Genomic DNA, 143,631 nt, shown 5'->3' with positions numbered 1-143,631 from the left:
TGCACACTGGTTCCCAATCTGTCCAGGCCAAGATGACTTTTCCCTGAGCCCATGAGGAAGTAAGCACTCCACATGCCCACGTCCCCTCCTTCGGGCTGCCACCCACCTCCTATGACCTGACCCCTGCATGACTGCAAAGCAGACCCATCACGCCCACAGGCTCATACCAACCTCAGCATGAGCAATACAGCCATGAAATATGAGAAAAAGGGAAAAATAAGCCAGGAGGGACAGCAGTCATAAGCTGAAGGTGCCACCTTCCTGATGGGCAAGGAAGAAACAAGCTATGTTGTTCAAAATATTATATTAGAAAGTACATGTACTTACAAGGAACTAAGAAAGTCAGCTACTCAGAAGACAAGGGCAGAGAGGCCAAAAATAGATTAAGGAAGAATGTGCATCTGTGTCTGGCATAGATAAGCAATTGCTACCCTGCTGAGACCCCCAACTGAATTTAAAAAGAGGAACACAATGTGTGGTGCAGACCATACCACTTTCTCCTGAGGTCGGGGATGGTGGTGGGGTGGCAGCAGTCACGCTGTGTTTGTCCCAGACAGTCTCCAAGATACCTACCAAGAAAGGAGAAACTGAGTTTAAGAGAGAAATAAAACCTAACATATAAAAATCAGATTTAGAAAAACAATGTATTGATATATTTGATCAAGAATCAGTATTTAAACATCTGTCTCTATGTCTAACTGCTTTTTCTGGACACCACCACTTGGATATTCCAAACTCAATTTATCTTCCCCCACAAACCTGCCACTAATATTCTCATGCTCCTCACCAGTCAACAGTACCATCTGCACAATCTCAGCATCTGGCCTCTGCTCTCCCTGTCCGGCCTCACCCCCACCCCACACGCAGGCTTCATCACACTGCACTATTTACTAGCTGTTCATTTCTCATGTGTTCGCCTTCTTAACCTCTGAACTGCTCTCCCCCTTCCAATCCAACTTGACCTTTCACCAGACTAACTAACTGCTACCTGTCTCTCAGAATTCCACTCAGCTGTCACCTCCTCCAGGAAGTCTTCCCTGCTCAGTTTTGCCTGCACATAAAACATACCTCTACCATAACTCTTAACACATTGTCTTTCTCCCGTACTAGAGTATACATTACTAGAGGACAGGGATTATGTTTTATTCCTCTTTATATCTCCTTACAGAACCTGGTATATAAGATGATCATAAAAGCTTTTAAAAATATTTTGTTCTCAAAAAAAAAAGATTTTGTTCTCAAAATATTTAATATTATAACATGGAAAACATTGAAAATATCATGTTAAGTAAAAGAAGCTAGACACAAAAGGTCACATATTCTATGATTCTATTTTTATGAAAAGTCCAAATAGGAAAAACCAGAGACAGATTATACACTAATGGTTGCCAGAGGTTGGGGTGATGAAAATGTTCTGGAATTAGACAATGTGATAGTAGCACAACCTTGTGACTATATAAAAACCACTGAGCTGCTACACTTTAAAATGGTAGATTTTATGATATGTGAATTATATCTCAATTCAAAAAATTTTAGTGTCCGCAAAAGTAGGACACAGAGATATCAGACATGGTCCCTAACTCCAGAAATTTAACATCTAGTTGTGGATGTCAATAAATATGCTTTGAATGAATAAATGCTCTGAGGTTTGGGTTTCCCCTAGGGATTTGGGGGAGGATGGGGGGATGGTAAATGACAAGTTTACTTTTAATCAAAACACTCTTATAACCAATTTTAAGTGCCCACCTCATGACGACTGCTTTTGTAACACATGCAGAAAAAAAAAAAAAAAAAAGTCCCTAGATATCCAAGAAGCAGCCTGAGTAGAAGAGCTGGAGACAGAAACCCTTCTGGTCCCTACAACATTCCCTCCAGCGCGCGGCTCAGCCTGGTGGCCCGACACCGCCCAGAGCCAGCAGCTCCACTGACGGCACAGCGGGCACGGCCCTCACCCTGTCTCCCTCGAGACACAGGGGCTCCGTTCTCTTCCTACCTTCCTGTCTCATTCTGCAGTTTGCTTTCTGTTCATTCTTACTCTTCACTCATAGTCACGAGGTTCTAACACAACAGACCAGATGACGAAGCAAACGCTATATACAACTACAACCTGGCGCACAGGGTGCTGACTCCACACCTGGTCTCACTTCCTTACTCAGAATTCGAAATGTTCACATCTTCCTCCTCCTCCTCCAACTTCTCCTGATTTAAATTCAAATCATCTTAAATAAAGTGCCTGCCACCCACCTTACTCAGAATGCAGTAATCAGCATTTCAATCACATTCCTATGACCCTGTCTATACCACATTAATCATGGCTATAGTGAGGACCAAATAATCAAAGACTTTAAAAGGAAAATAAATTACAAACATTTTTTGAGATCCTACCGTGCGCTAGATACTGGGCTAGGTGCTGGGAATATGGCACCACATTCTTTGTGTTTTTACGTTCGGTCTCAGTAACAGCTAAGGCAACTGCTCAAAAATTCTGAGTGCCAGGGCCTGCACTCCGGGCGTCTGCAGGCAGGACTCTGCCTTCTGGTGCCACCCAGCTGCTCACCTGTCAGTAGCCCAAGCACTGTCTGCACCTGTTCCAGCAGCAGCTTTCGCAACTCCTCCTTCCGAGCCACGCTGAGGTCCTCACGGGGACAAGCCAGCTCTTCTGAAGTTGTCTTCAACATGATCAGCCCAAGGGGAGTTGTCACAGGGGACTGGATCAACTGCCAGGAAAAAGTAAGTTTCTGAGCAGAGTGTCTGGCTAATTAAGGTACAAAGAAGACTGACAAATGGTGAACCTATGAAGTACAGTCGTCCCTCGGTATCTGTGGGGGGGGGGGGTTCCCAGGACCCCCGTGGATACCAAAATCCAAGGATGCTCAAGTCCCTTATATTCAATGGTGTAGTGTGGTCAGCCCTCATACAGGAGGGTTCAAATCCTGTGGATACGGAATGTCAACTGTACCTCTGTGTGTTTAATCTTACATGAACAGGCTACATAAATCAAACCTTTAGAAAAATGACTGAGTACACTTATGTACCTTTTTAACCATTCAAAATATATTCTCATCTTATTTTAAAGACAGAATTCTAAATAACACCATGAACTTAAAAACAACAAGAAAGCAATGCTCTTTTACACCTAACCTGACAATTTTTATACATGTCCATACTCCCAACAGAGCCTTGGTTACTCTGCCCAGGTTACTATATTAGTGATTAAGGTATGTGTAAACCAATTCGTGACATCTTTCCAACATTCAGGTGTTAAATCAAGTTTACAGTTCCAAGCTTTGAATGCTTCATAAGAGTTCAAGATTAAACATGTGGCAGAGCAGAAACACACATACACGTCATTAAACTATGATACTGATACGGTTAGGACTTTGCAAATACCTACGTAGCAAATTAAGGTACTTTTTCTATCACCTGCAATATCCACTATGCCATAGGAAAGTTTCCTTAAACAAGAGACAAAAAAAAGGTACACTTTCAACAGCATAACACTACTTATACCTTTCTTATCAATTTCACAATATTCAAAGCATTTATTTTTTAGTTTCCAGAAACGGTAAAAGTAATCAAGGTACCATTAAAATCCTATTGGATTATATGCTACAATCTATGAAAGAGCATACAAATTGAAAAACTTGACCATTTTCTTTAATCATAGTTAACTTTAAGTGTAGTTCATTCCCTGATAAAAATAAGTTTTTTATTTACTCAATCTATAAAATATAAGCCTTAGGGAAGAGGAGGTCAGGAACTACACCCAGATAGAAAGGATATTCTCCACTTCAAAAAACACAGGGCACTTTCCTGCCCTTGAAAACACCTCTCCCCATTGCAGACCAAGGAAAAGCACATCCCCGAAGAGCAGGACTCAATATTGAGAACTTAAAGAGAAATTCAACTGCCCTCAGCAGCAAGCAATAGCGTGTGGAAAATGCTCTCTATTAAATCAGCCAACACTTCAAGTACATCCTCCACAAGTTTTCTCTTCATTTGCTACAAGTTCGGGCTGTTTCTAACACCGACTTAAAAAATGCAGTAGGGGAGAAACAGGAAATCCCTCCTCTAACAATTTTTCTTTACATGATAATGTGAATAGAACTTTATAAGCATCCCTTTTCACTCAGACACCTTTGGATTATCAATCTGTATTTTAAAAGATTTCTATTACTTCTCCCCTTTCATTTCCTTCTTTCTCTTCCACCCCTTTTGTCTCTATTTTCCCCCAAGACCTCATTCTTACTCTCTCAGCTGGGAATGACTCATTACCAAATAGTCCACTGGGCAATACTTTCCTGTACATATGAAATGCTTCTGTGCTCTCCAGAAATAAAAAATCCCTGCAGTATGGAAAACGTATCTTTAAAGGTCCTCCTTTCTCTCATCATTTGGGAGAAGGGAAGAGTCAGACAAGAAGCTGGCTGAAAATGAAAGTTATTCTTTACTTGAAAGAACAGCCTGATAAAATGTGTAATTTTCCTTCTCACTAGCTTTGTTTCCAGAAAGCTTTTTATTAAAAGAGTGTTTCCTTTCACCATCTTCACATACATAATTAAAGCTCATGACATAGGTAATCTCTGCAATTTATTTTAATACAGAATAAGCACCTTCAGGTTGCAAATCAAGTTCAGGTGCTTAGTGTTAGCTTCAGAAATTTTTATCATACCAGCCAATCAGAGAAGAAACATCAAAATTCTTTCTATTCTTCTTTTCGATGCTTGCCCCTTACGTATCTGGCCCCAGGCACAATGTGACCAGAAGTCCAGCTCAGCAGATTCCAGGACTCTGAAGAACAGACTCTAGAAAGGTGTGATGTATGTGCTAGTGCAGGCGGCTGGGGGAGGTGGGGAGAACAGGGGTCGGTTCTCACTTCAACGATTCCTTCTCCAGTGGCCTAGAAAGGCTATACCAACACACAGAATTGCAGGTATCTTTCTGGGGCCCCAAATCAACTCCTCTTTGCCTGGTATGACAGTCATCATAATTATGGCATAAACTGCACAGATGCCCCAGGTCAAATGTTACAGAATTTAAAAAAAAAAAAAAAAAAAAGGCTATGCACCCCAGACTGCAGGCCATAATGGAACTAAGCCAAAAAAAACCTTTCAGATGGTTTAATCAACAGATCATATAATTGTGAAGTTGATTCCAGAACCAGTTTGGTCTTGTTTACCAATGCCTAAAGAAAAGATTTTATTATCATTATCAGAAATGTCAGCAATTTAGCACCAATCATTCTTGACATGGCTTTCATGCCACTGACTGGTTCTCATGCATGAATAAGAAGCGGGGAATAATACAACTGGAAAGAATTTTAAAGATCACTTAGTCCAGTCCTCTCGTTGTACACAGAAGGAAACGGAGGCTCACGTAGGAGTTACTAAAATCAAGGTGATCTGTGACAAAAATGGACACAGACCCCAAACCCACTGCCTCCCAGTCCAGTGCCCCTTCCACTACGGGGTGTTTCAAAGTCATGAAGGCTGCATGGGGTGAAAGGAGTCATTTCTGAAGGGTGGAAAGCGGGAGGTGGTGGGCAAGAGAGGAAGACAGCTACCCTTTTGAAATCTCCATGAGCACCTCACCTAAAAATGCTCTTCCAAATTCTCATTTATCATCATTAATCATACTTCATGGGCAGACAAGAAATGTCTGCTTTTCACCGAAGGAAATGATCCCAGCTGGGCGAAAACATGGCTTCTCCTCACTGTTGCCGACAAGACTCGGCTCTCTGTCTGGCTCACATTCCACTGCTGCTTCACACAAGACACACCACTGACCAACCCAGGATGGAATCCACTCAGACCCCCCCACCTTCCTGGTTCTTTCCATCTCCATGGACTTCCTGGCTCCCTCTCAGAGAGCCATGGAGACTTACCACAACTGCTTTTCAACTTGGAGTGAAAGCAAGCGTGTCAGAGAGAGCCAGCAAAGCCTCTGGCCTCCTAACCCACCACTGCAGGCTCCCCGCCTCCTTGCCATTCCTCGGGTTCTTTCCACTTTTATTCCCTCTGCCTACAACACCGTTCCCCTGGAAGCCCACATGGCTCACTCCATCACTTCCACTCAGTTTCTGCTGAAGAGTCTGCTTCTCAGAAAAGGCTTCCATGATCGTCCCATCTAAATAACACCTCTGATATTCACTCCTCCTCACCCTAGATTTAGTTTTCTCACAATACTTACACCTACCTGAAAGAATTTATTTGCTTATTGTTTACTGGTGCCTCCCCCTTGGTATTAGAAGCTCCATGAAGGCAGCTATTTGTTCATTACTATATCCCCCAACGTACCTAGTTATTAGTACATGGCTGGTATTCAACAAATAGTTTATGGAATAAATGCATGAATCTCCTTTACAATAACAATTCAATAAATCTCTAGATAAATGAATCACCATACAAAACAAAATAATATTGAAGGAAGAACTTCTGTGCCACCTTGAGAGGTGATCCAAAAGAAGCAATATGGATGCTGAATTTTTTAAATTGCTGCATCATTCAAACGGTTTGCAGGGAGAGCAAGCAGAACATTAGAAAATGGTATTGTTCTGGAAGATTCTGCCGTCACTAAGACTATAACCAATTTTCAAAGAATTTTATTTCTATAATCTGTACATAATACCCATTTCCTACATACCCAGACTGCCTCGATAATATAAACATTTCCAACTTTATCACAGGAGTCAAATGAACAAAAGCATCGCCCTCTTGGCTTTTAGGTCCCCCCTATTCCCTGATGACTTCCAAATCCTGAACCCCAGATCCACATTTCCTAATGTCTCACCAGACGTGCACAGAAGGAACACGCAAATCTTAAATGCATTTTCTGCCAAACTGAATTCACCATCTTCTACCCAACCCCATTTCCTCAGATGGCCTAGAAAATCTGCCATCTGAGCCAGGAACTTGGAAGGCATTCTAGCTTCCTCCTTCCCTCCTCCCTACAGCCTAGTCCCTGCCCAAAGCCTCCTCCGTGCCTCGCTGCTGTCCAGCAGGTAAGCCCCGGCTTGGCTCAGGCCCCTGGGCTCACTCAGACTTCTCCAGCAGCAGCCTTCCAGGCCTCCTTCGCTCCAGCCTCACCCCTCTGCAATCCAGACTCCACACTGCTGCTGAGGTCGTCACTCCAACATAAACATGTGGCCACGTTGTCTCCCTTCTCCAAACTTTTCATTAGTTCTCGAGTAAGGACTATGAATTAAACACTGATGCCCCCTGCAAACGCAAAGCCCTCCCTGCTCTGGCCCTGTCCATCAGCCTAGCCTCTCACTCTACCACTCAAGCCACCACCTCGCATCTCATCACCAGCAACACTGAAAACACCTCAGCTCCTTGAGTCTAAATGCCGTGTCCTCACTGCACTTGGCACAATACTTCGCTACAGTCATTAACATATTGTTGGGTAATTATTATTTCCATCGCTTTCTCCCCACTAAACTATAACTATCGAAGGCCTCATCCTGGCACCCAACACCTCACACGGTACCTAACAGGCTTTCAAATACTTGCTGGACAAAATTTCACAAGAGGTTAACAAAGTGATTGGGGTTCCCATCCCCCACCTTCTCCACTGCACCAAGGTACAACACGTCTCAGGAACACAAGGTTAAGTGAATGAGATAATCCACCCCACAATGACCTCACCACTGCAGTTCCAAAATGCTCATCTTAAAAATCCTCTTCAAGACAAGAAAATAATCACTTCTTCAAACAAATTACTTACAAGATAAAGTTTCCATAGGTTATCTCCTTACCTGTAAAATGTTAGTAAAAAAGTCATGGTAGAACATGGGCCAATCTTGACGGCCAATGTCAACAATCACTTTGCAGAGCTTGTTCCGGATGAAGTAAGGTAAGGTTTTGTGGTGAGCCAAGAGGAGTTTGGGCAGGCAGCTACGGATTTCCATCTTATCCTGAGATGGGACCCCAAGCCACATTTTATTGATCAGATTCTGAAAAACAAGTATACATCTTGTAAGTTAACAATCTATACACAAAACAAACTGGTTTTCATCCAACAGTAGCTATCTCCCTCAAACAAGAAACTCTGCTTTTAAACAAAGGTTTGGAGCAATTTGGCAATGAGAATAATAAAATATTCAAATTTTATGATACAATAATCCCATTCCTAGGAACATAATTTAACAGAAACAAAAAGGTGTAGGTGCAAAAACTTTCTATAACACCATTGTCTCCACCAAAAAATAATGACAGAAACAACTTTAATGTAAGAATAGGAGAATGGCTTGGTGAATAATGGTACAACCACTTATAGGAATATAATATAAAGGTTAAGTGGGGGGAAAAAAATTTTGCATTAACAGAATGCAAAATGAAATGAGCAATATGATTATAATTAGGTTTTTTGGAAAAAAGTGTGCACAGGAAGGCAATGATTGGAAGAGAGTTGAAATAAATGAAGATTTTTAATGGGTATCATCCCTCCTCCCAACTGTTTTTCTTTAATCATCTTTCTCTTTTAAATGATAACATGGAAGGAAAAGTTATATGTTACCACAAACGACCTCCCGACCTCACCTATCTTACCTTTTGGTGCTGAAGATGGAAAGGTGCCCTGGAAAACCTGGCATCTTGACAAAGGCAGTATATGGGAAGAAGCCCCTGAGATGGGTTACCACTATTTCCCAGCCATGTACACATCAAAACTAAAGTCTAGTGCCAATAACAAGGCAACGTGACTAAGAAATACTCTTCAGAATAGTATAAAAGTATCTGACAACTTACCTCAAAAACCGTTAAACTGTACATCATTACATAGTCATTCCTAGTGCTGGAGAGAAAATACAGGCAGAATCTCCAGGCTCCTATTTGCTGAGCAAAGTTATTAAGAAGTTCCTCTGGAAAAGTTAAATAGTAACAAGAGAAGGCTATGAAAATACACAAAATTAATACAAGGCTGGCTGTTTTACTATTTTTTTTTTAAACACACCTCTCCCACATAATGTAATGACATCAAAACCAACTACAAAATCCAGCTGATTCTTCAAGATAGAAAGGACAAAGCATACAATATTTTTCTGACTCTGAGGTGACCATGAACACTGACACCTAAATAACAATAACCTAGCTATGGACACCTTTTTTTTTATGGGCACTATTTTAGGTAGAGAAACTTTCACTGCTGAAATTCTTAATCTAATGTGTAGACAGACAGATAGAAGAGTATCATTTTTACCTTACAAATGATGGCCAACTGGTAACTTACTTCCTCTGGGGTACAGCTATATGTTATCTCCTCACCACTCACTCAACACTGTTCTTACACACTTATACACACACACACACACACACACACACAAAATGAGGGCCAGAAAAGCAGGAAAAGAAAAAATTAAGACTAATCTTATAAATGCAGGATTGGAAAAAATGCAAGAGAATTCAAGATGGCTAACTCCCTTCATCTGAGTTGGTTTTATTTTAAAATATCACCCAGGAGTCGGCAAACAAGAGCAGCAGTCATGGGAGTTGCCAGGAACCACCCTGGGCACCTCAAATCAGTTAGAAGTGGTTTTCTTCCTCCTGAGGCTGCTGGACAAACAGCAAGCATTAAGAGTCTATCACCGTGTTTCTGAACATGCTGCCCCTTAGTCACCTTGACCTGCTGCGCTGGTCATAAAATATAACACAGAGTGGGTAAAAATACAAAGGCAACAACCCTGAGAGATTCTAGGAAGCCCTTGGAAAAGCAGCAAGCACTGCAGCCCGTTCTAACCCTAAAGTCACTGCTCTGCCAGTGCCCTACAACTCAGGCTAAGTGCACCAAGGCAGTCTCATTATAAATCCCATAAAGGAAGCTGATGGTGTGTTCTTATAATTAAGCAAAAGTTTCTATGACTCCCAGAGGTGAAGTCCAACCAGAGAGTGATCTCTGGCTGGAAATGAGGAACGCTGGACTCTGTTCTAGACTTTGCCACTAATTCACTGAGTCTGATCCCAAGCAAATCACTGCTCCTCTTTGATGCTTCAGCCTTCTCCACTTTTAAAAATGACCAGACTGTCTCTTGAGGCTCCCTGCTAACAGCTCTATCTCTAGAGCACTTTTGGTGGAGGATGGGTGGAGCCCCTATAATAAAAGGTCTCCCTCCTTTCTCCCACCTAGCTAGGAAAGACTTTAGTTTATCCTAAGACATCAAAAAAGAAGCAAGAAGTGGTTCCCGCCCACACACTCAAATAAAGCTATGGAGACTAGGTACAAAAAGAACTAAGACACGCCTACTACCAAACCCCCGGATTCTCCTTAGCCGGCATTTAAATTAGACTTTTGTAGCATCTGGTTATTTATTTAAAAATCAGATTAGAATAAAAATATGTTAAAAAGCTTCCACTTTTAATTCATGAACACTGAGGTGAACAACATTAGCTCTGCAATCCAAAACTTAAAGAGAAAAACAAAAAGCATATCAATTACAAGCTTAAAACAGGACTATGGAGAAATTAGATATAAGGGAAAGATCCTTCACCTCCTTCGGTAAAAATCACCACTGATACTTTTACTATGAGGTACTTTGGTAGCATAAAACTAACAAGAGGCTCACTCTGGGTGCAAGAGGTGGGTCAGCCCAATTGAGTAATAAGAGAGAACCTAGGGAAGCAAGCAGAGGGGATCTTCTAAGCCAGATGCCTGATCATCTACTGGGCTCAGCTTCCGTCAGTATCCCCTGTTTATAAACTCTCTGGTTCCCTACAGCACAGTCCCTCAGAAAAGAAGGCATATACAGGGCAGGCCCACAAGAGACCACCACATTTAAAATTAAGAGATAAGAAGCTACATCCACCAGGAGCTAATGTGATACTCAAAGGATGCAAGGGAAAATGGGCTGCAGCCAAAGGTCTACTAGCCACCTGAAAATCCAAACGCTAATCAAGCTTTGGCCCAAGGGCAGAAGTCAGCCATAACACTGAGCTGGCTAACATGACTTAGAGAAGCCACGTGCGACAGAGAAATGGCTCTGCAGAGACCCGGAGACACAGAAAAAAGCCTCCAAGGAAGTGAAAGCAATGAAGGTCAGTACAGAGCAGCCAGACACACAGGGGAAAGCCTCGAGGTCTGGATCAAGAAAAACATTTTTCATCGTCAAGTTCAGGGCTTAAGTGAGGACTCAGAGAGAGAAAAAGATTACTCTAGGACTTCAGTGCAGCATGTCCCTGAAGCAGAGATCTCACAACTTAAATAAACCTTCTAGTTTACAGTATGCTTTAATGAATATTGTGCATGTCAGTGAGTATAAAATTCAAAAAGAGGTTCTAGAAGGTGCCAAGGTTCCCAGAAGACCTGAAATTACACCTACATCTCTCTGTTGTGTGAAGCCTTTATTCAACAAAACTTGCAGAATGAGAGCGATAACAGTGGCAGTAAGGAAAAAGCAAGGCCCCAAAGGATACACCCGTTAAAGGATCTCTGGGCACTAGATGAGGTTCAGGATAGACTTCTACACACCAAAAACATGTCTGTTTTAATGCTTTCATGAGTTTTTTCTTTAAATTAAGTCACAGACATCTTATAAAAGTTTAACATTGCTAAAATTAAGAGCAAAGCAGGGGTAGGGGTTTCCACACATGGCCAAAGGAAAGAAAATCCATCACTATGGATTATAGTGGGCTCTGCCGACTACAGCCCTTGCAGCTAGGTTTGTAGACCTCACCAGCCACCAACCAGCAGGACTGGAGCAAAAGGAGCCAGAATTCAAGGGGAAACATGCAGGCTTGACCAGGCTGCCAACATCAAGGCTACCAACTCCTTCCTCCCCATTGGGGCCTTTTCGTTATAAACGACTCTTTACTACTCAACATTTCACTTACCTATCTCACGTTTTCTTTCATTGGTTGTACAGTCGTGGAAAAACTCTGTCATCAGACTTTCCAGTGCCCTGAGAGAGGCTTCTTCAGATGCCTAACAAAGAAATTTGAAAAAAACAAAAAAAATCAGTAGCTGTATTTTCAGTTCTACTGTTCCTCAGTTCCTTCCAGGTCACATTCAACAGCCATAGTAATTTACTTCCTCAAAACATCTTGGTTCAACATTCTTCAAATACATGATATAAGTCAGAAAAACTGCAAGGAATTTCCCAGCTGACTCAAAACCCAAAGTTTTAGTATACTCTATAAATTCATGCTACCGTGCTATCGATTTTCAATTATTTATGCTAAGGAAAAGAGAGCAAATAATTTAAAATTTAATTCTTGAAACATACTGAAAGCAAATTAACAGCCCCTGGCCATGACTGAATAGGCAGAATGAAGAGATTGAGAAAGGTTAGGGCGCCTTATAGACTATCCGTCAACGTTATTTGCCCCATGTCTGAATAGTTGGCCATATTCTAATTCAGAGCAACTGTAGTCAAACTGCTGCATGGATTCCTGGGGCTTTCTGAAGGGACTTCAGGAGCCAAACATCCACTCAACTCTCAATCTCACATGAGCAGCCAACAGAAATTAAGGTGCAGCTAAGAGCCAAGCAGAGCAAGGACTCAAAATGAGACAGTACCTCCCACACTCAGGCCCACAGAGAGCCAGACTCTCAGCAGAACCACTCAGGCGGAGAATAAGAGGAGAGGGACCCTAAGCCCCCTAAGGCTCATCCTCTCCCTTTTCCATACGGAGCCCCAAACCCACTTCCTCTTCTCTCACTGAAGGAGGGGACATCAGGTGCAGCAATGAACTTGAGTCAACACTCCTTCACATAACCAGTCTGCAACAAGGTGAGCATTCGCAGGCCCCTCTCGAATCCTCACTGGCAATAATTACCTAGAAATGATCAGGAGCCAACAGCAGTTTTGATTTCTTAATCATCTCCTAATTTCCTTCTTCCCACCCACCTTCCCTATATCCTCTCCACTGCCCCTAGAGTGAGAGCTAACTATTAAAACTGCATTTTGAAACAAGCCCACAGGGACTTCGCTGGTGGTACAGTGGTTAAGAATCCGCCTGCCAATGCAGGGGACACGGGTTCAATCCCTGGTCCGGGCAGATCTCACATGCCGTGGAGCAATTAAGCCCGTGCACCACACTTCTGAGCCTGCGCTCTAGAGCCCATGTGCCACAACTACTGAAGCTCACACACCTAGAGCCCGTGCGCTGCAACAAAGACCCAATGCAGCCGAAAATAAATTTATTTTAAAAATAAATAAAAAATAAATAAATAAAATAAGCCCACACTCAAATGTATCACGTATCAAGCTGTAATATTACCAGGGGCCTCCACTTGGTAATGGGCTTTTGAGGACACTGAGGAACTTGGGCCATTTCTGTGGATCAACGAGCACTTCTTAGGACTGGCACTAATTACAGAGGCTGAATCAGGCTTGCACCAGCCCACCTACATCAACCAGCACATGTTAGCACACTAGACAGCACACGGGGGGCCACGTTCAAGCAGTGCCAGGCACAGCTGTCGCTCCCATGCTGCAGTCATGGTGACAGCTGTGCAATGACAGCTGAACTCTGACATGTTGAGTGATGAATTATCGTTTAATAGTTCTAGCACTTGTGAGTTTGAGGGACTTTTTTTTAAATTTACTTTATTTATTTTTGGCTGCGTTGGGTCTTCATTGCTGTGCGCGGGCTTTCTCTAGTTGCGGCGAGCGGGGTCTACTCTTTTTTTTTTTAATTAATTTATTTATTTATTTTGGCTGCATTGGGGCTTTGTTGCTGCGCGTGGGCTTTCTCTAGTTGAGGCGAGCGGAGCTACTCTTCGTTGCAATGCACGGCCTTCTCATTGCAGTGGCTTCTCTTGTTGTGGAGCACGGGCTTCAGTAGTTGTGGCACGTGGTGCATGGGCTTCAGTAGTTGTGGCACGTTGGCTCAGTAGTTGTGGCTCACGGGCTCTGGAGCGCAGGCTCAGTAGTTGTGGTGCACAGGCTTAGTTACTCTGCGGCATGTGGGATCTTCTCGGACCAGGGCTCGAACCCATGTCCCCTGCATTGACGGGCGGATTCTTAACCACTGCACCACCAGGGAAGTCATGAGGGACTTTCTGGTCTGAATTTTATGATAATTATTAGCCCTCTGCTCTTTTTTCAAACCAATATATCAGTTCAACTAAAAAATACCCTTGGATTGCAAGTTAAGCTTTTTAATGCAGAAATAACCGGAATGTGGAACAAAAATAGGACTGCAATCCTCTTTAACCTGTTTCAAGTTTTTGTGTTGATCAAAACAGCCTCACTGTCCTCAGTGACAGATTTTCTAAGTGTTATAAATTCATATTTCAAAATGAATTTGTATAAATAAAAAAATGCTTCGGTCTGCTTCATTAATCAACCTGGTGTACCATTTCATTTGAAAAAACAATTTTTAAAAATGTTTGAGGGAAGATTTAAAAGAATCAAAGGAAAATCTCCTATGTTAAAGTAACTTATTGGCAAAGAAATAAACATAAATCAAGACATATTTCTTGAACCAAAATCAGCTATTTAGTCAAAATAAATCTATAGTTTTTCTGGAGCTAAAATTGGTTCCTGAACACTAAAGATACATCTTCAAGTCACACCTGCTACATAACTTATTCTTTTTTTTTTTTTGGCCGTGACGTGCAGCATGTGGGATACATAGTTCCCTGACCAGGGATTGAACCTGGGTCCCCTGCAGTGGAAGCGTGGAGTCTTAATCACTAGACCGCCAGGGAAGTAAGTCTCTCCACAACTTATTCTTGCAATGAATCATTTTAGAGTAGATCCTGGAAAAAACCGGAGCTTATCACATTCAAGCAATCAACTGTCAAGGTTTATTTCATATGGGTTCTTGAGGCAGAAGTTTGTGAACTTGACAATTACAGGCCATATATCAAAGCCTGCTGAAAGCAAGTCTCTGACTCCCCAGAGAATCCAACCCTATCTCCATTCCCGGTCCCATCAACCTCACCCCTCCCAGCTCCAACCCTAGCTAACATTCCCAAAGAAAGTGGAAAGACAAAAGCAGCCACAAAAATCACAGGATGATAGTCTCACCTGATTTTGTAAATGATGGTTATACGAAAAAGGAAACTCTAAAACCTAATAATCCAGTGGCACACCAGGTGTTTCTCAGCAAGAAAAAATAACATGCTGTTTGCATTTTCAATCATTTCGATAACTGCAACAGGAATACCTACCCCATGGGGTGTTAGGAGGATCAAATGAAATGCTCCATGTAAAACTGATATGTAAACTCCACGAGGTTATCTAATTCACAGTTATGGCTGTTATCATTTTTATTTGGTCTCAGATACCAAATGAAAACAGACCAAAGCAAAACAACAAAAGTGGTCAGGCCTACTTTGAAACTGGAGATTCATGCCTTCAGGCTTAAGGGCTTTGTCCCAAACGTTATCTAGGGGCGCTTTTTTCTAACTGGATTTCAAAACAAAACTATCTTGAGGAGAAGAAAAGAAGGGTGAGACTTTTCCAGGATCATACAATCAGAACAGAGCTATAAAGACATAAAGGAGGGCTTCCCTGGTGGAGCAGTGGTTGAGAGTCCGCCTGCCAATGCAGGGGACAGGGGACACGGGTTCGTGCGGGTTCGTGCCCCGGTCAGGGAAGATCCCACATGCCACGGAGCAGCTGGGCCCGTGAGCTATGGCTGCTGAGCCTGCGCGTCCGGAGCCTGTGCTCCGCAACGGGAGAGGCCACGGCAGTGAGAGGCCCGCGTACCACAAAAAAATAAAAATAAAATAAAAGACATAAAGGATATGTTCAAGACCTGCAAATGGTTGAAGGATATTGGAGAATTAGCCCCATTTGGCAAGAAGGCCACTGGACCCTTTGCTAGCTGTTTTAAGCAGGTGGTGAAGCCAGAATCCAGACGGCAGTGCGTTAAGAAATTAGTGGCCTACTGAAGCCCGCGTGCCTAGAGCCCATGCTCCACAACAAGAGAAGCCACTGCAATGAGAAGCCCGTGCACCCCAACAAAGAGTAGACCCCACTCGCCGCAGCTAGGGAAAGCCCACGCACGGCAAAGAAGACCAAAAATAAAAAATAAATTTATAAATAAATTTATTTAAAAAATTAGTGGCAAGTAAGTATCAATACATGGGAATATTCCATACAGACTGCACTTTCAAGTTATAAAAGGACAAAGACTTTTTTTTAAAAAAGTGTCATGGTGTGGTAGGAAGAGAGGTTTCAATTCAATTCCCAAAGGCTATTCAAGCAATGCTCTGATTAACTGATGAACAACATTCAGGATTCAGATACACCTGACTGCTTCCCATCTTGGACTTGGGATTTAAGACCCAGATCTTGCAGAACTAAAAGACAAGGTTAGCTTAAAACCAAGCGAGGCGCATTCACACACACAAAAAATTTCAGTTACGTGACAGACATAAAATGTAAGCAGTAAAACAATAAAACTTCTAGAAGATAATACAGATCATCCTCATGACCCCGGGGTAGGGAAAAAATTCTTGGAAACACTAAACATAAAGGAAAAGATTGATAAATCGGAATATTCATCAGATGGCACAATGAAGAGAGTGTAAAAGAAAGCCATGAAATGGGAAAAGATATCACCAATATGGATAACAGAGAACTCATATCAGAGTATAAAATAACTTCTACAGATCAATAAGGAAAAGATAAATGACTCAATTTTTTCCAACAGGCAAATAGTTATTAAAGAGGATATCCAAAAAGCCGATACATAAAACAAGTGCTCAACCTCATTAGTCATCACAGAAATGTAAATTAAAAACAAGACAGTGCTACAAATCTACCAGAATGGCTAAATTTTTTTTTTTTTTCCAGAATGGCTAAAATTTAAAAGACAGTAACAAGTATTGGTGAGTATGCTGAGCAACGGGGACATGCACACACTGCTGCTGGTGGGTCTATAAACTGGTATAACCATTTTGGAAAATGAACATATGCATACTTTATGACCCTGTAATTCTACTCCTTGACAATATACCCAACAGAAATTTGGATACCCCACAAAACGTACACAGATATTCACAGCACCATTATTCATAATATCCAAAAAGTCTAAAGAACCCAAATGTACATCACCAGTGGAATGGACAAATAAGTTGTAGCTTATTCATCAGGAAGATATTATAAGACAACAAGAATGAATGAACAGGTACTTCCGTAGTAGCGCAGTGGTTAAGAATCCACCTGCCAACGTACGGGACACGGGTTCGAGTCCTGGTCCGGGAAAATCCCACATGCTGCGAAGCAACTAAGCCCGTGCGCCACAACCACTGAGCCCACGTGCCGTGATTACTGAAGCCTGTGCGCCTAGAGCCCGCGCTCTGCAACAAGAGAAGCCACAGCAATGAGAAGCCTGAGCACCACAACAAAGAGTAGACCCCGCTCGCCACCAACTAGAGAAAGCCCGCACGCAGCAACGAAGACCCAACACAGCCAAAAATAAATAAATTTTAAAAACAAAAAGAATGAATGAATATTGCTTCATACAACAACATGGATGAATTTCACAATGTTGAATTAAAGAGGCCAAAACACATCCTTCATTATTCGTCTTATATTAATTTTTAAAAACAAGCAAAACAAATCCATGGTGTTATAATCAGAATAGTGGTTATTAACCTCTGCAGAGGAGGGATTCTGGGATGCTAGTAATATTCTGTTTTCTTGATCTGAAAGTTACACCAGGATGACTGTGCACTTTTCTGTAAGTACATATACACAATTTTTGAAACTTAATGTTATACTTATTTTTAACATTCAGGTTGGTATTTGCAGACTCTGATTTTAGAAATTGTGTTTTTCCTCTATTAGCACAATTATTAAGAGCAGTTGGGAGGCCTACAGGTGAAGTCTGAGCATGAGACTCCTGGATTCCTAGGAATCATCACCGATTTGTCTTCAAAGCTGCAAGGGTGACAACAAAAAGTATTATAATCCCATAAGTCTATGCTTCACCTGGGCTCACCTCAACAGCAAATTAAAATCCTTAGGATGATGAATTAAAAGTGGCTCAGAATATATACACTCTCGGAGACCTATGTATATATCTAAAAACTCTTTTGTGTTCCAAAAGAGTTAAAATCTGCCAAGTGGAGCTTTCAACTATGCCTGCCTTGACTTTATCTGCATTTTTATTGCACTGCTCATGGTCCAGCAGTTCAGAGACTATGCTGTACGACTGACTCATTTATTAAGGAACTACTAAGTCAACCAAGACTCACAATCACCTAATAAATTATAAGAAAAATTGGCAAGAAGGGCAAGGGCCACATAATTTGAAATCTTCTTTGACTTTTCCCTCAATACCACTTCTACCAGGCCCTAATCACCCCCTGCCTAGATTGCTATAACTTCTTTTACCTAGTCGTCCTGATGTCAGCTTTCCCAATTCCAATCCAGTCTGTACTTCACTACCAGATAAATACTCCTAAATATCCATTTTCTGCCCCAATTATTCTAAACCTAGCTTTAAAGAGGCTTTGAATCTGGGCCAACTGAGACACTCAGCTATCCACTCAACAAATAAACTCAATATTCACTAAGTAACTGATACTGCATTAGGTCCTTGAGATACCAGGATGAGTAAGACTGTCCTTGACTTCAAAGAACTGGAGATGGCATGGGGGGTGGGGGGGGGCGGGGAAGAAGGGTAGAACCTATGAATAAAAACGTAGAATGTGATGGTCTACATCCTATAGTAATGACATACATATAAATGGCTTTAGGAGCCTAAACAGAACTAACTCCGTCTGAGGGAGACAAGAAAGCTTCACAGAGATGATAATATACATTGGGATTTGAAGAATGCAGAGTTTACTAAGGAGAAAGAAGGAAAGCATGCCTGATTCACCATTACTCACCACAGGAAGCCATCACTCCACTCTGAATACTCATGGTCTCAGAACAAATGTCTATTCCCATCCTGCATTTGCTCCTGGGTCTGCAATTCATAGTTCAACCTTCATGAAATTTCTTACGAAGTTTACAGTGCAGATTCCTTCCTTGTTTTCACCTTTTGTCTTTTCTTGTAATCGGTATCACAGAATTTTGCCCATGGCACTGTTCTCTGCTCATTTGGAATGGCACAATGAGAGCACAGGCTCTGGTGTCAGGTTCCTTGGGTTCGAATCAGAATGCACCTTGGCCTAGTTATGTAACCTATTACTCTTTCTCCTCTTGTGCAAAACTGGGGATAAGAGAAACTAACACACGGGGTTGTTCTGAGGATTACATAAAATAATCTATGTAAGGCATGTAGTAAACCTAATGCCAGGAATAAAGTAAGAATTGAAAATAGTATCTGTAACTATTAATAATTCATAGATATTAGGCCTCTCTAACCAGAACATAAACTGTCTGGAAAGAGATTCTGCCTAATATGTTTGTACTTCCTGTAACGTCCAGTATGGACTGGTAATCAAATATTTTACAGACCAAATTCAGGAGAGTAAAAGGAACAAGTAGACAGTATCAGTTTTATTTTCTCAGGAATAATGGTAATTCCCTCCCAATTCAAGATACATATAACTCTGTTTAAATTTCCCCCTTTAAGAGCTCTGATCAGGGGTTCCCTGGTGGCACAATGGTTGAGAGTCCGCCTGCCGATGCAGGGGATGAGGGTTCGTGCCCCTGTCTGGGAGGATCCCACATGCCGCAGAGCGGCTGGGCCCGTGAGCCATGGCTGCCGAGCCTGCGCATCCGGAACCTGTGCTTCGCAATGGGAGAGGCCACAACAGTGAGAGGCCCGCGTACCACACACACACAAAAGCTCTGATCATAATGACCTTTGCTCACAAGCACTCAGTGAATACGTTTTGAAAACCAGGAGACTGCTAATAATTTATCTTAAAAACACTGAGACTGATGATGCGTAATATGGTGCTTTGTTTGTTAAGACACCTAGATGACAGTTTTCTCAAATCCTGATTAAATCTGTAATGTTTTACCTAATTGCCTCTATAACACCCCTCTCTAACACATAAACTTTTTATAAAATAGATGCTGGGGAAAAAATGACTTTTTTTTTTTTGTGGTACGCGGGTCTCTCACTGCTGTGGCCTCTCTTGTGGAGCACAGGCTCCGGACGCGCAGGCCCAGCGGCCATGGCTCACGGGCCCAGCCGCTCCGCGGCATGTGGAATCCTCCCAGACTGGGGCACGAACCCGTGTCCCCTGCATCAGCAGGCGGACTCTCAACCACTGTGCCACCTGGGAAGCCCAAAATGACTCTTTTTTTAAAGAAGGTTTTTATCAAGCTTTTTGCCAGGAGCCACATTTTGTCTATCCTTCAAGGAGGTGAATCACATGAGCCTTCTGTATTCAGGTTCATGCTTCCTTGATAGTAAACCTAAAAAAATGACGGCGAGCATAGCAGAGTTCCAAGTCAAATACTCCTGTGGCATATCTAGAACAGTTTTACTACTCTATTTACTTATACATAAAGAACGTTTCTGAGAAAAGTGATTCTATACTAACTGCTGACCAAGGTTAAAAATAAAAAGTATGCAAAACATACCTGGTGTGTTACAACAGACGCCGTTAGCAAAGAAATTCAATCTCATATAAACTCTGGGAGCTAACAGGATTACCATGGATGCCTAAACTCTCAAAAGAACACTCTCATTCTTCCCTATACCCTTCACCACTGCAAAGAAAACAGACAAGGGAAAATAATCTCTTTGGCCTTTAGGCCTGCATATAAGTAGAGATGAAATACTAAGCTTAAAGTAACACACAATGGGAATCAATGTGACATCTATCCATCCCCTCCTGCAGTCAACTCAAAATGCTAAGAAGTACACCAAGGAAGCCCCAGGCAGGAGAAGAATACGCAGAACAAGTCTTCTTCCCACCTTTCCCATCACTGCTCTTTGTGTCTCAACTTGCAGATACTGTCCTTTTAAAAAACAAACTAAGCACACCATGATGAAGTAGAAATCTCACTTTATTTCTCTGAAAGCAAATTGGTAAAACCAGTTGAATCTTCAAAGTCTGACACTCAGAAGTGCAGTCACCCTGGGGGTGTTGAATGCTTCCACCAAAGACAGAGGGGAGGCAAAGGGTACAGATACATAGTGAAGTAATTAACTCTAAAAGTTATATACCGGGCTTCCCTGGTGGCGCAGTGGTTAAGAATCCGGCTGCCAGGAAGGTTAAGCTGGGACGAAGTGAGAGAGTGGCATGGACGTATATACACTACAAAATGTAAAACAGATAGTTGTGGGAAGCAACCGCATAGCACAGGGAGATCAGCTCGGTGCTTTGTGTCCACCTAGAGGGGTGGGATAGGGAGGGTGGGAAGGAGACGCAAGAGGGAGGAGATATGGGGATATATGTATATGTATAGCTGATTCACTTTGTTATATAGCAGAAACTAACACACCATTGTAAAGCAATTATACTCCAATAAAGATGTTAAAAAAAAAAAAAAGAATCCGCCTGCCAATGGAGAGGACACGGGTTCGAGCCCTGGTCCAGGAAGATCCCACGTGCCGCAGACCAACTAAGCCCATGCGCCGCAACTACTGAGCCTGCGCTCTAGAGCCTGAGAGCCACCACTACTGAGCCAGCGTGCTGCAACTACTGAAGCCCGCACTCCTACAGCCCATGCTCCGCAACAAGAGAAGCCACCGCAATGAGAAGCCCACGCACCGCAACAAAGAGTAGCCCCTGCTTGCCTCAATTACAGAAAGCCCGCGTGCAGCAACAAAGACACAACACAGCCAAAAATAAAAATAAATAAAATAATTTTTTTTAATTTAAAAATTAAAAAAATAGAAGTTATATACAAAAGTTGCAAGGAAAAAAAATATTTTCTACTGGGCTTCCCTGGTGGCGCAGTGGTTGAGAGTCCGCCTGCCGATGCAGGGGACATGGGTTCGTGCCCCGGTCCGGGAAGATCCCACATGCCGCGAAGGGGCTGGGCCCGTGAGCCATGGCCGCTGAGCCTGTGCGTCTGGAGCCTGTGCTCCACAACGGGAGAGGCCACAACAGCGAGAGGCCCGCGTACCGCAAAAAAAAATATATATATATTTTCTACTGAAGGAAAGACATGGAGAGCCACACCATGTTCCGGGAAAGCAAGGCCGGGGCAGATGCACTTACCACAACTCTACGAACACATGACTGGAACTAACTACTAAAGTTATACGTGTGCCTCGAAAGGCTCCTGGTTGTCTCACCTACAGCTTAAATCTGAACAATATTTGCCCTTTGAGAGTAACTACAGACGTAACTTTGAATGATATCATCATGCAGGTACTTAATATTTGATTAAAACATATACTGTGGCTGTATCTAAACATAACTCTAATTATTAAAAGGCACCTATCTGCTTTAGTCTAAAACTACTATAAAGGTGATCAACTACAAGACATTCCCGCCCCTCCCACCCCCAGTATTTCTTGGGTTTGCAGAAAGTGCCCAGTCAGATTCTCCGTCCCTTCCATGAACAAAAGGATCTGTTTACTGCTGAGGACCAGGAGTCAGGGGCAGGATGACTGCCAGTCATCTGGGCCAGAAAGCCCAATGGGTCCCACTATGGTAGTGAGAAAGCCAAAGCAGTATATTCTGTCCCTATGGGGACCAATTAGAGGAAACATCTTGTACACAGAGGACAGTGTGTTTTATGCTGGGAAAAACCAATCCACCTACTACTAGACAAGCTATAATAACAAGAGGCACCAATTAGCTCCGAATGGACAGGTGCACTGGTTTCAAAATTTTCCAGCAAATCTAAAGAAAACTACAGAGTCATGACAAATAACTGTCATTCCTGATTCTAGACTAGATCCTGTACTGGAGGGAAAAAATGCTATAAAGGACATACTGGGCCAACTGACAAAACTGGAATACAGATGGTAGATCAGATAAAAGTACTGAATCAATGTTAAATTAATTAAAGTTGACAACTGCACTATGGTTATGTAAGAGAATATCCCTATTAGGAAATATACTATCTAGGGGCAATGGACCATGATGTAGGCAACTTACTCTCAAACGGTTCAGAAAATATCGTGTGTGTGTATATGTATGTATGTGCATAAATATACATAGAGAGGAAGTGCAAATAATAAAAGCAATCATGGCAAAATGTTAACAATAGGTGAGTTTGGGCTAAAAGTATAAGAGTGTTCTTGGTACTACTCCTTCTTTGCAAGATTTCTGTCCAATTGGAATTTTTCCAACTAAAAAGTTTTTTAAAATCTCATCTGTTGGATTGGTACCCTCCACCTTGCTCCTCACTGCTCCAAGCTAGCTGGTCAAAGAGGAAAGAAAAAGTGACAAAAGAGTACAATAAGAAGGAAAGGATTATTTTACTCTCTCAGATGCCAGATTTATTATCTCACACTGTTTCTGAAAAAGGATAATACATAGCCTAGACATTAAAAATTTTGCATCTGCTGGTTGGACAAGAACCACATCCCACTAAGAGCTAAAATACATATAACTTATACACTTACTTATTTATATTCTAGTCCGAAGGCTTTAATTAGACAGCCAAAGAAGCAAATGATAAAAATAGTTATTCTGCAAGAAACTGCCTAAAATAAATGTGTAATACAGCCAAGAACAGGCTCTCTTCACAATCCCATCTGCTTCTCTTTCCCAGGTACATATCCCAGGAGGATGAATGTTTATATCAGCATGCCTAGTCAATTAAACTCAAAAGATACTTAGTGAGCACATTTAACACAAGGCATGCTACCAAGAATTCCTGAAAGAGGACCACAGAATCTTAAGAGAGAAATAAACAAACCCCAGAGAACAGCAAGTCCAACCTCATTTTACAGATGAGGAAAATGAAGCTCAGAGTATCTTGCCCAAAGTCAGCCAGCTATTGGTCAAGTCACTGGGCAGGGCCACCAGAGTCCTTTCCCAGCGATGGCTCCTCTACCCCTTAAAGAAGCCCAGAGAAGTTCTGCTCCAAGGGCTGTGGGAACGATGAATGAGCTGGCATTACCCTGCACTTGATGAAATCAGGAAATGAATGGGTGCAAGGTTGATGGACCACCATAAAAACACGCTGCAGGGCTTCCCTGGTGGTGCAGTGGTTAAGAATCTGCCTGTCAATGCAGGGGACAAGGGTTCAAGCCCTGGTCTGGGAAGATCCCACATGCCGCGGAGCAACTTAGCCTGTGTGCCACAACTACTGAGCCTGCGCTCTAGAGCCTGTGGGCCACAACTACTGAGCCAGCGTGCTGCAACTACTGAAGCCCATGCTCCTAGAACCCGTGCTCTGCAGCAAGAGAAGCCACCGCAATGAGAAGCCCGTGCACCTCAAGGAAGAGTAGCCCCCACTCGCTGCAACTAAAGAAAGCCCGCGTGCAGCAACAAAGACCGAACACAGCCAAAAATAAATAAATTAAAAAAAAAAAATACTGCAAATCTGAATCACAATTAACACTACAGCTCAAATGTAAATAATTTCATTTCACTGCTGTTACCACCTGCACCATTTAAGAGCAAGTCTCTTGTAAACCCATACCACCTTCCTCCTGAACTACTCCCAGAATGGCCTTTTAAAATAAGTTAAAATAACATGTTTGTAATTTTGGAAAAATCTCCAGACTATATTACAGACTGTTGGAATCTGGGGGAGCATAATCATTTCCCTTCTCTCACCCTCCCTGGTTCTATCCATTGATATACAGTCTCAAGAGATCAAGTACAAGTCAAAGTCTAATGTCCTCCTCAGGACGGGTAAAGCTGCAACCCCTTTCTCGTTCTAAACTGCCCTGGCTGGCCCATGCCTAGCCACGAGGGGAAGGCGGGACACAGAGGAAGACAAGCTTCTCCTGAGAGGAAGCAAGTGAGAGGGCACAGGCACAAAGCTGGGCAGTGTTCTGATGCAGTGAGTGACCTTGCACCTAGTAGATACGGGCCTTGGTGCTGGGCTCCCCCCAGTGCAACCATCAAGAGATCAATCACTCTTGTGGGAAGAAAGAAATGCGAAGAGGGAGACAGGGCCCAGAAGACTGTGCTCCAGTACTGCTCCCACTTGGGTACAGATGACAATCCCCTGAATGTGCACCAAAGCAGGAATGAGGGGACACAGAGAAGGTGCTTTTTACACGAGCCATGACAGAACGAACAGGCTGCATGGGAACCAATGCTACCACTGAGAGGTCCTCAGCCACAGCCTGGCAGGCAGAGAAAATACCAAGTGAGAGCCGGCCCCAGCTCCAGAATACAGCCTGCATAACTTTGGGCAAATCCTGCCAGCTCTGGGAGCATCCTTCGTACTAAATGCAATCAGGTGTGTGTACTGCATGTTGATTACAAAGCACTATGTAAATGCTGGCTAATACAGTAGCTCCTCTCTCACTACAAGCTTCTCTTAGCCCACCCTGTTTAGATTTGCTTTTATAAAGGCAAAGTCTCCTAAGTTGTCATCAGCTTGTCCCTCTCAATACACCCAGCACCACCTTAATGCTGTAATTCTTAATTTATGATCAGTCACATTACCCTAAGGCTCTCCAAGTATCACTGCCGACTGCCAAAGGGTGCTTATGTATCCCACACAACGTAAACAATGATGCCCACGAGAGCAGCTGCTGAAGGACCTTTGACGGTGCTACATTCTGCAGGAAGTGTGATGCTGCTACACAAGCAGAGATCTGCGTTCAGTAGGAAGTGACTCTTCCTGACTGGGGAGTTCTAAATGCTCCTCCCATCACCATAGATGACTACTAGTCACCAAGAAAGAAGACACCACATGCTCTGGTGAGAGCAACTCTCTCCACCAGGGACTATCCTGGGTGCTGGGTTCTGCACAGCACTATTAGTCGATGCAATTTTCTTAAGTTTTACTTTCAATAGTATGCTTGGTAATCACAACTGTGATTTTTAAAAAGCTGTAACTTTTACAATATGGAAAGCTATCGTAATATTGAAACTATTCATGATTCTCTTCCTCCACCCCACTGAAGATTCACTGGGTTAGAAAGACAGAACAATGGCAGTTCTGGGGATGTTTTTTTAGGAGTGGGGGAAGTGGAGGTGGGAGGTGCACAGGAGAAAGGAAATGGATACTTAGCTCCTGTCCAACTGTCTGATCCTGCCAGGAATCCTGGCCTTGCTCACATTCCTGGATAATGAAGGGATGACTCAAGAAGCAGCCTTCTATCAGCCTCCAAACCCCAAACAACAAGCATAATTAGCTTGAGACGGGAGCATGTAACCACCCTTCCTACAGTTCCCAACCGACCCTGCTAGGACATGGGGGAAAGGAGTGGAAACAGAGGTAAAGATAAAGTGCTGCTTTTGATTCCCACCTCCCAGCTCTGCTCCTTCACTCTGGGCAACAGCCCAAAGCCAAGGACTAGAAATTCCACACCATTCCACCTGGACGTGCCCTTCCACCATACATCTGGCTGGGTACTCCCTATCCTGGGAATGCCTTAAAATGAATTGTCACAGCGTAACTGTGAGGGGTGTGGACTCTGGAGTCAGCCTCAGGTCTGTATCTGACCTCTAACTTTACCACTTAACTCTGTGCATGACCTGGCACAAAGTACTTAACGTCTCTGAGCCTCAGTTCTTCACCTGCGAAGTGGATTTACAACAGCTCCCCACCAGGTAGCTGTGAGAAGTAAATGACATAACACACAAAAACCCCTTGGCACCTTTAACCATAAATGAGCAGAACTCTTTCACTATATATTTCACTGATGAGTCAGTAAGCTTTAAAAAAAGGAAGAAACCAAATAAACAAAAATCCCACATAAGTCAACTAAATGCTCAAAAAAATTCCAAGAATGCCACCGTCTTCACTTTCATTTTTATAGTGATCAACCTACCAGTGCCGCACACAAAGAATAAAAGAACAGCACCATTGTCTTCCAGGCTTCTATTTGTGTTTGGGACAACATGGGTTGGAATTAGATTCATGATTCCAGCAGCAAAAGCTGTCTGGTCTTTTTTTTAAGAAAAAAATATTACATAGAATCCCAATACATAAAATAGACTCAATCAGAGACTGCTTAATTAATGGGGCTGAAGGAGGAGAACCCAAATGCCTATCCAGCATTTGGGATACCTCCAAGAAAGTACCACATTAAAATTCCTCAGAATTAAAGCCCTTCCAAAAAAAAAAAAAAAAAGCCCTTCCAGCTTTGATTCAGGTTCTACCAAGTCTGGCAAGTTTTCTTCTGGTAATAAATGGTTTATAAAAGACTGGTTTGCAAATTCTCCCTCAAGTATCTTTCAACTGCAAGCCTCTCACCACCACCCAGGGTCTTTGCCACCTGACCATCAGGGGTGATCAAGTCACCCCATCACCTGGCCCTGACCTGCCCCTTGGACGTCACCATCCCCATGCTCCCTCTTCCAGTTTCCTCAACCACCCTGTGACCCAGCCAGACCCAGCTTCTCCACATAACAGCTCCATGTCTTCACAGATGCCATTCCTGCTACCTAGGATGCACTTCTCTACCCAGAAAACTCCTACCTATGCATTAAGACTCCTTGAAAATGGCACCACCTCTGTGAAGCCTACTGAAGTTCCCCCGGCAGGGCCGGCCATTCTATGTGGGCTTCCTAACATTACACTGAACACGGTGAACTGAAATGACCTCTTTCACTTTTCATACAACACTGGCGAGATCATAAACCAGTGCCACCACAATGGAAGACGATTTAGCAGTTATCTACAAATTTTAAATGCATAGACAACTTCACCCAGCGAATATACTTATAGCAATTTTTTTTTTTCCTCCAAAAGTTTATGTGTGAAAGGACCTTCAAGTCAACACTGTTTGTAAAACAAAAGATTGGGAACAACCTAATTTTCCATCAAAGCAAGACTGGTTAAATAAGGTACATCCCTATCATGGAATACTATGCAATAGTGAGAATGCTCTATACACATAGGTATGTGGAACTACACCCAACACATTAACATTTTTTAAAAGGCACGAAACAGTGTACCAGTATGTACAGTATGCTACCCATTAGTAGAGGTAGAGTAGGGAATATGAAAATACACACGCTTTTCTTTAAACTGGTAACGGTGGTTGCCTCTAGAGAAGAAAATGGGGTTCTGGGGACAGGAGAAGGGAAAGAGGCTGACTTTTCTCTGTACACTCTACTGTATCATTTAAATTTTGTACAATGTTCACTTGTTTAAAAAAGAAAACAGAGAAAACAACTAGAGAGAAAAGAAATTTCCTGCTAATGTGTGGGTCTCTCCAGTAGCCTGGAGTGCATAGGCAGAGACTACTTCCTAGTCATCTCTGTTCCCAGGGTCTAACTAGCACACAGCAGGCACTTAATAAACACTTGTTACAGGAATTATTTTAACTCTTTCTCTTATACTAAGTGAAGCTATAAAGTAGTTACTCAATGGTGATAACTTAAAAAACTAACATTTACTTAGCACTCAGTACATACCAGGCACTGTCCTAAGGACCTGACATCAACTCCTTTAATCCTCGTAACAATCCCATTGCACAGATGAGGGAAATGAGGCCCAGAGAGATGAAGTAACTTGTCCCAGGTCACATACTTGGTTAAGTAGCAGAGCCAGGATTCAAACCCAGGCCCCAAACCCATGCTCTTAAACATGAGGTTATACTATTTTTCAGATACCTAGGAATGTATTAAAATTGCTAAACACTGAATGCATTCCTTACTTGAATACTTGCTGCAAAAATCCGTCCTTAACTGCTTAATCGTAAGCAATGTTGAAATAAAATGAGTTAGGCCACGGCCTACTTGGAGGCTGAGGTATCTCTAATCCAAGTTCTGATCACTGGCTTTGCTGATTCACAATGACCCCACCCCACGCTCATGGGTATCCGGCTCTGGGGAAATAACACACTGACTAATGAAAACAAGACACTGACTTGCCCACAGAATTTACCATGGAAGCTATACTTTGTTCCATAAATAAAATCCTCCATCTACACCAAGCATTCCATTTCAGGGGGTGCCTGATCAAACTCTGAAGGCCTTTGGAAAAACTACCTGAACAATGAAAAACCACACAAACACACAAAACTTCCCCCACTACCAAGGACTTCCAATGAAGATGTCAAACACGAAAGACACCCCGGACCCTCTCTGGTTGTCCTCGTTGTCCCCAACACCACTCTTACTCCTAAGCAAAAATTCGTACATTTCCTGAGGTATTATACATTAGATACTGTCACAAATGTATTCATTCATTTTTAGGCTGGCTATTTTGTTGCTATTGTTGTTATTTTTTGATGACACAGAGGGAAGCACCTTACCTAAAGTTCTCCAAATCATACTGCTGTAGAGGTTAACTTCTAGACGAGTTTCCTATATAGTCCCAGCCATGGAATGTGCTGTCATTTCACTGGCTTTCACTCTCCAAGCCCATATTCTTCCTATCTTTGTCCCTATTTCAGGTGCCCTCCTCCCCCAAGGCCTGTAGCCCTCTGTTCACCAACAACAACCATAAACTAAGAATGGGACATCTTGACCAACTAAATATGCTGAATTCAAGACTGTTGCGGGGACTTCCCTGGAGGTCCAGTGGTTAAGACTTCGCCTTCCGATGCAAGGTTCGGGTTCGATCCCTGGTTGGGGAGCTAAGAACCCACATGCCTCGCAGCCAAAAAAAAAAAAAAACACCAAAAAACATAAAATAGAAGCAATATTGTAACAAATTCAATAAAGACTTTAAAAACGGTCCACATCCAAAAAAAAAATCTTTAAAAGAAAAAAAAAAGACTTGCCATAGATGGACTGTCAATTTTCAAACTTTAATATTAATACATAGACTCAATTCAAATTTTATTTAATTCATCTTTTTTTCTGCTTTAAAGGATATTGAGATGCCATGTATTATATGATTCCATTTATATGAAACATCCAGAATAAGCATACCTATAGAGACAGAAAGCAGATTTGTGGTTGTCAGGTGCTAGGAAGAGGCAGAAATGGGGAGTGACTGCTCCTGGGTACTGGGTTTCCTCTGGAGTGATGAATCACTCTAGAACTGAAGAGTGGGAGTAGTTGCATAACAGGGTGAATGTACTTTAATGTCACTAAATTGTACACTTTAAAGTGGTCAACTTTCTGTTATGTGTATTTAAAGAAACAATAAAAATCAACTTAAGACTATGGAAAAAAAAAGTTAAAGGCACCATTTCTAATATATTACAGTAAGCGTAAAGGATACTTAAATAGTAACTAAAGTAAGCATAAGGGATCTGTCTCCTATAAACAAACAAAAATAAAATCTAACTTGGTAAAAACTTTTCCTACAAAAAAAGATATTAAGGAATAATGAAAAGCCATTTTTTTAATCTACGAATTCTGCAACAATTTTCTTAAGACTACCCAATGCTGACAAGTATTTATCCATAGCTAGTGGAAGAATAAACTGGTATAACCTTTCTGGAAAATAGCTTACAACATACCTTAAAAATGTTTATACTAAATCTAAAACTATTTTAAAATAAAAGATTTATTAAAAAAAAAATCTTCATACCCCCTTGGGCCCTTCTGGGAATCTAGCCTAAGGCAATTTTCTGAAATACAGAAAAAGCTTTTTGCAAAAACATTAATCACATATTATTTACAATGGCAAAAAATGGAACAATCTAACTGCCAAAGAATCCATGCAATGTGATATTATAGAGCCACTGTAAATATTTATGAAGTATTTAATGATTTGGAAAACTACTTATACTGTGTTAAGTGGAAAAGGCAGAAGAAAAAAGTACATTTACAGTGTGATCTCAACCATATTTAAAAAGTAAATAGAAAAAAAGACTGGAAGGAAACAAAAACATTATTAGAGGTTGAATCAGATGGGGGTAATTTCTTGTCTATTTTATACTAGCAAATAGTCTACAGAGTTCAAAACACTTTTTACAATCAGGAAAAATAAGCAAAAATCAAAAAATGGCAGAGAAGACCTTGTGATCATCAGTACCTACTTTAACAGCCAAGCAGTACTAGAAGGAAGAAGGTGCAGAAACTGAGCTAAATTACTGGAAGACTTGGCTACTGTGGTTTTGTTTTTGTTTTTGTCTTTAATAAATCCCTATGGGAGAAGAGTATACAGGAACTCCCTGTACTATTTTTGCAACTCTTCTGCAAGTCTAAAATAACTCAAAATAAGATGTTTAAATTGAATAAATAGGGACTTCCCTGGTGGTGCAGTGGATAGGACTCCACGCTCCCAATGCAGGGGGCCCAGGTTCCATCCCTGGTTGGGGAACTAGATCCCTCATGCCACAACTAAGAGCTTGCATACCACAACTAAAGATCCCGCACGCGGCAATGAAGATCCCACATGCCGCAACAAAGACCCAACAGCCAAATAAATAAATAAATAGTTTAAAAAAATAAAATAGACAAACAACAAGGACCTACTGTAGAGCACAGGAAGCTATATTCAATATCTCGTTAAAACCTATAATGGAAAAGAATCTGAAAAGAATATATAATGTATACATATATTCTATATATATACACATATATTATATATATATATCTGAATCACTTTGCTGTACACTTGAAGCTAACACATTATAAATCAACTGTACTTCAATAAAAAATAAAAATTAGGGACTTCCCTGGTGGTCCAGTGGTTAAGACTCCATGCTTCCACCGCAGGGGACACACGTTTAACCCCTGGTTTCCAAGATCCCACATGCCACGCAATGTGGCCATAAAAGTTTTTAAAATAAAAATTAAATTTGTCTTTCTCTAAAAAGAGAATGCAGAATATAGAGGAATAATTTCCTAGGCAATAATAAAGCACATGGCTCCCTCCCTCAATAATTAAATAAAAACCTTTCCAGGAGTAGTTGCCTTCACAGACGTCACCTGCACTGCCTATTAGAACTCCTTATTCTTCAACATTTCAAAGCTTTCATCTTCACGACCTGACCTAAACACACTGTGTTTTTTTTACTCTTCTGTGTATACCTGTGGCTCCATCTGTCCAAAATGGCCCTTCTGCTTCCCCACCACCTCATGTCCCAAATTCTATGCCTAGGGACTTCCTACTTCTGCTTTGAAACCCAACTCATTTGCCACCTCCTTTGGGAAGCCTTCCCTGATACAACCCTCCCATCCCCAGTGTGGCCAGGCTTTTTTTTTTCTTTAAGTACAGTTATACCTCTTACAAAGTTATTTTTCTGTACTTATTCCCCAGCATTGTAATCATTTGCTGACATGCACATCTCTTCCAGAAGTTACAAACTTCTGTAACTTCTAGTCACCCTTTTCCATGCTTACATTCAATAGCTGTAGGCCAGCTTCCAGTTATCTTGCAACTCTGTTGCAAGTGAGACCCCAAATTCACCAACAATGTTTCCTCCAGCTCCTGACTTTCCCTTTCAGTAAAGAATTACAAATTACACACATTCCAGTGAATAGAATAACACCACAAGTTAAGTGTCTTTTCAACTTTCTCTAAATAATCTGCAACGTTTGCAATGGCCCAGCATTCACCTAGTATGAGGAATTGTTTTCCTTTCCTTCCACACCTAGAGTATGGTGGATCCAAGGCACCAAGTTTTTAACATTGATCTCTAATTTGTCCATAACTCCTTTTTGCTAACTAAGAACTTTAACTTCCTCAGATCATTTCATTTGCATCACCAGTTCTATTAGTTGAATTTCTTTGCAGGATTATCTTTCATAAAGTAATGAAGATTGTCATAACCCTGAACAGTAAAGAACCCCCAGGCTGTACTGAGCTAGGAGATCAGCCGGGCCCACTCATGTGCCAGCCAAGTGAGTTGCTCCAGACACCTGAAGGCATTGCAAGTCATACTTTTTTTAAATAACAAATGATTTATCAAAGGCTTTGAAGGTTACTGACAATCAAAAACACAAGTGTTACGTACCAAGGGTCTATCTACTGAGTATGCCAATAAAAGCAGTCTACTCAAAGCTCTCTTTCAATCTGTTCCCTCTTGAGGTGTAAAGGGGTATTTTCTCAAAATGTTTCCTTATATTTCTTTGAGGTCTTTTCAAAAGCCTTAAAGTTTTTTCTCTTCATAAGAAGTCTCCTTCACAGATACACCAGGATATTTTTCAACGCTCCTCATAAAAGTATGTCTGTCCACAGAGCTCAGGAGACGTGGACCAGTCACCCCCACAGTAAAATGTGATGATGGCTACACAATGCTCCTCAAGATAATGGATGTGCCTGGATCGTTAATTTGCTTGTAAAGATTGGGGAGGGAGGGAGGGAAGGGAGGAACAAAAGAAGAGAGGGAGAGAGGAAGAAAGAAAAAATATATATTGACTTTTAAACAACACAGGTTTAACATACAATTCAAGATTTTCAAGAAACTTCACGTTTACAGAGAGCTGCTATGACCTAAAGCCCCAGGACAAGGGCCTTCTCTTAAGCAGGTGTAGGCTCTCTCTGCCATTAGAGGAATTTCAGTAGAAAATCAGAGAAACCCTAAGCATGATCGGTAAACTCTCCTATGAAGCTACTTCATATATCTTTTTTTTTAAACATCTTTATTGGAGTATAATTGCTTTACAATGGTGTGTTAGTTTCTGCTTTATAACAAAGTGAATCAGTTAACTTCATATACCTTTTAACATTCTAAATTCACGCACCCAATTAACAGGACCAACAACAAATGATTACCAGAAAAATCACTTCATTCACCAGGGTGAGCACTGCAACTTTCTGGCAATAGAAGTTCTTTCCTATGATTAAACCTGTTCTTACATCATGTTATGACAAATACATATGAAACCAAGTGGGAAGGAATAGACAACTTAATTACATGGATCATCAGACAAAAGGTCTGATGGTTCAGAAAACTATCAGATTACAGCCTCCTCACCAGACAATCTTTTTATTCAAGTCCACAATACTAGTACACAAGAAATGATAGTGTTCTTAACCTGACTAAAATTAGTGGCATGAGATTAATCAACCAAATGTGCAAGCTATTCCAAACCTAATTTTATCAACATTCTAAAACTATTCAGCCAAATTACATTTAAAAAAAAAAAAAAATGTTGGCTGACCCAACAGAAAAATGTATAGAGGTCAGGAATGGTCAAGTGACATAGGAAAAAATACACATGGAAATAAAACATCAAAAGATATTCCACTTCACTCATAACTAAAGGACTGCACATGTTATTCCTTAAGTGCCGTTTTCATCTTTCACATTAAAAAGTTTTATTGGTGTCAGCCAGAAGGTGGGGAAGCAGGAACTATCCCACTAGTGAGAATATAAACTGATACAATCTTTTTGTAGAAAAAGCACTAAATACCAGAATTTTTAAATGTACTTTTTGCCCCACAATTCCACTTCTAGAAACTTATCCTACAATCTCACAAAATGGACAAAGAGAAATTTGATGTGTTTATTGTAGTACTGATGCAGCACACACTAGAAATCTAAAATATCCAACATTAGGGAACTAGGTAAAAACATTAAGGCAGGCATACCATGTTCTAGGGCAAAATGATAAAAGAATGATACACACTTAAAGATATCCTAATTGAGTTACTGAACTTCAGCAAGACAGAGTTCTCCTAGCAATCATGCAAAAAAGGCAAGTTCTCTCTGAGGTAAAGGGAGAATGAATTAGGCTAACCAGGCTTTTCCACACAACAACCTTCAATGGAAGAAAACAATGGAGAAATATCCACAGAATTCTAAGGAAAAGAATGTATGACCCATTAGTATTATACCCAGCCAAGTTACCATTTATGGATAAGGATGACAGACATTTTCAAAACAAATAATTCAGGGAACAGAGCAACCATGAACTCTATTGGAAAAAAAGTACGTACACACACACACACACACACACACACACACATCAACTAATCAATGTTAAATGGCGAACTGGTTGAGAATCCGCCTGCCAATCCAGGGGACAAGGGTTTGATCCCTGGTCCGGGAAGATCCCACATGCGGCAGAGCAACTAAGCCCGTGCGTCACAACTACTGAGCCTGTGCTCTAGACCACGCAAGCCACAACTACTGAGCCCACATGCTGCAACTACTGAAGCCCGCGCACCTAGAGCCCTGCTCCGCAACAAGAGAAGCCACCTCAGTGAGAAGCCCGTGCACCTCAACAAAGAGTAGCCCCCGCTCACCGCAACTAGAGAAAGCCCGTGCACAGCAACAAAGACCCAACACCGCCAAAAATAAATAAAATAAATAAATGTTTAAAATAAATAAATAATAAAATAAAATAAATTCAAGTAGACGGAGAGACCTCAAGAGCACTGTGCTCAGTGAAAAAAATCAATGTCTAAAGGTTACGGCCTGCAGATACATTTACACCACTCTCAAAATGACAAAACTGTAGACATGGAGAACAGATTAGTAGTTGCTAGGAGAGAGTGAGGAGGGCTACAAATACAAAGAGTATTAGGAAAAATATACTCAGGCATGAGTTAGATCTTCAGCGGTGATGGGACAGCTCTGTACCTTGACTGTGGTGGAAGTTACATGAATCAATACATGGAATAAACTGCATAGAGCCATACACACACATGAATGCAGGTCAAAAAATGGTGAAAACTGAATAAGGTCTGTAGTCTAGTCAACAAATGCCATGTACTAATGTCAATTTCCTGGTTTTGATGTTGCACACAGCTATGTAAGGTGTCACCCTTGGGGGAATCTGGGTGAAGGGTACAACAGGAGTCCTTGCACTCATTTTGCAACTTCCTGTAAGTATATAAATATTTCAGAAAGTATTTTTTTAATACAAAGAATAGTAAATTGATTTTTATTTTAAAACTAGCATGACCCAAAAAATCAGCATCACCACTTTTTTAATAAAAGTACTTATTTTAGACATCTAACCTCCTTATCTTATAGACAAATAGAAACAAAGACATATGGATTGTTAATCATAGTTCAGGGTAGGAGGATTTAGGGGATTTCTTTTTTTGCCATGTTCTTTGTATTGATACCTTTTGATACTGCTTGATTTTTAATGAGCATACATAATTTTTATAAAAATTATCCAATTGTTAATCTAAAAAAAACCCTGATCTATCCCAGGTCTGATTATTAGCCAATTTAAAAACTAATGACTTCCCCCACAACTGCATTTAACTCATAAAATACCTTTACCTTTTCAAGGAGTCTGAGATCAGAGATATTTTTCATTATAACCTTCATATAAAACAGCAGCAGACTGCTCTGATGTAAATTAACTACTGTGTATGCTAAGCCTAATGGGCTTAACTGAACTGAAATACATAAAGAAGCCAAGCAACCTTCCTCTCTGTTGTCCTGTAACGTGGTCCAGCTACCACTTTGCCCTCGAGTCACATTTTTTCTATTCTATCACATTAGAGCATATGCAGAAATATCTATTTTCTCGTTTGTTATCAGTGAACTTTTACCATCTTGCCCTTTCCATTACCAGGTGTAAATTATGCAGCTTTTAAGGTTAGATGACTAAATGTACTGTTTTTCCTGGGACAATATACCCAGTTGGGCTACATTTCAAGTAACGTTTGTCATCAGCAAACTTTTACCATCTTGCCCTTTCTGTTATGAAAGGTAAATTATGCAAGTTTTAAGGCTAGATGGCTAGATGTACTGTTTTTCCTGGGACAATATACTCACTTGGGTTACATCTGAAGTAAATATACCCATGTAAATGTGCATAGGCTTAAAAAGAAATCTAGTGCTACAGAAAAAACATGGGCTGTGCATTTAGAATCTTGGGTCAGCATCCCATCTCCATCAACTTGCTATGTAACTTTAAACAAGCTACTTATATTACCCTCCCTGAGCCTCGGGGTCCTCATCTTCCTCAACTGTAAAATAGGAACAGACAGTAATACCTACCTTGCAGGGTGGCTGTAAGATGAAATGAGGTACTGTCTGTAGTATACACGAGGGCCCCTAAACAACGGCTAACACAGAGTGTTGAAACACTCACAGACCTTTTTTCTCCCTCTGAGCCCCAGCTTCCTTCCCCTCCCATTAGCCTCTTTCACCTCCCTCACTTCTCTCTGCCTTGTGGGTTTCCTCAGGTACATCCACAGCTCTCACCTCACCCCACCCCTACTCCCATTGTTCCCCAGCAGTCCTCCCAGAAGCAATCAGTTTTTGGAGCCTCACAGGAAGTGTACCATCTGCACAGCATTTGTTCTAACAATTCCTCTTGCTTACCTGCTCCCCACCTCCACCTGCCCACGGCAAAAATGCTGCTATCTGAGCTTGCTGGCTGCATGGCTTTTGGAAAAACAGGGTTTTACTATATTCATACTCTATTTCAAGCTTACTATACTCTCTAAATGCTGCTACTATCATTTACTAACCTCAAGGGCCTACCTTGACCTTCTTGGATTTGTTTTCACACCTCTTTTTGGGGGGGGGGCGGGGGGGCGCATCACACAGCTTGTGGGATCTTAGTTCCCCGACCAGGGATCGAACCCAGGTCCTTGGCAGCAAACTCAGCGTCCTAACCACTGGACCACCAGGGAATTCCCATCACACCTGACCCTTTCAATTACCTAAGTATCTGTTGAATGCTTACGGGGCACTGGAAATGTAAAGAAGACTGAGATTCATTCTGATATGGGCTCATAAAGAGAAAGAACTAATCCTCTCCACTCCCAGGCTTGGAGGGGGAGGAAAGGAGAGGAAGCCAAGGAAAGGATGGAGGAGGTTCACATTTTGCTCTTCAAACTTCTGAGTTATTTGACACTTACTACAAGAATGTAGCCTTGTAATTCTTATATAATAAAAACAAATAAATCAAAATAATAAAAGCAAAAAAAAAGAACACCTAACTATAATCAAAGATGAGAAATGTTAAACTAGTGGCTGGAAAACCTCAAAGAGGTCACGTTCATGGTAGGTAAGCTCTCAAAAAGAAGAAAAGGACATTCAAGCAGAGGGAACAGCACTGAACGAAGGCAGAGACGTACGAAAGCGTACTCAGTGTTCTGGGAATGACAAGTGGCTTGCTGTGGCTAGAGAACAAGATATAATTTGAGAAGTCTTGAAATGATATATCAAATGAATCACTTTAAGCATTTAATAAATCATCTTCTCCTAACTGAGAGAAGTAAAAGAGAAATTGTGAAAATCCAGGACCCATGTGCTTTCCACTACTCTGCCGTGATAAAAACTTGGTCTCTGACAAACAACACTGGGGACCCTCTGCTCAAAATAATTTGGGGTCAAGCGACATGACCACATCTGAGTTCCATGTGGTAGCTCTGACAGGAATACAGAAAGAAGATGGACTGGTGGAGGAAGAACCTGGAAGCTGTCAAGACACCACCCATGAAAGCAAGAGATGACAATGGCCTGACCAAAATGGAGGGAATGGAGGGAAAGGCCGAGGTCAGGACACAAATAAGTTAGCTGCAGCGTCAACAGGCCTACAAGTCGAGGACTGATGGCAAAAAGGACGTTAAATATGACTCAGGTTTATCACTTGAGTGTCCAGTGAATAAGATCATTAAGAGAACTAGGGCATGGGGGAGGAGGCGCTAACCTAAGGGGAAGATGACGGATTTGGTTTAGTCATGTTTAATTTGATGTCTACAAAACACTCCGGTGGATATCCAAGGCTGGAGAGGGTGGCTGAGTTCTCACTGGTACACAGGCCATAGCTGAAGCCATAAGAAAGAAGATCAAGGGAGACTGAACCAAGAGTTATATCATGGAAGCCAAGGGAACCAAGAAAAAGTGTTTCGGGGGGGAGAAAAAGGGACCAGTGTTTGCCAACAGCCAAAAGATGGCATAAGGACTGAAAAGAGGCTATTTATGCATTCATTGTACTACGCCAACTTATGTAAGGAACTTGAGCATCCATAGATTTTGGTATATGCAGGGGCTCCTGGAACCAAGCCCCCGTGGATACCAACGGATGACTATATATACTGGAGTCAGCACACAGTGGTCATTGGTGATCTTGAAAAGTAGTGAAGACAAACAATCAGTCTGCAGTGGGTTGCACAACAAACCACTGGTGGAGAGGAAAAGGGAGGATGAAAAAGAAGCAGAAAGTAACAGCTACACATTCAGGAATTCCCTCCCTCTTCACCCCAGCTGGTGCAGTCACGTCTCCCTTGACTTGGACACATATGTCAACAATCCAACTACCTAAAAGTTGTCAAGATCCTTGTCCTGCGCAATGCCAATTACCTTCATCTCAACACAGCAGCATCTGCCTCCCTACCTACAGAGCCAAATCCCTTATTTTATCGGCACATGGACTGTCTCCTGTCATCTCCCTGTCAGTCTCTTTACCTGTCATCTCTTCCATTCCTACCAAATCCAACCACCAATTAATTAAAATTTCCTACTATTCCCAATCACCAGTTCAGAGGCTTCCAAAATCAGCTTGAGCTCCTCCCTTTTCTTCATCCCTTGAATCTGGAATCAGTTTTAAGTGATGACTCTCTTGGTCAAGTCTTCCTCTCCACTCCTAACTCCAAATCCAAGAACAGGCCTTTATCACATCCACACAGGCATGGTGTCCTATCTGTTTTCCCACACCAATCTAACCTACACACAGTAGATGGATTAATGTTCCTTTAAGGAAAAATCAGCCGAAAAACAAAGCCAAACTCCCTTGAGTAGTACTGGAGGCCCTTTATAACCCAGCCCTTAACTGCTTTTATAAGCTTTCTCCCCAACCACTTCTTCACAAAAATCTCCACCATTGCCAAACCAGTCTATTATAGATCCTTTCATAACACTACACATTTAGTTACGCCCTTCTCTTCTGAAATACCCACTCTGTGCAAGTTCTATGTACTCCCTTAACACCCAAGACCTCCACAGCATTCCTAACTACAATGTAACTGTCTACTATGCCAGCAATTGTTCTAGACTCTCGGGATACATCAGTGAACAGAGCAAAGCTTTAGGGAGTTAATATTTTAGCACAAAGAGATAACAAAAAAATAGATTTCATAAATAACATTAACCACGTAAAATGTTTAAAAGTGTAAATGCTACAAAAAGTAAAGCAGGATGTGAAGGACTGGGAGCTCTGAGATGGGGTTACAATTTTAAATAGGGTAGTAAGGACTGGCCTCACCGGGAAGGTGCCTCTTGAGAAGGCCTCAAGGAGGTCACGCTAGTCATATAGACATGTAGAGGAAAGTGCAGTCCAAGCAGAGGCAACAGCCAGGCCAAAGCCCAGAGGCAGGCACACACCTGGAGCATCTGAAGGACAGCAAGGAGGCCAGAGTAGCTGAACAGAGTGAGCCAAGGGGAGAGTAGCAGGAGATGGGTTCAGAGTGTAACCATGGGCCAGAATATGGAGGGCACAGTAGGCCACGGAGGCGCACGTGGGCCACTGTGGCCTTTGCTCTAAGTGAGATGAGGAGCCATGGGAACAAAACAAAGACATGATCTGCCTTAGACTTTTCAAAGGATCACTGAGGCTACTGTGTTAAAACAGTCTATCATGGGACAAGGTCAGAAGCTAGGAGAACAGTTAGGAGGCAACTGCAGTAATTCAGGCAAGAGATGATGAAGGCCTAAGCTAGAGAGACAGCAGTGGAGGGAACAAGAAGTGATAAAATTCTGGCTACATTTCGAAGGTAGAAAACAATCAGCCTTCCTGATACGGACCAGATGTGGGATATGAGAGAAAGAAAGGTCAAGGATGACTCCAAGTTTTTGCCACTAGCAACTAGAAGGATGGAGCTGCCCCCAACTGAGAAAGAGAAGACTGCGGGTAGAAAAGAATTAAGGGGAAAGTCGGGAGTTGGGTTTTAGACAGGTTACATTTGACATGCCTGACAAACAAGCCTGCATGTCAAGTAGGCATCTGGATACATGAGAACTGCGGCTCAGGAGGGAGGTCTGGCCTGGGAGCTAACTAGGTCTGTGGCCTAGAGCACTCCAGCTGTTCAAAGATCAGTGCGATGAGGAAGAAATATCCAGTAAGATGGTGGAAAACCAAAAGCACATTTTAGTGTCCTGGAGGCCAGGTGAAGAAAGACTTTAACAGAAGGGGGAGTATTCAACATGTCCAATGCTATGGACAGACTGACTAAGATGAGAACTAAGCCCTACGTTCAACAGCAGCGGGGTGGGACCTTGACAAGTGAGCTTGGGAGAGAATGGAAGGTGAGGAATCAAAGACCACTCCTTCCTGGAGTTCTGTTGCACAGAGGAACAAGGAAATGGGGCAGCAGCTGGCCAGGAAAGTAGGAATAAAGGTATTCACGATGAGAAAAAATAGCATGTTTGTGTACTGTGAGTATAAATGCACATAAAGCCCTACAAAGTCCTAAGTACTCAACAAATGTTAATTCCTTCTTTCACTTCCACCCGACACCTATTACTTTCTATCACCTTTATTGCTACATATCTGATCTTTGTAACTACCTGCAAACTTTCAATTAGAAGGCGCTTTTCCCGTGTCCAGCTGTCAAACTCTTCCTAACCCTTCAAGACTCAAATATTCCTCCTGGGAAATCCTCCCTGTTCCCTGTCCTCAGGAATGCCACCTTTGTATCAATGCATTCTTCTACTATGGTCACCCTTAACACAGCCTCTCATAATTACCAGAATATATGTCCCATTTCCTCATTAAACTGACCTCTAGAGGGCAGGGACAATACTACCCCTCCTGGGGTGAAAGTGTAACAGTTGAGAGCACTGACTCTTGAGCCAGACTGCCTGGCTCTGAATGCCAGTTCTGCCACTTGGTTGTAGTGTGAGCTTGAGAAGCTGCCTAACCATTCTGGGCCTTGAATGTTCTCATCTATAAAATGGAAAATAAGAACTTCCCTGGTGGCGCAGTGGTTAAGAATCCGCCTGCCAATGCAGGGGACACGGGTTCGAGCCCTGGTTCGGGAAGATCCCACATGCCGCGGAGCAACTAAGCCTGTGCACCACAACTACGGAGCCTGCGCTCTAGAGCCCGAGTGCCACAACTACTGAAGCCCGCGCACCTAGAGCCCGTGCTCTGCAACAAGAGAAGCCACCACAATGAGAAGCCCGTGCACAGCAAGGAAGAGTAGCCCCCGCTCGCCGCAACTAGAGAAAGACCGAGTGCAGCTATGATGACCCAATGCAGCCAAAGATAAGGAAAAAAAAAAAAAGAAAAGAAAATGGAAAATAACAATAGCCTCTGCCTCCTGGAATTGTTTGAAAGAGTAAATGAGTTAACATACGTAAACTCATTAGCCTGGCATATGCTAAGCCCTATAAATACAGACTCTTCAACATATTGTATTCACAGTACCTGGGATTTTAAACTTGATGAGGGAAGTCAATAAACAAATGAATAAACTGAGGTACTCAAAAGCTCTGGCCTACCATACAGAATTACTTCTCTGTACCACATTAATAGTGCTTTTGGGGTCTGCTTAGCAGGTAATTTTACCATTTGAACCATGTCACCTACTAATTTTTTCACAAGCTGTTCAAGTCATTTCTGGATATTTACTTGTCTCCCAGACAACCTTTAATGCCGTGACTGCCACAGAGCCCCTCTGAGAACCGCTGAACCTTTCCCTGCCATCTCCCTCCACCGCCACAGCTTCTTCACGCCTCCCTCCCCGGTGCACAATCCAACACAGTTGCTGAACTAACAGAAGACACACCAACTGAGTGGCCAAATTTAAGGTCTGATTTTCCCTCCATTACAGGGACCATTCATGGAACATGGACAGTCAAAAATAAGAAGGTAGGGCTTCCCTGGTGGCTCCATGGTTAAGAATCCGCCTGCCAATGCGGGGGACACGGGTCTGAGCCCTGGTCCAGGAAGATCCCAACATATCGCGGAGCAACTAAGCCCATGCGCCACAACTACTGAGGCCCGCGCCCCTAGAGCCCGTGCTCCCCAACAAGAGAAGCCACGGCAATGAGAAGCCCGCACACTGCAAAGAAGAGTTGCCCCTGCTCGCCGCAACTAGAGAAAGCCCACGCGCAGCAACGAAGACCCAACACAGCCAAAAATAAAATAATTAAAAAGAAAAATGAGAAGGCAGACTTCCCTGCTGGTCCAGTGGTTAAGACTCAGCACTTCCACTGCAGGGGGCACAGGTTCGATCCCTGGTGGGGAACTAAGAGCCCACATGCCTCGCGGCACAGCCAAACATAATAAAAATACAGAGTTCAAAAATGAGAAGACTTTGTAAGCAAAGCAATTTTCTAAGCAACTAAAAAAGAAAAAAAATGCTAATTTAAGTAAGGGTTCAATTTTGCACAAAATTTCCATAATAAGCAAAGCTCTTTTGATATTAAGTAACAACTTTTCAGAGAAGTAGTGGGAACCTCTAAGATGTTACATCACTTGAGAACTCATGGGAATTCAACCCAAAATGATGATTTAATCCAATGTAGTTAGAGTTTAACGGTTCTAGGAATTCTGTACTGCAACTACAAATTTTTTTTAACTAGCTCTAAATTTGCAGGTCAAAATCCCTCCTCCTAGAGGGACAGTTTAAAGGAAATTCCCATGCTCCCCAGCCCTCATCACTATCTCAGAACCAAATAAAATATAGTTGGATAACATTCCCAACCAACTTCCACATGAGGAAGCACCTGTACCTCAAGGAGCACAGGCTTTGGAGAAGAGCACCTTGGACCCAAATGCCAGCTCCACCACTTGTTAGACAGGTATCCTACACCAGGTCTGTTCGTCTCCTCCTCTGGTAGTAATGGCAATAAGGTAACCAACCTACCAGTGTTGGTGTGCTTAACTGATACTGAGTGACTGAAAGAAAAACCAAATAAATGAAAAACAGCTAGCTTAGTATAGATACTTAATAAATGCTAGTTCTATCATATTACACCATTTTCATCTTAATAGAGAGTTGAAGTTTTAAAAAGAAGATATTACAAAGGCCCATACTTACTTGCCAACTCTTTAAACGCTTTTTAAAGTAAAAATGTTAAGTCAGTAAGAAATGGAAAAAAGTTCCTGGAATAAAGAACTGTGATCCCAGGCAAAAGACCCTCCTCTGGGAAGACACAAACCAGGCAATGGCTTCCTTGCAACCAGGGACAAGGCCTGCCCCATCCACACCCCTGAACCTGGGACACCTATAGGAGATGAACCCCTGGTGTCAGTACTGCAAAAAGGATGTAATTTGACAGTCCTATTCACCTTAATCCGCTGTGGTCACCCACTGTATGCTAAAATAAGTGAGGGGTAGGTTATAGAAAACTTGACTCAAAACTTACCTCAGAAAAAACTGTAAATGGTAATCATGAAGTCAACTACTACTACTTTACAATTAATTGCTCAAAGGTGGTCATTTTCATAACACTCTCCTGACTGCCAATTAAAATGGAACCTGAATACAAGAGTGCTTGGCCAGCTTAAATCAATAAACAATAAAATTCTGTCCAAAGGTTCTAAGGCAATGTTGTCAGCTACCTGAGGGGAGGTACGTGTCTATCTTGTTTAGCTGACATTCGCTAGAGCCTCGAATATAGTGGCTACTTAAAATTCATTAAAAGATTTGTACATCCATGTTCACAGGAGCATTACTCACAACAGCCAAAAGGTGGAAGTAATCCAAGTGTCCATCAACAGATGATCGGATAAACAAAATGTGGTCTACACGCACAATGGAATATTATTCAGTCTTAAAAAGGAAGGAAATCCTGACAGATGCTACAACACGGATGAACCTCGCAGACATTATGCTAAGTGAAATAAGCCAGTCACAAAAAGACAAAAACTGTACAGTTCCATTTATATGAGGGACCTAGAGTAGTTAAATTCATAGAGACAGAAAGTGGAATAGTGGTCACTAGGGGACAGGGAAGGGAATGAGGGTTACTGTTTAATGGGTACAGTTTCAGTTTTACAAGATGAAAACAGTTCTGGGGATGGACGCACACAATGTGAATGTACTTAATGCTACTGAACTATACACTTAAAAATGGTTAAAATGGTAAATATTATGTTACATATATTTTACCACTATTAAAAAAAAATTCATTGAAAGAATCAATGAAGGATTACTGAATACTACTTTCATCGTTCACTAAATATTATACCTCATACCTTTAGGTTATTCATTAGAAAATCCCTGTCTCCACATTTTATAGCTGAGGAAACTGGGGCTCAGAGAGCTTAACTGATCTGCCACTATCCTACATACAGTATCTAATTTATACAGTGCTGCTTGGCATTAATGGTGCATTTTATGTGACTGGTTGTAAGCCCCACGAAGGCAAGGGCTATGCCTTAGGTCTTCTTTCTCCGCCCAGAACCTAACACATAACCCACAGGCCCCTTGAAACTTCTGAAAACCCCACTGGCCTGAACAGTTATATTACAGATGTAATCCCCCCCTGCATCCCCTTCTCTACTAGACCACTAGTGTGGAAGACGTAAAATGGGCAACCTTAAGAACACTTCTGTAACTGGAAGTGGTCAAATACAGGCCAGGCAACCACCCCAGTGGGCTTACTATGTACCAAAAGCTGGGGCAGATAAAAGTTCAGACAATTCATCTTTGAGAGAACTGATTCTACTGCAATAGACAATTACAATAACAATAAGACAAATGCTTAAAAACAGATGTGACCGCACAAACCTAAGGAAGTACTGACAGTGCCTTTGGGTCTGGAAAATGTGGAATGTTCAGAAGTGGCTTCTGAACTAGATCTAGAAAGATGAAGAGTTCTCCAGGCACTACCAGGGAAAAGGCCAGAGCATGTAGCAGAAAGAAAGGCAGAACGGGTGTCAAAAGAATAGGCCAATTCCTGACTTTGATTCCTAGTTCCTATGATCTAGGTAAGTGACCTCTGAAAACCACAAACCCTCTCAGCTGCCCCATATATAAACCTACAGCAAGACCCCCTCCAGCTCTGTGAAGTGTGTTCTATCAAATAGGAGCTCTGAAATCAAGACTGCCTGGGTTCAAATCTTGCCACTGTTACTTAAGAGTGACCTTGAGCTGGGTAATTAGCTGCTCTGTGCCTCAGTGTCCCCACTTCAGAACACAGGGGTGGTGTGCTAATTAAATAACACACGTCAATCACTTTAGCACAGCGCCTGGCACATAGTAAGCACTCAATAAATAAATGATAGCTACCATCATGATGAGCTGCTACAATGTGAGAGAGGCAAACACGAGATGCAAGGGTTGTGTCCGCTCGGCGTCCAGGTCCCTCCCAGCTCTGAGCGATCCCGAGGGGGAGGGGGGATGGGAGCTCAGAGCCCGGCTGCAAACCCTGCACGCATGTGTCACTGTCGGGCTCGGCACGCGCCTCTCCCCGCCCCGGGGAGAAGCGATGGCTCAGCAGTCCCGGGCCCGCTCCCACCGCTCAGACCCGGCACCCGGGAGAGAAGGGGCTCCGACCCCACTTACCATGCTGGCTGGGGGAGAGGGCGGCTCAGGTGAGCTAGCTCTCGGGCTTCGGACACGTCCCGCTCGCACAGTTCAGGTCATGGTCCCGGCAGGCTCGGGAAGTCCCCCACCCATGCAAAGACAACCGCCTCCCCACCCGGGCCCCGCGGGGACCCTCTACAAAGAGCGCGGCCCCCTGGCCCGCCTCATCGGGGACCCCCGGAACAATTCATCCAGACCCACCCGCCCCTCCGCAAGGAAACTGAAAAAGCAGGAAATGGGGCTCGGAGGCCGGCGAGGAGAGCAGCGGCTCGGGGCCCCCCGCCCGGGCCCGACCCCCAGTGGGAGGCTCCGGGCCCAGGCAGGGGCTCCCCGGCCCCCGCGTTCAGAAGTGGCGGTGGGCCCGACCCCGAGGCTGAAGGGGCGGAGGCTGAATGGGCCTCGGCGGCGCAGCCCGAGCGGCCGGCTCAGGGGAAAGGCCCGAGGGCCCGAGCTATCCTTGCCGCCTCAGCCCACACGGCCGCCGCCGCCGCCCCCCGGAGCATCCCTGCGCAAGCCCGCTCCAGTGCTGCCCGCTCGCGCCGCGCGGCCGCCCCCAACCAACAGCCCCAACGCGCCGGAAGTGGCGAGCGCCCGGCGCGGCCCCACGGCGCGGCAGCCGGGCTGCGGCGCTGGAACCGGACCAATCCGGAATCGAGCGGGCGGAGGCCGGGGGGGTGCGGGGCGGGGCCGCACCTGACGGCTCGCTCTGGCCCCGCCCCCATTCGGCCCCGCCCCGCGCCCGGCGCCCTCCGCCAGTCCACGCGGGCCGGCGGCCATGTTGGTAAAGGGTACCGGACCTGCCACCTTGGTAAACTGGCGATTTCTCTTTCGTTTCCTGCGCTCATTCATTCCCCATATCTTCATGGAGCGCCTTCTGCGTGCCCAGTACCCGGCTAGAAGTCGGCGGCACACAGCCTCTGCCCTTGTGGAACTTACATCCATTCAGCCCACACATTTTAGCCCTGCCGTGGACCTGGCGCCGCTGTGGGTGCTAGGACTAGTGTAGTAAACAAGACTACTGTAGTCTCTGCCCTCAAGGAGGCAGATAAGCAGCAAGTAGAGAGCAAGTGAATAAATTAATTGTAAGAAACGAGGAGTGCTGTGAGTGAAATGAACGCAACAAACACGCAGGGTCCCGAGATAGAAAATGGAAGGGAGGGATGGAAATGTAAACTGAGGCCTGAAGGATAAAGTCAGTAGCGGGAAGTGTGATCAAAGTCGAAGGAACAGCAACTGCAGAGGATCTCAGAGGGCAAAGATGCGTTGGGTTCCTGTTCCTTTCCTCCAACCACTTTACTTGTGAAAGTGCTGAGTTTAAGAAATAGAAGCAAGAAACAATCCCAGGCAGCAGAGGTGCTGCTAGCGTGCATAGGCTGGATGGCAAATCTGTATAGTGGCTTTCAAACTCCAGCATGAACCAGAATCACCTGGAGGGACTGTTAAAACACTGATTGCCGTTCCCCACTCCTAGAGCTTCTAATCAGTAGAAGCTCATGATTTACACTTCTAACAAGTTCCCAGGTGATGCTTGTGCTGCAGGATCACCCTTGGAGAACTGCTGATATAACTCATGGCTACAGAAAGCAACCGCTTTCGTTTATTCTTTCATCAAATATTGTTGCCCACTAAGTGACAACCACTGTTCCAAGGATTCAGTGCTGAGCAAAACAGACACACTTGGGCCCTTATGGAATAGAGAAACAAATTATTTTAAAAGTATTACAAAATAAGTCGGGCTTCCCTGGTGGTGCAATGGTTAAGAATCCGCCTGCCAATGCAGGGGACAAGGGTTCAAGCCCCCGTCCGGGAAGTTCCCACATGCCGCGGAGCAAAGAAGCCCCTGCGCCACAACTACTGAGCCTGCACTCTACAGCCCGCGGAGCCACAACTACGGAAGCCCACGTGCCTAGAGCGCATATGCTCCGCAACAAGAGAGCCACCGCAATGAGAAGCCCAGGCACCGCAACGAAGAGTAGACCCTGCTCGCCGCAACTAGAGAAAGCCCGCACGCAGCAACAAAGACCCAACACAGCCAAAAATAAATAAATAAAATTAATTAATTAATTAAAAAAATAATAATAAGTCATCACTTACAATTGTAATGAGAGCATTAAAGTAAAATACAAACCACTTGAGAGTTAATAGCCAAGGGATATAAGCTAATCTTGGGGGTTGGGATGGAGAGGCAGTCAGGAAGTGACTTTTATTTAGCTGTGGCCTGGATGACATGTTGTAGTTTGCTAGGCAAAGAGAGGGGACATAGAATCTCCTAGGCAGCATAAACTTCATGTACAAGAGAAGCCATCTCAGAAGATAAACAGGGACTTCCCTGGTGGCCCAGTGGTTAAGACTCTGGAGAGTGCCACAACTAAGAACGGGTGCAGCCAAATAAATATATATTTTTTTTTAAAGAAGATAAACAGATGAATCAGGATCCATGCCAAGTGACTTGGCCTTTCTTGGCTCAGTTTAGTGAGATGAGCAAAGGCTTTAGGATGAGACAGATTTGAAGCGGGAAACCCCGCTCTTACTGCTAGCTGAGATACATTGAGCAAGTCTTAATTTTCTCACCGTGTGATTGGATTAAATAACAGAAAGTCAAACCACCCTCAATAAGAGGTATGCCTTTGGCTCGCATAACTCCCATGACTGGACAACCAGAAATAAGTCAGCTTCAGGCTGGGAGTGATGGGAGCCCTGGATCCATTCCTCTAGGATTTTCTTGGCTCTGCAATCCTCCATGTATCAGCCTTGTCCTCAAGATGGCTGCCAGGGCCAGCCAGGGTCACAAAATTCCCTGTTCACATCCAGCAAGAGAGAGCACCTTTTCTCATGTCCTATCTCATGGCAGTAAGCTTTATCCTACCGGTCCTAATTGACCCAGGCCTGCCCATCCCTGAACTAGCCATGTGGAGGAAGATGGAATTGCTATAATTGACTTAAAGAATCCTCCCCTTGGGCTGATTTCAATTCCCCAGAATAAAGTGGATTTGTTGGAGTCACCACACGTCCATCATACCTCCATTGCCAGGCTAGAGTGAAGATTAAATTTAATGTACATAAAACATCTAGCACATAAGGCATGCAATAAATCACAGCTATTATTAATTTTACTCCAGGGATTTTGTCCAAGTCAACTAAATAACATTCTGTTATTAATATTAATCTCAGGCCTGTCTATTCCAAAAAGAGATTTAAGACTGCTATTACTTTTTGTTGGCACTGCAGGGATGGCCCCCATCCATCTCCTCCTGCCCATTCCTATTGCTACTGCCTTGGTCTCATTCATTCAGTTATTTGTTCAGCATTCAATGAGTTAGTATTAACTTTCTGCCAGACCTTTTGCAAAACCTAAGAGTTCCAAAATGAATAAGATTCAGGCAAATTGTTCACTGCCTCATGGTGGAAACAGCCACCCAAAATTACAGTATAGTGTGAGAGGTGCTATAACAGAGGTGTGTACAAGCCTTCTAGCTATGGCAGGGGGAGTAGTTGGGAGGCTAAACAGAAATTGTAACATTTCAGTTGGGTCTTGCTGGATAAATAGAAGTTCACCTGACTGCTGCAGTGTCCCCAACTCCTCTTCCCACTCCAAGCTGTCTTGTACTGTGCCAAGACTCTTTCCACTGCAAGTGACAAAGTTGGGACTCTAGAGTTGGAATTCTAACTATCATATGGAAAAAAGGGACTATATTGTCTCAGGGAGAGATCCAAATGGTCGCTTGGATTTTAGACATGGCTGGATTCTGGATCTGAAGTGATGTCATAGAACTCAGTTTTTCTCCATTTCTTGGTTCTGCTTCCTTGGTTCTGGCGGTCCACATGGTGGGTCCTACATACCCAGGCTTTATCTTCTCCCAGGTTGAAGCCTGTTAGAGAAGAGAGTATACCTCTCCTACAAATGTTCCAGGAATATAATCCCATTGGCTTTCATTGGATCTCTCCTGAACCAATCACTGCAACCAGGGGGAATATGATGCTCTGATTGGCTGGACCTTGGTCACATGCTCCATCCCAAGCTCCACAATAGCTCTTTCAATGGCCAAGATCTCTCTGAGCCCCACCACAATTCTGCCAGGCTGTTAGAACCTGGAAAATTCTCCCATTTTGCAGATGAAGAAACATGTTAGTTTCTCAAAAGACATAGGTGTTAGCAGTAGCACTCAATATGGACTTAATGAAAGAAGGGAAAAAAGGGTGAGTGTCTGGCACCCTCTATAGGTGATGGGAACACACTCTCTTTAACCTGTCATTCAAGGCCTTTGACAGTCTTTGAAACTCTGTAACCAGAGTCTCTGGGTTGAGTCTTTACTCTGCCTCTTACTAGCTGTGTGGCCTTGAACAAGTCACTTAAACTCTCTGTACCTCAGTTTCCTCATCCATCAAATGGGAAAAACACCAGTACCTAGCTGGCCAGGTAGGTACCTGTGTCAGTCAGGTTCTATCAAGAAACTCTAATTCAGATTTGAAGAATTGACAAAGGGGTGTTTCAAAAGGGGTTTTTGTAGGGAAACCCTACAAAGGATAATGCAATACCCTAGGTCTAGTAACAGCAGGACTACTAGTACCCCTAGGCCTAAAGGGGCTAGAGGAGGAATGGTTGCCAGAATCTGGCAAGGGAGAATCATGTGAGAGCAGCTGAAGGAAGCATCCAGCCAAGGTGATCCTGCAGGGAGGAAGCCAGTGGGATAAATACACTGACCTCACTCCCTTCCCTCCCTCTCTCTCCTGCTGCGGCTCCCCTTTGCATAAATCCAACTAGAAGCCAGACACCAAGGGATGCTGGTGATACAGTTCATAGAGGCCAACCTCCTGGGCCCAGGGTTAGGTAGAGAAGGGGAAATGGAAGAGAACCAGCAGAGCACCATGAAGTATTTAGAACTATGTCTGGCATATTAAAAGATTTTCAATCATTTTAGTTATTAATTACTATCTCCATCCTAGTTCCAGTCCTCCTTTCAATCTCCTCTCTCTCACCTAGCTAGAATCCTCATGGCTCCTGGAAAACAGCAGCCTCTTTCATGTCTCTGAGCCTATGCTTAGGTTGTTCAACCTTTTAGAATGACATTTTCCTAATCCCTTTTCCTTCCTTTCAAAATCCTACTCATCCCAAAGACCAAACTCACATGTCTCCTACCAAGTGTCCTCCTCCTGTGGAATGAAGGGCAGTTAATAAACAGTCATTAATATGATATCGGAGAAATATTGTCTGAAGACTTAACTAGTTGTAACATCCACCAGAAATATCCAACAGGAATCATCCATGGGTACAGCATCATGGGGGACAGACCCCTAGTGTCCAGCAATATCTCCCCCTGTTCTCTTCCGAGTACAGGGGGGGATTACATGTCCCTATTCCTTGCAGTTGGGTAGGACGATGCCAACTGAGTGGAAGTGACCCATGTCACTTCTGGGCCAGAGCATTTCCTTGCCTGGGCAATTCCCTTCCATTCTGCTCTCCCCTGCCATAGTAAACCCTGAGGCACCATGTTGAAATTGTGGTACCATGAAATGAGTGACTACATGGGACAGAACCCCTTCCAGACCCACACCAGACCAGCAGAACAAGCAATAAATACATTTTGTGTTTTGAGGCACTGAGATTTTGAGGTAGTTTGTTACTGCAGCATAACCTGGCCTTTCCTGACTGGTACACATGACCATGTGTGCAAAGATGAGCCCCCTCTGAATCATATCTCTCAGTATTCTTAGGCTTATGTAGTCCCCTGCCCTTGAATCTGGGCTGGCCCTGGGAATTCAATTCTGACCAATGAATTGGAGTGGAAGGGAGCATGACTTCCAAAGTTAGATCTTAGAAAGCTTATAGCTTATACCCAGGTTTCATGGAATATTCCCTCTGGGGCAAGTCAGCCACCATGTAAGAAGTCCAATTATGTAAGAATGCCATGCTGTGAGGAAATTCTGGCTAGCCACATGGAAAGACGGCGGGAAGAAAGAGAGTGTTGCCTGACCAGCTTTCATCCATCACAGCTGGCCCAGTGGAGGCACCAGCCATGTAAGGGAAGAGGCCATCTTGGATGGTTGAGCCCAGTCATGACTTGGGAAGACTCCAGGCCCAGCACCTGTCTGACTACAACTGCATGAAAGACCCCAAATGAGAACCACCCAGCTAAGCCTGGTCAATCTGCAGAACTGTGACAGGTAATAAATTGTTGTTTTAAGTCATTAGGTTTTGGGAGACAACAATACATACCCAAAACATGCAACTATCCATAACCAGAACACTATAGTAAGATTCTGCCCTTTAAGGGAACCCATAAGGAGCCATCACAGCTCCTTTCTTGTAGGACTATGAAAAACCAGTTGTCCACAACCCCAATCAACCACTGGGCAATCCCTTGACAGGAGACCTGGTTAATTGTCTGTTGACTCTGTCCTTAAAAGACAGAAAGTGCCTGAGGCTCACATCATGCAAGATCAAGACCATCCAACCTCAAGACACACCCAGGCCTCCTACAGCTTCACTGAGCCCCGCCCCGGCCCCGAACCTTCAGATCAGAGACCCTCCAGCTCAAGCCCAACCCCCGCCTCCACCTTCACCGTTAGCTAGTTGTTGAAATGGATTTCTGTTGACCTGGCAAACTTTGGAAAAATGAAGCAGGGCATATGTATAATTAATACAAAAAAAATCTGTGAAGTTGCAATACCTCAATTCTGAACATTGTGTGTAAGAGTTATTTTTACCTAAATTATTTCCCAAACAACATCTAAATTTAGGAAATCCATAAATAATTACTTTTTTAATGGCTAACGAAAATGGTGAGGGTAATAAAAGATCATAAATGGTTCCAAAAATATGGTGCCGACAAAAGAGAAGATGAGCCCTGGTCTGTGGACAAATGAATACAAATTGAGTGCAAAATATCTCTATTTTATATGCAGATTAGACCTAATGGGAAAAAATGTAAAATGCAGAAAATTAAAAGGACACCTTATGGGAATTCCCTGGCGGTCCGGTGGTTAGGACTCCAGGCTTTCACTGCCGATGGCATGGGTTTGATTGCTGGTCAGGGAACTAAGATCCCACAGGCTGTGCGGTGCTCTGGCCAAAAAAAAAAAATTTTTTTTTTAATTTAAAAAAGAAAAGGGCAATTTATTATGAAGCGGACAACAAAGAGGAAATAAGTCTAGGGCTTTAATGAAGGAAGATATAAAAAGAGAAATTAAGTGATGTAGCTACAATATAATCAAAAGTCTTTTTTTAAAAAAGTCTTTTTTTTATAAATTTATTTTTGGCTGCGTTAGGTCTTTGTCGCTGCACGCGGGCTTTCTCTAGTTGCGGTGAGCGGGGGCTACTCTCTTGTGGTGCGCGGGCTTCTCATAGCAGTGGCTTCTCTTGTTGCGGAGCACAGGCTCTAGGCACGCGGGCTTCAGTGGTTGTAGCACGTGGGCTTCAGTAGTAGTGGCACGCGGGCTCCGTAGTTGTGGCTCGCGGGCTCTAGAGTGCAGGCTCAGTAGTTGTGGCGCACAGGCTTAGTTGCTCTGTGGCATGTGGGATCGTCCCAGACCAGGGCTTGAACCTGTGTCCCCTGTATTGGCAGGTGGATTCTTAACCACTGCACCACCAGGGAAGTCCCTGTAATCAAAAGTCTTATATGCAGGTGTAACCCAGGTGTCAGCTGTGTCTTTGTCCTCTGGCTCCTGTGTGCGCTGCTTTTTGCCTTACATCAACCTGGATGCAAAACCCAAAACATCTTCAAATTTCCCAAAACAATTGACTCACACCAAAGCAGTGTTTCCAATGGGGTGCGACTGGCCGTGTGTGAGAAACATCTCACCAGTTAGTATGATCCTGGCCACCGAGACAGTAATGACCATGCCCTCACCCCCAGCAGTCACTGTGGCCAGTAAAAACAGCCCACATGTTTCTAATGCTGCTGGGGCAGTGCCATCCTCAACAGAGTAACCGTGCACCAAAGCAACAAGGACCCATCTTTACTAAAGATTTCATAAGGATACAGAAGAGGAGACTTACATCACACAGCCCATTGCAAACAACCTAAAACCTTCATTCACACTCTGCTTTTTTCTACAATCCTTCATCAGCAAAACTGCTACTGGCTCATTTTTTCTTTAGCCCATCATCTCTCGTAGTGCCTGGCAGTCTGGTTCATTTCTCTCCCTGCAGAATTTCATTCCAAATCTCAAGTTTCTCTCCTCACTATTATACAGAGAGGAGACTTATCATTGCCCTGGATGCTACCCCATATTTGCATATGAACACTCATCATTTGCTCAGCAAAGCAAAGGGCCCTCATGTCAACAGAACCTGCCATCCTTAAAAGGTGGTTTAGCCACCATCTCCGGTTACCTGAACACATCTTGAAATCTTACCACAAGTGTCATATCATCTGTGTTTGCTCTGGAACATTCTGATGAAGGAAGTTGTCTCCATCTTGTTACACTGGAAGAACATAAATGACGCAGGGGACTCCTATTTTTTTCCTGTGCCTTCTTCTGATAACCTCAGTTTTGCTCAGAAGGTACCTCTCCTCCACTCTCAGTGTTTAAAGTTTGGGTGGACTGACTCCATGTCAGGGTTAAGCATGTGACCCAAGATAATACGTTTTCCATTCTTTTACTAACAAAATCAATACTGTAAAAAATAATCTTGGGGACTTCCCTGGTGGTCCAGTGGTTAAGAATCCACCTTCCAACGCAGGGCACACGGGTTAGATCCCTGGTCTGGGAACTAAGATCCCACTTGCCACGGGGCAACTAAGCCTGTGCGCCGCAACTAGAGGGAAGCCCGCGAGCCGAAACCAAGAGCCTGCACACACCGCAACAAAAGATCCTGTGTGCCACAACTAAGACCTGACACAGCCAAAATAAATAAATAACTAAATAATAAAAACCTTGTGCATCTACATACATAAGTGTGCCAGAGTGTCCATAGAATAAATTCACAAAAGTAGAATTGCTGGGTCAAAAGATGTTTTTGATGGACTGTGCCAAATCACCCTCCAGAGGAGTTGTGTACTGCTCTAAGCTACACAGAGAGTATCTATTTCCACACAGACTGGCCAGCAGGATATATTGTCACGCTTCTGAATTTTTTTGCCAAACTGAGAGGTGCCATCACAATTTTTTTGTGAACTGTCAATTTATGTACTTTGCCCCTTTTTGCTATTGAATTGTTGGACTCTTGCCTACATTTCTAGGAGTTCTTTATGTAATTAGGAGATAAACTATTTGTGATACTGACTTGCAGGTATTTTCCCCAGATTGTCATTTGTCTTTTGATTTTGCTTATGGTTTTACTTTTCCAAGAAGTTTTAAATTTATTTTTTATACTTGAATTAATCAGTCTTTTATGATTTCTGGATTTTTAGCCATACTTCGCAAAGATGCTACCATGCCAATGTTTGAAGGAATTTGTCCATGCTTTCTTTCTTTTTTTGTTTTTAATATTTATTTATTTATTTGGCTGCGCTGGGTCTTAGTTGCAGCACACAAGATCTCCGTTGCTGCGTGCGGGATCTTTAGTTGCAGCAGGCGAACCCTTAGCTGCGCCATGTGGGATCTAGTTCCCTGACCAGGGATTGAACTCCCCCCTCCCCCGCATTGGGAACACGGAATCTTAGCCACTGGACCACCAGGGAAGCCTCTGTCCATGCTTTCTTCAAGTACTTTTATAGCTTTAAAAAGAACACCCAACAACAACAGGTAAATCTGTGATCTGCTTAAGAATTTATTTTGGTGTACAGTGTGAGGTATGAATCCAAACTGTTGTTTGAGACAGAAGACTCCAAACCTAAACCAGGCACAGACTAAGGTGACTTAGTTCCCAGAAAGAGGCCAGGCCAGTTGCTAGGACCTGATACACAGAATGAAAAAAAGTGCCCAGAACTGGCCAAGTTTAGACTCCAGGACAGCAGGAATGAACAACAGGTCCTAGTAGAATGATAGCAAGAAGCAGAATCAGATGGCAAGCCCAAGGTCCCAGCCAGCAGAGGGACAAGGAGACCAGAAGAGGGCCTGGGAAGCTGCTTCCAGCACTCCAGACGAAGCCTGCACGTGCCTGACCTCTGGTAAAGTCTGTGGCTCCAGGCCTGCCAAGCCTCATGGTCAACGTTACCTTGAACCCTACTAACCTGATACATGGAGAGAAGTGGGAGAGAGTCCTTGCCCTCAAGTTCTCATTCTTAAGGGAGAGCCACAGGGTATTCCCTGGTGGTCCAGTGGTTAGGGCTCCATGGTTCCACTGCAGGGGGCCCAGGTTTAATCCCTGGTCGGGGAACTAAGGTCCCACAAGCTGCCTGGCTCGGCCAAAAAAAAAAGAAAAAACACAAGGGAGAGTCACAGCTATCTGCCACCAATTCTAATGAAAGATTGAAAGCAGAATAAAGGTCAAGGAACACTGAGCAATACATTCTGACTGGGGGGCTTCATGTAGGAGGTGATGGCATTTGTGCTGAGCCTTAAAGAATTAGTGAGCTCTGAACAGATGGAGTTTTGTTTTTTTTTTAATTGCAATAGCATATATTATACAGATCATCTCGGGAAGAAGCGACATCTTTATGCTGTTGACTTTTCTTTCAAGGATAAGCCTGTCAGGGCTTCCCTGGTGGCGCAGTGGTTGAGAGTCCGCCTGCCAATGCAAGGGACACGGGTTTGCGCCCCAGTCTGGGAAGATCCCATATGCCGCGGAGCGGCTAGGCCCGTGAGCCATGGCCGCTGAGCCTGCACGTCCGGAGCTTGTGCTCTGCCACAGGAGAGGCCACAACAGTGAGAGGCCCGCGTACCACAAAAAAAAAAAAAAGTCTGTCATTCCATGAGTTCAGTCTTCTTTTGCATCATTCAGCAGCACTTTAAAGTTTCCTTCATATACATTTTTCATTTTTCTTTTTATAAATTTATTTATTTATTTTTATTTTTGCCTGCATTGGTCTTCATTGCTGCGCATGACCTTTCTCTTGTTGCAGTGAGCAGGGGCTACTTTTTGTTGAGGAGCATGGGCTCTAGGTGCGTGGGCTTCAGTAGTTGTGGCACGCAGGCTCAGTAGTTGTGGCTTGTGGGCTCTAGAGCACAGCCACAGTAGTCGTGGCACAGGGGCTTAGTTGCTCCGCAGAATGTGGGATCTTCCTGGACCAGGGCTCGAACCCGTGTCCACTGCACTGGCAGGTGATTCTTAACCACTGTGCCACCAGGGAAGCCCCAGACCTGGGTTTTCCAGATATAAAACTATATCACCTGCAAATCATTTTCATTTTATTTCCCTTTATCTATTTTCTAGAGATGACGGAAAATCAAGGAGGGCATTCCTCCTGATTTCAAACCCTACATGGGAGAAAAAGGAGAGAAATTTGCATCTAATATAGTACCTCATGGCCTTTACATATGTTCTTTCCTTTGCCACTACCTCTCCCTTTACATAAGAGATCCCCATTGAGACAGGAGGGAAGAGGGCAGGGCACAACCATTAAAAGAATGACATAGCTGTTGAGGATACAGACAAAAACTTGTTAGAACCAACTAGGTCCAAGATGGTGGAAGATTTGACTTCCAGTAGACTCTGAGCCTCATTATACACGCATAATAATGCATTATCATGCTAAATGACACACCCACAGGTGCCAGGACAGTTCTGAGGCTAACCATAAAAGGCCAAAAAGTGGGTGGTGACCCAATTCCTGGAAATCTCCGCCCCTTCCCAAAAATAGTTGGAATAATCCTCCCCCTTATTTGCCTGTGAAACTATCCAGCCCATAAAAACTAACCACCCCATGTTTCAGGGCTGCTGTCCCTTCTGAGATGGACTACATTCTGTCTGCGGAATGTGTATCTCTACATAAACTTGCTTTCACTTTACTGTGGCTCACTCTTAAATTCTTTCCTGCATGAAGCCAAGGACCCTCACTTGGCAGCCAGTCCCAGGGACTCACCTGAGACCTGGGAAGTGACCATCCTCTTGCACCCTGTTTTTTCTTGCAGCACCATCACTCTTAAAGCCTGGGATCAAATGTTGCTTCCTCTGGGAAACTCTCCCTGACCACTTGGCCCAAGTCTGGTTGGCCTGTACTTCTCCATCATGGAGGTCACCCCAGTCCATTGTACTGCCTTGTGAGAGTATGTGAGTAGCCTCGGCCTCCTGCAGGCTGGAACTCTGAGAGACGAGGGAGTGTGCTCATTTGGGGAGTACTTGTTTTCAATCTGCCCGACATCCATCTCCCCCTCAGCTCCCTTTTGACGTTTTCTTCCTCTTATTAAATATGAAACCGAACCCCCCTAAAACTGAGTTCTCCTGCTGAGTTTACGATTAATCTCTCTATCCAAAACTTTACTCCCTTTCTTGTCCCACCCCTATTCCCCTCAGGGTTGAGGAATATCAAAGAAAAGGGGGGATTAAAACCGAGCAGGACCCTGCGGGGCCTTCCCAGGTACAGAAGTCCCTCCGTGTCCCCCATTTCTTGCTCGTAGAAAAAAAGGCTTTAGTCTCCAAGGCTTCCCTGAGTTCCAAAGAGCAGGTTCAGACAATTGATGATTAGGGCAAGAGCCACAGGACTCTAGTTCCTCCTAAAGGGAAATAGATAACAATCTGATGCATACCTTTAAGTTGTTCTGCAGAAACTAAGACCCCCCACCCAGGTGGAGGATGGTGACTTCATGCTGCTTCGAAGCAGACCCCAGGCTGATTGGAACCAGAAGGTTGAGATTCCTGAAACATCACCCTGTTACCTCGCCACCAACCAATCAGAAGAAGGTCCACAAGCTGATCAAGCATCCTATGACCCTCTCCACTAACACTGTCTTTTAAAACCCTTGCCTGAAATCCATTGGGGAATTCAGGTCTTTTGAACATGAGCTGCCCCTTCTCCTTGCTTGGTACCCTGCAAATAAACCCTTACTTTGCTGCAAACACCCAGTGTCAGAATTTGGCTTTCTCTGTCGTGGGTACGTGAGCCCTTGCTCAGTAACAAATACAATTAGCAGGGCTTGAAATCAAAGATTTTCTCTCCTCGTGCAAAGGGGAATATGTGAACCCCATTACTCATGTAGTCAACACTTGTTGGACGTGAGAGGATTGACATTGAATAAGAAAGCCTCAGTGTAATGAAGGAAGGAAATTATTCAGTGAGCCCTTAATCCTAGGTGACCAAGAAAGTTAGTTTAGCATACAGCCAAAACTAGGTCAGATGGAGTCCTCCTCCTAGGAATTTGAATACTGAGACAAAGAGATCGAAATGATTAGACTGTGATTCCAGATGCAGTGCCTGCTCCATGTGACTATTTCCCCTTCCTGACCTCTGGAACTGCCCATCATCTCCAAGCCTCCTGTTGACTCCATGAGCAGTCCATTTCCTTCCAAGAAATTCACTTTTGCTTAAGTTGGCCACAGGTGATGTCAGGGTAGGTTATGCTGCTGTAACAAACAATCTAAATTCTCAGCAGCTTATCACAGTAGAAGGTTATTTCTTGTTCATGTCACAGTCACAGTGCCTTGGCAGGAGGGCTTCGCTCCACACAGTCATTTGGGGTCCCACACCTTTTCCATCTTGGGACTCAACCCACCTTTAGGACCTTGGAGTCCTTCATCGGATCCTCTGCATCTGCTGGCAAAAAGAAAAAGAGAGAGTGTGGAGGACTCCACTGGAGTTGCTTTAGGAGAAAGGCCTGGGAGTGTCATATATCACTTCCGCCCCAAAATCCTTTGGCCAGAACTTAGCCATATGGCCCCACCCAAATGCAAGAGAAACTAAGAAATGTAGTCCAGCTGTGTGCCAGAATGAACAAAGAAACAGTGTTTGCCACCATTGCTTACTACCAACCAAATTATATCTTGACTGATATACTCGTCATTGTATTTTTAGCTTCTAGCCCCATACCTGACACAGAGTGTCACGCAATAAGTATTTATTGGGATTTCCCTGATGATGCAGTGGTTAAGAATCCGCCTGCCAATGCAGGGGACACGGGTTCGAGCCTTGGTCTGGTAAGATCCCACATGCCACGGAGCAACTGAACCCGTGCACCACAACTACTGAGGCTGCGCTCTAGAGCCAGGGAGCCACAACTACTGAGCCCGCACACCTAGAGCCCGTGCTCTGCGGCAAGAGGAGCCACCGCAATGAGAAGCCGCGCACCACAATGAAGAGTAGCCCCTGCTCACTGCAACTAGAGAAAGCCTGCGTGCAGCAACAAAGACCCAACGCAGCCAAAAATAAATAAATAAATAACTTCTATAAAAAAGTATTTATTGAATGAAGAAACAAACGAACGACATTTTATACTGTTTAGTGTTCACGATAACCCTGATGAGGCTCAGAACAGTTAAGTAACTTGCTGAAGGTCACCCAGATAGTAAGTGGCAGAGCTAGGATTCAAAGCCAGTGTATCTTCCATTGTCCCATGCTGCCACCCAAAAGTTCCATCTGTGCGCAGAGCCCTAAGCTGTGTAGAAAAATGAAATCAATAAGAACCAGCCCCTGGCCTGGAGGAGTTCACATAAAAAGAGAAAAGTTGAAAAGCAGCCCAAGTTTGCCAAGATTTAAAGACCAGCTAAGGACAACAGATGAAATGGCACATAATTTAGTGCCAAATGCACTGCACAGGCAAATGTGGAGAGCAGAGAGATGCACTTTGGGCTGGAACCAATGGTCTGGGAAATCCTCAGGGACAAGGCAAAGCTGAAACATCAAGACAAGCTATATGCACCCAGATTCTCCCAGGGAAACTTTGGAATCAGGCTCTGGTCATCAGTGCATTGCAATGGATCTGACAACAGGCAATGTGGGCCTTAAGTCTCAGCCTAGCTGCCTAGAGGCCACACTGTTCTTCATGAGCTGAAATTCTCAAGACATTTTTACTTTGTATGAAAGAAAGCAATTCAAACTGGCTTTAAGAAAACAGTGATATATTCTGATTCACATATATCCTTTTATAATTCTTTTTTTCTTTTAATTTATTTATTTATTGGCTGCGTTTTTGGTCTTCGTTGCTGCACACGGGCTTTCTCTAGTTGTGGTGAGCAGGGACTACTCTTTGTTGCGGTGTGTGGGCTTCTCTTATTGCGGAGCACGGGCTCTAGGCACGGGCTTCAGTAGTTGTGGCACACGGGCTCAGTAGTTGTGGCTCGCGGGCTCTAGAGAGCAGGCTCAGTGGTTGTGGTGCACGGGTTCAGTTGCTCCGGGGCATGTGGGATCTTCCCGGACCAGGGCTCGAACCCATGTCCCCTGCATTGGCAGGCGGATTCTTAACCACTGCACCACCAGGGAAGCCCCACATATATTCTTAAAAGTTTCTGTGTAGGTGGTCTTCAGGCATAGCCTGATCCAGGAGCTCCTACCATGTCCTTGGTCTCTACCTCTGTGGTTTTGCTTTGCTCTTGGACAGGCTCTCCCCTAGTGGTGGACCCTGGTTCCTCCATACTATCATCCTCTCAGGAATGATTCTAAAGGAAAGAAAGGTTTTCTTCTTGGATTGCTCTGGGAAGAGTCCTAGGGCTTATTCTAGGTTGGCTTGGCTTGGGCCATCACTTCTGAGCTGGGTGGAGTCAGATTTGAAGTTCTGGATAGTACACATTCTCCAAACACCAACCATATCTGTACTCTGTCAACCCTCTATGTTCAGGCCTTGATGACTTCGGCTGAAGAAGGATGCAGAAGGAAGGGACTAGCAAAGGGATTTCCCCTTGCATAAAGGAAGACCTCAGCCTGGCACCTTCCTCTGGAGCAGTCACGAACCTGCCCAACGTATCATGACACACCTGTAGAAGCCCTATAGTAGACAAGTCTGGATTTTCCTCAAACACCCAGTGAATGATGGCCTCTGCTGCCCAAAAAGGGGGCCAAGGAAGTGCGGTGGGTCCCAAGGTTGACAATAGTTGGTGGACTATCTCCACCCTTCAGCCTGCTTGAAGAACCAAGATTTTCCACTCAGTACCCCTCAGCAGAATTTACTTACCTATGTGACTCACTTTGAAACATAGAGCCCGGCATGGGGACCACCAGGACAGAACTGCTGGCTGGGTCTGGGCTGAGCGTGATGGAGGGTAGTTAGGAATACTCCTGCATCCACGTGGCCCAGAATCCAAGACACTGTCACTGTCTCGGCACCAGTCATGACAATAAAGAGAAACCCATTTGTGCCAACTTAAATCAAGTTATAGTAGATACATTAGGAATGGTGTCAGCAGCAAGAAACAAAGACATGGAAATGAGGACTTTATTTTTCTTGCTTAATAGTAAATAAGTGATGCTGTGTAAACTCAGCTGCTCAACGGGTCGGTGGCATCTCTGATTCTCTTAGCTTTGCCTTCATGGTGGCAAGATGGCTGCTGCAGCTCCAGGCATTGTGTCCACATTCTAAGTAGGAAGCAGAGGGAAAGAGATGGTGGCAGCCACACCTGGCCTCTTTTTTTGGATAAAATAAAAGCCTTCCCGTAAACCCTGAGCAGTCTTCTGCTCCCATCTTCTGCTTCCCAGAACTGAGAAATACAGCTTCCCTAAGCTGCAAGAGAGGCTGGGAAAGAAAATCTTTAGCTTTTCCAGGCTGTACAGTGGCAACAGCAAGAGGGAAGGAGGGAAGGAATGCCAGATAGTGTCAACCACAGGGAAGTTTATTGAAAATATGGCAGGACAATATTTTGGGGATATTAACCTATGTTTTTTTCAAATTTCCTGATATTTTCTTTTTTCTTTCCTGCTGTCAAGCCAAAACCTGGGCTTGTCACCTCAAAAGAGGAATGTGATGGGTAAAAAGCCATGAGTCTGGCTTTTGTGTCCCAATAGCTTAAGTCGTAACTGGAGAAACATAGAGGCTTGCCAACTTCAGATCAGAAATATTCCCCTGAGGTATGGGACAAAAGAGAGAGGCAGAGGAGAGGTAATGAAAAAAGAGAGTTTGGGAAGTCTCTGAGAGTGAGGCCCTGAACTCAACTTCTTGTGGGGAAAGGAACAATACCCCAGAAAGAGGTTTGAGAAGCCCAAGGGCAGATGGAAAGAATGTGGGCATGGGAACAGCAGAATGATCCGTGAGCCTTGAGGATGGTCCAGAAGAGGCCAAAGGAGCTGCAGAGACAGAAACGAGGGGGACTGTACAAGCTAAAGGTCAGTGGCAGACGGCTGAGGGCTGATGTTTTGGGCACACCTGCATGGGTAGAAGACTTTCGGACAGACATCGCCCACCATAGCTGGGCATTTCAAAAGCCACCCAGGAATTAGACACATTCACACAGTGAGGTGGCAGTGCCATCCTGGCTTGCGATAGAAATTATGCTAAGTTGCGGAAAACGCAAAGAAAGTTCTTCATGTACCCTTGAGTACCTGGACTGAGGCCACGGTCTGTGGTTGCCTCCCCCAGCATCCATTCTCCCCTTGCTCCTTAGGAATAAACCCTTGCTTTTAGCTGGGCACATTTCCCAGACTCCCTTGCAGCAAGGTTTGATCATGTGACTAAGCCATAGCCAATAAGATGTAAGCAAAACTGCTCCATGGGACTTGCAGGAAGTTGCCTTAAAAAGGAGGGATCCACTCTTTGTCCCTTCTTCCTTGATGCTGCCTGTACTAAGGCAACTCTGGCAGCCATCTTGGTCCAAGAGGTGACCTTGAAAATAAAAGGTGGGAGAGAAAGTGGAGCCTGAGTCTCTGTGACATGGCCATACCATCTTGGACTGCCCACCTCCGGACTTATTTGACATGAATGGGAAATGATCTATATTAGTCTGCTCGGGCTGCCATAACAAAGTGCCATAGGCTGGGTGGCTTAAACAACAAAATGTATTTTCTTACAGTTCTGGAGGCCAGAAAGCCAAAGTTGTCGATAGGCTTCTCTCATTGGCTTATAAATGGCTGCCTTCTCCCTGTTTTTACGTGGTCTTCCCTCTGGGTGTCCCTGTGTCCTAATCTCCTCTTCTTATAAGGACACCAGTCATTGCATTAGTGCCCACTCTAATGACCTCATTTTACCTTAATTACCTCTTTAAAGACACCGTCTCCAAATTCAGCTGTCATAGGGAAGAACAAATCTGACTCTGTATTAGATCTGTTTCTTTTACTTTAACCTTTGTGTTCTATTGCCTTTGCTTCCAATTAAGAATGTTGCCTATATCCTGAAATATACAGGGTAGCCCATTCTCAAGGCTCTGACCTTTAAGAGTATAACACTTTTCCATTTATATAGAGATAAAAAGTTGCTGAACAGAGAATAACATTTGACTCATCAGAGGTTTACAGGAACATTGTGACCTGACCTATGTGGACAGCTGCAAGAACAAAGGATCCCGACACCAAGAAGTTTGCAACAACTAACCACTCCCCTTCCTTGCTTTTAAAAATGCTTTGCTGAAAGCCTTCAGGAAATTCGGGTTTTGGAGGCTGAGCCACCCATTCTCCTTGCATGGCCCTGCAATAAACCTTTCTCTGCTCCAAACTCTGACGTTTCAATTTATTTAGCATCACTGTGCCTCAGGCACAGTAACATTCTAAGGGACTGGGGTGAGGACTTGAGCATATGAGTTGGGGGAGGGGAACATATGAGTTGGGGGAGGGGACAACACTACAGAACAGGTACTTGCTAGCAGGGGCCAGGCCCACCTTGCTGTGCAGCTCTGGATAATTAGCCCCCCAGACCTTTCTGAGCCTCAGTTTCTTCTATTGTGAAGCAAGGGGTTTAACATGCTGATGGCTGCTGTTGTGCATTTTGCTTCTCAAGCTCACTCTGGGGCTGCTTTTCAGCTAAATTTAGGGCCAATCTGTCCCCGCTGTGGGCTTGTGGAGCTGGAGAAGGGTGTGGGTGGACTTGTGAAGTGATGGCTGCCAGCCTGCAGCCTCCCCGCCCCTCAGCCTCACTTGCGGTCTCCCTCCCTCGCATGCAGTGAGGCTCGGGACTGGCTCAGGCCCTCCACTGGCCATTGACTATCCTCCCAGGATGCACTTAGAGGAGTTATGGACAAGGTCTTTTCCCGAAGCTGGCATCAGCACCCAGCCTACTCAGGGCCTCAGAGAAGAAGTGAGAGTTACATTTGATAAGTCAGTGCTAAGTGCTTTTCATGGTTAGCTCATTTTACAGATGGCAAAACTGAGGCAAATCCCGACATTTACACCTGGGCCTTGAATTCCAACACGCCTACCCTCTTGCGAACCTCTCTCTTCTATATTTTCAACCACTTTCTCTCAACTGGAATCCATCCCATTAATTTTTTTTTTTAGATATTCATTTATTTATTTATTTGGCTGCATTGGGTCTTAGTTGCGGCGCACGCAGACTTACTTGCCCTGCGGCATGTGGGATCTTACTTCCCCGACCAGGGATCGAACCCGCGTCCCCTGCATTGGAAGGTGGATTCTTAACCACTGGACCACCAGGGAAGTCCCCCATTAACTTTTTAAAGAGTAAATAATTTACCGGTTTAATAAAAAAACTAAGAATAAAAATAAAGTTATATTTGTCTTTTCTGTTCCCCATCCTCCCTATGTCCCAACCTTTTGTGATAACCATTTTTTACTTTTTCCCCCTCAGTGGTTTTTTTTATGTAAATAAAATATATTTTCATATTTCCCATTTCCCCCATGTCTTACACAAAAGATGGCATTCTAAATATACTCTTCCTTTTCTTGCTTTTTTTTGGCTTAACATTGTCCTAGCGATTTTTCCACTACAGCACATAGAAACTTTCATTTCTTTATAGCAGTGAATCAGTCTTTTTTTTCATTTATAGCAAGTATTCATTAAATGTTTATTACTTGAATGAATGACTAATAATTTCAATCCCACAATCTTTAAATTGCTTAAAACCATGACACTATTTACCTTTTCAAATTTCATATAATCTTATTCTTTCTCTGTTCTAGTTTCTAAAATCTTGATAATTCTTTCTATTTCTTATCAAAAATTCTCATGCAGCAAATTAGTCCCCTATTGATGGCTTCTTGGGCTATTTCCAGTCTTGTAAGAAAAAAAGTCAACAGAAACAATAACCAACATACACACACACACACACACACACACACACACACACATTTTCATCCGTGTCAAGTTGCTCTATAGCATAAATTCCTGGAGGTGAGACTGCTGAGTCAAAGGATAAAGGCATTTGTAATTTTTAAAAATTTTATTGAACTATAGTTGATTTACAATGTTGTGTTAATTTCTGCTGTACATCTAAGTGATTTGGTTATACATATATATATTCTCTTTCATATCTTTTCCATTATGGTTTACCACAGGATATTGAATATAGTTCCCTGTGCTATACAGTAGGTCCTTGTCTTTATCCATCCTATATATAATAATCTGCTAATCCCAAATTCCCAATCCTTCCCTTCCCCACCCAAGGCATTTGTAATTTTGATAGATAATTACAAATTGCCATTCACAAGAATTGTACAAATTTGCACAACCCATCAGAAATATACACAAGGGCCTATGTCTCTTTTGCCTCACAAGAGTCAAAAGAAAAGTGACAGGGCTTCCCTGATGGTGCAGTGGTTAAGAATCCGCTTGCCAATGCAAGAGACATGGGTTCGAGCCCTGGTCCGGGAAGATTCCGTATGCCGTGGAGCAACAAAGCCAGTGCGCCACAACTACTGAGCCTGTGCTCTAGAGCCCACGAGCCACAACTACTGAGCCCGCGCGCCACAACTACTGAAGACTGCGCGCCTAGAGCATGTGCTCCGCAGCAAAAGAAGCCACCGCAATGAGAAGCCTGCACACCACAACGAAGAGTAGCCTCCGCTCGCCGCAACTAGAGAAAGCCTGCGCACAGCAAGGAAGACCCGACGCAGCCAATACATACATACATACATATATACATAAGTAAATAAAATTTATTTAAAAAGAAAAGAAAAATGACAAGCTAGGGAAATATATTTGCAGCTCATATCACAAATGAAGGACTCTTTTGCCTAATATGTAGAATTCTTAAGGTCAACAAGAAAAAGACCAATGAACCAATAGGAAAAATGGGTAAAAACATGAAAAAGATAGTCTCTAAAGAAAAATTTCCCCTAGACCTTTGAAAAGATGCCAAGTTCACTCACAATAAGAGAAATATATGGTGAAACCATACTGAGAGGCTATTTCTCACCTATCAAAGTGACAAAGAGGGCTTCCCTGGTGGCGCAGTGGTTGAGAATCCGCCTGCTAATGCAGGGGACATGGGTTCGAGCCCTGGTCCGGGAAGATCCCACATGCCGCGGAGCAACTAGGCCCGTGAGCCACAACTACTGAGCCTGCGCATCTGGAGCCTGTGCTCCACAACAAGAGAGTCCGCGATAGTGAGAGGCCCGCGCACCGCGATGAAGAGTGGCCCCCGCTTGCCACAACTAGAGAAAGCCCTCGCACAGAAATGAAGACGCAACACAGCAAAAATAAATTAATTCATTAATAAACTCCTACCCACAACATCTTCTTTAAAAAAAAAAAAAAGAGTGGCAAAGAGAATTCAAAAGTTTTCACACTAATATATACAAAATAGATAATTAATAAGAACCTACTGTATAGAACTGGGAACTCTACTCAATATTCTGTAATGACCTACATGAGAAAAGAATCTAAAAGAGTGGATATATGTATATGTATAACAGAAACTAATGCAGCATTGTAAATCAACTATACTCCAATAAAAATTAACTTAAAAAAATAAAAGAAAATTCAAAAGTTTGCCACTTCATTGTTATTTATACATTTTCCAAGTTGCCCTCTCCGGCACTATTTCTCTTCTCTACGAGGAATCTTCTAGAAACAACTACCTAATGTCACTGCCGCCATTTGCATGCCTACTCAAAACACGCTGCCAAGGCAGGGGTTCTCAACCAGGGTCAACTCTGCCTTCCAGGGGACATTAGGCAACATCTGGAAACAATTTTGGTTGCCACAGCTGGGGAGTGGGGTGCTACGAGCGTCTAGTGGGTAAAGGCCTGGGCTGCTGCTAAACAATCCTGCAAGGCACAGGACAGCCCACAACACAGAATTATCCAGCCCAAATGTCCACAGTGCCCAGGCTGAGAAACCCGGCATTCAGGCTGCCTCTGCCATAAACGTTAAATCCAGTTGGCTTTTTCTAAGTCTTCATCTCTCTTGGCCCCTCGGCAGCGTTCAGCACTGCTCACCCTCCCTCCCTCTTCAAAAGCTACTTCTCTGACCCAGGTTTCCTTTCTTCATCCCCTTTCCTGGCTCATCTCCGTCTATGTGGCAATTAAATTTGGGGGATCCTCAAGGCGGGGTCCTAGCCTCCCTCTTCCTCTCACTCCACACTAACCCTCCTTGTTGTCATTTACTCCCTTGAGTTTAATCACCATTTGCCCAAACCGACCCTGGAGGTTCAGTTCTGCATGTCTAACTTGCTACTCCTCAGTTCCACCCGGATGTTTCCTACGCCCGTGGGACCCATCAGGCTAAGCTTGCCCTCACAATGCTCCATACCAATTCTCTTTCATCGTTCCTTATTTCATTGACTGACAAAACTGTCGGTCTAGATATGTGAGCCAGGAGCCTAGAAGTCCCCCTCTTCCTACAACCTCACCAAGGCCTGAGATTTACCCTCTACATATCTTTCTAGTTCATCCGCTTCTTCCATTCCCACTTCCTCCAGTCTGCTCCAGGCCACTGTCACTTTTAGCCTGGACCACTGCACCATCTCCCGCATGGGTTCCCCACCCCGACCCTGCCCTCAGCAGCCAGAGGGGACTTTTCAAGTCACAAATCTGATCATGTCTTTTCCTCCTGATTAGCCTCTGTTTACTCTTAGGATCAACTCAAAACCCTTAACCTGCTGGCATGGCCTGGTCCCTGCTGGCCTTATCTCACACAGATGACCTTCCAGGGGCCTTCCCACCTTAGATATTGTGAAATTCAGGCCCCTGGTCATTTATAGCCCTTAGACTGTACAGTGACACTTGAGTGACACAGACCTGAAGGAACCTGTGGCAAGTGATGTTGCTACCTGGGGGAGGAGTGTTCCAAACAAATGAACAGGAAATGCAAAGACCCTTCAGGGATGACAGGAGTTGAGTATCTTCCCCATATACTTATTGGCTGTTTCTATTTCTTTGTTTTGGAACTGCCAGTTCACAGTCTCTGCTATTTGTCCTATTGGGTTCATGGTCCTTTTCTTTCTGATTTGAAAGAGCTAATTTTGTATTAAGGACACTAGCTCTTATCTATCATTTGTATTACACACTTTAAAAATAGTTGGCCGGGCTTCCCTGGTGGCGCAGTGTTTGAGAGTCCGCCTGCCGATGCAGGGGACACGGGTTTGTGCCTCAGTCCGGGAAGATCCCACATGCCGCGGAGCGGCTGGGCCCGTGAGCCATGGCCGCTGAGCCTGCGCGTCCGGAGCTGTGCTCCGCAACGGGAGAGGCCACAACAGTGAGAGGCCCGTGTACAAATAGTTGGCCATTTGTGTTTATTTGGTTTGTAGTAGTTTTTGCTGTAGAAACTTTTAAATTTTTTATAGTCAGATTTATAATTTCTGAACTTGGTTTCTCACCGGGAGAACACTTTCTCATTGAGATTATTTTTATGTATAGCTTTTTTTTGTTTCTTTGTTTTGAGGTACGCGGGCCTCTCACCGCCGTGGCCTCTCCCGCTGTGGAGCACAGGCTCTCAACCACTGCGCCACCAAGGAAGCCCTATTTTTAAAATTTATTCATATTTTCTTCTAATTCTTTTATAGTTTTATTTTTAACTTTGAAATCTCTGATCCATCTGTTGTTTCCTATGCTTTAAACGAGTGCGGTATCTAGTGAGTGAGGATCCAGATATATATTTTTCAAAGACTATCAAGTAGCTCATCTTTTTCTCACTAATTTGAAATGCCCCGGTGCCAGGTATTAGGTGCAAACCTACTCCTTCTATACTTGGCCTCGTAATGCAGGGGCCGGGGCTGTTCAAACCACCTCTCTGATGGGTCAGAGCTCTGCGGTCGTCTCTGTCCATAGGGGGCGCTAGAGGTAGACTTCGAGAATGGAGGACTGAGGACGCACATTGGCCCTGGGGCAATGGTGATGCTTAGGGGTGACTGAGCGGCTTAAGCCCTCCCACCACGTCATCAGTTCCCCCCACAAAGTCATCCCAAATAAGCATTCTAAATTCAACAGCACCCTGGCTCTCCACTGCTGCCTCAAAACAAGCTCCTCTTCCTCTTCCAATCAGATTGCCTTCCCAAAGATGTCTACGGAGAAACTCTGGAACTGACCTTACTTGGGTTCAGAAGGAGAGATCATCAAGGTCCAAGGGGGCTGGTCTCCCAGGTCCAAGACTCGCCTTGCTGAGATCTGCACACAGGTCACCCAGCCCACGAAACTTCTCTTTGCAAAGCTGAGCCCACCCAGGTATATTGACCCAAAGACAGCATTCCCTGCGTCCCACTCTCTGGTTCCTCCTTCCCACCACATACCACTCTGGAAGGGGGATGCACACCTGAAGGCGGAGTCCCCCAGTACCAGGGACTGACCCTGCTGGGCTGGGAATCCAGTCGCATCTCTGAGGCCACCAGGCTTCTTCAGCTGTGGCCGGTGCCACCATAGTTCTTTGGGCAGCTCCATCACAACACAGGGTCACGAGGCAGCCGCTCTCTAGCTGGCATCTGACAGAAGGGAGGGGCGGGATTCTACTTCCTTCACATGGGTCCCCAAGGGTAGACGTAAGGCTGGTGGGTGGAAGGCACAGGGGCCCTTCCTATTGCTTGTAGCCGTCTTGGAAGGCAGTGAGCTCCCCATCCGTGATCCTTCGCCTGGAATGGTTTTCTCCCAAGTACTAACATTACTCACCACTCACCTCCTTCAGCTGTATCACTCAGGTGTCACTTTACCAGTGAGGCCATCTGCGACCACCTCATCTAAAATTGCAAACCTCCCTCTCCATCCCTCTTCCTTGCTCCATTTCCCTAGAGCATATCATCATATATTTTCTTAACTGATCTTGTTTAGTATCTGTCTTCCACCACTAGAATATAAGCTCCACAAAGGCAGGGGTTTTTATCTGTTTTGTTCATTACTGAATCTTCTGTGTCTAGAACAGTGTACATAGTAAGTGCTCAATAAATATCTGTGGACCAGATCTCTCCCAACCACCTTCAGAAGTAAGTAGTATTTTTATTTTTTGGCTATGCTGTGCAGCTTGTGGGATCTTTGTTCCCCGACCAGGGATACAACCCTGGTCCCTGGCAGTGAAAGCTCGGAGTCCTAACCACTGGTCCTCCAGGGGATTCCCAGTAAGTACTATTTTTATCCCCATTTCACAGCTACAGAAACGGAGGCATATAAAGATGAAATAACCAGACTTAGCAGCAGCCCTGGGTCTCCAATCCCAGGCATTCTACGTCCAGGGCATGTGCCCTTAACTCCACACTGCATTGCAGTTACAAAATGATTATATTCCAACATTGTCTGTAACAGAAGAAGGCTACAAACACAGTTAAATAAATTACAATACTAGGCATCCTGTTATAGCCTATAAAAGCAACCTATAAACGAATTAAGCAGATCTATATGTGCTTATCTGGAGTGACCTCCAAGTTATTGTTGAGTGAAAATAGCAAGATGCAGAACGGTGCATTGCATGGGCTCTTATCTGTAAAAAAAAAAAAACATAAACAGGATAATCAAACACAGATAGCTTGGATGTGCAGAGAAATGTTCTGAATGGATACTCTAGAAACTGTTGACAAGGTGAAGGTCTCTAGTGGGAGAAAGCCTTTGCATTCCATTTGGTATTTTGGGGATTTTATTTTATTTTATTTTTAAATTTATTTATTTATTTATGGCTGTGTTGGGTCTTCATGGCTGCGTGTGGGCTTTCTCTAGTTGCAGTGAGCGGGGGCTACTCTTCGTTCCAGTGCGCAGGCTTCTCGTTGTGGTGGCTTCTCTTGTTGCAGAGCATGGGCTCTAGTGTGTGGGCTTCAGTAGTTGTGGCACGTGGGCACAGTAGTTGTGGCTCGCGGGCTCTAAAGCACAGGCTCAGCAGCTGTGGCACACGGGCCCAGCTGCTCCGTGGCATGTGGGATCCTCCCAGACCAAGGCTCGAACCCGTGTTCCCTGCATCAGCAGGTGGACTCTTAACCACTGCACCACCAGGGAAGCCCCCCTTTGGGGATTTTAAATCATGCACATGATTTACTTTTTTTCAGCAACGTAAATCTTCCACATGGTTTAAAACTCAAATAAAACTACAGGGCTTAGGGACTTCCCTGGTGGCACGGTGGTTAAGAATCCACCTGCCAAAGCAGGGGACACAGGTTTGAGCCCTGGACGGGGAAGATCCCACATGCCGCAGAACAGCTAAGCCCGTACACCTCAACTACTGAGCCTGCACTCTAGAGCCCGCAAGCCACAACTATTGAGCCCGTGTGCCACAACTACTGAAGCCTGCGTGCCTAGGGCCTGTGGTCCACAACAAGAGAAGCCACCGCAATGAGAAGCCCATGCACTGCAATGAAGAGTAGCCCCCGCTCACCACAATTGGAGAAAGCCTGCATGCAGCAACGAAGACCCAAGGCAGCCAAAAATTTAAAAAACAAACAAACAAACAAAAACAACCTACAGAGCTTATATCAAACATTAGCAGTCCCCTACCCCACCTCTCTTGTACTCCAGGTCTCTTCCTAAAGGCAATGAATTCAACTCTTTCAGCTGTTCCTTCTGTTTGCCATTCTCTTTCTTTTCTTCTTTTTTTTTTTCATTCTCTTTCTAAGTCAGGGTTTCTCAAACTTCAAGGAGCACGTGAATCACCTGGGATTTTGTGAAAATACAGGTTCTTATTCAGCAGGTCTGAGGCGGGTTCCAAGATTCTGCATTTCCTTATTATTTGTTTTAAAATATTTACTTATTTATCTGACTGCACTGGGTCTTACTTGCGGCATGCGAACTCTTAGTTGTGGCAAGTGGGATCTAGTTCCCTGACGAGGGATCGAACCCGGGCCCCCTGCATTGGCAGCGTGGAGTCTTAGCCACTGGACCACCAGGGAAGTCCCTGGCATATGCTCTTAATTTGTCAGAAGATTTGTTTGAGCCACTGTAATTGAAGGCCTCTTTGTTACAGCAGTTTAGCTGCACCCTAATTAATAGAGAGTGAAGGGCCATCTCTCACCCATCCCCTACTGGGCAGGGAACCATCCCCCACTGGTGGAAGTGTTTCCTCTCTGGACCTGTCTGGGCCCCCACATGCACTGCCCAGCATGGGGGGCCTGGCCTAGAGTGTGCACCCGGTGACTACTGAATTTGAACTTGAAATGGGAGCTATTTGTGTCTGTATTTGCTTCCCCCTCAGATTATGAGCAATTTAGATTCTGTCATTCAGGTCTCCAATGAAGGACTTTGAAAAGCACCAGCCATGCTCAGGTGTGCCAAAGGGGAAGGTGCTCTGTCCAAGCTTCAGAGGCCCCTGGGCGAGAGAGCCCGTCCAGTTACTGTGTACCTGGCATTTCACATGCCCTGGTTCACATAATTCTCTCCACCATCCCCCGAGGTAGATATCTGGAGTAAACCTCAGTAGATTTTGCCTGCCCACCATCCACGGAGGTGAGAGGGAATGAGAAATGAATCAAAAGGAAAAAAAGGGTCCTGTGTGGACTAAGAATGACAATGTGCCATGAACTGAACGGAAAGATTAACCTCGCCTTCTGCACACCTGAGTCCAAAATGGAAAATAAGGGGCATGGGGGAGTGTTCGCTGGGGCCTGGGTGGACAGGACAGGTGAGGCCTGGCAGTCACTGTTCACATCCCGGTTCCTGGTTCACGAAGGCCAGGGTGCTAGGCTAGGAACCCGGCAGACAGCCCCTGCGGATGGCCTGAGTGTTTCCACCCAGCAAAGGCGTGGGTCCAGGGTCCACCAGGAAAGGCCTAGGCTCTCAGGTAAGGAGGTGGGTGGGCCTCTCCAAGGTCAACACATCTCAGGCCTCTTCCTTTTTTAGAGGCTCACTGTGCTCTGGAAACATTAAGAAGTGCCAAAAACAGCATTATGAACGCCACGGTGTATCTTAAATGTTTATACTTGCCTAATTAACATACATGCAAGTACAGTGCAAGATAGCTGTTCCATTCACAAGGTAATGACAGGATTCATAAAGGACAGTGACTCAGGGATACCCCATGGATGGGTCAGGGGAGGATGTGGTCTGAGATGGGACAAGTTCTTAATGTCCCATAAATGTTCTCGGTTCTCAATCCCATCAGAGAAATTGTCATGCCTGAATGTATAACTGCACGTAGAAATCGTATCAGAAGCTTACATTTAAGTCTCTTCAGGAATGTGAGATTCCTCCGACGCCTGAGACAGGTCTGTGAGCCGAACCTGAGCCCAGGAGGATGGCTGGGGCTGACCCTGAGTGCCAAGGGCTGCAGGCCTGACTCCAGCCCCCCAGAGCCGGTGGGGCTGGCCCTGCTGACGTGTTTCTGGCCCATAAGTCTGGTGCGGGGGCCATCCCTCTTGGAGGGGGGTCAAATGGCCGAGGTGTAGTGCTCAGACTCTCCCGAGATGCTGGAGCCGCCTGGTGACTCTAATCTTCCCTCCCCAGGCGGGGGTCAGAAGCGGGTGGGGCCGAGAGAAGGAAAGGCAGAGTCTCAGGCTCCTGCGAACTGGGTGTGATCCTCCACCCCCACCCACAGCCCAAGAGCAGACCCAGCCACCCAAACAGTAGACAGACAGAGCTTCACAGCCACTGAGAATTAAAACCTATTGATTTTCCCCATTAGCTAGAGAACACCATCAGAGTGCATTAAAACCAGGCAAAGCACCAGCATCATGAATAATTAACATCCACAAATGACAAACCCAGGGGGCCCAGGGGAGGGGAAGGGGCGCCTGGAGGCCTGGGACACCTGACCCCTTATGACTCCCACCCCAGGGAGTCCTAACCTGGCCTGCCCTCCCCTCCCCTACCCTCCCCCTCCTCCATGAATCTCTACTAGTCCTCCCATCCCCTCTCATTTCTTGTCCTCTCCTTAAAGAAACATCAAGTCTCCCAGGGAAGCAGCCTAGGAAGACACTGAGACGAGAATCAGGAATGCCTGGCCCTGCCGTGTGTCACTGTGTGAGCTCCAGGGAGTCTGCCCCTTTCTGGGCTCATTCCTCTGGCTAAGTCTATAGATCTATGGTTCCAGAGAGGGACGGTGACTGGCCCAAAGCACACAACAGGTCTGTAAGCAGAGACCATACTTGAACCTGGGACCCCTAGTCATGCCCCCCCAGTCCCGCCTATGGGGCACCTTTATGCAAATCAGAAAAAAGTCCCCCGCTTTGGATTGACCACTGGAAAATGGCACCCCTCTGGGTGAACCAATTAGATGAAAGCATGCCCTCTGAACAGATCAATTCAAAAGCGACCCCCCCTCTAAGTGGACTAATTTTTAAAAAGGCACTCTTCAGGCTGACCAATAAGAAAAAGGAACTCTTTTGAGTGGACCAATTAGAAAAAGGTGCTCCCCAACCCCTGCATGCGGTCAGAGTTTTAAAGGTGCAAGACTGCAGAGCAGAGGTAGGGCTGCATGTCAGCCCCCACTCACCACCCACCGGGCTGCCTGTGCAGTGTGTGCAGCCTAAACAACTGTGTGTGGCGGGCTGTGTCCCCACCCCCACCTTTTCTTGGCCAAGGAGGCCCAGATCTGTCCTTCCAGCCGGTGGAATTCAGTTCACTGAATTGATGTTTCCTTCCAAGCCGCTCCACCTCCCAAGTACTTCCTCAGCCCCTCAGCTGACCCAGGTCCCTACTTCCATCCTCCTCCCACCCATTCTTCCTCCTCAGAGCCCAGGGAGGGGCAGCGCTGGAATGAATACCTCCTACATCTCTGACCCGTGTTACCTGCATCTTCCTGTCCTGCAGGGCACCCTGCATCTTTCCATGCGTCTGAGCCTTTGCAGGTACACTGCTCTCTGCTGGTGATGCCCCACCTCTAGAGCCCCTGGGAAACATCCATTCACTCTAAAACTCAGCTTCGAGACCTTCTCCTCTGCTCTTCACTCTGTTCCTGAAACATGCCAGCTAGTTCTTGCCTCTGAGGCTTTGCACCTGCTGGTGCCTCTTCTTGGACCTGTTCTGCCTCCAGATATCCTCCAGCTATTCCAGCTGGGTCCTCCTCCTGCCGGTCACAGCTCGGGTGTCCCCTCCTTGTGAGGTCTTCCCTGAGCACCCCGTCAAACCACCTCCCATCAGCCTCCCTCCAGCTCCACGTCTTAGTTTTTCATAACACTTTCCACAAGATGAATTTATTTTTCCTTTGTTTACTGGTGCTTCCAAAGCTACTATGAATGGCTGTGCATGTTGTAAGCTGCAGAGGAGGTGAGTAGGGCTGCAACCCAGCCTGCCATGCACTACAAGCTGGTGCTGGGGAGAGGGGCGGGGGTGTGTGGGGGAGGGGCTGCACCTAATTCACATACTGCCACCAGTTATACAAGCTTCAGCCCCAACGGCCTCCAGCTGTGACAGGCAAGCCCACCAACTCAGGAAGTGTCTGCCCTCTCCGTTGCTGTGAGTCCAGTGTCCAGCACAGTGCCTGGCACGTAGCTGGTGCTCAATAAACATTTTTCAGTTTCTTTGGGCTGCACCTCTCGGCTTGCGGGATCTTAGTTCCCCGACCAGGGGTTGAACCCGGGCCTCGGCAGTGAAAGCGTGGAGTCCTAACCACTGGACTGCCACGGAATTCCCAAACATTTTTCAAGCAAACAAATTCTACTCGGATTCCCCCACTCCCACCCTCTCCCCACTCTTCAATAGAATACACCATGCATGTGGTCCATTTCTGGGTCCCACAGGGGCTGCGTGTGGTTCACTGTGGCGGGGCAGGGGGGTCCCACAGGAAGCCAGTGACAGAACTGGACCCAGACTTGGTGACGGTAATTGTTTGTTAAGGGAATGCAGAGGGGATCCAGGAGTGGATGTGTAAGTGAAGGAGTCCTGGGGATGCTCCCTGCAACTCAGTGCCCTGCTCATGACAGGGACGATGCCCTGAGACCCCAGTCTCACCCGGCTCCCTGGAGAAGCACGTGGTGGGTTCAGGTGGCCCCGGGCACTCTGACCAAGATCCAGATGCCGAGCGCTGCACAGTCATTCTTGGGCAAGAGGTGGCATCTGAGGGTCCTGTGGGAGGCAGACCAGGCTCAGGCAGGGGCGGAACTCAGGCGCTGCCTTCCCTCTGCTCCCTGCGGCCACCCGCCTACCGGCCTCCCAGCTCTGGCAGGGAAGGAGTTAACCTCCCGGCTTCTCAGCGTGAATGTGGAGCTATTAATACCCACAGCCAAGCCGGTCTGCCGGAGCAGAGCAGCCACTGGAGTCGGAAGAGCCGGGGCAGAGGGAGCTCCAGTGGGAGCCAGCGCTGGAACCCGGACTCCAGGGCCCAGAACTTTTCACGGGGATAGCGAGGGCACTGTGCCAGCCTCACCTGGTCCTTGCCCACCTTCCAGCTTCAGGTCCCGGCTGTCCTTCCCGGAGGCCACCCGTGCCGTGCCACCCACCCCAGCTGGGGAGAGCAAACTTTCTTAGGGAAACCACCGCCACTGCCGTGCTGGCTGGACGGCGGGGAGCAGACGGCCGGACAGACAGATGAACAGATGGACAGGGCATCTGCGAACCTGTCCTCCTGGTCCTGCCTCTGACAGGCTGCAGCAGACTGGTCAGCTGAGGGGCCTCGGGCGCCACCAGGGGCAGCAAGGGGCCCTGCTGGACCTTTGTCCACCAGCCAGCTGCCTCTGAGTCCAGGCGGCTGAAAGCTGCTTCCCGGGGCCCAACCCAGTGGCTGGAAGGTCTGTGGGTCAGGACAGCAGATCCCACCAGACAGAGCCCCAGGCTCTCCCACCCACCGAGGCGACGGGTAACCTGAGTGAAAAGGCACAGGTGGCAGGTGGGCAGGTGCAGGCGCGGGGTCCTGAAGCCAACAGGCTACTGACCCTGGAGCACGCTGGCTCGGGGACCCCTGCCCAGGCAAGGGACGATGCTGCCGAGGCCGCCACCAGCCACCCCTGCCCCGTCCTGGAGCTGCCTCCGGCCTGGCCCCTGGGCTGTGGAACAGAGGATGTGCCAGCCTTCTGCTTCGTCTGTTTCCACAGGGAGGAGGAGGAGGAACTGCTGGAAGAAGTCCCGCTGCAGAGGTCAGTGCCTGCGGTGGGCAGCGGGTGGGCAGGGTGAGGGCATAGGGCTCAGATGGGGCCCCTGGGGGCCTGGAAGTCCTGCTTCCGAGTTCCTCGTCTGTCCACTGCTTACCAGCCACCACCACCTCCCTGTGTCAGACTCTCAGATCTCTCACCTGGGTATCCCCACAGCCTCCTCCCTGTCTCTCCCATCCTGCCCACACAGTGACCCTCCTGTCCTTTCCCATTGTGGTCATGTCCTCCCTGCTCAGAGCCCTCCATGGCTCCCAGCTCCCACACAATGAAGTCAACACTCAGCTGGGCATTCAAGGCCTGCGAGATCAGGCAAGCCCCACCCACCTCATCTCGCTCTGCTCTCCTGTATTCACCCCCAGTGAAACCCTGCCCAGACTTCCCTTTCCCTGGCTCCCCTCCTTCCAGGCCTGGCTGCAATACCTCCTCCTCCAGGAAGCCCTCCAAGAAGCCCCTGCCCCAACCCAAGCTGAAAGCCACCTTTCCTCCCTACACTGACACCTAATAGTGTTAGGTTTTCCTTGAATTAAAAAGTGGAAATGTCCGTGTGTGCGTATGCATGCGTGTATGTGAGTCTGTGTATAAAAGAAAGGGAGGGAATGAAGGGGAATGAAGGTTTGTGTGTGTATGTGATTGGGTATCTGGGTGTGAGTATGTGGGATTGTGAGTATGTGTACATGTCTGTGGCAGTGAGTGTGAGTTCTACGTACTTATTTGGGGAAGGGGGTGTGCACTGGGACTGGGTCGGGGGGTTCATGCCCTAGAGATCATTGTCTCTTTTGCCAGCTCTCCCTACCCCCACCTTCAGGAAAACCCAGGCTCCAGCCGAGTGCATTTCACAAGCTGTGACCGCAAGCTCTGGGAATAGATGGAACATCTGTAGGGGAGACAGGGGTCACCTCTCTCCAGCCCAGCCTGCCCACGCCTCCATCACTGCCTGAGTCAGCACTGCCCTGGGTGGCGAGAAGGGCAGGCTCAGGGCCAGCCCAGGTGTGCCCTCCGGGCCCCTAGTAGGAAGGTGGGGGTATGGGCTCCTGCAGCCTGGGACAGGTTCCTCCCTGAATCTCACTGGGTCGGTCATTTCCCTTCCGCGGGTCTCTGTCTCCTCATCTGGGAAACGGTGGGCTGCTCCTTGCGTGGTTGTCAGTTCATCATTCAGCAGCGACTGAGAACTCATAGTGCGCCAGGGCCCCAGTCCTCATGGGGTCCAGCCTGCTAGGAGAGACCCGAAAGCAAACCGATCAGTTTGGCAGAGCGATGGGCGCCCTGATGGGCGTGAGTGCACTGCACGCAGGGAGTGAGAGGGAGGGACTGACCACCTCTGCCCGCAGGAACCCTAGGAGCCCCTGCGGGTCTGTCTTAAAGGACAGGTCCTCTGCCAGGTGGTGAGTGAAGTTAAGGAAAGGACATCCCAGGCAAGGGGTACGGCGAGAGCAAAGACTTGGTGATATGAAAAAGGAATTGTGTGGGCATGGTGGAGATGGGGCTGACAGGGTCTGCAGGGGCCAGATCACCAAGGGCCTTGACTGCTGAGCCAAGAACTTGATCTATAGGTGATGGAGCGAGCAGTGGGGAGGGCTTGAAGCAAAACGGGGCCAAGTTAGGCGACTCAATGAGGTCACAGGTGTGGAAGTGTTTCTCGAAATCCAAAGCAATGGATTCCTGAGAGCATCACTATTTTCACAGTAAGAGCTCAAAATGCTTGTTGAATGATTGGACGAATGAATGAATGAATGAGTGAATATGATGTGGGGAGATGGGACATCAGAATCACTGAGCTGGTGGGCGCTGGCCCTTTAAGATCTGGAGAGGGGACACCGCCAGACTGGGCAGAGACAGTGACCACAGGTGCCAGGTGGTAAAGCTAAAAATACTGAGTGATGGTGGACACCCAGGCTGCAGGAGCCAGGCAGTGCTAGCGGGGAGGGTGGGGGGCAGGCTCTGGAGTGTTTCTTTCCTACTGGAGGGGGGGCAGTGGGTAGTGAGGTCTGGTAGGGTCACCTTGTGGGTATAGAGGAGCCTGTTCCCCTCCCCCACTACTCTCAGAGTTTCTCCAGCCCCTGGAAGGTGCCAGGTTTCACTCCTAATAGCTGCCATGTTTAGTAGCCCCAGCGCGTGCTAATTCTGAGGCATGCTGCTTCTCTGTGACTCTGGGGAAGTCATTTCCTCTCTTTGGGCCTCTGTAAAATTAAAGCACTGCTGGGGCGCTTTTAGGGACAGAGAAGCAAGGAGGGATGCAGGCAACCTGTTCACTCATGTGTGGATTCGGCAAATGTTCCCCGAGGCCTCCTGGGGACTAGATGCTGAGGCCACAGAGATGAACACAAACCAGGCACTTCCCTGGAGGAGCCCAGCAAGGATACCCTGGAACAATTGCATGCAGCGGCAATGTGCTGTCATTGAGGTGTGAATGCAGTGGCCTCCGTGGGCTGATGCAAGAAATGGCCATACTGAGAACTCGTCTGCATTTGGTGAAAATCTGTCAACAAAAGCATCACCCATCAGCCACCTCCACTTGATGCTTGACGTGTGATTAAGGCGAGACTTGCGGCCTTAATGAACAAGCCCTGGAACCGCATGCACTTCACATGGTAGAGCCTCCTGTGCTCTTCACGCAAAGCCCAGAGGGGGCTGGGCTGTGGGGGACACTGCTCCACTCAGTCTTTCGGGGACCCAGGCTCCTCCCACCTTGTGATACTGTCATCACCCAGGGCCTCAGAATCCATCGCCGGATCCTCTGCTTCCACTGGCAAATGAAGAAGAAAGAGGGTGGAGATCACATGGAAGGGTTTTCCGAGCCAAAGCTGCAAGTGGCCTACTTCACTTCTGCCCACACTACATGGCCAAAGCAGCTAATTGCAAGAGAAACTGGGGAACGTAGTCCTGCTGTGAAAATGATATATTTGGTATACATGAAAGCGCCTGGCACACAAGAGGTACCCAGCATGTTGTACAGAATGCATTCATTCATTCTGCAGATTTCACTGAGCCCCTCAGTGGACTGGACAGTGAAAGCACCAGTCCTGCTCTCACTGGGCTTTTATCAAAGGCGGAGTCAAACAAGATACAAGTCAACAAACAAACCAATATGATCTTCCGTGTTCAAAACCCACTGTTAAGGAAATGACCAGAGGGATGGTTGGGGGAGACACCCGCTTGACATAAGGGGGAGGGGAAGTAGGGACATTTCCTCTAAGACCTCAAGAATGAGAAGGAGCTGAGCAGAGTTGGAGAAGGAGCATTTCAGGCATGGAGAACAGAGAGTGCAAAGGCCCAGAGGCAGGTTAGAGTTTGGAGACTGTGAGAAAATGTCAGGTCATCGTGGCTAGAGGAGGGTGGGTGATGGGAAGAGTGATACGGGCGACGGGGAGAGTGACAAGGGCGACGGGGAGAGTGACATGGGCAATGGGGACAGACAGGAATGGCTAGATCACGTAGGCCTTGTGGGCCATGGTGAGGAGGATGGATTTCATTCTGGATAAGATTGAGAAAGCTTTGGAGACTTTTAAGTGGGGGAAGCCATATAATTTGATTGACATCTTAAGTGATCACTTGGGCTGCTCTGGAGAGAATCCATGGCAGCCAGGCCAGAGTAGACACAGGAAACCTGGGTGGAGGTCACGGTGGTGATGGAGGGGGGCCATGGCGTTGGCCTGGACCATGGTGGCCCTTGGAGATGGGGGAAATAGGTGCCTTCTAGATGTATTTGGGAGACAGAATTTGCTGATGGGCTAAAGAAGGGAAGCAAGGATGAATCTGAGGTTTCTGGGTTGGATAAGTGTGGGGATGATGGGAAGGTTTAAGAGAGGGAAGAGACGTGGTGGGAAACTCAAGAATTCGGCCATGGATGTTTTCAACCTAGAGGCACATGAGATGCCCAAGTGAAGATGTCAAGTGAGGACTTGATACTAAGAGTCCGGAGCTCAAAGCTGTAGTTTTGGGGCGGGTGAGAGGATATCAGAGACTTCAGTGTGAAGATGGCATTGAAAGCCATGAGGTTGGGACTTCCCTGGTGGCGCAGTGGTTAAGAATCTGCCTGTCAATTCAGGGGACACGGGTTCGAGCCCTGGTCCAGGAAGATCCCACATGCCACGGAGCAACTAAGCCCTTGCTCCACAACTACTGAGCCTGCGCTCTAGAGCCCGCGTGCCACAACTACTGAAGCCCACACGCCTAGAGCCCGTGCTCCGCAACAAGAGAAGCCACTGCAATGAGAAGCCCGCGCACCGCAACTAGAGAAAGCCCGCGCACAGCAACGAAGACCCAACGCAGCCAAAATTTAATTAATTAATTTTTTTAAAAAAAGAAAACCATGAGGTCACAAGGAGAGAGAGGAGAGGAGAGGCCCCAGGACGGAGCCCTGAGGAACTCCACAATTTTGGGGTCACGTGGAGGAGACGCTAACAAGGGCGGAAGAGAAGTAAAGTAGGAGGGAAACCAGGAGCATGGGTAGTCATGGAAACCAAGAGATGAGCGTCTCAAGGAGGAGAGAGAGGTGGACAACTGGCTTCAGAGATGCCAAACGGCCAAGGAAAAGGAGAATAGATTCAGCAGAACAGAAGTTGAAAGTGACCCGGCTAAGAACATTTCATGGAGGGGTGGAGACAGGAGTAGGTGTGAGCAGAAACTTCTGGTTAAAGACGGTGGATCGAATACACACATCTAATTTCTCTGTGTCCTGAAACCCCATGAAAAAGAAGTGAGTGGGTGTTTTTTTCTTTTCCTTTATGGTTTATGACAAGATATTGAATACATTGATAGTTCCCTGTGCTATACAGCAGGACCTTGTTGTTGCTTTTTTTGGTTTTGTTTTTTAGTGGTGTTTTTTGGCCACACCATTCCCTGACCAGGGATGTAACCCGCACCACCCCCCCACCGCAGTGGAAGCACAGAATCTTTTTTTTTTTTTTTAAGATGTTGTGGGTAGGAGTTTATTAATTAATTTATTTATTTTTGCTGTGTTGCGTCTTCGTTTCTGTGCGAGGGCTTTCTCTAGTTGTGGCAAGCGGGGGCCACTCTTCATCGCGGTGCGCGGGCCTCTCACTGTCGCGGCCTCTCTTGTTGCGGAGCACAGGCTCCAGGCGCGCAGGCTCAGTAGTTGTGGCTCACGGGCCTAGTTGCTCCGCGGCATGTGGGATCTTCCCGGACCAGGGCTCGAACCCATGTCCCCTGCATTAGCAGGCGGATTCTCAACCACTGCGCCACCAGAGAAGCCCAAAGCACAGAATCTTAACCACTGGACCCGCAGGGAAGTTCCAGGACTTTGTTGTTTGTCTCTTTTATATGTAGTAGTTTGTATCGGTTAATCCCAAACTCCAAATTTATCCCTCCCCCACTTTCCCCTTTGGTAACCATAAGTTTGTTTCCTATGTCTGTCTGTTTCTGTTTTGCAAATAAGTTCATTTGTACCGTATTTTAGATTCCACATATAAGTGATAGCATCTGCTATTTGTCTTTGTCTGGCTTACTTCACTTAGGGTGGTAATCTCTAGGTCCATCCATGTAGCTGCAAATGGCATTATTTCATCCTTTTTATGGCTGAGTAATATTCCATTGTGTATGTATGTGTGTGTGTGTGTGTGTATATAAATATAAAATTGTATATATACATTGTATTATATATATCACATCTTTTTTATTATTATTTTTATTGAGGTAGAGTTGATCGGCAAGTCTGTGCCAGTCCCTGCTGCACAGCAAGGTGACTCGGTTTTACACATACATACATTCCTTTTTTAATATTGTTTTCCATTATGGTTTATCCCAGGAGGTTGGATATAGTTCCCTTTGCTATACAGTAGGACCTTGTTGTTTACCCATTCTAAATGTAATAGTTTTGTAGATAGGTTCATTTGTGCCATATTTTAGATTCCACATATAAGTGATATCATATGGTGTTTGTCTTTCTCTTTCTGACTTACTTCACTTAGTATGATAATCTGTAGTTGCATCCATGTTGCTGCAAATGGCATTATTTGTTCTTTTTTATGGCTGAGTAGTATTCCATTGTGTATATGTACCACATCTTTATCCATTCATCTGTTGATGGACATTTAGGTTGTTTCTATGTTTTGGCTATTGTGAATAGTGCTGCTATGAACATAGGGGTGCATATATACCACATCTTCTTTATTCATTCATCTGTCAGTGGACATTTAGGTAGCTTCCACGTCTTGGCTATTGTAAATAGTGCTACAGTAAACATTAGGGTGCATGTATCTTTTCGAATTCGAGTTTTCTCTGGATATATGCCCAGGAGTGAGATTGCAGTGTCATATGGTAACTCTTTTAGCTTTTTAAGGAACCTCCATACTGTTCTCCATAGTGGCTGCACCAATTTACATTCCCACCAACAGTGTAGGAGGGTTCCCTTTTCTCCACATGTAAGTGTGTTTTTAAGGTATATTTATTGCTCTTTTGTTGCTGCCATAACAAACTACCACAAACTTAGTTGTTTAAAACCAAATTTATCATCTTACTGACTATATGTCAAAAGTCCAACACAGGTCTCCCTGGGCTAAAATCAAGATGTTGACAGGGCTGCTCTTGGAAGCTCTTTCTGGAAGAACTTTCTGGAAGCTCTAGGGGAGAATCCATTCCCTGGTCTTTTCCAAGGTGCCGTTTTCCAGTTGGCCCCCTCCCTCCGGCAAGGTAGCGTCTCTCTGGCCCTGCTTCTCTCATCACGTCTTTCTTGGACCACAGCTGGGAAAGGTTCTCTGCTTTTAATGCTGCATGCGATTAGCTTGGGCTCATCTGAACAATCCAAGATCATCTCCCCATCTCAAGGTCCTTAACCTTAATCACACCTGCAAAGTCCCCTTCTGCCACGTAAGGTAAACATACTGCCAGGTTCTGGAGATTAGGACCCAGACATTTTGTGGGATTAGGTGGTCCATTATTCTGCCTGCCACAGCATGAATCAGCAAGAACTAATACATTGAAAAAGGAGACAATAGCAACACAGTTTTGGAATCTGGAAAGCAGAAGAACATAGTAAATGATGTAGCAGTCTGATGACATTGCACCTCAAGTGAACCCGAAATTGGGGGTGAGAAAGCCAAGGGGCACCACAGTTCCCCCACAAAACCCCCAAAAGCCCTGGTGTTAATGGACTAAGTACCGCCTGGAAGTGAGCGTAAAGCCGGGGCCAAAAACAGGCGGATTGGTCTAAGAAGGGCTTTAATTCTCAGATTTCTTTCTCTGCTCAGCACCACTGGGCAGCTGCCTCTCCCCCACCCTGACAAAGACCGGAGGCTTATTCTCCAGAGAGGAAAAAACACAAGAGTCTCTGAACCAGAGGACAGGGCACCGTGAGGATGACGGGAGAGTTCTATACCCTACTGGCGGGATTATTTGAATATTGCATCCTGAATGTGGGGAGCTCTGCCCCGCCCCCATCACCTGGGGCCTCCTTCCCCATCTCAGCTCCCAGAATAGTGAAGTCCAGCCTAAACTCTCCAGGCAGGACACTGCAGATTTATTCCCTTCAATCTCTGAATATATTAACGATTGGGTTTTTTTTCTTGCTCTTCTCTTGTTTCCTGTTTTAGTTTTCTTCTCTCCGTGCATAGTTTCTGTTCCCTCCCGATTTTTTTTTCTGTTCAGATTAGTTCTGTCTACTACTGAGCCCGTGTGGGTTTAGTTGCCCTGCAGCATGTGGGATCTTAGCTCCCCGATCAAGGATCGAACCCGTGTCCCCTGCATTGGAAGGCAGATTCTTTTTTTTTGCGGTACGCGGGCCTCTCACTGCCGCGGCCCCTCCCGCCGCGGAGCACAGGCTCCGGATGCGCAGGCCCAGTGGCCACGGCCCACGGACCCAGCCGCTCCGCGGCATGTGGAACCCTCCCGGACCAGGGGCACGAACCCGCGTCCCCTGCATCGGCAGGCGGACCCCCAACCACTGTGCCACCAGGGAAGCCCTGGAGGGCAGATTCTTAACCACTGGACCACCAGTGTCAGACTCTCCAAGAAAAGGATACCTAAAAAGGTTGGCATCAGGGATTTCCCCATGAAACAACCCAATGCGAATTCTCTGTATTGACCCCCTGAGTCAGCCAAGCCCCCTACCCATAGCATAGAGATACTCAGCAGCTTGCTTGCATAAGTTGTATTTTTATATCCTTTAATCAAGGCATAATTACTGTGAAATGCAAAGGTCTTACATGGCCAGCTTAATGAGTTTTGACAAATGTATACACCGGTGTAACCCACACCTCAAGCAAGATATTACCATGTGAGGTAACATTCAGGCTTTCATCATGCCCCAGTCAACACCCAACACACACACAGAGGCAACTACTATTCTATCAGCTCTTTAACTCTCTTAAATATGAGCAGATAACCAGGGACCATCAACATTTGTGAAAAACCTCTAATACGAGAGGCAGAGCAAAAACAAACAGAAAAACAGAATTTAGAGGAAACAGAATATGCAGGGAAAAGAAAACTTAAAAGCAAAGCTATAATTACTATATTCAGAGATTTAGGAAAATATATTGCAACTATGAAACAAAAACTAGATGCTATTTTGAAAGGGAAAAAGCCTCTGAGGATGAACAAAACAAAACAAAAAAGTTCTTAAAAATTAAGAATATCATAGCAGTGGGAGTTTGGAGTTAGCAGATGCAAACTAGTATATATAGAATGGATAAAAAACAGGTCCTACTATATAACACAGGGAACTATGTTCAATATCCTGTGATAAACCATAATGGAAAAGAATATGAAAAAGAATGTGTGTGTGTGTGTGTGTGTGTATATATATACATGCTGAATCACTTTGCTATACAGCAGAAATTAACACAACATTGTAAATCAGCTATACTTCAATTAAAAAAAAATATCATAGCAGAAATGGAAAATTTATTTAATAAAGTTAGGGGTCAGCAAACTACAGCCTTCGTGCCAAATCCAGCCTGTCACCTGCTTTTTAAAAAAAAAAAAAAATTATTTATTTATTTATTTATTTTTGGCTGTGTCAGGTCTTAGTTGCAGCCTGCAGGATGTTTTGTTGCAGCGTATGGGCTCTTCGCTTCATTGCAGCCTGTGCGCTTCTCTCTAGTTGTGGTGCACGGGCTCCAGAGCACGCAAGCTCAGTAGTTGCGGCCCGTGGGCTTAGCTACCCCTCAGCATATGGGATATTAGTTCCCCGACCAAGGATCAAACCCGTGTCCCCTGCATTGGAAGGCAGATTCTTAACCACTGGACCACCAGGAAAGTCTCCTGTCACCTGTTTTTTAAATAAAGTTTTATTTGAACACAGCTACACCATTTGTTTATGTACTGCCTATGGCTGCTTTCACATTGGTGGAGTCAAGTAGTTGTTACAGAGACCCTAAGGCCCATAAAGCCTCAAATATTTACCATTGAGCCCTTTATAGGAAAAGTTTCCTGACCCCTGGAGTTAAAAGATAAAGTTGAGGAAATTTTCCAAAAAGTAAAGCAGAAAGGTAATGATACGTATCTGTTTGGATCCTCCAGTAAACAGATGGTGAGCTGAGTTAGCAGTGTAAGAAGTCCTGGGGGGCTAATGCCTGTGAAAAATAAAGGAGGAGGAATCAGGATTGGGCAGGAAGAGTCTTCAGACTGTGACGTAGATCTGACATCTGTGAAATGAAGGAGGAAAGGAAATAAATCTGGGAAGAGAGAGCCTGACTTTGGTGTAGATCAAAGTCTTGACCAACCCAGTGGGGGCTGCAGAGCAAAGACTGTCCATTGGAGGAGCCCCACACTGGGCAGAAAGGGCCAGGTCCTGGTGTCCCCGCTGTGCTCAGTCATTGGCTGGGCTGCCCAAGAAGACCTTGGTCTTGACTCAAAGGCTGTGGTAGGTCTCAAAGGCACTGTAGTTGGAGGCTGTCAACCAACTGCACTCTTCACAGCTGAGTAACAAGTTCTTTCTTGATGGGAGAACCCAGTGGGGCACCTGCATGGCTGCCACACATGGAAAATAGGAAAGAAAGAGTAAGAAAGAGGACTAGTGCAAGAATCTGACACCTTAACAAAGGAGTTCCAGAAAGAGAAGACAGAAAACAGAGAAGAGGAAATAAGTCGATGAACTATTTCAAATATTTCTCAGAATGGAAGGACCTGAGTTTTCAGATCAAAAGGGCTCACTGAGGACTTCCCTGGTGGTGCAGTGGTTAAGAATCCGCCTGCCAATGCAGGGGACACGGGTTCGAGCCCTGGTCTGGGAAGATCCCACATGCGGCGGAGCAAAAAAAACCCATGTGTCACAACTACTGAGCCTGTACTCTAGAGCCTGCGAGCCACAACTACTGAAGCCCATGCACCTAGAGCCCGTGCTCCGCAACAAGAGAAGCCACCGCAATGAGAAGCCCGTGCACCGCAACAAAGAGTAGCCCCCGCTCGCTGCAACTAGAGAAAGCCTGTGCACAGCAACAAAGACCCAACGCAGCCAAAAATAAATAAATAAATAAACAAATTTATAAAAAAAAAAAAAAGGCCCACGGAGTGTCCAAAAAATGGATAAAGTTCGACCCACACCACAGCCAGTCACTATTAAATTTCAGAACGCAGAGACAAGAAGAACATTCTACCATATTCTACTAAGGATCAAGAATCATAATGGCATCAGATTTCTCAACAGCAATCCTGGAAACCAGAAGACAAGGAAGCTATTTTCAAAAGTATAAAAGAATTATATTCGGTCTAGAATTTGATACTTAGCCAAACCATTAATAAAGTACAAAAAAGATCTTTTTAGATTTACTAAGGCTCAAAAATTTACCTCCCACGCACCCTTTCTTAAGAAAGCTACTGGAGGATGTGTTCCTAAAACAAGGAAGTAAACCAAGAAAGAGTAAACCTGGGATGCAGGAAACAAGGGAGCCAACATAAGAGAGAGTTGAAGGGCATCTGCCAGGTGTTGGTGAAGGGAGATCCCAGGGCAGCTTCTCTGAGGAGCAGGCCTGGAGGGCAGACAGTTCACATTGGAAAAGTCAGAAGGTTCTAGAAAAGGTTTCTTCAAGGAGATGAAACTGATAGGATGCCCAATATACTTAAACTTTTGAAAGATTTACACAAAAAGAGAGAGTGTGGGTTGAATTAGACATAAACAGATAGAAAAACAGGCCCTACCCCCCCAAAAAAAGTTATTAAATCCAAGAAAAACAACTTTTGTGCAGAAAAGGGAAATTAAAAAATTTAAACTTCTGCTCTAACACACTGTTAAGAGAATGAGAAGATAAGCCATAGAATGGGAGAAAAACATTTGCAAAAGACATCTGATCTGATATAGAAATGTTTAACTGATAAAAGACTGTTATCCAAAGTATACAAAGAACTGGTGAAACTCAACAATAAGAAAATGAACAACCCAATTAAAGAATGGGCAAAAGATCTGAACAGCCACTTCACCAAAGATGATCTGCAGATGGCAAATAAGCATATAGAAGATGCTCCACATCATATGTCATCCGGAAACAGCAAACTAAAACAACAGTGAGGGGCTTCCCTGGTGGTACAGTGGTTGAGAGTCCGCCTGCCGATGCAGGGGACACGGGTTCGTGCCCCGGTCCAGGAGGATCCCACATGCCGCGGAGCGGCTGGGCCCGTGAGCCGTGGCCTCTGAGCCTGCGCATCCAGAGCCTGTGCTCCGCAACGGGAGAGGCCACAGCAGTGAGAGGCCTGCGTACCGCAAAAAAGAAAAGAAAAAAAAAAAAAAGATGCACCAAACCTGATAGAAAAGAATCCCAGAAGATTGCCATGGCAACAGCAATAGGATTTGCTATAATGGGATTCATTGGCTTTTTTGTGAAATTGATCCATATTCCTATTAATAACATCATTGTTGGTGGCTGAGTACCTTTTTAGAAAAGTGTTTTTCCATCTTGGGGATTGGTGAACAAATGAGGATTTGAGACGCTCATGGAGTGAAAATTTCCCTATATGTTTTGTGTTTTTCTTTCATTTTTTTTCTTCCAAGATGTTTTCTATTTGTAAATTAAAATAATTAAAAAAAAAAAATCCGCCTGCCAATGCAGGGACATGGGTTCGATCCCTGTGCCGGGAAGATCCCACATGCCATGAAGCAACTAAGCCCGTGCGCCACAACTACTGAGCCCACGCGCCTAGAGCCCGTGCTCCACAACAAGAGAAGCCACCGCAATGAGAAGCCCGCGCGTTGCAATGCAGAGTAGTCCCTGCTGGCTGCAACTAGAGAAAGCCCGCACACAGCAGCGAAGACCCAACACAGCCAAACATAAATAAATAAAATAAATAAATTTATTAACAACAACAAAAAAGGAAATGGATGGAGATGTGTGGTGGAGGAGACACCAGAGCCCGCGAGCTGGGGGGACAATCCTGGAGAAAGGAGGAGGGGGAAGGGAGGGGGGGATGTCCTGAAGAATCCAGGGCCCAAGGGAGGGGTTGGCCTCAGAAGGAGAAGGGCCACCCCCCACTGAAGCCTTTGGAAGAAGTGAGGAGCTCGGAGCTCGGTGGGTTTGTGCTTTGATGGTGGGAGCCAATACAACTGCATCTGGTCCATCTGTTTTCTCAATGAAGTGGCAGCCACGGTTTGAGGAGCGAGGAGAAGGTGGGAAGACCTTGCCATTCAGAGTGGGGTGCATGGACCAGCAGCAACAGCACCCCCTGGGGGCTGGTTAGATGTGCAGAATCTCAGGCCTCACCAAGATCCCTAGGAGATGCACAAGCAAATTAAAGTTTGAGAATCACTGCTCAGAGAGAGTGGGGAAAAGCAACTGACAGGCATACTTGGGTTGTAGGGCGGCAGCAGTGAGTGCCCCTTTGAGCCCATGAAGGGAAACTCCCAGCCAGGTGTGGGACCCTCAGACCAGTGCTAGCTTGTGCAGTTGCAGGCAGAGAGCAGGTGATAGCTGGCATTTTTCCAGACAGGTACTTCAACAGGAAAGTTGGGCCCAGCAGTGGGGAGTGGTTTCCAGGGAGCGGCCATGGTGAGGGTGTGCGGAGCCCAAACAGGGCACAGTGGACAGTCGTGGCAGAAGGAGACTGATGGGCAGTGAGCAAGTGACGGGGACAGTGGGCTGGTGGCCTCGATGAGATCAAAGAGCTGTTGTTTCTGGGCGCCAGATGAAGACGATGGAAGGGGGAAACAGAGGGAGATGATCAAAACAGATCTCAGAGTGGGTGGGGTTGGGATAATTACAAGGCTTGGGTGTGAGCCCCAGAGGCTGAAGGGAGCAGAGAGGGTTAAGGTGACAGAAAAGGCCAGAGAACGGAGAGGCATGCTGCAGACTGCCTGACATCTCCTCGGTCCTCCCCTCTAATGATGGTGGTGTGGCCTGCACATCAGGACTTTTGAAAGTTCCCCAGTAGATTATAATGTGCAGCAGAGTTTGAGAACCACGGGTGTGGTCAAGGAGACCCAGGCTCTGACAGAAAGAAAGAGACACAGAGGAGCAACCAGAAAGTTCCTTGGGGCTTGCATTGCAAGTGGAGCCTGACCAGGGAAAGGGGCAGTTGGGTAGGGGCCGCATGCCCTGGGTTGTAGATGAGGAGATGGAGATGTCGTGGTCTTCCCCTGGAGAACCAGATAGTACATATGTGTGTGCGCGCGCGTGCATGTGTGTGAGACAGAGACCGAGAGATCGGACCGAGCAAGGCCAGCGCCCCGTTAGCCCGTCTTCTGTCCTGCACTGTTGCAGACCGGCCGCTAGAGGGAGCGCCGCGCCCGCACATTGCGGGACGGCCCAGCAGGTTCCAGTGGTGAGGCTTCGGCCTCTTTTTCGGACAGTTTCTGTGTTCAAAGTTCAGATTCTGCAGCCACGTACCCCTGGGTTTCACTCCAGGTCCCACTACTTCCAGGCTCTGTGATCTTGGCCAGTTACGCGACCACTCTGTGACCCAGTTTCGTCCGCGGTACAGTGGGCACAGCGTTAGTTCTAAGCTGAGATGGTTCAAAGGATGAATGAGGTCACGCGGGTGAAGCGCTGAGCCACACTGGGGAATGGCTAACACTTCCTGACAGTGGAGAAGGGTTTGCCCCCGCCTCTGTATCTCTCTGCTTCTCCTGCAGCCCCTCAGCCCTGCCCAGCCCAGATCCAGGGTGAGAAACGGAGTGGGAGGAAGCAGAGACTGGGTTGGGGGTGGCCTCTAGGCCAGGGACATGCCTGGGCTCCTCCCTTTCCTGCTCAGTCTTGCTGATTCTTTTGTTTTGCAGCAAACCTCACCCTGTGGCTCCTTCCTGGCCACGCTCTCTCCTTCTTACCCCAGACCTTCCCCTGCTCCTCCAGGTGCCCAGGGAACCAGCAGCTGCCCTTGCCTGGCAACCACATCATCCCTGGACCCACGGGATGCCTGGTGCCCAAGGGCTCAGCATGGGTGCTCCATCCCAGCCATTCTCCTCACTGCCCCCGCTCCTTCCTGGCTCCTGCCCAAACCAACCAAGAGCTGACCTATGAGGCCACACCCCAGGGGATGTCTGCATTTCCAGGTTTGCCGAGACCCCCGGGTGTGGAGGTTGCAGTGGGTAAAAGGCCCACAGGAGCAGCCCCTCTGTCCTATCCTTGGTCCCACAGAGGGGTATAGCCTGCCTGACTTTTTAAAAATGATTTGCCAATATTTTAAAAATCAGGGCATTACACCTTAGGATGCAGATTTCCAACTTCTCCTGAAAAATTGGAAGCTCTGCAAACCTGAGTTCACATTCCCACATGACAGCAGTGGGGCCACAGGGGAGGGGAGGCCACCACTCAGGTGGGCCAGGGCTCTCCGGCTCACCACGGTCCCCACCCAGGCCGTGCACCCCATTCACAGTCCCTCCCTGGCTCCTGTGAGCATCTCAGTCTGCGACCCCAAGAAGGGGGAACTGTGCCTAAGAGGGTTCATGTAACGTGTCATTGTTGTAGCCACTGGCCCAAGGCAGGCAGAAATGCAGAGGTAGAGGGGTGGGGGCCCCGGAAATGAGAGCAGACCCGCAGGGGCAAGGAATCTTGGGGGGCAGAGAGCTGCTTAGTGTCCTCAGCTGTTCGTGGAATTTCATGGTCCAGGGGCCAAGGGCACTCTACACACACACACACACACACACACAGCCCGTCCCATTGGCCAATCGGCCAGCAGATCCTGCCACTTCTCACCACCTCTGTTCCTACTGCCTGGTCTGTTGCTATCTTCTCTTGCCTGGCTGGGTACAGGAGCCTCCTCACTTCCATTCCCCCACAGTCTGTCTTCCCCACAGCAGCCAAAGGGAGCCTGTTAAAACCTACAACCCGCCTCCTGCCTCCGCTGCTCAAAACCCTCCAAGGACTCCCACCCCGCTCAGAGTCAAAGGCAAAGGCTTACAGTGGTCCTGAACAAACTCTCCCCGTCACCTCTCGTCTCCTCCCTTGCTCCATCAGCCTCCTCGTTGTTCCTGAGCATCCCAAGCACACACTCTGGCCTCAGGGCCTTTGCACTGGCTGTTTCCTCTGCCCGGCCCACTGCACCTGCCCGCCTGCCTCCACATCTGCATGGCTCCCTCCCTCCTTCACCTCCTTCAAGTTTCTGCTCAAATGTAAACGTCTCTGTGAGGACCTTCCTGTATGCCCTGTCCCCTCCCTGCTTTACTTCTTCCCTCCCACTAATCCCTTGAAGCATAATCGTTTACTCGTGTACCCTGTTTTTTGTCTTCTCCCCTCACTACAATGGACAAGGGCAGGGATTTTTCTAGGTTTTGTTCATTGCAAATGGTGCTTGGCAGGAAGGAGGCATGCAATAATATTGGGTTGGCCAAAAATGTCGTTTGGGTTTTCATAACATCTTAGGGAAGAACCCAAACGAACTTTTTGGCCAACCCAATATTTTGCAAGTGAATGAATGAATGAACAAATATGTGAAGTGAGGGCAGTAACGGTACCAAGTAAGCAGAGTGTCTGTGAGGACTCAGTCAGTGTGCATCATTCAGGGCCCCAAACTTGGGCTATAGTGCTCTGTGGTTGGCATCTTGCATTTTTTTTCATTTTTTGGCTGCGCTGTGTGGCTTGTGGGATCTTAGTTCCTCAACCAGGGATCAAACCCTCACCCTCAGCAGTGAAAACACAGCATCCTAACCACTGGACTGCCAGGGACTTCCCAGCATCTTGCAATTCTTAATCATTTCATCTTTGAAGTGTAATGAAGTCTGATTAACAATGGCGCATGCACTGTGAATTCCACCTCCCTTCCCACATCCCCTGGGTGTGTCTTGGCCACCCACTCCTTGCCCCCAGCCAGTCAAGGCTGCTATCCTTCGTCTGGCAGCGGCCTGGGTGCAGGAGGGTTCTGTGTCAGGTGTGCATCAAGGTGGCCCCAGGCACCCATGAGGGCCTGCACTGGCCCCAGGAGTATCCCTGTGCCCAAGGCAGCATGACATTAATGGCAGGCGGAGAGAGAGGCTTGGGTAGGAAGGAAGAGCTTCTCCTCTGCTTTCTGAACAAGAAGCCCCACATTCTGTAGCTGGCCCTGGTGTCAAGGACACACACCTCACACGTGGTACCTGCTCCAGCCACGGGTGCTGTTGTTGTTACTCAAGACCCCATGATTAGAGGGAAACAGAGCCCAGCAGGGGAAAGCCCCCAGGCTCCTGGGCCAGCTGCTGGCCTCCCAGGGGACCGGCTTGGAAGCGAACATTCCCCTGCCACCCACCACCTGCCTCGCATCCGCTCTGCGAGCGGTGGGCTGAGGATGCGCCAGGGCACACCCCTCCCTCCTGGCCGCAGTTGCCACATCTGTGAGCTGGGACTGAGAGCCCTGCAGGTTTCCCTCTGGCAACGACAGCGAGTGCTTTGCCAACTTAAACCTGGGGGAATGTGAGGGTGGTGGTCACGGTTCCCAGCCCGTCACAGGGATTGTCGTGGCTGCTTTGCAGGGTCCCTGGGTCAGGGCTCATTTTCTGCCTCCATCCCCCAAAAGTTCAAAGGGTGATATAGCTTTAAGCCCTGAGTGGTGGGTGACAGGCAATCAGGTCTCCATGGTGACTTCAACCCAAGCATCCCAGAGCATATGTGGCCTTGGTGAGGGCACCACACCCTGATGGTAACTTCAGGCCAGACCCTGGGGGTGGCTGCTGACCCCGATGGTCTCAATAGTGGCCTCAGAGCCCCACAGTGGCTGCAGACCTGGTGACAGTGGCGAGGTGCCAGGCACTTTATCCCCCCTCCCTCTGTCCTGCCTAAGCCTCCATCTCTCCTCCCGAGCCACTAGGATTTGAGCCATTCTCCAGGATCCACTTAATTAGCTGAGCTCACTAACTCCCACAGGCTTCTCCTCCCCACCTAATTAACTAACTTAATTAGGGCTTGCAGGCCCGGTTCCACCTGGCCCCCTCTGACTGCACCCTGCCCACGTCCTCCAGGCCCCTGGCTCAGCCAGGCCTCCACCGGGCTGCGAACGGATGGGGGTGGCGCTCGGTCCCTCCAGCGCCCAGGCCTCCACCCTGTGTCCCTCCCTCCAGTCCGGGGTCCCAGCGCAGAGCCCCTCCCGGGCAGAAGCTCATGGACAAAGGAGTGGAAACCGAGAGAGGGAGGTGGGTAGGGAGAGGGATGGAACTGAGATAGCGGGAGCAGGTGAGAGGAGGCGAGGTTGCTGGGGCTGGATGGGCTGGGCACCGGAGTAGTCCGGGGCCTGGTCTCCGGAGCCTGCCTGGGTTCAGGCCCAGCCAGTGTGTCCACCTCGGCAGCTTCTCACCTCCATGTCTCAGGTACAAAATGAGAGCACGCCCACACAGTAAAGTTGTTGTGAAATTTAAACGAGTTCACCTGTGTCAAATGCTTAAAATCTGGCACCAATCTGTGTTCGTCAAATAAGCGGGTGGTGTGGGCAAAGGCTCCCTGCGGAGGAGGGGCTGGAGGAGGGGAGGGGAGGGTGCTGCCCGTAGGTGTCAGGGAGACAACCCCCACCCCCACCCAGGCCAGCAGTAGAGTGGGCCTGGGAACTGCAACCAGAGGCTGCCAACTGGGAGGGACCCTTGACCTGGGAGAGGTTAAAGGGACAAGTAGCAAGAAGGGCACAGGACAGAGCGTCCTGTTCCTACTCCAGCGGGTGGGAGAGGCTGGCCTTGCTCGTGCAGGACCCCCATGCTCTGTGCCCTAGTTTCTCCATCTGGGGGAAGGTCTAGCCTTGTGGAAGCACCTGGCACATCCTAGTCGCCTCATAAATGTCTAGAGCCTCATACCTGAGTAGCGAGGTGACCTGAAAAGGTGTTCAACGGCCTTCACCTCCCCTGGGACCAAAGTAAAGAAAGTGGGCTGCACCAGAAGCAGGCAGGATGCAGGTTAGACAGGAGGTGGGGCTTCCAGGTTGAGGAGTACAAGATCCCAAGTGCGGGAAGGAGAAAAGTTGTGTCTGAGCTGCTGAGCGGGCTCTAGGGGAGAGATGGCCGATCAGCAAGGAGCAGGAAGGAGTGAGAGGGGGCCTGGAACTACTTAGCTCACAATTTGACGTTTACTGGTGTGATTGGTATAGGGTCTCCCGCACTAGACTGGAGGCTCCTGAAGGCAAGGATTGTCTGTTTAGCCCACCCTTTTATCCTGGTGCCCTTACACAGCAGGTGCCAGTGAATAAATGTGAATGCGTGAATGCACGCCTGCGTGCCTTGGCCAGGACCACAGAGGTTCCTGATGCTTAGAGGGAAAGGGGCCCCACGTGGCAGCCCAGGCATCCACCCTATCTGCTCAGCTATGATCCCCCCAGCTCTTCACGTGGCCCCAAGAACAACCAGCCTAAGGCGGCAGGAGCTGGGCTCCAAGGATTCCAAACTCCTGCCCCTGGACACACTGAGCTCCCTCTGAGAATCTCTTCAGACAACCTGGGATGCGGAGGAAATAGTGATTATGGGGGACAGAGGGGAGAACCTTTCATTTACTCCTGCATCCTTAAACACTTTAGAAACCCCCATTTACACATAGTGCAAAGAGCTTGGGGTTGTAAGTGACAGAGACCCAATTCAAACTGACGTAAGCACAAAAGGGATTTTTGGGTTACACGACTGAAAAGTCCAGGGTCTTCAGGTATGGCTAGATCCAGGGGCTCAAATGATGACACTGGGATTCTGATGCTCTCCATCTCTTGGCTCTGCTCTCTGCTAGGTCAGCTTCTTCCTCTGGGAGGTTCTCCCTCGTGGGAGCAATTCCAGGCTTATATCCCACCCTCTTCCGGGGCAATGGAAAGAGAGTTCTATTGTATCAGCCTGGCATGGGGCACAGACACGTCTCAGAAACAATCAGTGTGGCCAGGGGACTGGTATATGCTCATTGGCGGGAGCTGGGTCACAAGCCCACCCCTAGAGCTGAACAGGTGAGCCCCACTTTCAGAAGCCCTAATGAGTAGGGAAGGGTACGTCAAGGAATGTGAGTGCCCAAAGGAAAACTGCGGTTCTGTTGCTAAAAATGGGGGACAGATGATGCTGTGTAACAGAATTCCACTCTACTTGGAATAGATGGGCGTCAAGCCACCCCCAGGGCCCTGTTCGAAGGGCTGGTTATTTGTGGCAGGCACTGTCCGTTCCCCGCCTGGATCTCCCTGGGCCCCTTCCCAACTTCTATTTGCCAGTATCCTGGCCCCTCTTCCTGAGGGCCTTCCCTGTTCCAGCCTGCTCTGCCCACATCCACAGGGGCCTGCACCCCTGCCCAGCAGCTCTCACCAGTGACCGACAGGAGCTGGGGTATCATACATGTTTAGTGTATGGCCGTGCATGTTCTACACTGTCTCTGAGAGTGCTCCCGTGTGTTCACCTCCAGTTGCCTGCAGTGGTGATTTGTCACTGCCTTCCTGTCTCTTTTCTCTACCCCCCTACCTGGGATCACCTGCCAAAAAAACCCCACAGGATATCGAATCCCTCTCTCAGGGTCTGTTTCTGGGAAACCCAAACTAGGACATCATTAAAGCCAGCCCTCCAGGGATGTGTACAAGACAGCACTTTCTTCCTTTCAAATGTCTATTACATTCCTGGGGCTGGCTTTGGTGACCCATCCCTGAGGAAGGAACAGAGACTGACAAGGCTCTGAGTAGCCTCTGTTCTGAAGATGCTCCCAGGTCCCCTGCAGTAAGCATGGTGGGGGAGGGGCAAAGACCTATCAGATCCTCACTCCACTATGTCCCAGAGAAACAGCCACATCCATCCCTAAGGAACACAGGCGTTCAGATCCGCCATGAGCAGGTGGCAGGGGGCCAGGGAGCCAAATGTACTACTCATTCCCGTGCTCCTCAGAGAGCGAGAGATGAGATCATTTCAGATGGTTCTTAGACCTGGCTTTAGAAAACAGTCACACAGTGAAAAAATTATTTTTTCCTCTCTTTTTTCAAGATCCCATTTAAAAACGCTCCCACTAATTTTTAATTATTTTGAAAAAAAAGTTTAAAAAAATAGAGAAAAGTGTAACCCTGTGCATATCCGCAACTAGAATCAATGTTAACATTTTATCATATTTGTGTCAGATGTTTTCAATAAAAAAATAATAAAACATGACAGGCAAAGGTGAATTCCCGTGATCTGTCCCTGCCCCAGTCCCATTTCCTGGACTCCATCCCCAAGGGCAACCACAGTTAGTCTTCTCAAATCAGTTGGCACGCTTTCAGCTGCAAGGGACAGAATTCCCTTCAAAGCAGCTCCAAGTACAACTCAGCAGCTCTGAGGTGTCACAAAGAAGAGGGTTCTTTCCTCTCTGCACTACCATCACTCTGTACTTCCCATCATCAGTGGCATCCTGCTGGCCGTGGACACAGAGTTGTATTTCGACCCGGGAGGTGGAGAGCCCATCAGGACTCTTGCTAGAACACACTGTGTTTCTCACTTCAGAATATTTTCTCTGAAAAGGTGTTGAGAGATTCAAAGATCCATCGCCTCCAGCTGCCATACAGCTGGGGCTGCCCTGCTGTCTGCTTTCTGGTCCATTGTGGGTTCAGGTGGATTCTTGGTTTTCCTTATCATCTATAACTTGACCTGTGTCTCCCAGCGGCCCTGAATGCTCCCGCTCCTGGCTGTGGGCAGCTTCTGTACCTTTGCCCCAAATGGCATTGTCTTTGGCATCCTAAGTCTGATCAGCTCTCTGAGCTACTCAGTCACCAATGCCACCAGGGCCCCTGATCGTGCTGCGTGAGCCAGTCGCCAGCAGCAATGTCCTGGGCATGATGGTGGCCCTCCGGGGGAGGAAATTATTCCTGTACAAGACGATCATAATGCAGACCAACAAGCCAGGAACGTCTTCTCCCGGTCATGACTGGGGCCAGATGCAATAAGGACCATCATAGAACATAGAGTACACTGGGGAAAACCCCCAAAGGCCGTCATTGTTCATTGATGGAGATGATCAACACGGCCAAGACAAGGTCTCAACAGAGCCCTTTCAGTGCAGCTGGTAGAGGTACCCAAACCGATATAGTTTGAAACATTATGTAGATTCTAGAGGACAGGGACTCTCAATTCCTTCCCTGTTTCCCCCAACAGTAACAGAAATTTCTGACACATCAATGAATAGAAAATGCAGCCAAGGGAAAAATGCAAAATCATCAAAAGTCCTGTGGTTCCAGGTCTCACATGCTTCCCTGTGCAGGGAGCAGCAACGGACTGTCCGAGACCATGAGGACATGTCAGCATTGGAGAGGGGTGTGGGCAGAGGAAACCTCAGTGGAGGTCTCTGTTTTCCAGTGTTCCTCCCGTGTCGCTATGGAGGTGACAGTTAAGGTTTACGTTTGTGTCCTGCTATCCAAGTGACACCCATCAAGACCCTCTCTTGCAAAGGCAGCATTTGCTGTGGGTGCAAAATGTGAGCTGGCCAGAGTGGATTATCTCTGGGCGTCAGGGAAAAAGGGCTGCAGCGTTACACACAGCTGCTTTAGTTCCTCTCTTCGCATACGTTGTATTGGTTCAGTCCTCCAAGAAGTGGGCCAAGACAGGGTCAGATATGCAAGAGATTTATTGGGGAAAATGCTTGGGCGGGAACATAGGGAAGGAGCCAGAGGAGGCTGGGAGAACTGTCAGACTGAAATAGATCCAATATTTGGAAAAGGGAAAGAAAGGAAGGAAGGTGGGATAGGAAGAGTCTTAGATTGCAGTGCAATGTTAAGGAAGTTCCGACAAATCCAATGGAGAGTCCTTGATGTCAAGTTGCCCATCAGAGAAGCCCTGTATCTCCCAGGAACTGGGTGCTTTAAGAGTCTTTGCTGCACTCAGTCTTTGGCTGGGATGGGCTGGAGGGAAGCAAAGGAGCCTTCTCTGTGAACCCTGCAGACTCCACAGCTGCTGCCCTCAGAGTCACCATCCCTGCAGTCAGAGATCTGGGTGGTGCACTCTCAGGGCTGCCACATCCCACCCCTTGTGCCACATGGCTCTTCTGTGGATGTCATGAGCCTCTCTTTCTAAGGGGAAACTTTGAAAAGGGAGATCAGTGGAACCAACTACAGCTCCCCTCCCTTCTGCTGCACTTGATCTCAGGGACATAACTGGTACTCATCCCATTCCCCTTCCACCATCCATTCTCAATTATCCATACCCTCAACTGTTACATTGGCAGGTCTTGATGGGTCACCGGACGGTGTGACCCAACCCTTCAGTCCTGAGGGGTCTAAACTCTTAGTTATCATAACCAATGGATCACTTCAATGGATCACTGGGTTCCACATGTATTTCTCTCTGCTCCCACTTTGTAAAAGCAGCCCTGCCTTGTTCTAGTAACTGATCAGGGTACTTCTAGTAACTTCTAATAACTAATGAGGGTCAGTTACTTCTGCCAGGACAGTGACTCCTCTTCTTGCCTGCTGGTCCCAGAACACACGGAGTCCAGAGTACCCTGGCAAGCAGCCATAGCTTAAATTTTAATAGGACCTTTGCTGTGTCCCCTGGTAAGAGTGTGCCCCCTTTGGGGACCAAGACTTCCCTCCCTGCAGAGCTGGAGCGGGGGTGTTGATTACCCACAATGCATTTTGGCAAAGCTTTACTAATCACAGGGGTGGGAATCAAATCCCCAGTTGAAGAATCAGGGAAGGCTTCTTCGGAAAGTGGCCTTGAACAGCACTACCCTTGATAACCATAGCTGGGAGAATTTCAAGGCCTGATTCTACCTCTGCTCCTCTCTAGACCTCAGTTTCCCCACCTGTAAAAAGAGGAACTACTCTCTAAATGCTAATGTTCTGGGACTCATTTGTTAGATGAAGGAAGACATTCCCTTCCTTCTTTCTCTAGTTTCCCTCTACTACCTGCCCAATAACTCAAACCCCTCCATTCATTTGTTTGGGACAATAGGCCTTACTTGGAGAGGATCAGAACACCGAATGAAATTTGAAACTCGGGAACATTGCCAGGACAGGGAGCAGAGAGGAAAGGTAGACAGACATACAGGAGGTATCTTGGAGGAAAGCTGTTTGGAGTACAAAGAAGAGGGGAAAGATGTTCGAGGCAGAGAAAACAAAATGTATAAAGGCACAGAGGTACAAGAGAGCAGACGTTCTAGGAATACCGGCTGAGGTCAAGGCTGAATGGAGAAGAGGGGGCCTCAGCAGGGGAAAGGTAGGAGGCCCCAAAGGCTAAGGGCTTGGGATGCCCGGATAAGGTTAGAATTTCACCCTGGCGGTAACAGGGAGTTATTGACAATTTTATGTAGGGGAGCAACCCAATCTACTTTGTACTTTACGGAGCTGATGATCACATAGACTTGGACTCTTTTTTTTTTTTAAGTTTCAATAGAGGCTGGAGGGAGACAAGTTAGGAAGTAAGGCAATATTCTCCCCAGCAGAGGTTGCAAACCGACGGCCCACGGGCCAGATTTGGCCCCAAAGAATGTTTCATTTGGCCCATTCGGTATTTTTGAATTTGGGGAATTAGTTTCAAACATTTAAAAGTTGGACAATTGTATGTTAGAATATGGATTTCCTGCTTGAAAAATCATCTGTCCACCCAGGGCCCATGATGCTCGTTTGCTTCATCTCCACCATTCCCTATCACGTTACACCTGACCCCAGTCACTATATTACCTACAAGTACTTGAGTTTGCAATCCCTGGCTCTAAAACTTCTAGAAACAGTCGGGGGGCGGCCGGGGGCGGGCAGTGGTTGGGAAGAGTGTGCTGGGTGGACAAATAGGGAAGGTGCAGGGGGTGTTAGGGGTTTTCTCTTCAGGGAAACAGTGTGGGTGAGGCTGAGAAAGAGGAAAATAGGGCCTGGGAGGCTGAGCTGCCCCCATCTCATCTCCATCCTCATCCACCCCACTTCCTTCCAGGTCACAATTTCCAGTTACCAAACAGACGATAGTCCTTCATACCTGGGTAGTGCCTTTGCACATGGCGCTGCCTGGAATCCCCTTTCTTCCCTTGTATCTGGTGAGCACTGTGAATCCCAGCTGCATCCCATGACTAACCACTACCTGTTTACAACCGTGGTCAAAAACGCAACCTGGGCTGGACATGACCTTCAAGGCCCCAGTTTACAACCTCTTTCCTAAGTACTTTCCTGAGTTAGTTCTCTGACGTTCTGCTCCCATGGATGGATGGATGGATGGATGGATGAATTTACATCGGATTGCAGGGTTTAGATGTTTCCCTCCTTGAAAAAGACAGGCTCCGCCCCACAAGAACAGACTGGGACAGTCTGGGGCAGTCTGGTCCCGCAGGAGCCAGGAGGCTGGACCAGGTGACCCTCTCAGACTCCCCCGACTCCTCTCTAACCTCGTTCTCGCCCCCTTGTGGGCTCTGACCTAGAAAAGACGGGGATGGGAGGAGAAAGAAGCAGCCCTCGGGCGCTAGGACCCAGCGCGGCCGGAAGGCGGGGTGGGGGCGCCGCGCGCTACTCTCGCCGTGAGGGGAGACTCTGCGCCCAGCGGCGCGCGGCTGGAGGGCGCGGCGGGAGGGCGCGAGCGCGCCGGAGTTAGTGCGCGTGCGCGAGGGCGCGCGCCAAGCGGGGCGGACAAAGGGGCGGGCGGCGGCGCGCGAGCCAGAGGGCGGAGCCGCGGGCCAGGCGGGCAGGTGCGCGCAGGCCGGAGGGCGGAGCCGCGATGCCGCGATGGAGCGCAGCCCGGGCGGGCGCCGGGGCCGGGGCCCGAGCACCAGGCGGAGCGCGAGCAGGAGCCGCAGCCAGAGCCCGGACCAGGCCGGGGGCCGGGACCGCCGGGCCGGGCTGCTCGTAGCGGCGGCGACGGAGCCCCCCAGCGGCTGAGGGGCTTCCTCCCAGCTCCTGCGGTGGCCGGGACTCTGCAAGCCCCCGCAGCCGGGGAGCGTGGGGATCCCCCCACCACATCCAGGACCCAGAGACCCTTAGGAAAGCGGGTGGCCCCTCCAGATCCAACACAGAGCTATTCCCCAGCCGGGGAAGGCGGAGACTACCTCCGTATTCAGAAGACAGCGACCTCCCTGCGGTTCCGCGAAGACACCCCCTCTTCAGTCTGGGCCCCCACAAGACCTAGAACGCAGTGATCCCCCTGTCCGGGATTGTGGGGACCCCTTCTCAAGATCCTGGCCATTACAACTCCACACCTCAAGACACGAAGACCCAGCTCAGAACGCCCCTAGATCAGGGGTATTAGACCTCCCCCCCTCCCCGATTCCGGCTCACAGAAACCCCAAATCTAGGGACCCGAGGACAGCAAGAGCTATCCCTCACCAGCAAGAGGCCTCTGGGACACCCCCCCCCCAAAGCTCCAGGACTGGGGCGACTGAGCCCCTCGCGGCGCCCTTCTCATCCCAGCCCATGGTTGTGGCGCCCTGAGCCCCCCGGGCCGGGCTGACGACGAAAACCGAGACGGCGCCCAGGCCCCCTGCCGCGGCGTCCCCGCGGCCCCAGCCCAGGTAAGCCGGGCCCAGGTGAGGGGCAGCAGGTGAGTGGCCGCCGAGGTCCCTAGCCCTGCAGGTGGGGAAGGAAGTATTGGGTGCGCACCGCCCCCTCCCCAGCGTCGCCATGGAGCCGAGGCTGAAGGACGTCTCTTTGTGTCTCGCTTGGAGGAGCCGCCCCCTCCTCCTCTCCCTTCCCCCACCCCACACCCCGGCCCTGGGGTTTGGGCACAGCTTCCCGGCCCTGCGGGGGAGTGGTGGCAGAGACCCTTGCGCCACAGAGAAGGGGGAAGAGGGTGAGGAGTCCACCCCCCAAAATTGTGAGCCTGGAGCTGTTGGATCCTTGGTCCTTGGAGTGTATATACCCCTCCCCCAAAGGCCAGGCTGAGTTCTCAAGTGAAGTCCCCCCCTGGGAAGAGAAGATTTGAGGTGTCCACAGGTGAGGGGGCCTGCAGTGTGTGGCCCTAGGGTGATGGATGGGGCTTTGGGTGTGTGTCTTTGTCTGCGAGAGACAGGGAAGGGGTGTGTTTGAGAGAATGGGTGGGATTCCCTTCTTTTCTCTGTGATTCCACTGCCCCCAACCCAGGCTGGGAAGGGGTGTCTTCACCCAGGCCATGCTTCGTGCTCCCTTCAGGACAGGAAGGGACAAGCCCTTTCCAAAGTGAGGCTCTGGTTTCTGGGGAAGGGAGGAAGTCTGGAAGAAGAAGCCATTTCAGGTCAGGGCACCTTTCTGTCCCCATGTACCCCAGGGGCAGCAAACCCAAGGCCCTCCCTTCTGCTCCTGACCTCCAAAACACCCAGGGCCAAACCTCAGGTGGGGTCAGTGTATCCTGGACAACCAAGGAACCATTCTAGGTTCTCGCTGTAGCTTTATAGGTGGTGTACAGAGCAGTACCCCAGCCTGGCCTTCAGTGGTCCTGAACTCCAGGCCTTGCAGCTCATGGGAGGATGAGAGGCCCAGGGGATGTTTTATCCTGGAATTCTGGATCAGAGATCGTAAGAAGGGACTGGACCATGCCGAGGGAACACACTCTGGGCTGCTGGCGTTTCCACCAGCCTCCTCTCTCTGAGCCCTCTGCAGGCGAGCAGTGATGCTGAAGAAGGTAGGACTCTGAGCACAGGTAGCCCCACCAGGAGTTCCTTTGTTCACTTATTCATTCAACAAACCTTTAGCTAGTGTCTGTGATGTACTAGGCCCTGGAGTCAAGGTCCTTTTTCCCACTTCATCCTCTTTCCTGATCTTTCCTGTTCATCAGATGTCTGGGCTGTTCTCAATTTGCCCAGGCTGTGCTTGGTTGGATCAGTTGGGGTGGGTCTGGTCAGGCCCAGCTGACTGGTTCTGACCCCACTCCTGAAGCACCTGATCCTCAGCAGGATCTGCATCCCCAGCCTGGTCCCACACTTCACCCTGGGGCCCACATAGTGCTGCAGACTTGGGGGCACTGAGCCTGGGCAGCAGCTTACTCCTCTCCCCGCTTCCCAGTACCAAGTGCCCCCACCCCCACCTGCTGCTGGCATGGACCTAAGGGGTAGGATGTGATCAGCCAGAGAAGAGGTTGGGGAGCTCCAGGCCAGAGCCCTGGCAGCCCCACCTTCAAATTCAAGGACAGTTGAGACAGTCCCCCTCAGCCCAGGCTGTGGGGGGAGCCAACTGCCCTGAAGACTGGGTGACCTTGGGCAAGCATGTGGCATCTCCCAGAGATAACGGCAGTGGGCCACTCACTCTGTAGCCGGTGGGGTGGATGTGGATCGCCCTTGGGCGGCAGAAGCATCCAGGTGTGTCCTCTCCATCTCTAAAGGAGTTCATTTCCCCTGGGGGGTTCCCAAGAGCCCAGGGCCTTGTCAGACGACCCACCAGCAAGGGAGTGGAGTGAGAGGCTAAAGAGTGGAGATTTGAGTCACTGTGACTAGGGAAAACCATCAAGAGGCCAGAGGGGGACAAGGGAGTAAGATCTTCCCTCCTCGATAACCTGCAGAGGCTCCCCGTTGAGTCTGGAATAAAGCGGCATCAAAGCCCTTTGCAGTGTGGCCCGAAACCACCTCCTGAGTGCCAGTTCCCGCTCCTCACTCTCCAGCCTCTACTTCTGCCTCATGTCTGTCCTTCCCTCTACCATGTGCTGTTCCCCTGACCTGGAAAGCCCCACTATAGGATGGCTCAAGGGCAGCTCTCCACCTCCCCTTTTGATCTGACCTGGGCTGGTACAGAGTGGAGAGTAGAGTTAGACTGATGGATGGTTGGTGGCTGGGAGACGGTGGCCCGTGTCTGTGTGTGCTGTGAGAGTGTGTCTCCACATCCAGACTCCGATCTCCGATCTCCAGGAGGCGGGACCAGGTCTGCGCCCTCCCTGCTGCATCGGCTTTGTCTAACCCAGAGCCCAGCATATTGTGTAGCACATGTTGTAAAACACAACTGCTAGACACATTTTGTTGATCCAAACAGTGTTTTTCTCATGTTTGTATTTGTTGCCAATGCTAAACAAACATACAGTTTCACACACAAATACTGATTTTTGGATCCTCTTGAAAAATCAGATGCTGTGATAAGCCCAGGCGAGAACCAAAGAATGACAACCTTCTTTAGATTGGCTATCACCCTGCAGCTTGACCCAGGCCCCACCTGGCCTGTTCACTCCTTTCCATGACCTGCTGGCCCCTCTTATAGGCATCTGGTCTTGCAGGCCTAGGGTAGAGGCCAGAAAATGTTTGCTCAGAGGGTGACCTTTGTCTGTGTGTGTTTGCACACATGTGTCTTTCCTGCCTCCCCCATGGCCAAGTTAGAACCTGTACAGAGCAGTGTCCCTCCGAGGCTTTTAGGGCTAAGTGGTGAAGTGAGCCTGGATTCCTCCAGCCAGAAGCATCTCCAGCCTGGTCCCACTTTCCACTCTGGGCCCCATCTTGTGCCCCCTCCTCTAGATTAGAAGGATTCAGCCAGCAAAAACCTGTTTTAATTGTCCTACTTGCCCGGGAGCAAAAGTCCAAGGTTCTAGACCCAGGTCCTACTGAGGACTCTTGAGGGAGGTCTGCCCTCTGGGCCTCAGTTTACCCATGTGTCAGGGAGGAATTGGACTAGAGGTTCTCTCAGCCATAATCTTCCTCCTTGTTCTAACTTTCTAGGACTGAGTCCAAACTGCTGTAGTTTTGGTCGGGCAGGAGACGTGCGGGCCTAGATGCAGAAGTCATGCAAAAACATTGACATACATGACTAAACATTAAGGAAACCAGTGAGTGATACTAAGTAGCTGAGCCAGGGGTCAGGAGTCAGCACTGGGCCCCAGCCCCTGGGCATGGCCCTGGAAGGGAGTGTGCCATCTTCCTGGATGAAGGCCTACAGCAGCCCGAGCCCAAAGGAGACAGCAGAGCACTACAGTTGAGAGCACAGGCTCTGGACTTCTGGGTCTGAATTCCATTTAGCTGCTGTGTGATCTCAGGCAAGTCACTTAACCTCTCTGAGCTTCATTTTGCTTATGTGGAAAACAAGGATAATACCTACCTCAGGGTCAACAGGGGGATTAAGTGAGCTAAAGCATGAAAAGGGCCTAGGACAGGGTCTGTCATGTAAAAAGTGCTCAGAAACTATTGGCTCCTATTGGAAAGGGCACATTGGCAAGTGGGTAAGTAACCCTTGGTGGTAATGTCTTCTTGGTCTTCCTATAGCTGTTCTGGGGGAGCCAGAGGGCTTTTGGTCCCCAGGAAAGGTGAAGCAGGTGTTTGAGAGGCAGTTCTGTGTGGTGCTTAAGGACCTACCTGCCCCTGCTACGGGTGGGGTAGGGTGAGAGTCAAGCCTGAGGGGTGAGACATACATATGGCAGCTGTAGTCGAGGTCCTCTTCCTGCCCAGAGCTGCTTTCTAGGTGAGGTGCCTGCCAGGCTTCTGTCCCCAGGCTTCCTCCTCCAGGCAGATGGGCCTCTGGCCAGAGCCAGGACCAGCATCTCCAACAGATCTAGTCTTCTCCAGACTACCCCCTCCCTCCCCTATTCCCTTCGTCCCCCTTCTAGGTCTCAGGAAGCTGTGGCGTTAGGCCTGGTGGGGCCCGTTAGAGCCCCCTCTCCTCTCCTGTCCACCCTCTCCCCATCCTCCCCTCCACCCACCATATAGCTTGGCCACAGTCTGGAGAGGGGACAAGTCCAGACTCCCCGCTGAGCCCCATTCAGGGAACCATGTAATATCAGGGTTGGAGGGAAGCATTCTTCAGTGTCAAGTGCCCCACACCGGCCACTGGACATCCTTTCTCATTTAGCACCGAGAGCAGCACCTCCTTAACCCAGAGTGGGGATTTGAGCCCAGCTCTGTGAACCCCCAAAGGTTTCGGTGAAACTGGCATCAGACTGCCTCGACCGCTCACTGGCTGTGTGACCTTGGATGAGGCAGTGTCCTCCGTGCCTCAGTTTCTGCTCACGTAGAATGGGAATAATATCAATACTAGCTCCTTCCTGGAGTTGTGGGGAGGATTAAATGATAAAGCACTTTTAGCTCTGCCTGCTACTTAAGTGTTTGCTTAATACTTCTGCCACCCGCAGCAGGGTATGCAAATGAGTGGGTCCAGCCACTGCGACTCCCCACTGCACCTGCTCTCCTTCCCTGTGGCTTTAGCCAGTCCTGGGAGAGGCAGAGAATGTTCCACCTGCCTCTGGGTGTTGGGATGGCCCTGAGGGGCAGGGGTGGGGACTGGACAGGACAGAGCTGCCTCGTCCTCCTCCTGGTCAGGCCCTGTTGAAGCTGCACAGATCCCTGCCCCAGGGTAGCTTCTGGTCTGTTGGGCCCCCCAACATAGCAGGAAGGCTTCCTACTCTCGAACTGGAGCCCACAGTCCTGCAGGGAGATCATCCCATCCCGAGAGCTTGGGTACCTGCCAGCCCTGAACCCAAGTGTGTCTGGGAGGGAGTGGGGCCAACAGTTAACATGGGTTAGTGGCCAAAAGCACAGCCTCTAAACTCGTTGTGTGATCTTGGGCCAGGTGCCTAGCCTCTGTGCCTCAGATCCCTCAACTACAAAACGGGGGATGATACTAGTACTTGCCTTGTAGGCTCATAGTGAAGATTAAGTGATGAGGGTTTGTAGAGTGCTATGAATGGCACCGAGTACCCTCTATGGTTTGCTGTTACTATCAGTCCCCTGAAGCCCTGAGCAGAAATGGTAGTCCCACTTGTACAGTTTTAAAAAAAAATGGAGGCTCGGGGTGAAGGTCTTTACTCAAGCTTCCATATCTAGGATTCGGAGAAGATTCTGCCCGCTCTTCCATCATTCACACATAGTCCACAGGCCACGGCCAGCCAGAAGGACCCGGCAGAACCTAACCTGGGCCCTGGCTGCGTTCCTGGACATACTGCCCGCACACCTCTTCTCACCTGGGGCCACGACAGCCGAGAGCTGCAGCACAGAGGAATCTTCGAAGGAAGTCTGTAAGGCTCCCCTATTCCTTCCTCACTCAGCCCCTCCAAGGACAGTGGTGGGATGCTGCTGGGGGCTGGACTGGGGGTCTCCGAGTGCACTGGAGTCGGGTTCCTGCTGTCTCTTGGCCTCTCAGGGCCTGGCACATGGGCTGGCTTCAGGAAGGCTTTGCCCAGGTCCGGAGTCTGGCATGCATCTCCAAGTGAAAGGCAGGTCCTCGCCATGGCCTCCAAGGCCCTGCCCACTGCCCCCCATCCCTTACCTCTACACTCCGCTCTGGCCCCTTGCCCCTTACCCGCCACTCCACAGCCATGCTGGCCTCCTCACTGTTCCATGAGCGCACCAAGCACAGCCCTTGCCATCCCCCCCTTGCCTCTGCCAGCAGGGCTCTTCTCCTACAAGATCCAGTCTCCACGTGCTTGTAGCCTTCTCAGGGACCTTTCCTGACCCCCCTCACCCCACCATCTACAATCCTGTTCCCCACCCCCGGCGTTTCCTCACCTCTCCCTGCTTTGTTTTTCCCTTTAGGACTTCTCACTGTCTGACTGACATCTCTTACTTACCTTTATCATTGTCTGTCTCCAAATTAGAATATAAGGTCCTTGAGGACAGGGCTGTTTGTCTGGTTTGTGAATGTATTCCAGACCCAAACACATAGTAGGTGCTTGGCAAATATTTACTGAATGTTCTGGAGCCAGGCAGATCTCTCTAAGCCACGCCTTAGCTGTGTGCCACTGGACACGTTACTTAATCGTCCCTTCTCTGAGTCTCGGGTTCCTGAGCTGTGAGGGATATAATGGGAATAGCGATAGCAGCTTCTCCTAAGATGGTTATGAGGTTTGAATGAGTCAATCTGTATAAAATACTTACACTTTAGGTGGCTCATAAATGTCAGCTATTATTAATAATACTTCAACCTATTTAAAGTATTATTAACCCTATTTTACTGATGAGGAAATGGAGGCACAGAGAAAGTAAGTGACTTACCCAAAATTTCATGCTGGTGACCTGGTTCCACCCAGGGGTGGCTGAATCTGGGCTCCAGGCTCCTAAGCTAGGCTACATCCCCACTTCCGTCCCTCAGTAGGGGCTCAGGGAACGGCGGACAGGTGAAGGCCTTAGCTAAGGAAGGGCTCATCTCTTCAGGGAGCCTCTGCTCACCCAGCCATCTCCCCACTGGCCGGCCCCTGTCCACTGGTGGACACCCAGCCGAGGCCCCTGAGTGCCGGGCTGCCCACGTCACCCAGCAACAAGGCTCATGCCTCCTCCCACACCCACAGGGGCTGCCACAGGTAGGCTGGGAACGAGGAGGCCCAGGGCTCCCACCTCCCCACAGGGCCTGGCTGGAGGGTCTGTCCCAACTCTGGGCACCAGCTGCAGGCGGGCGGCAGCATCAGCTATTCATAACCACCAAGGATGTGCCCTGGGGGAGGGGCAGACTGCACCAGCTGGGAGGGGAGGCTGAGACAGAGGCTGGAGCCAGAAGCGGAGCCCGGCAGCACGGGGAACCCCAGGCTGCCCCTGGTGGGCAGGGCAGTGGGAAGAATGTTGTTTCCAGCTTCTGCTGCTTGATCTTGGGAAAGTCTCAGCTCCCCCTCTCAGTCTCCCACCTGGGAAATGTCAGGGCTGGCCCACGTGATCTCCAAGGTCCTTCCTGGCTCAGGCAGGTTCTGGGGGTAAGATTTAGCAAAGCCAAAACGGCCCCCATGTCCAGCATAGAAAACCAAGATTCAGTGAGAGTACAGCCTCACTCAAGACGGTGCAGAGTTGTCGGGGTCCAGGACGGAACCAAGGTCTCAGGCCCCTCTGCCCAGCAGATTCTTCCTGAGCATCTGCTCTGTGCCAAGCACTGTAGGAAGTGCCCCTTTAATTCTTACAGAAACCCATCATGTTAAACAGGCATTCTCACCCCATTTTACTGATGGGCAAACTGAGGCTTAGGCAGGTGTATGACCCCACAGCTTAGGCCACACAGCAAGAGGGGATGTAGCCAGAATTTGCACCATGAGGGAAGACGAAAAGACTTGAGAATATTCTCCTCCTCCTTTTGACCCTGAATAGAATGTTTGGCAGAGTCTGTATTTGTGTCAAAGGACCAAGGGGAGGGAGAGGACTTACCTGGACTTTCTTATGGGCTCCCTGGGGCCCTGACCCCCTGGTGTTATATGTAGAAGTGTGAATGTGGTGGCTGGGGACATTTTTCAGGGGAAAGCGTACTGAGACTTCGGTGACCCATGAAGGGATATGAAATGGCTCATTTCACAGATTGGAAAACTATGGGCGGGGGAGCTGGACAGGGCTCCCTGGGGACCAGCAGCAGAGGCCAGAGCTTACCCAAGCAACTCACAGGCCTCTTTCTGGGGTGAGAGGGCCCAGCTCTGGACCCCCCCACTCCCTGGCAGCAAATAGCAGAGCCCACACGTGAACTGATTTCTGCCCTGGGGTAAAAAACATGAGGGTCGGGGATACCCTTCCGAGAAGGTGTTAAGTGGCAGAGAACCAGACTGGGCACTGGCCTTCGGGATGTAGGGGGAGGGCTCCCATCAGGGGTGGGTGTCAAGGGGGCTCCCAGCTGCCCCCACCTTCCTGAGCACAGGCCAGCTCCATGTGGAAGTTCAGGGCAATCAAGCTGGACCACTCCTCCCCAGGCCCCTCTCAGGGGACACCACCCTGGGGTGCGGAGCCTGGGTGGGTGGGCACAACCTCGCCTCACACTCTCCCTTGGCATTGTCTGGACCCCCAGCCATGCCTGATTCCTTACACCCCCCAGACCCAACAGGATTGTACCTAGTGAAAAGTTTAATTCCCGCCCTGCCCCTATTTGCTCAGTTCCACTTCTCAGACATTCATTTGTTCATTCATTCATTCATTCATTCATTATTCATTCATTCACCAAATATTTATTAAGTGCCTACTATGTGCCAGGCACTGTGCTAGCTGCTGGGGGTACAGCAGTGAACAAGACCAGCCCAACAAAGTCCCTGCCCTCCCAATGCTTAAGTTCTAGTGGGAAAAGAGACATTCACAGTAGACATTACATTAGACAGTGATACACTCTACTGGGGAAAAAAAATAAAGCAGGAAAAGGGAGTGCAGTAGGATAGCCCTAGTTGAGAAGGTGCTGTTTGAGCAGAACTTGGAGGAAATGAGCCATGTGGATGTCTGGGGGCAGAGGGAACAGCCACCAGGCGGGGAGCTGGCGTGTTCAGGGAACAGCAGGGAGACCAGTGTGTCTGGAGCAGAGGGAGGGAGGAGGCGGGTCAGAGGGGTAAATTGAGGGCCGTTGTAAGGACTTTGGAATGAGATGGGAGCCAGTGGAGCGTTTTGACCTGGGGAGTAATGTGATCTGATTGGGGTTTGATGGGCTCCCTGGCTGCTGTGTCAAGGAGAGATTGGGGTTGGGGGGGTGGGGGGGAGCAGTTAGAAGGTTGCTGCTGACGACTCAGGCCAGTGGGAGTGAGTGCTGAGGGTGGTCGGCGCCTTCATTAGCGTCTGGTTGATTCCAGAGTTACTTTATGCACATGCAAGCAAATGAGGAACTTATTCCTGTTTTCCCCCACTTCAAAGTAACGTGCTAAACAAAGTGATATGGAGGCCCAGAGAGGGTGAGGGAGCAGGGAGCAGCTGCTATGTTCCACCAGGAAGCAGCCCTCCCCTGCATGGCGGGGGAGGGCCAGTGCAACAGCCCTCTGGGGGACATCGAGCTCTCTGCAGAAATTCCAAATGCACTCATCCTTTAACCTGGCAACCCATTTCTAGAATTGATCATACAGACACACCTGCACACTGCAACATGACTGATGTACAAGGCTACTCATTGTTTGTGGCAGCAAAAGGTTGAGCACACCCAACATCTATCAGTTGGTTAAATAAACGGCAGTATATATATCCATACATACCTGTTCAGCCCCGGGGGTCTGGGTTTGATTTGTCAGCCGTTCCTCCATCCTTCTGCCCAGCCTCCTCGGGCCTCCCCTAGCCTTGCACTTTGTGCGGGGCTGGCCCGGGTGCTGTCCACACCTGTGGTGCTGAAGACATGGGGCTGGAGGGAGGCCTTGGCTGCAAACCAGAGACCAAGAGTAGGAAAAGGGAGATAGAGCAGGAGTCATTCAAGGTTCAATTCCTGGCTCTGCCTCTTACCAGCTGAGCGACCTTGGGCAAATTGCTTAACCCCTGAGAGCCTCAGCATCCTTATGTGTAAAATGGGGTTGCTGTGAAGATTGAATGGCAGCAGCAATGTAAAGAATTGGCAACTGAGAAAATAAATGATAATTTTAACTATCATTTTAGAGACAGTAAAGCATAGTGGTTAAGCTTTTGGACACTGCAGTGATAATGCCTGGATTTGAATCCTGGCTCTACCACTTGATGGATGGTCTTGATCAAGTGACATGACTGCTCTGTGCCTCAGTTTCCTTGTCTGTAAATTGGAGTGAATAGCAGTCCCCATGTCACAGGATGTTGTGAGGATTTGACGAGTTAATTTACCTGAGGGACTTGGCACAGGACAGGGGTTCCTTAAGTGTTAGCTCTTACTGTAAATTTCTTCTCCATCCTCTTCATCATTCTCATCGCAGCACTCCAGCCTCTCTGTTCACAGTGGCCAGTGCCACTCACAACCACTCCCATCTCCGCTGTGCTTGGGGCTGGGGCTGTTAGAGCGAGACCGCACCTTGCCCTGCAGATGCCCTGGCTTCTAGCCCAGCCCTGCCACTAACTTTATATGTGATTTTGAGCAAGTCACTGTCTCTTCTGGCCATCAGTCTCTGCACCTGTAAAATGGGGCTAATGATCTCTCACGCAGGCCCCTGGGAAAATAGCTATGTGCCTGCAGGGTCACATTCAGGAAAGCCAAGATATAAAAAGTTACAGCTCCCCAAACACATAAAGAATTATTCACCGGGCATTTGTCACACACTGGCTAAGTGCTAGGAATAGCGAGATGGTTAAGGCATGGGGCTTGCTTTCAAGGAGCTCTTGGGTTTCTTGCTAGATTGTTAATCCCCTCCAAGGCCCATTAAGGTGTCACCTCCTCCGGGAAGGTACCCTGATCCCCACTGCCAGGACCCTTCTTGGAAATGTTGGAGCACTGATCATGGCCTTCCTGGCCTCATGATTATCTGAGTCCTTTATTTGCCTCCTTGATTTGTAGGCTCATACCCTCTATCTCATACCCTCTATCTAACCTACTCACCCTGTGCCAGCACCCAGCACAGTGCCTGGGCTCAAATAGATATGCTTGTCTGGAGGCCTTAGGCTGTAAGCTACACAAATTCAACTCAAACTGGCTTAAGCCAAATTCCGCTCAAACTGGCTTAAGCCAAAAAGGAAATGTATTAATTCATGAAACAAACATTCAGGAATATAATTGGCTTTCGGCATGTCTGGAGCCAGGTGCTCTGGACCATCAGAAGTCTTTCCATCTTTCTGCTCTGCCTGTCTCTGTTGCTTCATTCTCGGTCAGGTGCTGCCCTCATGGTGGCTCAGCCAGCCCCCAGCAGCTCCAGGCCCATGTCCTCCAGCTTTGCAGCCCAGGGGTCAGAAGGTATCTCTTTCCTGATAAGTTCAGCAAAAGTCCTAAGGCGAGATCTCAGTGGGTCACCTTTGGTCACGTGTTCATCTCTGAACCAGTCAACGGTGACCTGGCGGATGGGATGGATCCCCTGGTTGGCCGGCCCTGGGTCAGAACTGCGCTTAAAGCCAGAGTGGGGACAGCCCTACTGAACCACCGGACTGAGAGAGGGACCGTTCCCTGGGGAAAGGGAAAGTGATGCTGGGCAGGAGAAAACACCACAGGCCGATACAGGGAACCACTGAAAATGCAGAACAAGGCAAGGATCAGGTCAAATCTGGTCTTGAGACAATTTATTTGACCCCGTAGGTGGGGAGGGCTAGAGGGGAGAAACAGGGAGGCGGGCACGCGGAGAATGCAGGGTGTGGGGAGCTGGCTCAGCCACGCAGGCTGAGGGAATGAAGCTCCAGCCCCTCCCTTGAGCGAAGCAAAGTGAAGCAGGTGAGAGAAGCCAGAGGGGCTCCGTGTCCCCACTCGGTACCTGAAATTCCACCTCGTGGCTGCTTTTTCACAGGGATTTTTAATAATAGGGTAGAGCCAGAGAGGGGACCCACCCAGGCACAATCACTATTTAATGGCATCCTTCCAGGCCAGGGCTTTGTTGAGGATACCTTTGGGGTTTGCCTGTGCTAAGGGCATAGCATGGGTCCAGCGACCTGAGAGAGGGAACCCGGGCATGGGGACAGAGAATCTTAGACTCCCAGAGTGAGAGTAAGTAAGGCCTGGCTGACTCGGTCCAGCCTCACCCCGCATTGATTTCCCCCAACAGATGGGCTTCCAGTATCTGCTTCTCTGCTCCCAGCGGCAGAGAACGCACTTCCTCCCTGTGTGAGGCTGTGAGGCTGTGAGGCTGTGAGACTGAACTGTCTCATTTTTGAGTTGCTGTCTGCCCGGGTCTGCCTGTAGGAGCCTCGCAGGACACAGCATATAAGAGCATGGGATCTAAAGCCTGATAGCCGGAGTTCAAATCCCACTCTGCTAGTTATTAGCTCTTGGGCAAGTTACTCAGCCCATCTGTGCCTCAGTATCCCCTTCTGTAAAGTGGGGATAATAATAGTAGCACCTGCCTCTGAGACATCTTGCGATTAAATGATTTAATCCACTGTTAGCGTACCACCTGGCATATGGTAAACAGTAAATATTTGCCAGTATTGTTATCCTCCCACAAGACAGGGTAAGAGCAGTCTCCCTTCCCTTCACAGGCTGATCACCCTCCACCTACTCCTATAACTGGATTCTTGGTTGCCAGTGTTATCACCATCCAGGTTACCTTGTCTGGCCACATTCCAGGCAGTCGAAAACACTGAGGTTCAAATCTTAGCTCTTTTGTTTACTTGCTACATAACTCTTGAATTAGGGCCGTATTAGCTGCTGTAACAAATAAGCCCTATATATCTCAGCAGCCTAACAAGTTTACTTCTGGCTCACAAAATACAGAGCAGGTAGTCCTCATCCGCAGGAGGCCTCGCATACCCAGGGGACCCAGGCTCCTCCTATATTGTAGCTCCACCACCATCTTCTAGAGTCTTGGAGTCCTCTGCATCAAGCCACAGAAGAAGAGAAAGAAACTTTAGCCACTCTTAAAAGCTCCAGCCTAGAAGTGACACCTCATTTCTGTTCCCATGCCACTGGGGAAAACCAGTCACAGGTGGCCACACCAGGTGACCACACCTGGAAGCAGGCGAGAGGAGAAATGTAGTTCCCTGCTGACAGCCACCCTCCAAAACAGCTCTGTATTATAGAAGAGAGAACACAAAGCTTTGATGGGCAGTTGGCTATCTTTGCCATAACCATAGTAAGTCATGGTTTGCATGACTTATGGCATAAGTCATCTTTGCCATAACCATAGTAAGTCAGAGGTTTCTTGGGGCTCTGCTCTTTATCCATAAAGTAGAAAGCATCACTTGATCATGGCAATGGTTGCACAGCTCTGTGCATTTACTGAAATCATTGAATTATACACTTGCTATGAGGGAGTTTTGTGATATGCAAGTTATACCTCAATTAAGCTGATTTTTTAAATGGGAGGCATCTTGCCCTCTTCTCAGGGTACTTATGAGGACTCAGTGAGTGAAATTTTGCCAGACTGGCACTGCGTGTGTGTGTGTGTTTGCGTGTGTGCATGTGGTGGGGAAGGGGGGTCCCAAAGTAGGCCTGAGTTGGGTTACGCTTTGGGTGTTGTTTTCATGAAAGTGGCACCCAGCTTGAGCCACCTGCCAACAGGAAGTGGTAGATGGTTCGGTCTTGCTTCTTACTTGGGAAACTCTCCCCCCCACTACCGTGGCCCTCCCAGCTTGTGGCGGAAGACCCAGCCCATGGGGCCAGAGCCTTTGTGGTCAGGGCCACGACCACTGCCATGAAGACAGGGTGACACCCTCCTGCCTTCCGCACCCCAGATGGGGAATCGAGGGCCTCCCTCGGGGCCAGTGAGGGCACACACTTGAGTGTAGGTCACGTGGGGTCCCCTGGGGCAGCACAGCCAGCTCGAGTGTGCACGGATGCAGCACCAGCTACACCGGGTGAATGGAGGTTGGCCAGGACCTCTGCTGCCTGGTGCTAGGAAGTTCACGGCCGTCAGGTCCTCGGCTGCTTCTCCAGGTGGAGGCAGTGACAAAGACGAAGGTAAAATACTTTTAGGTCAAGTTCCCCCTGATGCCAGACGTCTATGCCTTCAACCACCAGTGAGGCTGATGTGTCTCACTTCACTCTCTGGGCTCAAGTCCCCACCTGAAAAAGGAGCTGGTCCACCTGCCTCGGGGACTGTTGTGAGGATTGAGTTCATACACGTGGCACACCTGGACTGGTGCCTGGCACCCAGTTGGCTTTCCGCAGGAGCTCCGTGACGGCATGCGCATCCCTGGCTGAGGCTCTATCCTCTTCTGGGTCTCCATTTCCCCACTCAGATACTGAGGGATACGGATGCGATGTTCACACATTCTGACTTGGGGGAAAAAATAATGGTTAAAAGCACCAGCTTTGGAGCCAATGCCAGCAGTAGCTAGATGACCTTGGGCAAGTTATTCAGTCTCTGTGCCTCATTCTCTTCACCCCTAAAATGGGGATAATAATAATACCTACCTCATGGAATTGTGAAAGTGAGATGAGTTTATCCGCCACACAGGGCCTGACGTAGTGAGTACATTTAAGTGTTAGCCCCTGCTATGACTGTTATTATTTTCTTCATCTTATGGATGTGGAAGCTGAGGCCCAGAGAGGTGATGTGACTCATTCAAGGTCACCCAGCTAAACAGTGGCGCACGTTAGGATCAAGGCCAAGCCTGCTGAGCCCCAAGGCCCGTGCCATTTCCATCGTTCCCCACTGCGCCTCTTAAGTCACGTGTGTAGTAACTGGGACGGAGGCAGTGTGTACCTGGGGGGATGACGCAGCCGCAGGGACAGGGTGCGGGTTAATTCCTTGTCTCCTGCTGACACCTTGCAGAGAACAGGCCTGAGGGGAGAGGGAGGTTGAAGGAGTGAGGGGGGGCAATATACAGGATCCCCCAACCTGGACCCTAGGAACCAAGGGAAGGGACAAGGAAGAGTTGAATTTGATGTAATACCAGCCCCCAGGGCGCTCTTGGCCTGTTGATGGGGACAGACAGGGACACACAGCTGAGACCACCGTATTCAACAGAGGCCCTGAGAGAGAGACATACAGACCCTGTCTGAACCCTGGGGCCCCTCAGAGACAGAAATTGGCACCTGGGGCAGCAGGGAAGGCTTCCTGGAGGAGTGGCACCTGAGGATAATGAGATAAGGAGGTGGGGTGTGGGGCAGGGGGCAGCGAAGGCAGGCAGCAGGAATGGCGGAGGGCACTGGAGAGGCGTGTTCAAGCTGTAGAGAGGCAGAGCTGGGCAGTGGTCAGAGCATGGGCTGAGCCTGGGGTGAGGGAGCAGGTGTGCCCCCTACCAAGCCCGGTGCCTGCCCAGGGCAACTCTGAGGCCAAACCAGCAGAGATAAGCCAAGCACCCGACAGTCCCTGGGGGAGGGAGGTGGGGAGGGAAGAAGGGCTTCTAGCAACTTGCGGCTGCCAGTCCAGCTCCCAGGAGATGTGGAAAACGGCCCAAGCTGATCTGACAGGGGCCGAAGCCTGAAGTGGGCGCACTGCCACACGTGTGCACACATGTGCCCACACACGCGCGGCCCGCCCGCCTCGGCAGCCCTTGGGGAGTCCACACACATCAGGAGAAGTAGGTCAGCATAGCAGCCCAGCGCCGGGAACTCTTCCTGGTGGGCAGGGGGAAGAGTTCCAGATGAAGAGGGTGTGCGCTCCTCTGCACCCCTCGGGGTGGGGTGGGGTAGCCCCACACTCCACAGGAACAGCCTTACCTCTCCCGGCTACTTCAGAGCAGGTCGTTCTCACTCGGCGTCCTTTCCCCCCAGCTAGCGGGTGGACATTTGATAAGAAGAGAGAGCTGACCCCTTCCAGCCCTGCAACCAGAGGAAGCCTTGTGGGGAGATGTCACCCCACTTTAGCCCTGCAGCACGAGGGCCCCAGTGCTGTCCAGCCCGGAGCAGGGACTGCCTAGGCTTGACGACGGTGCCAGGCAGGGTTGGGTTCAACACACTGAGGGTGGCGGAGGAAGCAGGGCTGGGTGTCAGTGGGCCTGGCGCCATCCCTCCATCTTCAGGTCTGTGAAATGCGCTGGAGACGCTGAGGACATCGTGTGGGACTTTGGCGGGCTCATGAATGGAGGGGAGGGGCCCGCACGGGGGAGCAGGATCCTGAGGAAGCGGAAGGGGGCAGGAGCCAGAGCAGAGGGGGCGGGGACGGCTCCCTGCCCCGCCAGCCAGCTGGGAGGACGTGCAGATGGAGCTCCGTTTGGGGCTGGGTGGGAGGCAGGAGGTTCCCTCCTCGTGCTCCTCCTCTCCGCGCGAAGTGGGAGGCTGGGTCGTGCCGAGGGGGAAGGGGAGGCAGAAGAGAAGAAGGTTTGGGCCTGGGAGGAGAGCGGCCGGGCCAGGGTGAAGATGCCAGGCTCGCCCCTGACCCCAGCCTCCAGCCGTGCTCAGCAGGCGAGCATGGAGGTCATCCGAGCGAGAACGCGTCCACACCTGACACTGGCAGTGCCTACTGTGCACCAGGCACCAAGCACTTCGCGTCCTTTGACCCTTAGGGAAAAGATACTATTATCCTTTTGCTAAGGCGGGGAAACGAGGCACAAAGAAGTGAAGTCGCTTGCACGATGGCATCCAAATAGCGAGTCATAGAGCCAGGCTTCAAACTCGGCAGTCTGGCTCCAAGTCTGTGCCTTCCCTCAGAGCCGCGGGGTGGTTCTGCAGGGGCGGCGGCTGAGAGCAATGGGTGGTCCACCTGGGGTTGGAGGGAGAAGGCAGTGAGGGCAGAGGAGCTGCAGCAGGAGGCAGCTCCCGAGGGTCCAGCCTAGAGCGGATTCAGCGCTGGCCTCCCCTGCTGGCGCGCACGCAGACACGGACACGCGGACACCTGCTCACAGGGCCTCAGCGCCCTGGTCTAAGCCTCCCCCATTAGACAGACGAGGAATGCAGACTCCAGATGGGCGTTCACTGTCACCCAGCCCTGAACTCTCCCCACTGCAGCTCTCTGCCCCCCTCCCCGGCACCATCTAGAGGCAAACTCAGTACCCCCGACGGGGTAGGTGTATCCAGGAAGGCCTCCCCACCCAGCTCGTGTGAACATTGAAGGGGTCGGTCGGTGAATTTGGAGGGTAGGGGCGAGGGAGGGCGGATCTTTGCAGGACAGGCATTCTGTCCTTGTGTCTGGGGAGCCTGGGTGGGACCCTGGGGCTACAGCTGTGGCTGTGTGTACCTGAGCCAGGCTGTGTGTTGTCCTCTGAGGTTGGGGGAGGGATTAATGCTGTGATGGGGGTGTGGCCACACCTGCACCGCCCTGCCAGACTTTCGTCTGAGACCCCTGCCCTCAGACCTCGTCTGCCCCTCCCCCTGCCTTATTTTCTCTATGGCGCATGTCACCTTTTATCATAATATATCATTCATGGGTTCACTGTGTTTTGTCCATTTCCCCCCTAGGACGTAAGTCCTGTGAGGGTGGGAGTCTGGTCTATGTGTTCAGTGCTTTGTCCCCAGGGCTCCAAACAGCACCTGGCGAACAGCAGGTGCTGATCAGCACTTGTGCACTGGAGCACTCATGTGAACTCAGTATGTGGCGTGTCTTTGTGTGACATAAAAACGTGTGCCTTGCCTGGCACAGTGTCTGGATGATAGCACGAGGCAGGCCAGCGGTACCCAAGTGGGGGCTGGGAGGCAGTGGCTGTGTCTCTGGGGAGTGCTGGCTCAGGCCTGGCCCTGAAGCTTTGGGGGAAAGGTGATGCAGCAAAGATGCCTGTTGCCCCCTCGTGGTCATCTTCGGCCTGGCTTCGGACCCAGCCCTGGGGATCCTGGGCCCTGGGGAGGGAGGAGTAGGCCCTGGCTTGATGTCACACTCCATGCCACACACCAGGGAGAAGATGAGCGTGGGCTGCCCAGAGCCCGAGCCGCCCCACTCCCTGCCCTGCTGTGGGCCAGGGACCGCCCCTGGGCTGGGTGCAGGCGTGCCCCTCCTCACTGAAGACATGCAAGCGCTGACCCTCCGCACGCTGGCCGCAAGCGACGTCACCAAGCACTACGAACTCGTCCGGGAGCTGGGCAAGGGCACCTATGGGAAGGTTGACCTGGTAGCCTACAAGGGCACAGGTGAGTGTCTGCAGGGTGGCCAGCTCTAAGACAGGAGTGGGGACTTGGCTGGGGCTCTCTGTAGGGGCCAGGAGGCCAGCAGGAGGCAGAGTCAGTGGTCCACGTGGAGAGAATGTGGCCTGAAGTGGCCCAGGGAGGAGGGGACCAGGCAGATGGGACAAGGGAGCAATCTCTGGGCAGAGTGCCCAGACTGGAGGGTGGGCTGCTTTGGGGCCATCCAGAGTGCCTTTGGGACAGCCAAGGGGATGCGCCCGGGGACATCTGGAGTCAGGGGAGAGGTCAGGGCTGGCGGTGGTGTCTGGGGAGTCACCAGCATATCGGTGATAGCAGCCCCCAGGGAGGTGGACCGAGCTGAGGGGGGTCCTCGGGAACAGGGCACCATGCTTACAACGGGTGGGAGAGGGCCCTGTGAGGTCAGTGTGGCCGTCTCCATTTCTCAGGTCACTGAGGACTCTGAGACCCAGAGAGATTCAGTCACTCAGCCAAGGTCGTGCAGCTACAGAGGGTGTGAGCTAGGATGAGACCCCAGTAATCAGCTCCAGGGCCTTCTTGCTTAACCCCTGAACTTGATGCCTTCCCCACAGTGTAGGCTCACAGCAGTGCCCACACAGCCAGTCAGGAACAGGGGCTGCATGAGCGCCCACAGCTGCACACAGAGGAGACAGGGACAACAGGAGGAGTACTGGACATGGGGTCACCTGAGCTTTGCTACTTGCTTGCTGTGTGACCTTGGGCAAGTGACTTAACCTCTCTGTGCCTAGGTTTCCTCCTTTGTAAAATAAGGTAGCATTAATGCCCAGCTGAGAGGGTCCTAATGAAGAGTGAGCTGTGCACATGAAGTGCAGAAGGCAGACCTGTGATGTGTAAGTGCTCTGTGGACACACACGTGTGTCACACAGCTATGTACCCAGGTGGCTACAGATGCCTGCTCAAGCTCAGAGTCAGGGACGTGCGCCTTGCAGGTCCTCATCTCTCTGTGTCTAGTGCCTTCTTATTTATTCATCCATTTAAGAAACATCTGTTGAGTACCTGCTATGCATCAGACTGTTCTGTGGGCACTGGAGATACAGCAGCAGACAAGATGAAGGTTCCCTGTACTCAGGGAGCAGCCTTCTAGGTGGGCGAGACAGACAGATAAATAGGTACACAGTACGTCAGGAAGAAAATGAGAGGGTGGAGGAAGCAACAGGCCCTCCTCATCAAGGGCTTCAGGCTGGGCATGGAGGACCCAGGCTGACCCCTGACTTGCTGCATGGCCTTTGACAAGTTCCTTCCCCTCTCTGGGCCTCAGTCTCCTACCTGTGAGATGAGGAGAGTCACACCTGCTGGGGCCATCATCGTGCACTGTGGCTGGGGCAGGCTGTGCAGACAGGCACGGGTGTGTGAGGTGCAGGGGTACAGGGAGAGGGGTCTTCACCACTGTCACTGTCACCTGGCCAGGCACAAAGATGGCACTGAAGTTTGTGAACAAGAGCAAAACTAAGCTGAAGAACTTCCTGCGGGAGGTGAGCATCACCAACAGCCTCTCCTCCAGCCCCTTCATTATCAAGGTCTTCGACGTAGTGTTTGAGACCGAGGACTGCTACGTCTTTGCTCAGGAGTATGCACCTGCCGGGGACCTGTTTGACATCATTCCTCCTCAGGTACATGGGTGGTGGCTGAGGAAGGGGAGACTGTCTTCTGGGTCCCCGGAGTGAGAGTCGAGGAGGAGTCAGGCGCCTCCTGACTTAATCGTTTATTAGGCCCCTACGGTATGTCAGTCACTGTTTGGAGGGCTGGGGATACACAGCAAACAAGACGTCCTGCTCTGGTCCTAGAGGGGGAAACAGACACTCCACAGTCAGCCAGATGATGCACTGAGATGAGGAGCAGCCAGGGTGATGGGATGAAGTCCAGCAGCCCCCTCCTGCAGTTGCATAGCAACAGGCGGGGACCCAAGAGGGGAGGTGGCAGGGCCACCAGAGGAGGTGCCCTGGAGTGGGGAGAGTGCCCGGGGGGACTCCAGGCACCTGGTTTTGCAGTCGGCCAGGGTGAAACTGCTCTGCCGCTCACTGGGTAAGTGACAAGGCCTCGGTGCAAGGGAAACGGGCATGTACCGTGTGCTGCAGAGTTGAGTCGTGCGGGATAGGTCGCTTAGCAAAGCACCTGGCGCAGTGTAGGCGCTCTGGACAGTTGTTGCGGGAAATGCGGGGAAGGTGAGGACAGCGGGAAACCACGGGGCCAGGGAGGGAGCCTGGGATGAGGGAGGGTGGCTGGCACCGGGTCTGCCCAGGAAAGGGACCCGGAGGGAGGTCAGGCGAGCGGTGGCGGGGACGGGAAGGAGAGGACCGGGTTGTGGCCGCCCGGCGCCCCTGATCGGCTCTCCCGTCTGGCCGGCCGCAGGTGGGGCTCCCTGAGGACACGGTGAAGCGCTGTGTGCAGCAGCTGGGCCTGGCGCTGGACTTCATGCACGGCCGGCAGCTGGTGCACCGCGACATCAAGCCCGAGAACGTGCTGCTGTTCGACCGCGAGTGCCGCCGCGTGAAGCTGGCCGACTTCGGCATGACGCGCCGCGTGGGCTGCCGCGTGAAGCGGGTCAGCGGCACCATCCCGTACACGGCGCCCGAGGTGTGCCAGGCGGGCCGCGCCGACGGCTTCGCGGTGGACACGGGTGTGGACGTGTGGGCCTTCGGCGTGCTCATCTTCTGCGTGCTCACCGGCAACTTCCCGTGGGAGGCGGCCTCGGGCGCCGACGCCTTCTTCGAGGAGTTCGTGCGCTGGCAGCGGGGCCGCCTGCCGGGGCTGCCATCGCAGTGGCGCCGCTTCACCGAGCCGGCGCTGCGCATGTTCCAGCGGCTCCTGGCCCTGGAGCCCGAGCGCCGCGGGCCGGCCAAGGAGGTCTTCCGCTTCCTCAAGCACGAGCTCACGTCCGAGCTGCGGCGCCGGCCCTCGCACCGCGCGCGCAAGCCCGCCGGGGACCGCCCGCCGGCCGCGGGGCCGCTGCGCCTCGAGGCGCCCGGGCCGCTCAAGCGGACGGTGCTGACCGAGAGCGGCAGCGGCTCCCGGCCCGCGGCCCCCGCCGTTGGGCCCGGGCCCGGGTCTGCGCCCGTCCCCGTGCCGGTCCCCGTGCCCGAGCCCGGCCTGGCTCCCCCGGGGCCCCCCGGCAGGACCGACGGCCGCCCAGACAAGAGCAAAGGGCAGGTGGTGCTGGCCACGGCCATCGAGATCTGCGTCTGAGCCGCCCCCGCCGCCCTCGGGCCCGGGGCGCCGTGTAGCAGCCAGGCCGGGGCGCGGGAAGACGCCCTGGGCCGAACCGGCCAGCCCCCCGCGGCGGCAGAAGGGAGTAGTGGTAGACGCCCGGCCCGCGGCGGGCTGGTGAGATCGCCACCAAAAGGAGCCAAGCTCCCCAGGCCCGAGGAGCAAGCTCCCCAGGCCCGAGAGGCCCCCTGACACCAGGAGCAAGGGAGCTTGCCGGCAGACTTCCCACACCTCCCTGAACCCTGGAACCCTGACTAGTTGCTCCCGGCCCTTTGCACCCCCTGGCAGATCCTGCAGGCCCACCCCCGGTCCTGCCCTCCCGGCCTCCCCGCCCCCCACCCCCACCCTGGGCACGAAAAGGGGCTGAAGTGCTGGGGCAGAGAAGGGCCTTAGGGCCCCTGGGCACTGGCTGGGAGGAGGGAGATGAGCTGAGGGCGGGGGCGTCGCTCAGCGGCCACCTGCCCCTTTCCTGGGAGGCTGGAGGGGAGGGGCCAGCCCCCCTGCAAAATGTAGCAAATGTCTGGAGGCTGCAGAAGTGTGTATGTGCAGACACAGGGCCCGACTCCCCACCACCCAGTCCCCAGATGAGGACACTGAGCCCCAAAAGGAGGGCAGCCAGCCAAGACCACACAGCCAGAGAGGTGGAGCTCTGGCGGCCCTCCCCTGCCCCACAGGGATTTCAGGACAACTGAAGGGCTCCGGGACCCCTACATCCCTAGGCCAAGGGAGTGAGTGCAGGGCCGGGCCCGCCTGCCCACTGCACCTTCCCCAGGCCCGGGAAACCTCAGATCCTTCTCAGTCCTCCCTGCCCCAGCCCAGACTCAGGGGTCTGGGCTTTTGGCAGGCGGCCAGGTGATCTGTGCCAGGAATCTCTCCCGGGCTTCTGCTGGGGTCTAACATGTCAGCCCGGGGCTGACCCCATCCCCACGTCTCCCAAGTTTCTGGTACTGGGGTGTGGGTGTGAGAATGGGAGGCCCTGGAAGTGGGAGGGGGTGAGTGTGTATTGAATAGGTATGTGTGCAGTGTGAGTGCATGTGGAGTGCACATGTGTGCGTGTAGCCTCGTGTGTTCAGTGGCTGCATCCAGACGCCTCAGTAACTCCACCCCAGGATTCTCAGCGGGCAGCTGCCAGAGGGCTTCCAGGCCTGCGGTTCAGCACACCCCTCAGGGAGCCCAGCAAGGAGGCACCTGCAGGTTGGTTCAGGACCCTAGGCAGCAAAACAGACCAGAGGGACCCAGCCTCACCCAGCACGACTCCACGACCCCCGCCCCCTCCGTGGAGGCCTGGGACCCCGCAATAACCTCAACATGGGTGAGGCTGCTCCCTCTGCCTGGCAGTGCCCCATCCACTGTCCCGGGCCACACCTTCCAGGGTTCCTCCTGGGGTTCTCGGCCATTTGAGGGGGCTCCCTGACAGGCCAGGCTGACCAGAGGGGCCCCTCTGGCCTGAAGTCCCCACCTCTCCATTCACCCTCATTCACACCGCGCAAAAGGGCTATAGGTCCCCCTGCCCTGCCCGGGTCCAGTTTACAAACTGTGCGGTTGCCCCAGGGCCTGGCCCCCACCCCTCCTTGGTGTGCCCACCCCTCTTGAGACCCACCTCCCCAGCGGGCATTGGGGCCCTCCACATGCCAGGTAAGTAGCAAACCCCTCCTCCCACCAAGGGCCAAGTCTCAGAGAAGGCCCCCCCATCACTGCCCCCTGCCCACCTGGAGCCCATCTGGGCACCTCTCCCAGCCGCAACTTCTCCTTTTGCCTTAGGCCTCTTGACATCCTGTCTCTCCTGCAATAACAAGGAAGCGAGATTCCAAGTAGATGCCCCTTGCGTGCGCCCTCTCACTCTCTCTCTCTCTCTCTCTCTCTCTCTCTCTCTCTCTCTCTCTCTCTCTCTCTCCCTCTCCCTCTCCCTCTCTCTCTCTCTCTCTCTCTCTCTGTTAAGATCCTGTCTGAGAGTCTCTCCCTCATAGTATCTAGGATGTTAGAGTGGGGAAGGGATCGTAGTTCTGTAGTCCAGCCCCTGTTTCCGGAGGCACAGAGAAGGGGCAGCAGCGGCCAACAAGGAAGCAGGACTGGAACCGGGTCTGCGCCCTCCCCGTTGGGGCCTTGCTGCCGCTGCCGCCACCACCTCTGCTGGTTGGGCTGGGACCCTGTGCCCCTTAGGAGAGGTGTTGGTCACAGATGTTTACCTCAGTTTATGTCACTGTCGAAGAAAAAATAAACAGCAAAAAATAACATCATAAACATGAAGACTTAGAAGACAAAACAAACAAACAAAAAAAAACCCCTCGCGATTCTTCTGTGAAGGCGTATGTGTGTGTGCGTGTGTGCCTGCATCTCTGTCCTCCCCTGGGCAGGCCGGGTCATCCCTGCCCTCTGTCCCAGCCCTGTGCCCCCCACACTGCCCCCTGTCCTTCGGTGCTTCCCAGAGGCCCCTCTGAGCTGGCCTGTGGGGTGTGGGGAGCCCCTGGAGGGGAGGCAGGGCCACAGGTTAGCTAGAGGGTCTCCCACCAGGCCAGCTGAGCAGAGCCCTAAGGCTGCCACTGCTCCCCGAGCCCACTCTGTGGCCGGCAGGACAGTCATGATGGCTGGCGTCGGCATCCAAGCCTGGCTCAGGGCCTGGGTGGAATCCCAGCCCCAGAGCCCCAGACCCTTATGTTGCCACCGTCCCCCACCATGTGTTTGTAAATACTCTGGCATCCTTTGGCCCTGAGAAGGTTTTTAAATGTGTTATTTACTTCTCTAATCATGACAATTGCTATAAAATAAACAAAAGTTTAGAAAAATTACCACTGGGTGGCTGTCTTGTCTCAGATATGGGGTAGAGAGGGAGGCACACAGAATTACTCTGGAAACCGAAAACTTGACAGATGGGTTAAGGTGGGGTCTGCAGAGTCCAAGCGCAGCTACTCCAGGGCTCCTGCGACCTCTCATGTGACCTAAAGTAGGCCCAGCCCAGGGACTGAGTGTGAAGGGAACAAGGACCCACGTTCTGGGGGAAGAGGCAGGGACTTGTCCCTGGACTGGAGTCCAGCTTTGGCGTGGAGCCCTTCAGACTGGGCAGGAAATAGAAACAGAAAGCCCAGGGGAACAGAGTAGGCGATTCATCCAGCCGCTGCTCAGCAAATGTTTACGGAGTGCATTCTGTGCGCCTGTCTTCCTAGCGGAGCCTGGGGATGCGCCAGTAAACAGGACAGATGGGGCCCCTGTCCTCAGGCAGCCAGCGATCTAATGATGGAGCAGACATTACCCACATGGAAGACTGGGTGCTGGGAAATTACATAACTGAAAAGCTGTTCAAGTTTGGAGGCGGCAGGAGCTCCCTGAAGACGGAGACCAGAGGACTCGGCAGAGTTGTCTGGGCATCGGGCACAGAGGGTGTGAAGAAGCTGATTGGCAGTGGCTGCGGACTCAGAGGCAGCGGGCAAATGGCCGTTCTAAAGCAGGGCAGCTGGGGCCGGCTGTGGAGAGTTTCATGATTCTGCATTCATTCGGCAAATATTTATTAATTACCTACTTGTGTCAATAGAACAATTCTGTTGGCTCTGCCTTCAGACACAGGTCCACCCAGAATCTGAGCTCGCTCACCGCCTGCATTGCTCCCACCGGAAGCCGGCAGCCCTCCTCTGCCTGTTGCCCCTCACTGGTCTCCCAGCTTCCTCTCCTGAGCCTCCTCAGGCTTTTTTCAGAACAGCAACCAAAGTGAGTCCTCCCATAGACAACACCTGTCACTCTGTTGGAAACATTACAAAAGCTCCCTATTTCACCCCAAATCAAAGCTGAAGTCCTTACAGTGGTCTCCAAGGTCCCAGCCCCATCCCCTGCTCCACCCCTGTGCTGTCTTCAGGCCATGTTGGCCTCTAGGACAGCCAAGCGCACGCTCCCCTCAGGGACTGTACCCTTGCCTTGGACTCTCCCAAATCTCCCTGGAGCCCCCTGCCTCCCCTCCTTCAGGTCCCTGCTCAAATCTCAGTGGTCGCGGGGGTGGGGGTGGGGTTGGAGGGGTGGGGGCGTGGGGTTGGGGCGTGGGGGGGGGTGGGGGGGTGGGGGTGGGGGGTGGGGGGGGTGTGGGGTGGGGGTGGGGGTGGGGGGGTGGGGGTGGGGGTGGGGGGGTATGGTGGTGTGCTGAATTGGGCGATTGGGATTGACATGTATACACTGATGTGTATAAAATTGATGACTAATAAGAACCTGCAGTATAAAAAAGCAAACAAAAACAACTAATACTAAATTTTCTTTAGGTTATTTGTATGGAAATATGTTAATATAAATGTTTCAGACATTACATGAAATTTCTAAAAATCTTATATGTTCCGGTATAATGTTATAAGTCATAATTCTAGGTATGACTTTAAAAAATGTATATCTCAGAAATAACTAAATTTCCTTGTCAATTGCATCATTATGAGCTTTCATCCAATCTTTACCCGTGATCATTGTTAAGTCTCTTGTCATTTACAGACAGCTCTGGGTGCACTCTGATGCTTTTGCAAAAACGTTCCTGTAAAAGGGTTTCAGCTTCAAGGAATTCATGGAAAAGCCTCTGACAAGTACCGGTTTCTGGTAACTGACTATACGCTGAACTGAATGAATAAGCATTTTCCGAACTCTAATGGAAAACTGATGAATTCATAGAAGTGCTCACAGAAGATCAAGATGAAAAAGAATTAATTACACGGGACTGAGCCAACTGATGAGGATGATTATAATTTTTGTGACTTTCTGTTTGAATAAAAAAAAAATCCGACAAAGACTCAGAGGCAAAACATATACAAATCAATTTTCACTGCAAAGTAAAGGAGCTGCTACAGTGGAGGATTCCTGGACTGAGTGTCAATATTATGACACAGTGTGAGTGTGTTTCGTGTTCGGTAACTGCAATCATTGTTGCTTTGGTTGTGGTCATCCATTTACAATGCTTGGTGTCAGTTTATTTATCTCTTGTAAAAATAAAATACAGTGTGTGTGTGTGAAAAAAAAAAATCTCAATGGTCAGAGACGACTCCCTGCAGCAAATGACCCTCGCCCTGCTTCACTCACCACCGCTTGCAATACCAAGTATTTGTTTGTTCTCCATCTCTCCCCATTAGAACGTAAGTTCCATAAGAGAAGAGTCAGTATTTGGCAAACTGCTACTCTCCTCCCCATCCCCACCTCAATCCTAGTACAGGGCCTGGCACATGACATTCAAGAATTTGTCAAAAAGGGCTTCCCTGGTGGCGCAGTGGTTGAGAGTCCGCCTGCCGATGCAGTGGACGCGGGTTCGTGCCCTGGTCCGGGAAGATCCCACATGCCGCGGAGCAGCTGGGCCCGTGAGCCATGGCCGCTGAGCCCGCGCGTCCGGAGCCTGTGCTCCGCAACGGGAGAGGCCACAGCAGTGAGAGGCCCGCGTACCGCAAAAAAAAAAAAAGAGAGAGAGAGAGAGGGAGGAAAAAATATGAGAAAAAACAAAATCCACCCAGACTAGATCAGAGGGGGAAGGACACCTACCCAAGAATTTGATCAAAACCCTGTCACTTCAAATTATCTGCCGCTTGTCTGAAATCATAAGGGCGGATGCCTGGGGGCAATAATCACTTTATTTAACAGAACATTTTAATGGATTGTTAAGGGACGGAGGGGAAATCTGTGAATGTACAAATATCCCCTCTTTGTAACTCCCAACGTGTCAGAGAATGCCAGGGCTTACCACTAGGGGGCCTTGGTTTTCTGCGCTGTTGCTTCTGTCTGCCTCTCAGCATCACGGCTGAACTCATGCATCCTCCAGGGTGATAAAGCCATCATCCTGCCAGAACAAAGGGGCTTGACAAGAAAGGTTTACACACACACACACACACACACACACACACACACACGAGTTTCAGAACCCAACCGACCCCTGGAACCCCTTAGATCCTTCTGTTTAGCCTGGGCCACCTCCCTTTAATCATGGAGAGTTCCTGCTCCAGAGCACTTAGTGTCCTTTCCTGTCCACAGTCTTCAGTCTAGACTTACTCAGTCTCTCAAAAAGTTTCCTATAACATTGAGCTTCAGAAGAGAAGAAATTTTATTCTTGATTCCTTTTTCCCCAAGGTGCTCCTTGAACCCCATGCAAAATTTCCCAACTCCTCGCCAGTGACAGCTAAGTATGCCAAGACAAGGAATATTGGAAGGGGCAACCTCAAAACTCCCATTATACTCTTCATGCAGGGCAATGGATGCCTACTCAACTTGCATCACTAAGGGAGAGAGTCCCCTCACAGCATCTCTGTCTCAAAAATGTAAAGCCCTACCCAGCCATCTAGTGACTAGTCTGGGGGTGGAAATGTGGGTGTAAGGAAAGCAAATTTGAGGTATTTACTGGCAGTTGAGGGGAGGAGAATATTCATCACCTAGCCTTGGGTTAATGGAGCTTTGGGACAATGGAGGAATTCAGGGGTTTCCATTTGGAGCCAAAGAAGGGCAGAAAGTGGATGGTGGCTTCAGAGGCCAAGAGCTCATTGGGAGAGCCAAGAAGTAGGCTGTATAATTAACCTGCTGTATTATATACTTGAAAATTTCCAGGAAAGTATGTCTTGTGTTCTCACCACGTAAAATTCTAACTATGTGATGCGATGGACATATTAATTAGCTAATTGTGGAGGTGATCATTTCACAACACACACACGTATCAAAACATCAAGTTATACACCCTGAATATATACAATTTTTTTGGGCCACCCTGTGCCATGCAGCTTGTGGTATTTTAGTTTCCCGACCAGGGATTGAACCCAAGCCCTCTGCAGGGAGAGTGCAGACTCCTAACCACTGGACTACCAGGGAATTCCCAATATATATAATTTTTATTTGTCAATTATACCTCAATAAAGCTAAGGAAAAAAAGGAGTAGGCTGAGCATGTCCTGACTTGAGAGACAGTGAGCCCCAACTTGGGAATCCTCAGAGAGATCATGGAGGCACCTGGTTATCCTTAATATGTGGTGGGGGGCTCGTGTCATTTTATTTTGATGTTAAAGAAAAATGGAGGGTGACTGCGGAAGGTGGAGGATTGGGGGTTATAGTTAATTACAGCTGTGATAAGGACCACAAGATGCTAAGAATAACATAAGACATAGTGGACATCTGCTATTTCCTGTTCTGCACCCACTCCCCTCTCTTTGGGTGACAGCACCCCAAGTTTTCCCTTCCATGTTCTTTTTTTTTTTTTTTGCGGTACGTGGGCCTCTCACTGTTGTGGTCTCTCCCGTTGCGGAGCACAGGCTCCGGACTCCCAGGCTCAGCGGCCACGGCTCACGGGCCCAGCCGCTCCACGGCATGTGGGATCCTCCCGGACCAGGGCACGAACCCGTGTCCCCTGCATCGGCAGGCAGACTCCCAACCATTGCGCCACCAGGGAAGCCCTCCCCTCTCTCAAGTCCCCCTGGCAACTGGATTATAAAATGCATAATTTGGGACTTCCCTGGTGGTCCAGTGGGTAAGAATCTGCACTCCCAATGCAGGGGGCCTGGGTTCAATCCCTGGTTGGTGAACTAGATCCCACGTGCATGCGAGAACTAAGAAGTCCACATGCCACAACTAAAGATCCCACATGCTGCAACGAAGATCCCACATGCTGCAACTAACCAGTGCAGCCAAAATAAATATTAAAAATAAAATAAAATGCATAATTCATGCAAAACTCCTGAGTCTTATGAGATACCAGAGAACTGAGGATAGGCGTAGGTTCCTGGAATGTGAGGGCCATCGTCTGTATCTTGGTCCTGCTGTCCTGGAAGGATTCAGAGATGCCCTCTCCATCAACTGCAGACCTGAGGTCCTGCAGCCATTCTCTAACTAGGGTCCCCAGGTCCCTCAGCTCCTCCCAGGCTCAGAAGATGCCCCAACTTTTTCTGCCATAATCTGCTTCCCCTCCCACCCCTGGAAAAACAATCTGAAGTAACTTCCATTCAGTGACCTGGGAGGTGCAGTGCCGGTTTGCAATGGGGAAAGAGGAGTTCCTTTCTTAACAGCTCATCCATGGTGTCTGTTGTGGTCCTGACCTGAGGATGCAGCCACGGAGCTCCATGAGGACTGCTGGACTTCAGGGGGTCTCAGAGCTCTGCTGGCTGAGGCCAGAAGTGTGTCACAGCAGCTCTTAACCTGGCTGTTCACTAGCATCACTAATGTCAGGACTTTTAAAAAAGATTTAAGGATAGAGGAACAAGGTAAGTGACACCATGAGGAAAGAATCTGGGAAATCCAGATGTAGGGTATTCTACATGACAACTGGTCTCTTCAAAAAGGAAACGGGGGGGCTTCCCTGGTGGCGCAGTGGTTGAGAGTCCGCCTGCCGATGCAGGGGACACGGGTTCATGCCCCGGTCCGGGAAGATCCCACATGCCGCGGAGCGGCTGGGCCCATGAGCCATGGCCGCTGAGCGTGCGCGTCCAGAGCCTGTGCTCCACAATGGGAGAGGCCACAACAGTGAGAGGCCCGTGTACCGCAAAAAAAATAAAAATAAAAATAAAAATAAAAATAAAAATAAAATAAATAAAAATAAATAATAAAATAGAGTTCTGTTAAAATAAAAAAAAAGTAAATGGGGAACTTCCCTGGTGGTCCAGTGGCTGAGACTCCATGCTCCCATTGCAAGAGGCTAGGGTTCAATCCCTGGCCAGGGAACTAGATCCCACATGCCTCAACTAAGAGTTGGCAAGCCACAACTAAAAGATCCCGTGGGGCTTCCCTGATGATGCAGTGGTTAAGAATCCGCCTGCCAATGCAGGGGACACGGTTTCGAGCCCTGGTCCGGGAAGCTCCCACATGCCGTGGAGCAGCTAAGCCCATGTGCCACAACTACTGAGCCTGCGCTCTAGAGCCCACGAGCCACAACTACTGAAGGCCGTGGGCCTAGAGCCCATGCCCTGCAACAAGAGAAGCCACCGCAATGAGAAGCCTGCACACCACAACTAAGAGTAGCCCCCGCTCACCGCAACTAGAGAAAGCCTGTGCACTGCAACGAAGACCCAACGCAGCCAAAAATAAATTAATTAAATAAATTAAAAAAAAAAAAAAAGATCCCGCATGCTGCTGGGCTTCCCTGGTGGTGCAGTGGTTGAGAATCCACCTGCCAATGAAGGGGACGCAGGTTCAATCCCTGGTCCGGGAAGATCCCACATGCCGCAGAGCAACTAAGCCCGTGAGCCACAACTACCGAAGCCCATGCGCCTAGAGCCTGTGCTCCGCAACAAGAGAAGCCACCACAATGAGAAGCCCGCGCACCGCAACAAAGAGTAGCCCCCGCTCGCCGCAACTAGAGAAAGCCTGCACGCAGCGACAAAGACCCAACGCAGCCAAAACCAACCAAATAAATAAATAAATAAACTTATTTTTAAAAAATAGAAGATATTAGAGAATTACTGTTAATTTTCTTGGGTATGATAAGAGCTTGAGGCTATGGAGGAAGATATCCCTATTTTTAGCAGATTCATGCTGAAGTCTTTAGGGGTTAAGTGTCATGATGTCTACAACTAACTTTCAAACATTTTAGCAAAGTACACACACATGGCCCAAGCAATACAGCAATTATTATTAATTATTGAATCAGATGATGTAATCATTATACCATCCTTTCAACTCCTCTGTGTTTGAACATTTAAAAAATAAAAAGCTGGGGAGAAGGTATGGCTGCCGCCTAATTGAGTGGAGCCTGCTCTTATCAGCCCTTCTGGGTCGTTTAAGGACCTTGGATTCTATCCTGAGTGCGTGAGGAAGCCCTGGAAGGTTTTAAGCAGGGTGTGACATGATCTGATTTTTTTTTTTAATTTATAGCTTTAAAAAAGATATTTTCCTTTTGAGGCTTGGCAAAATGGATGACATAGAAAATGGTTCATGGCCAAGCACCAATGTCTGCACCGGGAAAGCATAATTATCAAATTATAAACCAGAAGCCACCTCATGTGTTGATCATTCTGAATAAACCTAAATTCTTTGGTTCCCCAAAGCTGTGTGAAACAAAATCTCATAATCATTTACAGATAATAATAATAACACAGGGACTTCCCTGGAGGTCCAGTGGTTAAAACTCCACGCTTCCAATGCAGGGGGTGCAGGTTCGATGCCTGGTCGGGGAACTAAGATCCCACATGCCACGCAGCCAAATAAATAAATAAATAATAACAGACACCGAGGCACCACCCAGACCAATTAAATCAGATTCCTGGCACCAGGATCTGTTAAAAAACCCCATGTGAGCCTGCAGTCCTGGGGTGACAAGTGCCAGCCTGTGATGGCTTGGCTCCCAGAGTCCCTGAGAACAAGGCTGGCCCTCGGTGCCGGTAGAAGCACTAAACTGCAAGGACACGTATTGCACCCTGGACCTCTCCCAAATACAGACAGACCCTGGCTCCAGAGGGCCAAGGTCAAGGAAAACAGCTCCTTCCCCCCAGGGTTTCAGGACCTCTCAGCTTTTCTTTTCATTTTCACTTAACTTCTCTGATTATAATGATCCATATACATTGTAACGAATTAAAATAATATATAAAATATGAGAAAGAAAGTAAAATCACCTAGAATCCCACCGCCCTGAAATAACTGTCATCTCACTTGGTGACCACTCTTCAGGTATTCCTTTACGAGGCTAGACACGTGTAAGCATAGAGATGTATGTAGGCGGGGTCCTAACACATAGGCACTGCTTATCACGGGCAGTCTTTGCTTTTCTCTGGGCTTATCTCCCACCAGGTCTCTCCTCCACTCCATCCCTTCCAAGGTAAAGCTAACAATGCAGTGTGTCACCTCTTGTACCTTCCCTGTCTCATATGGCCACATCCAAGCATGTATATGCATAGAAAGGGGATTTACTTTTGTTTCACAAGACTAGAATCCTATTATCCACACTTCTCTCTGTTTGTTTTACTTTCTCCATTTAAGAGCATTTGATGCAATCCCTCCAAGAAAGCTGGGAGGGATCTATCAAATTCATTCTGTCTCCCGGCCCCGTGGTATTCAATGGTGTGGATGTTCCCCAGTTTGTTCAACCATCTCCTCTTGGGTGGACATTCACTTTCTTTCCAGTTTTTGCTTCCGTGAACCCTGCTGCAATAACCATCCTTTAAAAACTTATTGGGGCAGAAAAAAAATGTGAAGGATAATGGCTGAAAACTTCCTAAATTAGATGAAAGAGATTATTCTGTCCATCCAAGAATCTTAGCAAACATAACTAAGACATGTAAACTCTACTCAGCACTGAGCCATGAAGTAAATTATGATTACCTTTCCTTTCTGCACTTTTTGTTTTACCGGTGTTTGTAATTCTCTTTCTTTTTTTTTTTTTTTTTTTGCGGTACACGGGCCTCTCCCTCTTGTGGCCTCTCCCGTTGCGGAGCACAGGCTCCGGACACACTGGCTCAGTGGCCATGGCTCATGGGCCTAGCCGCTCCGCGGCATGTGGGATCTTCCTGTACCGGGGCACAAACCCGTGTCCCCTGCATCGGCAGGCGGACTCTCAACCACTGCGCCACCAGGGAAGCCCTAATTCTCTTTCTTTTTTTTCCATTTGCTTAGACAAATCTATGTACGTGTTATTAGTTCAACCCCAGACTCTCCACTAGTTGTTTAAATTGTTTCTCAAGATGTTCAGTTGGATTAGGTGGTTTACAAATTTAATCTTGAAGAAAATCTCTGCTGGAGCCCCCTGCCCTGCTCCAACGTGAACTGACTGCTCTCTGGACCTGTTGCGGCATGCGAGATCTTTGTTGCTGCGTGCGGGATCTCTAGCTGCAGCATGCAGGACCTAGTTCCCTGACCAGGAATCGAACCCAGGCCTCCTGCATTGGGAGCACGGAGTCTTAACCGCTGGACCGGCAGGGAAGTCCCTGTCATCCTGGGGTCTGTCTCTCATTATATCCCAGAGGAGTCCCTTCCCTCTTTTCTATGCTAGAGCTCCTATTTCTGTATTAAATTATGTTTCTCTTCCTCGATTGCTTCTCTTGTTTTGGTGGAGCACGTTCTTTTGTAGTTGCCCAATAAAGCATGCATGAAGTCTTGCAAAAAATCTTGCAAAAATTCATATCACATATTGCCAAGTTGCCTTCTGAAAGAGCTTTTAACAGTTTGCATTTCCCTCAGCGATATACGAACCCCAAACCCCTCCAGTTCTTTCATTTTTGCCTACCTGCTGGGTATAAGCTGCCCGCTCATTGGCACTTTAACTTGCCTTTCCCTGCTTACTAGGACATTGAGCATCTTTAATTGATGTATTTGCCATTTGGATTTACTCCTCTGTGAACTGACTCTTCATACCTTTTGACATTTTTAGGGGGGCTGTTGGTCTTTTTGCTGCCAATCTGTAAGGACTGCCTGTGCAGAACAAGCCTGGACAGTTCATCTGCCATATTTGCAAATACGTATCATCTTTAACTATGCTGACAGTATCTTTCTATACTTTTCCCTCTAATTTTACCATAGTCAGACTCATCTAAAAGATTTTTGGTGGCCTCTGGGCTTCTTTTCTTGGTTTAAAAAATTTCCCCCAAACCTTAGATTGTAAGTCTAGTTTCCTAAGTTTTCTTCTAAGACTTTTATTAAGCCCTTAATTCATCTCTAATTTACTTTTGCCTATGGTATGGAATTTTTTTTTCAAGTAACACCCTCTCTTTTTTTTAATATTTTTACCTATTTTATCTTTTTTTGAATTTTATTTATTTTTTTATACAGCAGGTTCTTATTAGTTATCTATTTTATACATATTAGTGTATATACGTGAATCCCAATCTCCCAGTTCATCCCACCACCACCCTCCCTCCACTTTCCCCCCTTGGCATCCGTATGTTTGTTCTCTACATCTATGTCTCTATTTCTGGCCTGCAAACTTGTTCTGTGGTATGGAATATCGATCCAGTTTTCTTTCTTTCTTCCAAATGGATAGCCATCTTCTGGGACTTCCCTGGCGGTCCACTGGTTAGGGCTCCGCACTTCCACTGCAGGGGCCTCAGATTCGATCCCTGGTTGGGGAAACTAGGATCCCACAGGCCGCATGGCCAAAAAAAAAAAAAAAAAAAAGCCCTCTTCTGACTGATTTGAAGTTCCACTTTTGTCATGATTATAGATAAGACTCCGCCTGCACTGGCAGGAGGATTCTTTTTTTTTTTAAATAAATTTTATTTATTTATTTATTTATTTTTGGCTGAGTTGGATCTTTGTTGCTGCATGTGGGCTTTCTCTAGTTGCGGTGAGCGGGGGCTACTCTTCATTGCCGTGCACGGGTTTCTCACTGCAGTGGCTTCTCTTGTTGCGGAGCACGGGCTCTAGGCTTGTGGGCTTCAGTAGTTGTGGCACGTGGGCTCAGTAGTTGTGGCTTGTGGGCTCTAGAGTGCAGGCTCAGTAGTTGTGGTGCACGGGCTTAGTTGCTCTGCAGCATGTAGGATCTTCCTGGACCAGGGATCGAACCCACGTCCCCCACGTTGGCAGGCAGATTCTTAAACACGGCGCCACCAGGGAAGCCCCAGCAGGAGGATTCTTAACCGCTGTGCCACCAGAGAAGTCCCCCTGTTATCTAATTTTTCAAAGCTCCCCATTGGGAGCTGCATGTGGGGGCATTCATGTTTTTCTGATGTTTTAAGTCATACTATTTTCTGAGGTTAACTCTTTATCTTTGTCCTTCTGCACATTTTTTTCTTCATAGAGATCTGCATTTTCCCTCTTAAATTTGTCCACTGATAATATAAATGCAAATGAAATATTTTCTTCTTTCTATTTCTACCAATGATTTCTTACAGTATCGAAATATCTTATCCCTTCTTTTTCAATAGTGAGGATTTCATTTTTTAAATCCTGGTGTATTCGATAGGCCCTCCAAAATACTGTTTTATTTTGATTTCAAGGGAAATAGCCTTAGTATTTACAATGAAGTTTGCTGTCAGTTTTTGGCAAAGAACCTTTATCATAGTTCAGTAGTTTATTCCTTTTTAAAATTTATTTTTAGTAATTTTTTTGAAAAAGCTATTGAATTTTTTCAACTAACTTTTCGACATCAATTGATATGATCACATTGTTACTAGCCTTTAATGTGATGTAAAGAATTATGTTGATCAATTATGTGATATTGAACCTGTCTTGATTCCTGAAATAAAGCTCTGTTTGCTCAAAGCATGTTATTCTTTCGACATACAATTTTATTTTACTTTTTAGCATTTTATTTAGAATGTTTGCATCCAAGTCATAGAGAGATTGGTCTACAATTTATAGGTTTGTGTTATGTCTTTTTTTATGGTTTTAATTTGTTTGCTGGTTTACTATGTTTATCAGATTTTCATATTAAGGTCATGCTGCCTTCATAAAATAAAAGGGAGGGAAGTCCCTGGTGGTCCAGTGGTTAGGACTTCACGCTTTCACTATAGGGGGCCCGGGTTCCATCGCAGGTCAGGGCACTAAGATCCCCAAAAGCTTCACAGCAAGGCCAAAAATAAATAAAATTTAAAAAATAAAATGGAGATTTTCCCATCTTTTTCTATGACCTAGAATAGTTTAAGTAACATTGGACTTACCTTTATTTTTATCAATTTCAGCTATCTGGCGATTCATCTTTGAAACTGTCAGGGCCTGGTGCCTTTACAGTTTCATATGTACAAAAAAGGTAATGGGGCTTCCCTGGTGGCGCAGTGGTTGAGAGTCCGCCTGCCGATGCAGGGGATGTGGGTTCGTGCCCCGGTCCGGGAGGATCCCACGTGCCGTGGAGCAGCTGGGCCCGTGCGCCATGGCCGCTGAGCCTGCGCATCCGGAGCCTGTGCTCCGCAACGGGAGAGGCCACAACAGCGAGAGGCCCGCATACCGCAAAAAAAATAAATAAATAAAAAAATAAGGTAATGTAACATAAATGTAACTTTGAAGACAGAGAATGCCAAAGGCCCGAGAGCCAAACTAAGGTACATTTATAAATCACTCATCTGTGTTACCAGGGTTCAGCCTGGGCACTTTTGGGGGTGGGTTTATCAGCTGTAAATAGGTTTGTGTGAGGTTTAAATAAGATAAAGGCTGTGCAGTGTCTGCAGATATTCCACCAACGTGCCTCTTCCTTGTCCGCTTGTCCAAAGTCTCCCCTAACAGAAGACTGCACTATGTTGTGTGGGCAAGGGGGAGCCACTGCTAGTCTTTGAGGTGGGGAGTCCATAGGACTCCATAGGAAGGGTTTAGTGCTGGGAGGTGGATTTAATTAGCCTGATGTTACAGGTGAGGAAACTGAAGCACAGAGAGGGGAAGTTCCTTGCACAAGTTCACACAGCTGCGAAGTAACAGCCGGAATTCAAACCCAGGTCTTTCGGACTCCAGGCCTCTCAGTCACAGGATCTACCCACCCCCAAACTCCAGAGTCTGGGAGAAACGACAAGCCCTCCATAGCCCACTGTACCACTGGCTTCTTGGGAGGGACACGCATCAACCCCTTGTGCCCCACATCTTTCGTACTGGCCCCCGCATGAGTCACCCGAGGGAGCCAGAATGAAAGAAGCCACCCCCTGGAGGTGTTCTCTGTGTGAGTGCATTTCGGGTTCTGTCTTAGTCACCACTTCTCTTGGCTTCCACCCCTCCCCCGACTGCCAGGAGCCTATGCGTCCCCATGCGTCCCCAGCCAGGGCTGCCAGTGCTACCCACAGTGGGTTCTGGCCCCAAGTGTGGTGGAGGCTCGGGGGTGGGGCTGGTGAGACGGGGTCCTGAGATGTGGGCAGGGTGGCTGTGGGCACCTGGCCCTATAACTACTACTGTCTTCCCTCAACCTAATTGAAAGCAGTGAACCTATCAGGCAAACGCAGCCTCAGTGCTAATAACAGCTGACACTTCTGGAGTGCTGACTTCAGCCAGGCCCTGCTCAAAGCCCTTTGCATCAATTAAGACATTTAATCCTCATAAAAACCCATGAGGTACTATGGTTCCTATTTGATAGATGAGGCAACTGAGGCTCAGAGAGGGGAAGTGACTTGCCCAAAGTCACAGAGCCAGCCAGAGACACAGCAGGGAATCCAACTCAGGGAGCCTGTGGCCCGAGTCCACACCCAGACTCACTACACAATCCTTCCTCTTTGCCCTGCTGGCTTCCCCTGGCCCTCCCCTCCATGATCAGTATCAGAACCAACACCGCTAGGTCCCTGCCTGGGCCTCATCCTGTCCTTCCAGACCAGCCAGCCAGAGCCCCTGAGAATGGCGTGCAGCTCCCCCAGGCTGCCAGGCTGCTCAGCCTCCAGGCCTTTGTAGGTGGTTTCCTTTGCTTGGATCACCCTCCTCCTTCTCTCCACTGGACCAATCCCCTCTCTGGTACAACTCAAGCGCAGTGCACCTCCTCTGGGAAGCCCTCTGGGATATGCCCCCATGGAACCCTAAACTTCCCCTAATGAGTCCCAAATTTGGCATTTGCTTGCTGTGACCTTAGGCAAATTACTGAATCGCTCTAAGCCTTAGTTTACTGATCTACAAAATGGGGCCAATGATATCTCAAGGGGTTGTTCAAAGATGAAGAAATAAACTGGGCAACGTGCTTATGACAGGGCCCAGCCCAAGGTGAATGCTCATTAAATGGGCTCATTTTATGGCACTGAGTTGTGGACACTGGGTTGCAATTGTTTGTGTCTGTCTCTCCCACTGGACTGAGTGCGCTACAAGAGAAGAAATCCCAGAGCCCAGCACGGAGCCCACCCTGAAGGACATCTCAACACATATCTGATTTATTGGATGAACAACCACAGTCCAGCTCCCTGGCAGTGGGCTGGGGCCCAGCACTGGCTGAACAGGAGGGCAGGGCTCACCCTGCGGGGGGCGGGGGACTGCCTCTTCCTGGTTGCGTGACCTCATGCAAGTCACTTAAATTAACCTTTCTGCAACTCAGTGCCTCCAGGCCAAGTGGGGATAACAGTCGTCCTAGCTCTAAGGACTCTTAGGGGGATTAACCGAATGGCTATTTATAAAGCACTTAAGGAGAGCTGGCCACAGCCATGCTGTGCGAGGGTTGCTGGAATAAAATAAGGAGCTGCATCCCCTTCAAGTGTCCACATTTGGCCGGCTCCCACTCCCTGCCCCGGCCATCTCAAGGTCTAGGTCACAGGGAGCACTTCCCTGGCCACCTCGTCCTTCATGCCACTGCCTGGTTGTCCCATCGCCCTCAAGGCCCTGCTCCCAGCTGAGCCTCCGTCCCAGGTCCAGGGCTGGGTGTCCTCTCCATGCCAGGCGCTCCGTGCAGGAGAAAACCACAGAGTCCAGAAGCAGAGGAAAACAGTATAAACTTGTTTTCCGAACCTAATTTTCTTGACTCTGACCCCCCGAACCCCATCAGCTCTGATGATATAATTGAGAGGGGTTCAGGGAAATCCAGTCCACGCTGGTGATTTTTAGTCACGGTGAAGACTCAGTCCCAGCCGTTTTACGACAGTGGTCACGAGATTCTTCCCCCATCACCTGCCTCTAGGCTGGGCCGTGGACCACAGGCCACAGGGCCACTGAGGGGCGGCTAGGAGCCCGATGACACAGGGGGAGAGGACAGGTTGGACTGCGCTGGGGCCCGGCTGGTGCTTCTGCCCCACCCCCTCCCATCTGCCCTGGGGCGAGGATGAGTGGGAGCATTGTGGTTTCCCCTGCAGCTTCAAGGCTTTCTTCTCCGTGTTCACTGTTGCTGAGGCTTCTCAAGTCTCTGCTCGACGCCCGGTTGGCACCAGCCCTCAGCTACAAGGTCGCATCACCCCTAGGCATAGGCCATGGGATACCCCTGCCCCTTCCCCCAGAAATGCCCTCCCCTCCCCTCTCTGCCCCATCCGTTTCACACCCACGGGTAGGCTTGTCGGATAAAATACAAGACACCCAGTTAAATTCGAAGTTCAGAAAACCAACAAATAATGTTTTAGTATAAGTATGGCCCAAATATTATATTTTTATTTGCCAAACCTGGCAGCTCAGCTTGTGGGGCTGGATTTGTCTGTAGGGACCTGGCCCAGCAAATCCAGCCAAGGAAAGCGTTGTTGGTCTCCCTCTCTCTCAAAGACCCCACACTCCTTGGGGGACTCTTTCTGTGGTTCCTTCCCTTCCCTCCGCCCTCTTCCCACCCCATCCTTGCCCCTGGACGCCCTAAGGGGAGGGAGAGAAGAAAAACTCCACCGGCTCCTCAACATCTCAAACTCCCCCTCCGCAGCCCCTTCTGGATGGGGTGTGTTTGCCCTCTTGCTGGCAGGAGAAACCCTGTTCTCCCACTTGGCCTCCCCTCCCTGGTCCCCTCTGTGGCACACCTGGCACAGGCTTTTGAACTGGCAGTTTGGGCTCTTTGTCTCCATTTCCAGCTGCCTTTGGGGGAGGTGGTAGAAAACAACACGTTGTTTGATGTCTCACATTAACAGGCCGCCACAGATCAACCCCTCCATGCCATCCTGCTCTGCACACGTCCTCCCCTTAGAGTCTCCCTACAACCTGCCCATTTGATAGATGAGGACACTGAGGCTCAGAGAGGTCAGGGCCTCGCCCCAGGTCACACAGCTGGTGAGTGGTGGGCTGGGAGTCTCTTTCAAGGACTTGGGGCTGCCCAGAGAAAACTCCCGTCTCTGCGGAGACCTGGTTTCCCCGCAGAGACTAGCAGGCCCTGTAGGGAGGGGCTGAGCTGCTGAGGAGCTCCGGGCCCCTCAGCCCACGAGGTTTGTTCACACAGGAGCTGGTGCTGCAGCCGCCCGGGTGAAGCCTCATCCCACCCCCCGCAGCTGGGGCCGCGTGTGACATTTCCTCTCTGAGGATCAGCCACAGCCTCGGGGCTGGGGGAGAGGGAGGAAGAGGGGGCCCCTCCCACCCATGGGAACTCAGAGAAATCTGTCTGCTTG

The 143,631-nt window shown here is 48.3% G+C and overlaps 2 protein-coding genes across 16 annotated transcripts in view; one reads left to right on the top strand and one right to left on the bottom strand.

Annotated features, from left to right (window-relative positions):
- Window positions 1-46,743, bottom strand: part of XPO6 (exportin 6) — a 106,332-nt gene extending 59,589 nt beyond the window's left edge. For 3 of the 10 annotated variants that reach the window (XM_089895976.1, XM_089895978.1, XM_089895982.1), the window contains exons 1-6: window positions 45,914-46,021; window positions 11,823-11,913; window positions 8,748-8,890; window positions 7,757-7,954; window positions 2,558-2,717; window positions 492-569 (exon numbers count right to left, since the gene is read on the bottom strand). In XM_089895976.1, coding sequence (XP_089752102.1) covers window positions 492-569; window positions 2,558-2,717; window positions 7,757-7,954; window positions 8,748-8,890; window positions 11,823-11,913; window positions 45,914-45,919 — 676 coding nt within the window. In that variant the 5' untranslated portion in view covers window positions 45,920-46,021. Of the gene's footprint in view, window positions 1-491; window positions 570-2,557; window positions 2,718-7,756; window positions 7,955-8,747; window positions 8,891-11,822; window positions 11,914-45,913; window positions 46,023-46,189 lie in introns of those variants that run through there. The other 7 variants (XM_089895983.1, XM_089895984.1, XM_089895979.1 and 4 more) reach the window with 5 other exon arrangements.
- A 31,116-nt stretch (window positions 46,744-77,859) lies between these two features.
- Window positions 77,860-127,624, top strand: SBK1 (SH3 domain binding kinase 1). 6 transcript variants are annotated; one of them, XM_089895970.1, is made up of 6 exons: window positions 78,166-78,251; window positions 103,775-103,990; window positions 109,181-109,371; window positions 121,369-121,601; window positions 123,042-123,244; window positions 123,984-127,624. In XM_089895970.1, exons 4-6 carry the CDS (start codon window positions 121,376-121,378, stop codon window positions 124,815-124,817), a joined length of 1,263 nt encoding a protein of 420 aa, XP_089752096.1. In that variant the 5' UTR covers window positions 78,166-78,251; window positions 103,775-103,990; window positions 109,181-109,371; window positions 121,369-121,375; the 3' UTR covers window positions 124,818-127,624. The 6 variants fall into 6 exon arrangements, with proteins under 6 accessions (XP_022444146.1, XP_089752097.1, XP_089752096.1 ...); XM_030763664.2 differs by lacking the exon at window positions 103,775-103,990 and having other exon boundaries at window positions 78,169-78,251; XM_022588436.3 differs by lacking the exon at window positions 78,166-78,251 and having other exon boundaries at window positions 103,218-103,990.
- The last annotated feature ends 16,007 nt before the right edge of the window (window positions 127,625-143,631 follow it).

This window comes from Delphinapterus leucas, chromosome 15 (genome assembly GCF_059928025.1).
Source record: "Delphinapterus leucas isolate spDelLeu-1000000601 "Yukka" chromosome 15, BTC_Dleu_Yukka2, whole genome shotgun sequence".
NCBI classification, from domain to species: domain Eukaryota; kingdom Metazoa; phylum Chordata; class Mammalia; order Artiodactyla; family Monodontidae; genus Delphinapterus; species Delphinapterus leucas.
The sequence above is the reverse complement of the archived record's forward strand: the minus strand, read 5'-3'. Positions and strand labels throughout refer to the sequence as shown.

Excerpts from the sequence above, each read along its gene's own strand:
- SBK1 (XM_022588438.3), top strand. The coding sequence starts at position 121,376 with ATGAGCGTGGGCTGCCCAGAGCCCGAGCCGCCCCACTCCCTGCCCTGC. Across the intron at positions 121,602-123,041 it reads GGTAGCCTACAAGGGCACAG|GCACAAAGATGGCACTGAAG; the intron begins GTGAGTGTCTGC and ends TCACCTGGCCAG. Across the intron at positions 123,245-123,983 it reads TTGACATCATTCCTCCTCAG|GTGGGGCTCCCTGAGGACAC; the intron begins GTACATGGGTGG and ends GGCCGGCCGCAG.